This window comes from Zootoca vivipara, chromosome 4 (assembly GCF_965207765.1).
Source record: "Zootoca vivipara chromosome 4, rZooViv2.hap1.1, whole genome shotgun sequence".
NCBI classification, from domain to species: Eukaryota; Metazoa; Chordata; class Lepidosauria; order Squamata; family Lacertidae; genus Zootoca; species Zootoca vivipara.
Window position 1 is genome coordinate 46,043,869 of NC_142587.1, and position 121,896 is coordinate 46,165,764.

Here is a 121,896-nt window from a genome sequence, read left to right on the forward strand (position 1 = left end):
GCATTTTTTTTAAAAAAAACTTGTTCCTTTGTATTTTCCACAGCACCTTACACAAATGTAAACATTTCTGGTTGGTTTAAATTACCCATGAATTTTACTGACGGTACTAAAATGGAGGCTGTGATAACTAGTAAGCTTTTTATTTTGCTTAGTTCTGGGGTTTCTTGAAAGGCAGCATTCAGCTGGATAATTTCAAATATGGAATGAAGATGGGAACTAAATAGACAACTAATGGACAATGCCTAAAATGTTTAATTTCTTCATTCACTTGAATGTAAACTTAAGTTTTTTCATCACATTCATCTACCCAACTTTAATCCAAGGAACTTTGTGGGTCAAAACTGACATTATCCCATTTTATCTCCACAACAACCCTGTGAGGTAGGCCAAGCTGCAAGACTATTAATTGCCATATGCAATCTAAAGACCTATGTGTGTACGTGCAGCAGACCCTCCAAGTGTCCCTATTTTCCAGGGACATCCCCAATTTAGAGAAGCCGCCCCGGTTTCTGATTTGATCCCAGAATGCCCCACTTTTCCTTAGGATGTCCTAATTTTCATTGGATAAATGTTGGAAGGTGCGCAACAGCTTGGGAGCTGCACTGCAGACTGTAGCACAGCTGCATCACATATGACTGATTAATGTTTTGGAATTTATTCTCACCCCCACCATTATTAAATTTATTCGTTTTTCAAGAGCCTATTCAGGAAATGTAGAATTCCCTGAGTCCAAAAGTCATATACCTGAAAATGCAGACTGCAATTTCAGAAGGATTAACTACAAGGCAGTTTGGTATGTTTTTGTGTAGATTATCTAATTGTTAATGCAGGGCCCAGAACCATTGAACCTGTATGATGTTTTCAGTGAAACTTCATGGTGTTCTTTGGAGCAGCATGAAAAATGGACATTAGAAATGGAGCAATTTGCCCTTCAGCAGACAAATAAGAAGGTTGAGGAATGAGCAAAAGCAACAGAGACAAGTAGAATGACAGCACCAGTCCTCTTAAACTCGAGGATTGTATGTAATGCCATTGGGTGGCAAGTGAGGGCTAATTCCCTTCTGCAAACCTGCTTTGCCCATCCTTTGCCCTCCTTAGCTGGCAGAAATCCATGGCAAAGACAGATTCCCAGCCATGCTGCTTGTCTTGGCGGCGGCTGGCTGGAACTTAGGACTCTGGCAGAATACATTAAATAGTTTATGAGCTCGTTCTCTCTAGCCCCTTTGCAGATAAATGACTTGGAACATTCTGCCTGTGTTCCAGCCAGTTGCAACAGCTTCCTCCAGGCGCTGCGTGGATTTGTACAGAAAGGGCGTTCGAGAAAAGGGGCCAAGCCACTTCCTCATCGGATGCTTGGCACAGTCTGCGCGAGGAAAGGGCGAGAGAAGGAAGCACAGATGAGCTGGAAGCAGCAAGGAACAGAAACGTCTCAGTTGCCAGCGAGGTAATAATATCCCAAACTGAGATCCCAGGGACTGTTTCCCCTGCTGCAGCTGTGGTTTAAATTACCTTGCTTTGCTTCGGTTTACTGGTAGCTTGCATTGGAGGCTGCCTTATCATCAATCCAAGGGCAAGACAAAGGGGACTGGGGGGCCACATTGGGCTCCTGGACCTGAGATTCCCCAGCTCTGAATGTCTAGCCACCGTAACCATATATGCAAAATCCGTTTTCCATCATGCAAAGGGTATGCTGCTGCCATCAATATTCTTTAAAACTGCTCTCCAACCTCTTGCACTGCCAACAGAAACAGAGCCTCCTCATGATGCTGGCACAAAAAAACTTTACACATACACTATGCCAGGCATATCCAACAGGTAGATCGCGATCTACTGGTAGATCGCGGGGTGTTCCTGGTAGATCTCCTTCACACACACACACTCCCCTGGAAAAAGCTCAACAACCTTGCCTTTCAAAAAAAAAAGCAGCGTCTCACACCGAATGTAACTGACCTGTAAGTACGTTTGTTATCCATGAAAATCTTTCAATAAAACAAATTACACACACACACACACACACACACACACACACACACACTTTAAAGGGAATATAAGGTATAAACCTGAGCACTCTTTGAATCCAGCCTCAGAGCTTCTACTTGTGTGCCAGAGAGATCAATTAGATTAGAAGGCATGCAGGGCAGAGCCTTTTCAGCTGTGGCCCCACAATTGTGGAATGGTCTCCTAACTCAAATCTGTAAAGACTCACCAATTATCCCAAAACAGACCAAAGGTTCATATAACTTCTGAATACACTGACCAGAAGCAGGCCACTGAGAAGCAGATTTTCAGAGAGGGTACTCACCCCCCGCAAGCACTACCTGAAGAAGCCAGGGATGGAATGGGCTCATGCTCTGCTACTGAGCTACAGTACAGCCCTTCTGGACTCAGATGTTTATCGGGAGAAAACAAAAATGACACTTCCAGACTGTCACTATTTTCAAGTGGGATTTAATCCCACTTGAAAATACTGTACTGTACTGTACTGGCAAGTTCAGCCTGCGCGATTATAGTTGAGTGGGAGGTCCTGCGCAGCAAAGCAGCTTCCCCAAAATATCAGACTTTTTACCATAAGGAAAGTCACCTAACCAGTGATGGACTTTGGCATCTCAAATTTCAGCAGTGCCTTTTGTGACGCCAAATTCCAGGGGTCCCCCCCACATGCCTCTCGCCTTCTGTTTGATGCCATTGCTGCGGCCCCTGCTACAGCACCCCAGAAGCTTTGTGTTCGGTGCAACCGAACCAGCCATGCTCCCCTAGATCTGCCTTTGACCTCACCTGCCTACAAACAAATCAGAATGAATGCTAAGTCAATACCCAACCAGTGGCTGGTGCCCTGGGGGCATGATGCGCATTCCGGGGGCATGATGCGCCGCCTGTGGGCACGTGGTGCCCTGCACATGCAGGAGGGTGCGATGCGTGTCGGGGGGGCTGCAGTGATGGCACCCTACAGGAATAGTTGTGACGGGGGCAGTGCGCTCCCTCCGCACCCCCGTTCCTCCGCCAGTGTGCCCAACATCATCTAATCTCCCTGCAAACAAATCAGGATGAATGTTCAATAAACAGATCACCTGGAAGCATCCGAAGTCTCCAAAGGTTGAAGTTGTTCCAGGCTGAATACAGACTAGTGAAGGGTGCAGTCTTGCATATATGTCTGTGTAGATGCATGTTTATTAACCTTTCCTCTCCACATGGCCCCTGAGAATCTAGTTTGCCCCTTCTTTGTCCACGCAAATATAACTGGAGAGGATGTGCTGCTTGCGAAACTTCTCTTAGCAATATGAGCTGTGAGAATGAGGAGAACTTCTAACACACTGGCCCACCTGCACTAAGCATGTAAAGCAGCAGCATGCCACTTTGGGTAGTCACAAGTTCCTCCAAAGAATCCTGGGAATTGTAGTCTGTTAAGGGTGCTGAGCATTGTTAGGAAAGCCCTGTTCTGCTCACAGAACTACCATTCCCAGAGTTCCCTGGGAAGAAGAGTTTATTGTTAAATAGTTCTGAGACTCATAGCTCTGTGAAGGGGTCAGGGGTCTCCTAACAGCTCTCAGCATCCTTAACAAACTACAGGAAGAAAGAACAAAGAGGCTTGACCACAAGGCTCAGACTACTTTCTTTGGCCTAACTCCACCTCCCCCTGGCCAGGTGGCGGGTCATAGGCCAACCCAAGCAGGTGGGTGGCACCCGTTCCAGGTAAGCCTCGAGCGATGTCGCAAACCCCACCCACCTGAGGGGAAGGGTGAGGGCAGAAATTCTAGGATTATTTGGAGGAAGTTGTGACTGTTTAAAGTGGTATGACACTGCTTTCAATGTATAGTGGAGCCTCAGATTCTTGCAGATAATAGCAAATAATGAGTTCAGAGACAGTGATGAGGGCGAGGAAACTCTGAACAACCAATCTGCCAGCAAACATTCAGTTCAGCTGATGATCAGTCTTTCCTTTTGTAGAACTTTTCTGCTAATGGTTGTTGGGGAAAGCATATTTTAAATAATTTTAACGCAATGTTATTTTAAATCTGTTATAAGCTGGCCTGATAACTTGGCTATGAATATTGAAAACAATAACCGTGATGTACTGTTTCTGCCACCTGTGAACCCACAGAGTCTTAGGCTGGCACACCAACCCTATTTCTATATATCAAGATGTTGCTGAACTACAACTCCCATCAGCCCCAGCAAGCATGGCCAATAGCCAGGGGAGGTGGGAGTTGCAGTTCAGCAACATCTGGAGGGGCAAAGGTTCCTCACACCTGCTAAAATGAAACATCTGGCTCTATGCTTTAGGGTGTGGTGTCTTCCAATCTGAAACACACACGTAAGAAGGAAGGAGGGGTCTAATAGTAGGGAGTTGATTGTGAACACCAGCCTTTTTACATCATCACGGAGGCACCTTACATTTTAAAAGCGGCTTCTGTGTCACCTGTGAAGGCTCCCTCAGCCACTTGAAAACAAACAAAACAAGACTTATCATCTATCAGCTTTGGAGAGCATGCTCTTCTTTAAGCACAGCCATGCAGGAGAACAAGAAAGGTTTCTTGGTTGTTGTCACTCAAAGAAGACCCACCTCCCTGGGCATTTCTGACCCCAAGCTGCTGCAGCAGCAGCAGAAACCAGACAGGCATGATGAGCTGGACTTACGGTGTTGCAGTGACAGGGAAAGAGAACTCTGCTTGGAGCTGTCAGCAGAAGGACATGATGGGTAGGAGAGGGCAAACGCGGGAAGGCAATTCTGAAGGTAGAGGACCATGTCAAGAAGAGAGAGAAGCAAATGGCAGGAGTGAAAAATGTTTCTCCTTCCTCCCCACGGTGACAGCATAGATACCTGGCAGCCAGTTACGTGATTTAAGGAGGAAGAGAAACCCCCATTCTTCACAGCACCAGGGGATATCTAGGCTTAGCTGAAGGTGGGAAATGACACCTGAGAGTGGGGGAAATTGCTGGTGAGCAATTGGATCTGCTAGGCTCATCTTTCTAATTAATGAGCCCATTTGACCTGGAGAGTGGAAATAATAGTGGAAACAATGGCCTTAGCACAGGGGGGACTGTGGCACTGAGAAGGAGGCTTCCCTGCAAAATGTAATGGCACTTTGAGGAATGTGGCTGCTGTTTGCCCCGGAGACTAGCAGACTAGCAGCGTGATAACAGTGGCATCTAACAACCTTCAGCAACTTGAGGAATTGGTTGCTTAGCTGGTTCAGGTGGGTTGTTATTTTGCAAACGGGAAACATTTGCAAGCGCTGATATTTTCCTCCTGCATGGTGAAAACAGCTCAGCCTACTCTGGCAGCGTTCTTCTCTTAGAAATAGATATGCATAAATTGTTTCTAATGAGACCATCTGCCTTTTATAGCCCCCTTGGAAATAAGCAGTACCCAAAGACCACTCTGTCTTGTACAGATCGATGGCCCAAAAGCCTGCTCTTACTGGTGGGGGGAGGGGAAGGGGGAAGACATGAATTGGATTTGCTGAGAGGGAACACGTTTTGATTACTGCCATGCAGAATGGCTGGACTGCAGCGCATGGAACAGTGGGGGGGAAATGCTAAACATCACTGGACATCCGCTCTCGAGAAACAACATCTGGTGAGTTTTCTTCAAAATTAGACTGTGTCATTAATTTATAGCAAGTGGAGGAAAATAAAACATCGTATTTTTCAATGTTTCCCCCTTAAAATAAAATAAAGGGGTTTTGAAAGAACATTTGAAATATATTCTGTTTCTTATTAATGCCTCAAATGTTTAACGTAAGTATCTTTGACATGGGTTTTTCTGTGCTTTCAAAGACCCCATAGTGTACTGCAATGCTTCATAAGATGCAAACCTATAAACCAGTGGTTTCCATAAGTGGGTGTTACCACCGTCTGGGGGCAGTGGGATTACGGGGGGATGCTAAGGGGCAAGGGGGTTGTAGGGGGGTGCTGAAGGTGTAAATGACTGACGGATTTTGAAAAGCAGGTATCATGGGGTCACGAAGAGTCAGACACAACTAAACGACTAAACAACAACAACAATGGAATTTAAAAAAAGCACAGAGAAAATTGCCATCTCTTGGCAAGAATATCAATATTCTACACTGGAATATACTCTGCCACCAGCATTTCACACAGGAAAGCATTAAGTGAAGTGTACCTAACAATGAATGAGCTATTTGTGTAAGTTTGTATCTTATATGGAAAACAAAATAATATTTGGCTTATAGCCTGAGAGATTATTTGGTGTAAAGGACTTTGACCAGGGAGACCTAGGCTCAAATCCTTGCTTGCTCTGAAGGGCACCTCCTGGCGGGTCTTTTCATGTTCATTCAGGATGATTTGTGCTCTTGACAAAATCAGGAGAATCATACACGCTCCCTCATCTGAGAGAATTGGCGCACTCAAAACTTTAAGGGCAGCCACATGGCATCATTGGCAATCGCTGCATAGCTTCCTGATGAAATCCTGTAGCTTTTCATACCTGAAATATTATGTACAGTATAGCGCTAGGGTACCCTGGCAATGCGCCAAATTAATTTGGCTTCTTTGTGATGTAGTCACTCACACATACTTTATCTTTTTGTAGAAGTGAGCAGACGTGAAGTGCAGCAAGCACAGCCTGGACGTTAAAAGTGGAAATAGGGTGATGGTGGGATAGTGCAAATAACTTACGCTTGGGGGTGGGGGGGGGGTGGAGAAGGGAGAAGCTTGTCCTAAATTCCCTGGCAGTTTTGCAGACTTAAAATGGCTGCATTGCTGCTGGGCATGCTGGCCCAATATTTTTCGCTGCTGGGTTTTCTGGCACTTGTGGAGCTGGCTAGCTAGCAGGTGGGTGGGAGGACAACAAGGAAGGGCCCTGCAGAGGAAGGCACACTCAGCAAGGGCTGTCTGTGTGCTGGGAGTGGGGTGTCAGTGGAAGAAGCAAGCAAGCGAGTAGCAGGGGCCAACCAGGTAGCTTCTCCCCATGCTTTCTTCCTCCCTTTCCTCCAAGCAGGACTGGGGTGAGATGTGCTGAGGCTCTGAACTATGTCAGATTTAATGGAAAGTGGTGTACAAAGGAAAATGGAAATAATGAACTTTTTATATTTGCATGTATGCTGATAGCTAGGCAAGGACGCAACTAAGAACTTAAGAATCTAACAAGTTAACATCTTGTTATATATCTTGCATTACACCTATTTGCATATGAAATATTTTTTCAAATTTAAATAACCTATGAATTCTCACTTGGCATAAATGAAAACTATATTATAGTTATCTCTGCACAGATTTATAAACAACATGACAGATAATTGTGCAGCCACTGGGTGTATTTTTGCCATATCAGAATGATAACATCTGTTTTAGAGTCTGTTTCCCCTTTACAGTATTTTTTAACCATTTGTGTAAATTTTGAAATTTATTTATTTATTTTCTCGTACTTTGAGGCCCCTCGTAATCGGAGGCCCTGAATTGTAGCTTACTCAGCTTGTGCAGAAAGCTGGCACTGCCTCCTGCAGGGGCGACAACTATAGGGGGCTCTGGGTGCCCAAGCATCCACAAAAAAAATGTTGTGGGTGCTCACCACCCACATCACAAGCCCCCCCCCAACTTCCAAGGTCTCGCAAGGCCTCAAGAGACCTCAGAGATGCTTTCCAAGGCCCAGGAACCTGACTTCCGGTGGCATCGGAAGTCAAGTTCTGAGGCCAGGGGGGCGCGTGCAAAGTCATGATGTCATGTCGCAACATGATGTCATGCACACCGGGCACCCATAACCTGGGGCCCAAATCGGCTCCTCTGGGCCCCTGGGTCTGTGTTTGCATCTTTGCAGGCTGGGGTGGGAGCAACCTCAGTCGGTAGAGCTTGATAAGGCAGCTGCATGAATTCATCCTCCTTTCACTTATGAAGCTTTCAGAAATTTCTGCTATTCCAGCTGGGCTAGGATAAAAATGCTTAAAGCAAAGGAGCAGCATGAATTAAATTGAGGGAAGGGAACCTGCTGCTGTACACTCCCCTGAGCACTTCTTCGTTTGTAACAAATAAACCCACCCCTGCTTTGTATTCAAAGAGGGCAGAAATGGCGATGGCTCCCTTGCCGGCCCCTGTCCTCTCTCCTTTGGCCCTGAGTGTGCCTTAGCCAGCAATGCTTCTTTTATACCTGTTTCCGGACCCCTGCCTGATTTCATGAGGGTGGTGGTTGTTGTTGTTATCTTCTGAACTGGGCATGAATAATACAAAGTTGTATGCAAAATGTTATGTCGGAGGATGGAGTGAGAGCTAAAGCAAAAAAATCTAATTTGAAACCAAGCGAGGAAACAGAGAGAAGGAGTATCTGGAGAAGAAATTTTGTCACTGTGAACAACGTCAAGATGAAAAACTATACCCACAACAAGCAAAAGCATTTGAATTCACAGCAGGTCTCGTGAGATCAAGTTGTGAATTTCTGAAAGGGAATGCCTGATCAAAATTTTAAATATGGTAATAAAGAAGACACTCATAATTAACAAGGCAAAAACAATTAGAGGATCTTTGTTTTATGGAAGTTAGAAGTTTTCACAGTAACATCATTCTTAAACCCCACCCCACCCCCCAAAAAAATTACCTAGTCACACTCCACATTCAGTTGTTTTAAAATGAACTAAAGGCAGCAATATGCTGAGTTGTAGCTGCTTTTCTTTTCTTTTTTCTTTATTTTCTTTCCTTTTCAGTTCTAACTTAGTTCAAGATAAGCTCAGTTAGGCCAGTGCTTGCTCACAAACACTTGTGCTCCAATGAAGATTGAGCTATAAATATTTTAAATATTACCCTTCGCGGGGGCACAGGACTCCCATGCTTGAAACAAGTGGAATGTTCAGCTGGCCAATATTTTCGAACTATAATGCAAGCCTCAGAAAAGCTGTGCCTACTGAAATTCCCGCTTTTACGCTGCTGCTCTGTGCAAATGTAGCCTTTCATTTAAGGTCTCTCCATTTGGTGTCAGTTCTTTTGAGGATCTGCCTCCTCCTCTCCCTTCCCCTCCCCCAATCTCCTCTAGGCCTTCATTTTTCACCTGGAGTGACTCAGAAAAATTCAAGCCTGATTCAATATTTTCAAAGGGGGGGGGGTATCTAAGATTTTAGAAGGAGCCCAGGCTCAATTTACTTTTTGTAGGAAGCCATTGAAGAGTTAACATTGGCAGAAATATCTATCTAAGAGTTACTAGTGCCTATATTTGCATAAGTGGCTTCCTCGACTAAGATGTCAAGAAAATCTGTAACCTGGGAAAGTTTGTCTGACACACCTGATTCTATTAGCAAACAGTTTTCACATATATACTTTTGCTTCAAATACTAAATCCACTGTCCGATGGCACTCCCAGTCTGTCAATGTTTTCAAATGGGATTCAATTATATACTGGCAAATTTAAATTTCAAAGAGTGGAAAATTTCCAGCTAATGTAAAAAACAAACAAAAACCATTTAAAATAGCAACTCCCAATATCTCTCTTAAGAGGAAACAGCTTGAAATAAATGGGTGTTTAGAGTGTGTTTGAAGGCCTGAATTGATTATACATATTGGAATCAGGATACATTCCACAGTTGTGGGGCTACACCTGAAAAGGCTCTGCCCCTCATGTCTGCCAGTCTAGTTGCTCTCTCTGGCAGGCACACAAATAGGAGATTAAAAACTATTTCCAAAGTGTAGTTGTGCTTTTTCCTTTAAAGTATGTTGCTGGTAGTGTACCTATGCATCATGCAAAACTATATATGTATTGCTACCGGGGCGAGAGTTGAATGCACTAAATCAGAGGTAGAGAATCTCGGATCTAGGGGACAAATTGGGCCTACAAGGCTATTCTATCTGGCTCTGAAATCTTTTCCCAGGCCACACACCGTCCTAAGCCCATAGCTGCCAAGTACCCCGTATTCCCCGGGAAATCCCCATTTTTCCTTACCATTTTACGGCGGTCTCCCGTTTGAGCTGCTCTCCCGTAAATCTCCCTTAAATCTGCTCCTGCCGGCAGCCATTTTTCTGGTGCCGGTTTGTCCATCTATGGGCACCAGAAAATGGTCGCCGCTGGTGCCGGAAATAGCATCTACACATGCCCGGTGGCCATCTTAGGGGTGGCCACATGGCAGCCATCTTGGAGGTGGCCGCATGGCCCCGCTAAGATGGCCGCCGCCATGCGGCCACCCCCAAGATGGCTGCCAGACAACTTCCGGTGCCGCTGCTGCTGATGATCCTGTATTTTTCTGTGGGAGACTTGGCAGGTATGCCTAAGCCACACTTCTCGTTTGCGATGCATCACATTTACCTTGAGTGTTTTTTTTCTGACTAAAATGTGTCATTGAACATCGATGATGCCTTTGTTTGCTAGGACAGATGGCAGAAGTTGCATACACAACATACATTTTAAAAAAAACCAAAAAATCTGGGTGCTGTAGTTTGTCCCTCAGAGAACTACAATCCCCAGCACCCTTAACAAATCACAGTTCCCAGGATTCGTGGTCGGGGTGCTTTAAATATATGGGATGAAAATGTGTGTTGAAGCTAGCCTACTGTACAAACATCAACTTCATTGGACTGGTCATGTTGTGTGAATGCCTGATGATCGTCTTCCAAAGCAACTACTGTACTCTATTCCGAACTTTAAAATGGAAAGCATAATGCTGGTGGTCAACAAAAGAGGTTTAAAGACTGTCTCAAGGCAAATCTAAAAAAATGTAGTATAAACACTGACAACTGGAAAACACTGGCCTGTGAGCGCTCCAGTTGGAGAACAGCCTTTACCAAAGGTGTCATGGGCTTTGAAGACACTCGAACTCGGGATGCAAGGGAGAAACATGCTAAGAGGAAGGCACGCTTGGAAAATCCACACCGTGATCAACTCCCGCCTAGAAACCAATGTCCCACTGTGGAAGGACGTGTGGATCCAGAATCGGCCTCCACAGTCACTTACGGACCCATTGTTAAAACCGTGTTTATGGAAGACAATCTTACTCGGCTACGAGTGATCACCAAAGAAGAAGAACTGTACAAATATAAATATTACATTTGCTGCTTCACCTCCTTTTGTCTCTGGCTGTGCCCACCACTAGATACCAAAAGCAAACAAAAATGCAAACAAAGGGATGCTGAGACAAAATGTGAGAGCATGTAGCAATGTAAAAAAAACCCACAAAGTTGTGTTGAGGAAATGAGATAAAGATGGTGTGGTGGTCGTCGTGGTGATATAGTCTACCTTTCTTTATAAATGTGGTTTAACTGTTTTTTATTCTTAATTTTAAATTGTTGCAACCTGCCCTGGTAACAGGAGGACTTCAGGTGTTAATTGGGCACTCAAGGGGACGGATACGGACAGGGAGAGACAGCTCTTCAAGTACATAGGCCCGAAGCTGACCAGGACTTTATAGGTAAAAGCCACCATCCTGAACTGAGCCTGAAAACTAATAGATAACCAGTACAAGTATTTTGTACCAGTTGAAGTTTCTGGGTAGCGACAGAAAGAGTGCATTGCAAAACTCAAGCCAGGAAGCTAACTAAGACATGGATAAGTGCGAACAGATCTGACCTCTCCAAGCAGGATGCAGCTGGCATGCCAGCTGCAATGGAATTCAAAGCATGAACCCTCTTTTCACTATATCTGTCCTTCCATAACAACAAGGCGTCCGAGTCATGTGGCCTGAGCTTTATATAAATCCTTTAGATAGTGCTTTCCTTGGGATGATCCTGTCTGGCAGGATAACAAACATCTCCTGAAGTTTACACCTTTGAAAGTTACTTCCACAGGCAGAGCCGTCTTTCCCATAGGGCTTAGTGGTGCGCCAGCCTTTCAGGGGCGCCCCAGCAAGTGGGGGAGCTGCGCAGATTTGCCGGTGGCCTCCCCTTTCCCTGCACGTCCGCTAGCTGCGCCCCACCAACTATAAAGCTGGCGGGCCCACAGCTTCCCTCCCAAGCCTCTGTGGGGATCGCTCTCCTCCCAAGGAGGCTTGGGAGGGAAGCTGCGTTCTCCTCCCGAGGAGGATTGGGAGGGACACAACTTCACTCCCAAGCCTCTGCGGGGATCACTGCGGGGGAGAGTTGTGCCCCCCCCCGAATGGCTGGTAGTACGCAGCTACGTCCACGCCAAACACTATCCGTGGTAATTTGGGGGCGCTGGGTGGATATTTGCACCCCGGCGCTGCATCTGCTAAAGACGGCCCTGTCCACAGGGGAAACAATGTGTTAAGTACCACTATCCTGTGTATGCATGAAACCCAAGGAAACCCAGACCAGAGAGAGAGAGAGAGAGCTGGCTGGTTGCTCATATGCTTTCTACCCTGTCATTACCCCTGGAACGCAACATAAAAATGGACAGTTTGGGACATGCTTTTGCCTGGGTAAACTCTGCCTGTTACCTTCCAGAATGGAACCTGCTCCATTGGCATGTAGAATAATGCTATGCTCTTTATATGTAAGTTATTGAAACAGGTTTTAGTATGTATATCATCAAATGTAAGAGCTAATTAGAATATACTGGTAGCTGTAAAAGCTTATTTCTCTCGCTTGCTTTATGTTGAACCATTTAATAAAGTTGACTGGCTTGGTGCTATTTTAGGATTGGTCTCACCCATGCAGCTAACCAGCTTGTATTTGTGCTATAGATTTGTAACAGGCAATAAATGAGAATAGCAAGGCTGAGTATGGCTGACAGCACCAACAGGCTTGAAAAGTGTTATTTCCCTATATTCAGAAATTCCCATAGATCTGAATAGCTTTGGGCTTCAAAGCCAGGGAGACCTCAGTGTGGTGGCAGTAGTTGAATATTAAAGAGATATTCTACCCTGGAGAACCTACCAGTTTTCACACCAGTTTAAGCTGGTAAAAGACATTCCTAGTCACTGCTGCCATCTGACTTTCTAGAGTGGAGAATCTGTAGACCTCCAGAAGTTGTTAGGCTCTAACTCCCATCAGCCCCAGGTATGCATGGCCCAATGGTTAGGGATGATGGGAGTTGTAGTCCCAACAGCATCGGGAGAACCTAAGCATCCCCACCCCCATACTAGAAGCAGTGCCATATTAAGGAGAACCTGCAGACTGTAAAACTGGTTATTCAGGAAGAATGCCGCCCCATTCAGTTTGATGCCACATTCTGGAATCAGAAACTCCCACAAAGATCAGTACTTCCATGTTATCTGTTTGATGCTCCCTATCTAGTCCCTCAACACCATCTCACAACTATTCAGGCTTCCACTACCTCCCTAAATTCAGCTGAAAATGAGAAATATTGCTGGGTGTTATCTGCATACCAATGACTCTTCATGCCAAACTGCCTGATTATTTCAGTCAAAAGCTGTCTGGAGAGACATCTGTGGTACCCCATTGACCCAAAGGCAGAGTTGTAGTCCTTCAACACCGCTTTCTGGGATCTATGGTCACAGAAGCACTAGAGCCATGTCAACATAGTAACCTAAATCCCATCCTCATCACATGGTCCAGAAGGATACCATGGTTGATGCCACTGAGAGATCTAGGAGAATCAACATGGCCACATACTCCCTTTCCATCTCATAGCACAAGTTATTGACTAGGGCAGCCAGGGCAGTTTCTGTTCCAAAACTGGGCATAAAAGCTGACTGGAGCTGTGCCACCAATATATGCTTAAGCGTATTGCCTAAGAATTGAATATTAGCTATTTGGTAGTAATTCGCCAATTCAGAAGGGTCCAAAAATGTGTTTTTCCCCCAGTCTCTTTTCTTAAGTTCTGCTGTAATCTCCCCAACTCCCTCTACCACCTCTGAACTCAAAAGCAACACTGTGCAGCTGCCTCTTTCTCTTTTTCTGGGAAGTCACATAATTAACCATTTAATTTCTGTTTGTTATACTCTTCCAATAAAAACGTTTATCTTCTGAGAAATAAGCTTATCTTAGTTGCTTTCTGAGTACCTTACTAGAGCATTCCTGTACCCAAACTAAGCATTATTAATGCTTTAAAATGCTAGCTGAGCCATGATAAAAAGGAAGTTGTAGACAACTTAAGTCCAAGTCAGCAATTTTATCTGTAAAGTGTTTTGAAAATGGGTTGAAGCTAGCTTCTGGGAATTCCATCATCTCCTGTTGAGGCCCAGCTCTAAAATAGGTTTCTCACTGCTTAGAATAGCTCTGCTGCATGACACTGAGCAAATGGGATAGTTGGAGGAAAGTGTTGGCTGCCATTTCCTTGCAAAGACGTTCTAGTCTGTGTTTGGTCCTCCACTGTCATTTGTTTAATACCACTCTAACCCTTGTCCCTCTTGTACAACACTTCTAGCTCCATAGTAAACCAGAGAGACATGAGATATGGTGTTGGATGTCCAAGTCTTCTGTGCCCTCCAGAGACTAACGAGATCATTGACAGAAGAATCAATCATGGTGGTAGGAAATTCTCTTAGCCGTGGCGGACTTTGGGCTCGCAAATTTCAGCGGCACTTTGTGCAACACTAGAATTCGGACCACCTCCCCCAGCCTCTTGCACTCCATTCTACAACATTGTTGTAGCACCCCCTGCAGCAAGGCTCCCCACCCTAAACCCGCCTCTGCTCTTAGCACCATTAAGAAATTATTTGATTCTATCAGTTTCTGGGAGTCGACAGTTCTAACTGGTTTCTCACCACTGGCTCATCAGTGAAAGCTGCATCAAGGGAATCAAACCAATAGTCCGGACAACCAGATAATTCTCATCCTGCCCCATACAAAAAGCAAACAAACAAACACACAAATCAGTCAAGGGTATGACCTGCCATATATGTCATGGCTGTCATGGGAGCCTTGAAATACTGAACAACACCAGACTAGTGGGGCATTTCCATGAATGCTGGCATTTCCTGCGATAATAAGTCTTGGGGGTTCCAATACTGCACCTGAGATTACCTGCATCAACAGCGCCAGGTACATATACTTGAAAATGGACAATCTTTTACCTAAAAAGCGAAAGTTGGAGCCCTTTAAAAGGTAACAAAATCCGGATACTTTTTATTCACTTTATAATGTTGATATTCTACAGACAAATGTACAGTGGTGTCTTCGTGTGCTATCATTACCAAGGTATGATTAATGATTTAACATTTTAAACTTTTAAAAATGCATAGACCACAAAGGGGAAATGGTTCGGCATAGAACCAGCATGATAAAAATAGATCATGCCACACTAACGTGATATCTATTTGCGGGGAAAGTATTAGAGGTGAAGCGGATACAAAGTGACTTGTCAGCTAGAGAGATCAGGCTTGCATGCCAAGGTTCTTGTCACTCACTGAACTCCTTATCTGAAATGGAGAGGAAAGTTTCTTCAGCGGATCACATTGGCCACTGTGGCCTGCGAGTCTGTGTGTTTCTCACCTTCCTTCCTTCCTTCCTTCCTTCCTTCCTTCCTTCCTTCCTTCCTCCCTCCCTCCCTCCCTCCCTCCCTCCCTCCCTCCCTCCCTCCTTCCTTCCTTCCTTCAGCATGTGGCATAACACATTTGCTTGAGCCATCTGGATTGGTTTTACTATTCCTACATCTCGTTTTACAGGTATTTCATTTCCCTTTGCTCTCTTTGCAGCACTCTGCGATCAGAATGAGCCAGACTAGGCTGTGTTCTATTAGGTGGGCTGAATCTCTTAGGAATGTGTGCTTGTGTTTGTGTGCTCGTGTGTGTACCCTTTATCAATAGGTGCTGCGTGAGCCACATCAGCGCCACCAACCCTCTCCAACCAACCCCCTGAGTTTACGCCTCTTGCCCTCCCAGCTCCCATAGCCCCCACATCTTTTTCTGGTCCCCGTCCTGCCAACTCCTATCCCTCACATATTTCACTAATGCAAATATTTGATTGATTGATTTACTGCCTTTATACCTCACCTGTTTCTCCAAGGAGCTCAGGGTGGTGTACAGGGTTCTCCCCCTCCTCATTAAATCCCCACAACAGCTCTCTGAGGTGGGATAGGGTGAGAAGCAGTGACTGGCCCAAGGTGACCCAATGAGCTTCATGGCCCAGTGGGGATTTGAACCCTGATTTCCCAGGTCCTAGTCTGACGGTCCAAGCACTACACCACACTGTCTCTCTATGTATGGTATCAAAGCAACTATGCTGGCTGGGACTGGGCTTGTAGCAGCCATCATGGTGAGCAGGTGCACAGGGTGAGGCTAGTTCAGCCCACAACGGAAAGGCACTCCAGTAGTGTATACTCCTTTCAGATGGTTGGGCTGAATCACCTTCAGACTCACTATATCACTGTTTTGACATTTTGTGGTTAATGCTGATCAAAGAATGAAAGGGGGAGAGGTTAAATCACTGTTCATCTGAGCTCCCTTTGCCCCACAACAACCCAGTCCAGATGGTAAAATGCTTGTCATTCTAACTATTTTTCAGATTTTATGCAGCTGCTACCCGGCACTAAACCAGAGACCTGCTAAGCCTCTTCTACACCTAAACACCATCTGAAACAAATAGATTTTTTATGCCCCAAAGTCAAACATTTTATGGCTTTTGAATCCCATATCAAAAAAAGAAGTCATTTCAGCAGACATGTGGCCTGCAACTGGTGCAGAAAATAGCTGTGGATGTCTCTTGACACAGACTCATATTTTTATGCTAAGGAAGGTATCCCAAATATTTTACATATATATATATAAAGATTTATACAACGTCCTACAACAAAATAAACCAAGGGCGCTGTGTTAAATTTTTGTTTTGTTTAACTCCGCCAGCTTCTAGCACAGCTTCTCAAGCACCCAGACATTTTCAGCAAACATTTAACTAAAGTCAGAGGAATACCTATACTCCCTCACTGGACCACCCTCTTATTCTTCTTCCGTTTTTTTGCTTTGTTTTTAATCTTTGTTGAATTACTGCCAAATGCTCTGAGTTTTCTGACACCTCTCTGTCTCTCTGGCTACTGTTGCACAACCACACTTACAGTCTCTTCACTTCCCCAATTCAACTGTTGTATGTTCCCTAAAAGACTCCCACAAGAGGAACCACCTTAGATCTTTGTGCAGGCTTAAAGAAGAGGTCAGCAAAGGTCACGAAACTGTGCCTCTGGTGTTAATTTGCTCATTGTTGTGTGATAACTGTTGCTCCATCATTATTGCTATTACTAGTAATACTGTATTGTTATGCCTTTATATAGAGCTTTAGTGTTCGAATCACATGCATTGCATGAAGCAACTGATCATATCACCCTGGAAATTGCCCCTGTTGGGGTTGTTATGGGGTGCTGATGTCAGTTTATTTTCTGTCTTACCTCTACTTTGTTGTCTTATGTAGAAACCGTAACTGAATCTGTAATGCTTCGATTCTGGTCTACTGGTCATCATATTAAGCTTAACTGAGCATTGTTAACTTTTTTCTGTACAGCCATCAGGAACATACCTTGAGTCTCACTTGTCTGCATGGTGGGAAGAAACTAAAAGTGGAGATCAAGGGAAGAATAGCAGCAACTTCAGATTTGGTTGGGCAGCTGCACACCCTGCAACATTTTGTAGGGAAAAATTGGGGAACCCCCCCATGGCCCATCTCTGTTGCTCGCCCCCTCCCTGCCGCTGACCCCACCCGACCGCCCTCTCCTTCCTTCTCCTCTCTTCCCTTTGCTGTCTTTGGCCTCCTGCTCAGCAGCCTAGAGTGGCCTTGAGAAGGTTGCCCTATGCCCTGCAGCACCAGGAGACACCACAATGCTGGAGCCGCCTCTGGGAAAATTGGGGCATCCCAGATTGGGATCAGAAGCTGGGGCAAATTCTGTAAATTTGGGACATCCTGATTAAATTGGGACACTTGAGTCTGCAGCTGTGTTTCAGCATTTGGTGGAATAGCTTGATGTTGTTAAGAATCTGGTTCTGCACCTTCTAATGCCTGTTTAACTTGGGCCAAATCCACACCATACATTTACAGTAAGTACTTCCAAGGCACATTTACAAGTACCGTATTTTTCACTCCATAAGACACACCTTTTCCCTCCTAAAAAGTAAGGGAAAATGTCTGTGTGTCTTATGGAGTGAATGTGTGGTCGATCGCTGGCTCCCTTTCTGGCCCGGCCCCCTTTCCCAGGCCTCCATTGTTGAATGTTCTGCAGACAGAGGCTGTTTGTTTCCCCAGAGACATGTGACTGGCTGATTAGATTATCTGTCTGGAAACTGTAGAAACGGCTCCCTTTCATTTCCTAAAGAAGCTGCAGAACTGTGAGTTGAACCCCATAAAACAGGATTTTTTCCTTTGCAAGGGAAGCTCACCAACTTTGAGCTGATCCTCAAAAAAGAGGGCTTTTCCCCTTTAGTTCCAAGGCACATTTACAGCACATTACTTCCCCATAAAGAATCCTTGGAACTGCAGTTTCACCCTCATAGAGCTACCCCTTAACAAACTGCAGTTCCCAGGATTCTTTAAATGTACATTGGATGTACTTTAACTGTAAGGTGTGGATCTGCCCAAGGTAATTCAACAAAAGAATACAAAGACTGGACACCATGGCCACAATTCAGTACTGAGTTAGCCCATTCATTCCATTGAGCTGGATCCATTCTTCTCACAGAAGAAGTTTCCATGCATGGAAAAATACTTCTGTGAACTAAAAGGGTTCCTCAATGGGCAGAAGGGTCCCTTCTATGATTGGAACCCACTTGAGTAGAATGCAACCGTTGGGTCCAAACCATTAAGTTTCAGTGGGTCTAGCTCTATGTGGAATTTGTCGTGAAATTCTACTCAGTATTGATCCAGAGTAATTCCAATGTATAGTTAGCAGTGTAAAAACTTAAACACATTGCAGGATTCCCCACCCACCCACCCCCAAAAAAGATCAGAGACAATTGTATTTCATCCAGCAGAGCTTTACTGATACTGAAGGCAAATTAGCATAATGGTCACAAATCCAATCATTCAGGATTGGCACTGTCCATAAGAAATCCAGTTGCAGGAGACTTAACTTAAACTTACAATAACATGTAATAAGTCTAAACCAGGCACCCCCAAACTTTGGCCCTCCAGATGTTTTGGCCTACAACTCCCATGATCCCTAGCTAACAGGACCAGTGGTCGGGGAAGATGGGAATTGTAGTCCAAAACATCTGGAGGGCCGAAGTTTGGTGAATGCCTGGTAAACCTTAACACTAAGCATATTATGTACAGAACACCACACCAGAAGGAAAAGAAATAGAGAAAGTGAAACCCGGCTCCTTCTGACCTTACTTTTATAGTCAACATGACCTTGACAGAAGAGATAACAGAACCAGTTTAAACCAGCTATACAGTGGTACCTCGGGTTACAAACGCTTCAGGTTACAAACACTTCAAGTTACAAACTCTGCTAACCCAAAAATAGTACCTCAGGTTAAGAACTTTGCTTCAGGATGAGAACAGAAATTGTGCTCCGGCGGCGCGGTGGCTGCAGGAGGCCCCATTAGCTAAAGTGGTGCTTCAGGTTAAGAACAGTTTCAGGTTAAGAACGGACCTCCGGAACGAATTAAGTTCTTAAGCAGAGGTACCACTGTACTCAGCTTCTCTGAAGGTATATAACCCAAACATCATGAACCTTCTGCTTGTTTCACACAGAGAAGCTTCCAGAACCCTTTTGAATTAAGTAGTTCTCTACACATCAGATCAAGACTTTCTGCACTAAGAAATGCAACCGACAGAATTATGGCCTGCGTGTCTCCAGAGATCTCTCCTACACAAGCCCTGTGGACGGCTCAGTTGGTAGAGCATGAGACTCTTAATCTCAGGGTCGTGGGTCCCACGTTGGGCAAAAGATTCCTGCATTGCAGGAGCTTGGACCCTTGTGGTCCCTTCCAACTCTACGATTCTAATTAGGATCCCTTAGGTCAGAAAATGTGTTTCAGTTTACTCTCTGGCAAGGATGTGCCATGATATGATCATTCAGAAGGCTTATTGAGATGATATTCATCAGCATTTCATAGATGCATCTCAGGGCCATTGGGGGCCTCTTTGCAGGAAATGTGGTGGCACTGCCCCAAGCCCCAGCCTTTTTAAAGGGGTATGTTAATACATGGGGACAGATATCATGCCAGAGCATGTTCTTGGCAGTGGGCCACTGTGCCAGAAGAATTTCCTAGAAATAGCATGCATCTGCCAGCCTCCTGTTCAAACTGTAGAGCCTGAAAATCACACTCAGTATCCATCCATTCATCAGTGGCTCTGGGAATGTCTTCAGCCTTAGTCAGTCCCTACCATGCAGCAAGGTGAAGCATGTCGCTTTGGCAGCAGGAAGTTTAGGGGAAGATGATAATGGCAGGAAACAGTTTCTGACTGGTGTAGTTACAGGTAGGTAGCCGTGTTGGTCTGAGTCAAAGCAAAATAAAAAAATTCCTTCAGTAGCACCTTAAAGACCAACTAAGTTTTTTATTTTGGTATGAGCTTCCGTGTGCATGCACACTTCTTCGGATACACTGGAAACGGAAGTGTCAGACCCTTATATATATACAGAGGGTGGTGGGGGTGGGTGGGAATGGGTGATGGGCTGATGGGAGTGGTAATCTCATTATGCATGATCAAGCTTCCTTTAGCGCCTCAGCCCTTGTTTCCCCCCCCCCAGGACTAATTGCAGCCATCAGCAGCCGTTAACAGCCATCCACAGGTTTACCACTCCCATCAGCCCATCACCCATTCCCACCCACCCCCACCACCCTCTGTATATATATGAGGGTCTGACACTTCCGTTTCCAGTGTATCTGATGAAGTGTGCATGCACACGAAAGCTCATACCAAAATAAAAACTTAGTTGGTCTTTAAGGTGCTACTGAAGGAATTTTTTTATTTGACTGGTGTAGTGAGATTCTTTAAGTTGTTGCCTATAGCATACCGGTTTCTGATTTAAGCTGTGGAACATTATGAGCCAGTATTCAATACCTTTGTGAAAATCAAGAAGGAATGACAGTTAATTATTGGGTTTTTTTAAGCATTCGCAATTTTAAGCTGGCAGGGGTGGGGGGACGTTTGGCTCTCCAGAAGTTGTTGGATTCCCGCTCCCATCTGCCACAACCACCATGCCCAATAGTATGGAAGATGGGAGTTGTAGTCCAACAACATCCAGAGGGCCACAGATTTTCCATCACCGCTTTGTGGACTGCAGTCCTGCTCTCTTAACATGAGTGGAAATGTTATTGTTTTTTATAGGGTTCGGGTTGTGGCGATGGCCATGGATTAAATGGCTTTCCAAATTCTGCACAAGATATCCTTAAGATAAAAGGGATTCATAAGTCCACAGTCAACTTTAGGATGGACAAATATTGTTTGCAAAAATGTTATTGACCTACTTAAGTGAAATACATTTCTCTTTTAAAGGTAAATAAAACAAATGTAGCAAGTGATCCCAAGTGGTAAGAGGACAAGAGTATTGCATTTGGCCAAGGGGAATGGAATTCAGGTGCCTCCTCACTCCCAGTACTAACTGGTTGACCTTGGGTTATCCAGGCTGTCTTAGTCACACCTTCCTCACAGGTTGTTAAGGGGATAAACGAGATTAGAATGATAAAGCACCTTGGGCTGAAATAAAGTGACACAGAAATGATTAATAACAATAAAGGAGCCAACCTCTCTTTCAGTGGAATATGGTTACCATGCTTGAGTTTTATCACACTGCTGTTACTATTATCGTACACCAAATCATTAAGTGCCCATTCCTAGTTTGTAAATACATCTAATTTTAATTACAGTGATTTATGATTTAAATATTAATTTGCATTTGATGAGCCAGCAGCACTGCAAACCTCAAGGCATGTGGAATAAGAAATGCTGTTTAACTAAGGCGTTTGTGTTCCCTGTCCCCACTGGACCCGGGCATCCGATTGGAAGCAGTTTCTTTAACCCTATGCTGTTCAGAGCCCCTTGGAATGAGTGGGAAAGTAGGTGGGTAAATGAATTCAAAAGGAACCTTGATAAATAAATAACGAAACATAGTTGTTTAGCTCCATAAGTCATTCCATGCAAAAGAAAAAGAAAGCTCTGGGTTGAACCCAATTTGCTTGATAACATTTGATAAAATGTATTGTCCAATGATATAATCATCTAGGCATGCTGCCTGCATATGTGGGGCTTTTCTTTTTAATTCTCCCAACAACCCTGTGGGGTAGATTAGGCTGAGAGAGAGATCCCCAAGGCCACCAGCTTTATGACCGGGTGAAAATTTTGAACCAAGTCTCTCTAGTCAACTTCCAGTTCCAGTTCCACTATGGCACGGGTGGAAAAGGTGACCCTCCAAGCCTTGTTATCTGGCTCTTGGAACTATTCCCAGGCCAGTCAGTGGCCCCATTTCTGACTCAGAGTGTTTTTACGTGGTTGGAGGAGGGGTGTGTGTGTGTGTGTGTGTGTTTGTACAAACGAGAATCTCCATCTTTTCCTTTGCCCACATTTGCCTCTGACCCCGCCCACCCCTGGCATGTAGCCCCTGGAAGGTTGCCTAGAATTGAATGTGGCCCTTGGGAGGAAAAAGGGTTTCCTACTCCAACTGTGCATGAAAAGTTGCTTAGGATGCTGCAACTCTGCAGGTATTTCTAACGGGAAGGCATAAATAAGCCTAAAACCCTGAGGTCAACAACTTCCGGTCTGTAGTATTAGCAGGTAGAGGAATCTAGGCTTCTAGCTCAGTTCCTGGAAGTTAGCCCTCCTGGTATTGTGGGGTTAAACAAATACCTGATAAAGAAATAAACCTGTCAAATAAATTTTTATTTTACAGAGGCCCTGGGCATTGGAGAGGTCTACGGTGTGCATTGAAAAGAATCTCTTACAGGTTTCTTCACATGAAACACTCTATATCACTTTGGGACGTTTGTGACAGTGACAAGAAGTTTAGTATGAGAACTGGTCACAAATCGCCAGTGAAACTTCTTTCGTCCAAATGGCTTGAGAGACTTCGTTTCAACTACTCAAAAATTGGAGGGGAGCAATATTAATTAGGAGATCTATTGACATGATTTCCACATGACTAAATCCCTGCATTCGGGAATATGAAAGAACATGTGAGGCACAAATTGTGTGCAGTGTGTGGGGTTGTGTGGAGGGGTGGCCTACACTCCCAATCATTGTGCATTGAGTGTGAATGTCTATAGGGGTATTCTAAGTACTGTCTGCTGACTCACTTAACATCTGCCACATGGTCAGGATTGCAAAGAATTCCAGGTCACAGGGAGAATTCCAGGTAATTTGAGGTGAATGCATGTAGACCAGGCATCCCCAAACTTTGGCCCTCCAGATGTTTTGGACTACAATTCCCATCTTCCCCTACCACTGGTCCTGTTAGCTAGGGATCGTGGGAGTTGTAGGCCAAAACATCTGGAGGGCCGCAGTTTGGGGGTGCCTGATGTAGACTTTCCCTACAACTCTTTGCTCACAGCATGCAAAGATCAGGAGTGGAGGGGGCATACTCAATCCCATATTTCCTACACAGTTTGTGCCCTCTCATATTGTTGTTTTCTAATGCCCATCTGTATTATAAATTTAAACAGTATCATACCACTTCTTTTTTCAAGGCTTCCCCCAAAGAATCCTGGGTACTGTAGTCTGTTAAGGATGCTGAGAGTGGTTTGGAGACCCCTATTCCCTCAGAGAACTGCAATTCCCAAGCAACCGGAATTGATTGTTGAACCACTCTGAAAATTGTGGGGGCTTCCTAACAACTCCTTTTAAGACCTTTAACAAAATACAGTACCCAGGATTATTTGCAGGAAGCCATGACTGCTTAAAATTGTATTATGCTGCTTTAAATGTACATAGTGCAGACAGGCCTAGGTCTATAAAGTAACACTATAGATAACACCTTTGCCTTCAATTGTATCAGCTGGTCTTGAAGTGATTCTTTTACATAGCTCTGGCCCCAGTGCTGTTTCAATAAACCACAGACTGAGAGGCAAAATGTATATTTAGAAAACTTTATGGGATTTGGTTGGGTCCAGATCTAGGGAACATGGCCCAGCATCACAATGGGCTCACCGAAGATTTACCCAACTGCTCCACTTAGTAATATTTAGCAGGAGAAGCTGGAAGTGATTTTATTCTGTGAACTGCCCTGAAACCTGTGGGTGTGTGGAGGTATATAAATTCAATAAATAAATAATAGTAATTGTACTCTCTGTACTAACATTTTCAATATTATACTTAATTTTATTTTTTATTTTTGCTGCAAGACCAGCTTTACAGCGTTATAATCCAACCAAGTTCTCCATGTTGCTGGGTTTATAGCTCTTTTCTATAAAAAAAAAAGGGGGGGTACCTTCCAGGACCTTTGCATACACAGCCCTATCTTGGTAATAAAGTTTTCTAGTCTCCTCCTAATCTTGCCAATGATTTTAATCCCTGCTGCAACTGCAACAGAGGCTGTAAATTAGCACAGAAGCACAAATATTTTAACAGCCCAAGGCCCAGATGGATATATTTTTATTTCATTCCAGCGTAATTTGTTTATTTTTCTTGACAAACCATAGCGGCAGATAAACAATTTTGTGTGGCTGGCCTGAGTTACCATTGTTTCTAGATTTAAACTAGGGCTGTTGGTATAAATTCCAAAACTGTGTTTTTTCAGCTGTGAATTTGTCCATGCAAATCCTTTGGTAGGTGTCCAGTCTCCTTTCAATATCCTTTCAATAGCTCCCATACAGAGAGGAGATAGGATTTTGAAGCGAGCAAGAAAAGTGATTAAATGAGTTTTTTAAAAAAATAAATAAAATAAAACTATCTGCCTGAAAACTGCAAACAAATTAGCTGCTGGGTAAATCTCTTTCCCCATTTTCAGCCCAGTACAATATATGTGTAATTGGACATGAAGAGAGGGAGGTGTCCAGCTGTTTCTGAAACCGTGATATAACTCTCTCTTTCAAAACAATGGTGATGTGCTTCTCTTTTGGCTCTTAGGAGGAAGGAGCAAAAACAGGCTTTTTAAAAATTCTCATAGGATACTGTCCAAACAGTCCATCTCCATCTTGTATACACCAGAAGTTTTCAAACTGTAGTCAGTGTAGTCACTGGCTAGTGTTCCATGGGATTCATTGGGATGGTCTGTGGAAAGGATGTGGAGTGGGTGAGACTATTCTGCGAATGTGCTAGGCTAGGGGGAAGCACAACAGTGGCATAATAGTGCTTTGAATCTCATCTCGGCTATTCCCTCAGCAGACTAGCCTTCATAGAATAAAATCATAGAATCATAGAGTTGGAAGAGACCACAAGGGCCATCCAGTCCAACCCCCTGCCAAGCAGGAAACACCATCAAAGCATTCTTGACATATGCCTGTCAAGCCTCTGCTTAAAGACCTCCAAAGAAGGAGACTCCACCACTTCAGCGAGTGGCTATTCTTCAGTCCCACTCCCATCAGCTAATGGAGACGGTCTTCTTCTTCTTTGGTGATCACTTGTAGCCGAGTAAGATTGTCTTCCATAAACATGGTTTTAACAATGATTCTGTAAGTGACTGTGGAGGCCAATTCTGGATCCACATGTCCTTCCACAGTGGGGACACTGGTTTCCGGGCGGGAGTTGATCACGGTGTGGATTTTCCAAGCGTGCCTTCCTCTTAGCACGTTTCTCCCTTGCGTCCTGAGATCGAGTGTCTTCAAAGCCCATGACACCTTTGGCAAAGGCTGTTCTCCAACTGGAGCGCTCGCAGGCCAGTGTTTCCCAGTTGTCAGTGTTTATACTACATATTTTTAGATTTGCCTTGAGACAGTCTTTAAACCTCTTTTGTTGACCACCAGTGTTACGCTTTCCATGTTTAAGTTCGGAATAGAGTACTGTAGTTGCTTCGGAAGACGGTAATCGTGGGCTGGCCTCCTTACTGGGCTGTGGCAAGCAAGATTGAGATAATGTAAGTGAATCATTTTTAAAATATTTTTTTTATTATTAAAGATTTCTTGGTTTACAAAAGTATGTGCAATGTCTTCAAGTTACATTTTCTACAGATCAGTTTCATTTGTTGTGAGACGTTAGTGTTACATTAGGAAGAAAAGGGAGAAAGAGGTGGAGGGGGGGGGCATTGTGAGTGGGGTGGGGTCGGGTAGCAATGCTTCTATTCTACTTACCGTAGTGCATGTGTGGGGGTTTGTGTCAGCGTCACTTGCGTGGGTTCTGTTTACTATTTGCTTGTATTTCTTTGGTGGTGAGAGAGGTTGGGGTGGTCTAGGGTGTGGTTGGTTGTCTTTGATTGGCTGTAGTGAAAATTGTTTTCATGTGGTGGGGGTGGGGGGGGTGATGAGTCAGGTTAGCCATATTGATTTGAATGCTGTTGGCAGATTCTTGTTGTTGTCTTGTTGGGCTGTGTATGTGATGAAAGGGAGCCATAACGGGGTGAAGGCATCTTCTGTTTGTCCCCGTGTCAGTTTCAGTTTGTTGGTTAGTTTTTCTAATAAGGCTGTTTCCCATACTATTTGATACCATTGGTCTATGCTTGCTCCTGACAGGTCTCTCCAGTGTCTGGCTATGATGCTTCTGGCTGCTGAGAGTAGGTGGGTTATGAGCTCTTTGTGATGTGAGTGGGCATTATTGTCTTGGAAGATGTTTAGTAGGGACAGTTCTGGGGTGACTTCCAAAACTTGATAAGTTATTTTGCATATTTCGTGTAAGTGAATCATTTTTGAACATTCAAAAGCCACATCGAATCACAGAATTGTAGAGTTGGAAGGGACCCTGAGGATCATCTAGTCAAACCCCCCTGCAATGCAGGGATATGCAGCTGTTCCACATGGAGATCGAACCTGCAACCTTGGCACTATCAGCACCACGCTCTAACCAACTGAGCTACCGTATCCACACAGCAGTATTGTTGTTTGTATGCTCTGACAGCTTGCAACAGAGTTCCCTAGGAAAGAGCAGCATTTTATTCCTGCCTTTGTTTCAACTCCTTGCTCTGACTCCCCTCCTCACTTGCCCTTGCCCTGCCGGCTCACGGCCAGATGTTGCAGAACCCATCCTGAAGCTCTCTTTATCACCCTGAGCCCACAGCTCTCAGTTTTGGTAGCTGCGCTTGTTCAGCTGCCGTCAGCAGCCTAGGAGTGCTGATCCACACACGGCTACTTCAAAGGCTGCAGGCTCCGGCAATCAAAAATAGAAAAGAGCACGCACGTTTGTCAGGGGGAGTCTAAAAATAGGCGCTGATAAAAACGAAAGGCCTTTATGAGGTGAGGTCGTTTGGAAACTCTCTTCGAAGAGGTGATCCTGTATCATTTGACAGCCCGGCCAAAAAGGAAAGGATCAGTGAGAGGAGTTTTGCAAGGTGCCTTCTGTGGGCTGGGAAGGATGAAAAGAATGCTTAGCAGCCCTGTTCCTGCTTGGGTCCAGGTTCAAAGAGAAATAGCTACAAGATAATTTGGAGAGACGCCAAACAGATTATGACTTGGGCCTGGGTCCTCTTGAATAACTGTGGGCCTTAGCTGGCATGTTGGGGGAGATCCATGCTTGGATAACCTAGCGTCCCAACTTTTAAAAACAGCTCCAGCCAGGGATTGAGGTGGGGGGACCAGAGATATTTCAATCAGGGCCGCGGTGCTTTCCCTGCTGCAGCATTTTCTCAGTTCTGACTGACTTTTAAAATAAAATAAATCAAAGCTCCCTTGAAGCTTTGCCATAGAAGAGGGAATCCTTTTCTCCCCTCTGTGGCTAATAATTAGCTTTGAGGTTTTTCAAATTGGTGTGGGAAAGGATAAACCTCTCCCTGCTCAGCACCGGGCACTTGGTCCAATTTCGGGGCCCCAGGAAGATGATGATGAAGAAGAAGAGGAGGAGGAGGAGGAGGAGTTTGGATTTGATATCCTGCTTTATCACTACCCGAAGGAGTCTCAAAGCAGCTAACATTCTCCTTTCCCTTCCTCCCCCACAACAAACACTCTGTGAGGTGAGTGGGGCTGAGAGACTTCAAAGATGTGTGACTAGCCCAAGGTCACCCAGCAGCTGCATGTGGAGGAGCGGAGACACGAACCCGGTTCACCAGATTACGAGTCTACTGCTCTTAACCACTACACCACACTGGCTCAGACTTCTGATATTGGATCTCCTGCATTGTATCTAGCCTGACCCTTAGTGTCAAACTCCAGGTCCTAAGACTGAATGTGCAGTTCATTAGGGTTTTAATCCTTATATACTTATGGACTAGATACTTGAGTCCCACAATTAAAAAAGCAGCAGATGTAACTATTGGAAAGACTTTGTGACCATATAACTTTATCTCAATTAATCAGACATGGGGACAATTTTAAATCTGAACTCTTGCAACCTAAATTCAATTTTCTGTCAGGGTCTGGTGGGCTGATAAATACGCCCCTGAAATTTGTGGGGCTTCAGAAAACTGCCCTCTTTTTCTCTCTCCTCTCTTGAAAAGCTCTCAGATCCTACAATATTAATGTACAATTTATTAGAAAACAAACTATGTGCAACTTACTATCTACACAACCACTGGACTTTGCAATTAACTACTCCAGTTCAGAAGACTGAAGAACATTTCCCCACTGAATCTATAAAATTAACGACCCTAGATTTGAATTTCAAAGTTTATCCACCCCAAAATGGCATTCCAGATACATTGGGGACTATTAAATTAAACCAGCTGAGCAATAAAGATTATTAGAGTTGCTGTGAAGATTAATAATGGCCATTTGGTTCACTTGTTTGGGGGGCCTTCCTAAAGTAGTACAGTTTTGGTCCTAAAGTACCCTGTTTCTCATATTTTAAGACATACCCATAAAATAAGCCATAGCAGGATTTTTAAGCATTCAAGGAATATAAGCCATACCCCGAAAATAAGACATAGTGATAGGCGCAGGAGCAATGCCGGCCGCAGCAGGAGGAGGAGGAAAAAAATAAGACACCCCTTGAAAATAAGCCATAGTGTGTTTTTTTGAGGAAAAAATAAATATAAGACGTGTCTTATAATATGAGAAACACGGTAGTACAATTTTACTATATGGTAGTACAATTTTACTATATGGTAGTACAATTTTACTATGTTCTTTGGTGAGGCTTCTCTTTGTAAACCTGGGATATATTTCTGTTCAGAGCATCAGATTCAAAGAGCTGTTTTGGTGGCCAAAATGGTCATCTTGCAGTCCTGGAAGTCTCATGTTTCCCCTCTGGCGGTCCTCTGTGTTAGTGGTATGCTCAATGCTTTTGCCAAGAAAAGCATCAGCTAGAACAGGAGTAGGCAACCTAAGGCCTGGGAGCCGGATGCGGCCCAATCGCCGCCTCAATCCAGCTCACGGACCGTCCAGGAATCAGTGAGTTTTTACATGAGTAGAATGTGTCCTTTGATTTCAAATGCATCTCTGGGTTATTTGTGGTGCCTGCCTGATGTTTTTACATGAGTAGAATGTGTGTTTTTATTTAAAATGCATCTCTGGGTTATTTGTGGGGCATAGGAATTTGTTCATTTTCCCCAAAAATATAGTCCGGCCCACCACATGCTCTGAGGAACGGTGGACTGTCCCATGGCTGAAAAAGGTTGCTGACCCCTGAGCTAGAATCAAGGGACACCTCAGCACCTTCCTGTGCACATGGCAAGAGATGTTTATTCTCTGTCTCCATGTGCTGCTATTGTACTTCCCTTCCGCCTTTCTCTCTTCTTCGTTTCCCTGATTTGTATAAGATCAGTACAAACCTTAATGAAAGACCATTTTTCTGTGTGCCTTTAAAGAAAAAGAGAAGCAGACATGCTTATTCCCCGAAGGACCACCTCACATAATTATCCTTTCTTCTGTATGGATATCCTATAGTTTTTCTATGTGGAGATCAGTTGCATATAGGAAATAAGATGAGCAATGCATGTATGCCATGCATGAAGAACGCACACATAACTATTTTACTATGGGCATTATTTATTTATTTATTCATTCATTCATTCATTCACTTAATTATTTAATGTAGGCATTTATATCCCACCCTTCAAATTAATTCCGAGGATGACTAGGAATGTGTACGCATTTTGGGAAGCTATGGTCAATCATGTCAACTGGATTGTTTAAATGATTCCGAATTTTTAAATCACAGGTTATTTACTTTTTTTCTTTAAGCCAGATGAATCTATTAACATAATAAAGAGAGAATGAACCATCCAAGGCTGTGTGATGTACTGTGAAGCATTACTTTGGGCACTTCCTAAGGCCAGGGAGATCTTGTTTGTTTAATAAGTTACTCATGAATATGCAAATTTGCATCAGCACAGCACCTCAGTTCTGTCACAATTAATGAGTTGCAAATTAATGTGACAACAAAAGGAAAATCTATTTAGTGGCAGAACTGTGGTTCATACCTAATGCAGTGATTGTGGGTGGTGGTTCTTGCCATAGAAAATACCTGGGCATTCTGCAATTTCTTTCTTTCTCATTACTGCTGCTTGACAACCTGCGTAGCTAATCCTCTACAACGCTCCTACAATTGTGTTGGTTAAAAAAGGTAAAGGGTAAAGGACTGGACAGTTAAGTCCAGTCAAAGGCAACTTTGGGGTGCGGTGCTCATTTCGCTTCAGGCCGAGGGAGTCGGTATTACTCCACAGACAGCTTTCTGGGTCATGTGGCCAGCATGACTATACCGCTTCTGGCGCAACGAGATACCGTGATGGAAGCCAGAGTGCACAGAATCACCATTTACCTTCCCACTGCAGCAGTACCTATTTATCTAGTTTCACTGGTGTGCTTTCAAATTCCTAAGTTGGCAGGAGCTGGGACAGAGCAACGGGAGCTCACCCCGCAGAACAGATTCGAACTGCTGCTTCTGCAATTGCATACAAAGTTGTAGAAAAATAATACTCTACGTCAGATAGCCAATGTGGTGCCCTCCCAATGGTGTGAGCTCACACACTGACCACATTGAACCTACCATTGACCAGCCCAGCTGGGGCTTATGGGGGTTGTAGTTCACAACATTTATTCCTACACTGCAGGGTGTCGGGACTAAATGACCCTTGGGGTTCCTTCCAACTCTACAATTCAGGGGTGCCAACTTGAATAAAATATTGGGAGAGGCCTAAGTAAGCCCCACCTCACATAATCACATGACACAGTGCATGCACACCATTTGAATAGCAATGCCCATCAAGTTGGGGGGGCTGGCCCCCTCAAATATTTTGTGGGGGCGGGCAACCTCCAAAGCCCCTAGGGGTTGGCTCCTACGCTACAATTCTATGTTCTGGAGGGTACCACATTGGCTACCTCTGCTCTAACACCGCAGCAACCAAGCCGTACAGTAATCTGAAATAAATACAGCGAAGTCACTGGGACTAGTCTACAGCCAATGGCGTGGTTTTCTTAACTTAAGCCCTGCTTAAATGGAATTACCCAATAATCCAGGTAAGGTTTCTCGTTAGGTTAAGTTTATCCTGAATTAGTACATTATTAAAACAGAGAAGCACATGTGTACACCCTAGATAACCTGTACCAGCAGAAGGCAACCTGAACCTGCAGAAGGCAACTCTGCATGCAACTAGTAGGAGAAGGGCTGCAGCTCAGGGGCTCCTGCTGCAAAAAGCTCCCCTCCTCCTTGGTCTCCAAGAGCTCCCAGTGCGATGTGAAGAGCTGAACGGAAGCCAAAGGTGCACAGACACAGTTTTGAGGCTGTTTGGGGAACATCCAGGAGAGGAGGAGGCTTAGAGAGGTGTGGAAGGCGAGGACCGTCAGTCCTGGCAACTGCTCCATAGGGGCAAGGCCTGCTGGTAAATGTTGCTGAGGCCACTAGGCTGAGTGTATGTTCGTTTCCTTGAATAGTTAAAAAGCTTCACTGACAACAGAGATCTGCTTCCTTTACTGTTGTCCTACATCTGACTCCAGCGCTGGCAGCATGGTACTGGGAGCAGCACTTCCTGTTTCCGCTGCTGCCTTCTGACAACAGAGGGTAGAAGGTATCTCTCCTTCTCTCACTGTACCGTGACCACCAGCAGTTTTGAAACTGCATCATTGCCCAGTTCTGCTCTCTTCAAAATAAGAGTCTGGTGACAAGGTGTTTTTGGAAGACAAACCTGTACCATAAGGAGCACCACATGGGGACTGGGGGATATGGGAAATTTATGGTGCAATTCTACTCCTATGAAGGCACGGGTGCTACTGTAGCTGGGGTTGGATAGGGCCCCTAGTTCACTTGAGGATCATGCATAAAACAAAGTTACATCAATATAGTTTTCAACAGTTTTATTGCCTTTAAGGTTTTTTTTGTAAAATATAAATACAAAGGCAGAAGAATTTACTTACAAAGTTAAAACACGGATCTCAAACATAAACACACAATTCAGAAAAGATTTAGCTTCTGTACAGTTTTAACCTCAACATATGTTAGTTTTCAGTATTTTACAAGATACAGAAAAAATAGTTCAAAGTCTTCTTTTAAATAAAGAGCATCAAATGTTTAAACATACATACATACATACATACATATATATATAAACAATCCAGTTTGCCTTGTGAAAACTAAATTTCACATCTTTTAAATTAAGATATAAAAGTTCACACAACTAGCAGATGCGCATGGATATGTTTTAAATTTATATTACAGTCCATTGAATTATATTCAATAGGGTTTACCTGGCCAAAGCAGGCAACTTTGTAAACAAAAATGAAAAATTTATGAAGTGCCTTACCCAACACAGTCTCCCAAGACAACCATATGACTTTGATCACACTGCCTGTCACAGGCAGCTCCTGTGAAACCAAAGCTTTGTGTGAAGCAAAACCACTTCCTTTATTTTTAAAAAAGTCCCAAGTAAAAAGAAATTTATACCAAAGTTTGTGTGCATTTAAAGGAATATTATATAACAATTTGTAAAAACTGAATGACATCTCAAAAGAAAAAGAAATCTTCCAAAAGTCCACCCATCTGGAATTTATTTATATATTTATAATATGTATATAAAGGAAAGGTATCTTATTTAACAGTGTCCTTTATTTACAGAAACGGTGGCATTAACACATATACATAAAGACATAACTTTACAGAGAACTGTACATTAAAGCGGCCTGGAAGTTCACCAATGATCCATATCCTCATCTGGATGCAACCACTCGAGTGAAACTCCCAGCAAAGTCCGTAGCTCGCTTGTATATTCCACCAAGTCCAGCATTTCCTTGCCTTCCGGGTCGAAAGCTTCTAGATCCTTTTGGCAAGAGAACAGCTGACTCAAAGATACCTGTTTGAAAAATTCCGCCTCCATGATGCTGACAACTTCCACGCTTGGGAAATTGCAACGAAATATCCTGGGCGACATTTTCAGCCTCTTTGCTGCATCAGAAAGCAGCAACCAATTCCGTGGTCTAGAGAACAAAGTAAAGAAAGAAGTTCAAATTATCAGTAAGATGGCACAAAGGCTTCAGTCATTACAATTATGTCAGTAATAACTGCGTAACTGGTCACATTCCGGGTTTTTTGTTGTATTGATGAGAAGAGCTCTTCTTCACGTGAACAGAACTCTTAAGTAACCAGTTGACAGGAATGGGAACATTTAATAACAGTTTGAAATACAGGACTGGATTTTGTTCTGTATGTAGATCTGAAGGCAGCCCTGTTTAGGGAAGTTTTTAATGTGTGACATTTTAATGAATTTTATTTTTTGTTGGAAGCCGCCCAGAGTGGCTGGGGAAACCCAGCCAGATGGGCAGGGTACAAATAATTTATATAATAATAATAATAATTAACCAATTGTTAAAACTTATAATTATTGTCTATTTTTAGATATTCTTGTCTTCTTTTATTGTTTTTATGTATTGCATATTTATGTGTGCTGGTCAAGAACCGTAACAATAAATCAAATCAAATCAAATCATTATTTATTTATTTGTTTGTTAATTATTATTATTAATCAGCACACAATCCATGCAGATACAGACACACAAAATCATTGAGAGAGATGCACAAACAATTTCAGTGCAATTGGGGGGGATTGTACCTATTTAGAAGCTGAATATAAATCAAACATGCAAGCCAAAGCCCATTTGGAGAGGCTACATCAAAATCACAAGACTTCACAACTACCTCAAATATTTATACCATCTCAATTTCCTTACCCCTGAGAAAGAGACACTTGGATGTTATAGCATGGCAACAGAGGTACATCTGAAAATTCAAACTCAAAGATGTCACTAAGACCATCTTCATCCTCATCACTTGAGCCAGGTGGATTAGATAGGATGTCAAAACCTGTTTCCCCATTTGGCTCTATTTAAAAGGAAAAGAAAGAAAGAAATGAGAACCAGTGTGAAAAACACAGTAAAATGTGCATCTTGCTTGGCTTTCCACCTGCACCTCCTATACACCCACACACACACACACAAAAAAAACCATGCATAATACAAAAAAGGAATGTTTGCTCACCGCACACAGAGCTGCCATAGAAGTCCCAGGACAAGCCAGGGTCATCGACACTTCGACCTTGCAGGTCAGTTAAGTACTCTAGGGGCAGCAACAACAACAACAAATTTAGTCAAAACAAAATGTCGGCAAGTTTTGCAGATAGTCTTGTCATAGAGCGTCACAATATTCATACTCCAAGAAGTTTTGCTTTTGCAAAGCTCTCGAATACAATGTAACCTGCTTTATTGATCAGACCACTACAGATGCTCGAACGAGACACTATCTCTCATCTTACTTCCTTTCTAAAATCCTTCTCCTGTTTCCACCTACTTATCTCTACTGTCCTTTTCCATTCCTGTCCTCGGCATTCTCATTTGGCACACTGCTGAAAGAGACTCTGAACATAGAGGCTACAATGACCTTAGATTAATCTTGCTATAGATTACATGTGCTCCGTATGAACTCGCCCAACCTCAGATACACTTTCCCAGACCTCCCTACATTATTCTGAGGTTAGAGGAGTAGCTACCAGAGAGGGCACCTTTTCAGGGCTGTGCCCAAGCTTTGCAAGTCCCTCCCCAGCACATGTGCTTAACATCTTCCTTATTAACTTTTCGGTACCAGGCAATATCAAGTCATGTTCCTTCAGGCTTTTGAACAGCATCTGATTTGACCTTTCAGCATATCAATTCCTTCTGCTTGTTATTGCTCCAGGACTGCTTTTCTTTGATTTTATACTGCTTGTTATTTATTTACTATTGCTGGTTTTGATTAGGTTTTATTGTTTTGTTTTGTTTTGTTTTTATTCTTAACTGCCTCAAAAGTCACATTAACCCTTGGAAGTAACATTTTGAAATAGGCAGGATTTTATTTTTTATCTTTTTTTAAAAAAAAGGAAAGGAAACAAAGCCTATTACAGTGAGCTGGGCTGCTTTGTAGAACATGGTTCAAATACTCCCAAGCTGCATGAAGCTTTGACAGGCAGGAAGGGAAAGCATATGGACCATAGTAAATCTCTGCCTTCTTGCTGTAAACTCCCCTGAATTTTGCATTTCATCCCACCAGAGCCCCAAAGGATCGTAATTTTACCCTCACCACTTTTGCCAGATGGGTGGGAAAGACCCTTTGACCTACGAGCAAGACCAAGCTGTTGATATTGCATCTTTTAATGCAGCTAACAGCACAACCCTGGGTCTTGCTCTCTGATAAATGTATTGATGGTTGCAGCCTAAATCCTAGTGGCATATTATTATATAACATAGTGGTTATGTTTTCATAACAGTGCTTCTGAAGTTCTAAAGACCTGTATTTCTGTTCTAAACTAGCCAATTAACGGACTAAACTTTACAGCCTGAGTTTGTATTGCCGTTCTCTAAAATGAGTCATTGACTTTGGTAGAAAAATTATTTATTTACCTGTTGCATTTATTAGTTGTGTTTTTCCGCACAAAAAAATGACCCAAAGAGACTCACATCGCAAAGCAAACATTAAAACAAAGTAGAAATAAAAACGTAGAGAGCACACCACCCTCCATATTAAGAGGCAAAAGCTTGAGCAAATAGAAATGTTTTTGCCTAGCTTCGAAAAATGGATATTGACAGCATCAGGCAGGCCTCCCTTAGGACAGCATTCCACAAGCAGGGAGCCACCAATGAAAAGGCCGATTCCCATACTGCCACCCTCCACACCTCCCTCAGAGGGAGAAACACACCTGGGCCTCAGATGACAAACACAGACCCAGGTAAGTTCCTCCACAGAGAAGCAACCATTTGGGTACTGGGATCCTGAGTAAAAACAAGCACTGTTTTTACTGAACCCAGAAACTAATTGGTAGCCACTGCAGTCATACCCAAATTGGTTTTATAGGCTTCAACTGTCTTGCCCTGGCCAGCAGTCTGACCGATTACTTCCATAAACAAAGAAACAAAGTAATAATGTTGCACACCTGTTAGAAACGTTTCCATTCGTTCACTGTGTGTCATTTTCACAATCGTTCGACCAGAGTACGTTGCAAGCGTTGGATCAGCACCATACGAAAGTAGTAATCGGACAATTTCCAGGTGATCATTTTCCACAGCATCATGGACAGGCCTGGGGGCAGGGAGGGGAAAAGGAAATCTTCGTTTCAAATTCACATACTGTACCGAGACACGTTTTGTTTCCATTTGAAGCAAAAACACCATTATCTTTATCATACCACCAAATTCTATACAGCTTCCATGTTTGGTGCCTTGAGGTCACTTAGTAAAATTGTTGCACAGGGCTATGTATGGTGGTCTGGTGTGTGTGTGTGTGTACACAGGGTGAATTTGTGTATGTGTGTGTGTATATGGCCTGGCCATCATCAGTGTTAGACTTGGAAATGAAGCTGGCTGTGATGAGATACAATTGCAAGGGGAAACACTTTCAGCACTCAAAAAATGGTTTTCTTAGTTTTCCCCATATGTCTGATAACAAAATAGGACTGGAAGACTCTACTGCCAGCCTTCTTCTTACACATAAAAACCTGGAGCTAGCTTAGGAGAGCAACATTCCTGAATCCTTAGAATCATAAGAGTTGGAAGGGACCACAAGGGTCATCTAGTCCAACCCCTTGCAATGCAGGAATCTTTTGCCCAACATGGGGCTCGAACCCACGACCCTGAAACTAAGTCTCATGTTCTACCAGCTGAGCTATTTGAGAACATAATGTGCCACCTCTGAATGCACAATAATTCCTAAGATTTTCTCTCTCACACACACTTTTATTTAGGGCTGGGGTCTTAAGCTTCAAATGCACAGAAAATAGGAGGTTATGAGCTATATACAGATTTGCTATAAGCAGAGCAGCACAGGTTTTGAAAGCCACCAACTAGGGAGACAATAAAATTCATGCTTTCGCTGTTTGCCTTGGATACTAAAAACAGGGGACTGTGAAGAAATTGGCAGGCAGCATGCAGAGCTGGGGGGCTGCATTTGTTTGGGAATGGCAAATTGTTCAGGGCTGCTGTGCACTAAATATACTTCCACAAATGCCTTCCACACATTTGCTGTATAGGAGGCAAATGCAGCAGCACAGGCAGCTAAGCAGACAACCTTAATGGCCTGACAAAGCATCTACTCCAGTGCAATGAAGCAGCAACACACGTATTTTGCACAAATTCCCCCAGAAGTACATATGGGCATCATGCCACTCAGAGACAGAGAGATGCCTGCAACCATTTAGATTGGTGACCAGCAAAATAGGGCTGAGGATAGCAAAAACTGGATGCCCCTATGAACTGGGGGGAACACTTTAGAAATCCACTTCTAGAAAGGGCAAAATTTATCCAGCAAATCTGTGCAACTTTAATCTAGTGAGTGCTCGCTCCCAGTTTTAAACGAGAGAGCAGATTATTTTTTTCTGGGACAGAAATCAGGACTACCTCAAGACCACAAGGCATGCACACCTGCTCAGGCTTAAGAGAGGGGGAGATACTGAAAGACCCTGCTCTGTTCATGTCAATTCCTCTGGGGGAAGACTTGGCCTGAGTTCCCATTACGGCTGCGGCACACAGTGTCGGTTCTACTGCAGTCGCTCCCCAGCTCCCTGCCTATAGAGATCACATCACTCTCAACAGCAGCTGCCTTTCCTAAGCAGTAGCTTCATTCATCCTCCCACCAGCCTCACGACCTGCAAGAACTGCTTCCTATCTCAGCTGTTGCAGGCAGCCAGCACAGGAAGCAGCTGCTCTTCAGGCCTCATAACCCAATCTCTCAACACACACACACACACCAACCAGTGGCTAACCAAGTTGTCTGGGTTTCCTGACCCCAATGACAGGCTCCATCTTAGTGCATGAGAGCCAGAGGACAGGAAAGATGCTACGAAAAACTGAAGGGGGAGCAAACTTAAAAGTAATGGAAAGAGACAACAGGAGCAGGGGGGGGGCAAGGGAGAGATTATACTAGTAAACATTTTATATATCCAGCAAGTAATAATAAAGCCACCCTAAAGTAAATATAAGACTAGTTAATATTGGATCACATAGCTAGGTAAACTCATTTTACGTTTCTTAATGGTTGAGATTTCATGCACAACACCATCTTTTGGTTCATTTAATCTACAGCAGCTACCAAGCACCAAAGAAGCACAGTGGTCTTTTGGAGCATCAAACAGGACAGGGCAGCTTCAATATCAGGTTGCAGAGAAGTTAAATATTCATATAGAGACAGAAATTAAGCAATGGTTGTGCGAGTGGGATGCAGTTCACCATAGTTTAAGCTGTGGGGAAGTTGAACCTTTGGATCCAGAATCCATATATACTGTATATAGTGGGAAAGGGAAGTCACTGGGTGCTAAGGGAAAGGCACTCTGCATATGCTCAGGTGCCATACCATTAATTACAACTTCCCATGCCCCTGGCATCCAAAACCAGTTTCTCAATCTAAGCCCTTCCCATACAGCCCCCCACACACACCACTAGTTTAATTGCTCTGGTCCATTTACTGGACAAGATATTTCACATGACATAAGTGACCTCTTGATTCAGCTATGTTTTTTAAATATCTCCGTGCACATGAGCCAGCAGACCTACAGTGAGAAAAGAACATGTAGGCATTTTGCAATGTTCCTCTCTTAAAGGAAAATGGGCTAAATCTATCTGCCATCATGATACCTGTGCAGAGATATTAACATGGAAGGTTAGGGCACTTAATGCAATAGGATCTGCCTTCATGGCTTCTGCCTTCATGAAGGCACTTCTATGATGGCCAACTTTTAAGGTGACTCCTGCCCCCCAGAAGCTGCTTGAGAACTGCTCATTAAAAGAATCACATTCATCTTCCTAACCTTTAACAGGCAAGAGGGAGGCTGAAGAGGGAAGCGGCCCCTGACTCAAGATTTTCCCCAAAAAAATTGCTGTAGATTGGGTAGATTTTGTTTTATATGGCACTGTATTGTCATTTTGTATTGTATAATACTAGTTTTTCCAGGCTCGTTGTTTGTTATATATACATACTGTATTTATTATGTTGTAAACTGCTTAGAAACTGATTTACTATTAAACAGTATAAAAATACTGTATATCAGGCATGTCCAACAGGTAGATCGTGATCTACTGGTAGATCACTGGACGTGTGCGGTAGATCACTGGTAGATCATTGGCTCCCCGCAAAGAAGCTGAACAACTGTGGCTCCCCTTAAAGAAGCTCAATATTTTACCTCCTCCCTGAGAAAACTCAACAACTTTGATCCAACCACCCCAAAAGGGGCCTTCCTCCTCCCTAAAAAAAGCTCAACAACTTTGACCTGAACCCCCAAAAAGGGGAGTAGATCACTGCCAGTTTTTAACTCTGTGAGTAGATCGCAGTCTCTTGGGAGTTGGCCACCCCTGCTGTATATGAATTGATAACAAGAATAAATTAGGCTCCCTAGGCTATTTCACTGAGAAAATGGGAAAAGGGAGAAGGACAAGCCAGTGGGTCAAATACAGCCAAACCTGCTTCCCTCCAGATGTGTTTGGCAGTTGCAGCTGCAAGAGGGAGGGACAAGGCAGCAGGGGAGATTAGTGTGGGTTCAGATGCTCCTAATGCTGCAACCCACATATCACACACACACACACACACACACACACACACACACACACACCTTGCTGCTCCTCTTCTCAGTAACTGGCAGTGAAGTGCAGTGTTTGGAAGCAACACAGCCCTGTCCTGCCAGCCACAAATGTGTTTTGGACTACAACTCTTGGCTGGGGCTAATGAGTTTTAATTCAAAACATCTGGAGGGCACCAGGTTGGGGGGGGGGAATGAAAGGCATAAGTAGTCTGGCGTGATGAGTCGGGGCTTCTCAGCATGTGTAGCCACATCAATGTGAATCTGAGTGAGACGGTAGCTCATTCCAAGCACATGCATTTGTTACCGTGAAGTGAATTAGGAATTTCATAAAAACAAATGCATCTCGGCAGCAAATTTTAAAACCACACAGAAGGGGAATGGATTGTGAAAGTAGGGAAGGAGAAGCTGGGGGTCCTTCCACTTCCCCGTCTGATAATAAAGTGCATGAAAGGTTCAAGATTACAGATAAATGGAAAGACATCCGATGAGAACTCTCAAAACTCTCAAGGACACTTACAGAGGACAGATCAAGTTGCACGTCAGATGGAACAGGGTGGAAAACCCTACTGGATTTTCTCCCAGCTCCTATATGTGGGTGATTTTGGGATGCAATCCTACACACACTGTCCAACACACGAACCATTTTGGGGCTTATCCAGACAACCAGGCATGTCTCACTAGGAGCATGGGAGGGTGTTTCTGCTTCAGCAGATCCTTGGGGCAGTGAAAAATTGTTGCGAGGAGTTTCCTGTTTCTTTAAAATTCAGAACAGTCAAGGACCTGATAGATTCTGATTGTATTTTATATACATAATCTCTGCTGAACGAGCGAATCTGATTGCATTTTATATACATAATCTCTGTTGAATGAGTGAATTTGTACTATCTAAAAACAATCGAAGTGCAACAAAAGCCATACTTGGAAGACCTGTCTCTAAAGAAAGAAGACAGCCTTGATCTGCTCCTTCACAGACATTCCCCCTTGAAATGATATTAGCTTTTCAGTAGGGTAGGGCCTCTGGCAAATCTTGAGAGAGAGAGAAGTGTTTGATCGGCCTGCTGGGCCCAAGACAAAGAGGACTTAATAGGTCAAGGTAAACCGACTACTAGCAGCTGTTTGAAGGCTAATACTGATGCCTTTCTGTGCAAGACATCACTGCTACACACTTAAGTCACAAATATGAGGAGAAGTGCCAGCCTGGAGACCATAGTATGCTTGCTAGGCTCATTCTCAGGAGATGGCAGCTCCCAGAATACTATAGTTCTAGGAGAGTAGCTGTTGTGGGGGTGGAATGTGAATCATGGAAGATAAACTCTCACCACTGAAAACAGCACATGGACACAGGATTTCTATCCCACAGCTGGTGGACGTACAAAACCTTGCAATGTGGTTTGCACCAAGTGGTCCCACTGCATGGATTCTACAGAGCTGTGCTGAGATCTCAAAGTACCCTCTCCCCCAGTTTTAAATTCTGTGGTTGCTGGGATACCCAATCCAAACATGCCCACATAATTTGCATCTCCTTTCCTTGTTAACATCAAATTACAGAGTTTGCACAACCTCGTTCTGTGCAATGCTAGCACTCTGCAGATGCCATATTCACTTTGCCATAGGATGGTTCATGCATTCATCTGCCAAGCTCCACTTCATAGCACATCATGCAGCAGCAAAGGATGGAAATGGAAGGCCCATGCAAGGAGGGTGGTGGGTGTGTACTTAATCCAGGGGTTCCTGCCACTACATCGCGGGAGGGCAGGTAGAGGGCACCCTAGCACTAAGCAATGAGAGATTCTGGTGCTTGGTAGGTGAAAGGGTATGCCAACCTTTAGCCATGTAAGAAATGCCCAGGAAGTTGGTGTTAAGAAAACAGTACTAATGTAAAACGTAGACGCATAAGAACCTGCTGCCTTAACCAGAGTCAGGCCATTGGCCTATCTAGTTCTGTATGACGACGGGCAGAAGCTCTCTGGGGTTTGAGACAGGAGGACACTCCCAGTCCTACCTGGGGGTTGAACCTGAGACTTTCTGCATGCAAAACAGGTGTGTCTACTGCTGAATGATGGTCCTGCAGCTTGGCACATTATAGAAAAGAAGTGGCTGTGGAATCTCCAGTTTTCAAGGAGATATAATCACCTTCTTTTTATGGTGCTAAGGAGGTCTGAGTGGGTTGACCCGCTCAATTAAAAAAAACACCGGGGGGGGGGGGGCTGCCCAGAGATTCTTATTTAGTTAGATGGGGAGAAGGGACAAACACCCAGAATGTTTCTATAGACCTGATAAGGTGATAATGACAGAGTGCTCAAGAGTAATAGGCCCCTTAACGAAGACTAAATCTTTTGTGTGTGTTTTCTTGAAATCTTTTGACTTTTGCAAGTTGATAGGCAAAGACCAATAACTTAAGAGCTCTTGGCTCACAGACATGCTAATTTAATGTCCTCGGGCTGTCAGGTTTGGTGGTAAGTGATAAAACATTCAAATGGAAGAACTCCAAAAGGTGCTCTCCATCTTGTATCTTAGTACAGTAATTTTTTTAAAAAAAATCAACATTATGCACAGAAATGTTTAGTGAATCAAAAAGAAAAAGAGGAAGGACTTAATAATTAGAAAAAGATATCACCATTAGAGGGCATGGGTAGGAAGAAGGTTGAAGAAGGTGATTTGCCTGCATATCACTAAGAATGAGTAAAATTAAGCAATGTTGTACACAAAATTATAAGGGGACTTTTTCTGGCACTTTTCAACTGTTCAATAAAACTTCAAGAGATCCTATTCCTATAACAATTATAGCCACAAATGGTTTCCTAACAGAAAAAGAGTTAGGCACATAACAAAGATAATTAACACAGAAAATTAAAGCGTACAAGGTAGGGTGAGGGGAGGAATATATCAGAAATCCTTACAGAATGTTATTGTCCAGTAAAGTAAAGGTAAAGGGACCCCTGACCATTAGGTCCAGTCGTGACCCACTCTGGGGTTGCGGCGCTCATCTCGCGCTATTGGCCGAGGGAGCCGGCGTACAGCTTCCGGGTCATGTGGCCAGCATGACAAAGCCGCTTCTGGCAAACCAGAGCAGCGCATGGAAACGCCGTTTACCTTCCCGCCAGAGCGGTACCTATTTATCTACTTGCACTTTGACATGCTTTCAAACTGCTAGGTTGACAGGAGCTGGGACCAAACAACGGGAGCTCACCCCGCAGGGATTCGAACTGCCGACCTTCTGATTGGCAAGCCCTAGGCCCTGTGGTTTAACCCACAGCGCCACCCGCGTCCCCCCTATTGTCCAGTATAGTTTCTCAAATATCAGAACAAGAATTGTGAGTGGCTAGCCACCTGGACCTCCCACAAAACCAGGCTATATTGATTCCAGTGGGATTTAAATGTGGATAGATATGCAGCCTAAATTTGCAAAAGGAAGACACAGCATTTTTTGAGAAACTAAATTTTATGCAGTAGAATGCAATTAGCAAGTTCTGGAAGGTTGAGAGCCTCAACTGTTGGAGAAAAGAGACATTTCTTTTGAACATAATTTCAAAGCCATTGGTGACATCAACCCAGCTGTGTATTAATGCGGGACAAAAGCAGTGGCCGTTTACTCTTAGTAACTGAAGAGTTGCTAACCTAGTTCCATCCTGAGCGCTGCAGTTCACATCGGCTCCATATTCTAGGAGATGTCGCACAATGCTCAGCCAGCCTCTGGCACAGGCCTCATGCAGGGCACAATAACCAGCATTGTCACGATGATTTACATCACAGACTTTGTTTTCCAAACAATACAGAACCACTTCCTGGAAAAGAGAAGCAAGAGAAAACAGACCAAGTTGTTTGTTGCTGTGGAGACATGCATATCTTTACTTTAACATGCTGGGAATACCCTTCTCATTGGGCTATTAAGGAGTAACAAAAGGAAGAAGGGAAGAAATCACATAGCTCCTCTCTCCGTTGAAGAAGTCAAAACTTAGAAAAACAAAACAAGCCACTAGCCCCCAAAGGAAGATTCGGAGAACCTAAACAGCTCCGCATCTCAACCCATTTATTTATATTACAGTATAAGCAAGTCTCAGGAGCAGAATGAATATGCAAATAACATACTTAAGATTGTGATGTAGGGTGTTCACATACAACAAGTAACTTTCCAAACTAACAGAAAGATGCCTTGGCGATGCCAACATTTTACAGCTGCCATTGTAACCCTGAATATTTCCTCTATGGCAGAATGGGACATTGTTAGCCACTGAAAGTGTAATCATAAGCCTTCCTCTTCTTTCAGATCCTGAAGAAAACAGGTCAGCTTATGCTTTTGTTCAACTAAACCTCTTTTATATTAACTACTGAAATCTTAATTCCTTCCAAATAATGTTAGAGCTGCTTCCTGGGGTCATAGGTTCCACCCCAGTGCCACAATGTGTACAAGCACTATGAAGACACGGAGCCATCATGTTGTGAGTTTCCCTGCCTCTGCTCCATGTCAATTGCAGCCACTGGCGTGGACAAAAAAAACACAACATCATGATGCTGGACTACGAAGAAGAAGAAGAAGAAGAAGAAGAAGAAGAAGAAGAAGAAGAAGAAGAAGAAGAAGAAGAAGAAGAAGAAGAAGAAGAAGAAGAAGAAGAAGAGGAGGAGGAGGAGGAGGAGGAGGAGGAGGAGGAGGAGGAGGAGGAGGAGGAGGAGGAGGAGGAGGAGGAGGAGGAGTTTGGATTTGATATCCCGCTTTATCACTACCCAAAGGAGTCTCAAAGTGGCTAACATTCTCCTTTCCCTTCCTCCCCCACAACAAACACTCTGTGAGGTGAGTAGAGCTGAGAGACTTCAAGGACATGTGACTGGTCCAAGGTCACCCAGCAGCTACATGTGGAGGAGCAAAGACTCGAGCCCGGTTCACCAGATTACGAGTCTACCGCTCTTAACCACTACACCACACTGGCTCTCCCCACAGGGTGTGGTCTGTGCACATTGCAGTGCAAGATGGAAATTTGCCATGAGGAAACAGCCTGCCACAGGTAAGGTAAGGTAAGGTAAGGTAAGGTAAGGTAAGGTAAGGAGATGCCTTTATGGAAACAAGAACCACCAAGATAATTGATTGGGAGTGTGTGCATGTGTCTCACATACACACTCCTTACATTTCATAGGATTGTAGGGTTGGGAGGGACCCCAAGGGTCATCTAGCCCAACCCCAGGATTTATATATTTCCTTTCTTGCACCATGGAACCCAAGGTAGTGCTTTGGCTGTAGTGATAACACAATCAAGCTCACAGGCAAATTTCCCAAGCTCTTGACAGTCACGGAAACATTTCATTAGTTCTTTTATTTCATAAAACGCGTATACCGCATGATTGTAAGGGGGGGACCAAAGCGGCTTTGCAAAAATGAGAGTGTGATTGTTCAATCACCTGGAACAAAGGCCTGGGATAGCAGATCCTGTTCTATTTGCCCTCAGTAGGTGACAAAGTGCTGTGAAAGGAACATGATGCAAATGCTGTCAATTTAGCAGGACCCTTCACAAATTCAGTTAACCACTTTGTTCTCAAGTAAAGGCAGAGAGAAGAAATGAGAATAAAGAGCATTGTGATGCCTATTTTATTACGGCATAAGCTTTTGCAGACTACAGTCCACTTTGTGAAATGCAGGAAGCCCATTTCCCACAGACTTATCCTTGCAGTTCCAAATCTGCAGGAAAGCCCACAGTAATCTGCACTCTTCACATACCTGACCTAAGGAGTTGGTAGCTAGGATACAGCATGAAGCTGTTCGTTTAGCAGGCCTTTGCTAACCAGGTTAAAGTGGATCGCAGGAAACTAATGAACTGGCTGTCCAAGCTAAAGAAAGAAGTCCAGTCATATGACTTTTAGGATTAAGTGCTTCAGCCACATACTATGAACAAGGTCTGTCTTGTCAAAATGGGGAAGACTTAAAAGGCTCTCCCAGATAGTGTTCCCTGCCCACCCCACCCCCAAATGCCAGCCTTGATGGAATCTGGCAGTCTGATACCCAGGCTTTCCTCTGCTGGTCCAGACAGCAGAATGGGACTAACAGCATCGACATGAGCAACATAATTCATTTTTTAAAAAAGAAATCTAAGAAAAGTTGTTTCATACATTTCCTTCCATTTCTGGCTTGCAGAAACAGTACCAAATCATCTGTGAGTGGGCAGTTTGTTAGTACAAACAACTGCCATTTGTTTAATTTTAAACTGAACTAAAAAAAGGGTTTTTTTAAAAAAACATATGAAACTGCCTTGTAATGAATCAGGCCATTGGTCCAACTAGCTTGCATCATCTACTCCGGCTGGCAGAGACTCTGCAACAGAGTTAGGCTCGACAACTAGCTCTTTCTCAGCCTTGCAACCCCAAATCCATTGCCTGGAAATCCCAGGGACTGACAGTGTTGTGGGACCAATGGAGCTCAGGCATGCAAGCATTTCACAGCGGCCACACAATGTCATTGGCATCTAATTGCTCAGCCCTTATTTTTCTCCATTTAAGCTGGATTTATCCCTTCTGTGGAAAATTCATTAAGGTTGCAAATGAACCATTTGCAGTGTCTAAATGATCCATTTGAGATTGCAAGACCTTATCCAGATGCACCCTGGGCCTCTTTCTGTGCCCAATCTATGCATTGTGCCACTGAGCTGTGGACCATCCAGAGTTTTGGCTTTCAAACAAAAAACATTAGCACAGAAAACTCGGGACTAATTGTTCAATGTTAAATCACCAGGCAATAATCGTTTGTCTATATTTAAGTGATACGTACATCAGAAATGGTCAGGGCTAGTTGTCGTTCCCCCAACGCCACCCCATAAACCCCCAGCACATGCCTTTGCTCAACTCCCATTCATTCAATTTGCGCGAAGGTCCCTGAAGGATGGCACCCATTCTGCAGACACTCAGCCTATTGCCACAGAACCAGAGAAGTTCCCAGTGGATTTCATGCAGTGTCATTAACCACGAGATGTAACAATGTAGAGTTTTATGGTTAATTAATTAAATGCCTCATTAACTCTTTAAACATGATTTATTCAATTCATAGAAATCTCAGCCTTCTCTGTCGAATTCCACAACATGTGGCTGATAGCACATGACTAGTTTGGATCTGAAATTGGGAATCCTGGGAAAAAACACATGGCAGAAGCTTGCGTAGAACAATTAAGATTGATGATTATAGACATGGGTGTAGCCAGGATATATTTTAGAGGGGCAGGCTTTATGTTTGGGGGGGCAGACAGAACAGAATTTTCTGTGATGCTAGTTAAGTATTTCTATTTATTTACCTGGTTTGGGGGGCAGCTGCTCCCCTGCCCCTCTTGGCTATGTCCATTAATTCCCCAATTCCCCATTGTGATGCCCACAGGCAGCATGATGCCCACTTGGTGACCACCATAGCCCCCGACGCTCCTAATTTTTTCTATTTTAAAAAAAAGGCTTCTTCATTACCATTGGTGATGCCAGATTGAATGGAAAGCCATCCTACCCTGGGCTCTTTTACCTCCCTTTCCACTAGGAAAGCCTCTGGGTCCCAAATGGTGGCACTTTGCCAGCCTGTTTTTTGTTTCTTGGTGTCTGTTTCACCTGATTTTTGTGTTTCTATGTTGGGGTTACCTGCTTTTGGCTCTGTGTGTTTGTGGTACAGACTCATTGTTAAAACCGTGTTTATGGAAGACAATCTTACAGAGAGAGAGAGAGAGAGAGAGAGGACTGATTTTTCTTTTGCTTGGATGCAGATTGCCTTGCCTGGTTTTGTTTTTTTGGATTGTGGGCATTTTGCTTGGGGGAGGGGGAAGGCCAGCTTTTTGCGTTTTATTTGTTTTAGGAAGTATGTGGGTGCTTTGTCGGGTTTTGGTGTGCCACCAGCTTTTCTTCTGCAACATGTGTATTGTGCCATCACATGGCAGGTTCTAACATTTCCCAAATGTGCCCCTGAGCCCAAAAAGGTTGCAAACCCCCCCCCCCCCCGATATAGAGAGTTTAAAACTGCATTCACCATGACACCTACTGGCCAGTTCTAGCCCATATGCCATTTTCATGCAACTGTGTGTTGTTATTTATAAGATGCATAGTCATCTCAGTTTCCACTGACCAAAGCACAGAATTATTTTCAGTGGTTCCGTGACAGCTAGAAAGTGATGCATTCTAGCCTAGTAGAAACGGGAATCTATTTAATGCGTGTGTCTGCGTGTGAGAGTGTGAGAGGGGTGTGTGCATGTCTCATGTGCTGCTTTAGTACGTGTGGCAGGCTGCCTCTCTAGATCCATGCTCCATGAGTATGGATCCACAGAGCATTCTGTGCCTCATCCAAGCCAGCAAAGGAAAGCACTGAAAGAATAATGTGCCTAAAGTCTCTTTACAGCGCAACAGCCAGCCCTGTCATAGTGATTTACATCACAGGCCTTGTTTTCCAAACAATGCAGAACCACTTCCTGGAGAAAGGCAGGAAGGGTGGAGAAAAGAAACTGTTTGTTGCTATGGAGATATCTTTTAACACCAGAGGTTATCACTTAAAGAAAACAGGAGGGAGGGGCACAATTCATCTGGGAAGCCGTTTCCTTTTAAAACTGGGGAGGGGGAAGAGAAGAGGAATGTTCCAGGGGGAGTCCTTCTATAAAGCAGTCAGATAAGAAGGGCCTTTGGAAATGCAAAGCCTATGAGCAAATATCCCTCACAGCCAAAGTATCATGGCAGCCAACAGACTTTCCTAGTCAGAGGCCTGCAATGCATTCTACCATCAAAACCCCATTCCTCTGGGGAAACCATGAAGGGAACCTCGGATTTCCTTGTCTACAACCCTATCCACAATGCACACACACACCTCCCTCGCAAATTCAGACTTTTCTAGCATGCTCCTGTACAATAACAGAGGGAAAATGTTGAGAGCACACACTTGGGTGAGACAGAAAGCTCATACAAAAACCATCACAAAAAACACAAGTTATTTTAATATCCCTCAAGATAATATATTCCCTGTCAAGTTATATTTAAGAGATGAAGAAAACAAGTTTGTCAGCAAATCTCAAAACTTTGTTGTATTGTGGATTTGCGGCGCTATTCTGGCTGGCTTATGGACTACCGCATTTCAGCTGATTATGCCTGTCACATCAGAGAGGTCATTTGAAAGGTTGCCAGCTGCACATTAGTGCAGGGCCAGTCTAGTCCGGACAACAGTTGTGCATGTTGTAAACATGTAAACTGTCCAAATCACAGAGAGAGAAAAGAGTGTGCATGCCTGACTTTAAAGCATTGTGCAGGTGTCGAGTACAGACTTTCCACCACCTATGGCTTATCTGCCATAAACTTCTTTCTGCAAGGTGATGGGGGGGGGAGAGTGTTAATTTATTACTCCTAAGAAATAAATAAAACATAGCTAGCATCAAACTAGATCAGATGACTGAATAGTGGCAAAGAGAACTGGGTAGATATGGCCTCTGGGAAACTTGGGCTCCAGGTCTATTTCTTGGTTGTTTTTCAATTTATACATCCGACTTTCTAGGCAACAGCTTTCCACTCAATGCTGAAAGCTGCAATTCTTTCCCTGCTCCTTTCACATACCTCCAGCCCTTAAAGAATGGCACTCCTGCTACAATCAATTTCACAACCCTCCCTGCCAGCTGTATCTCTCTCTAAAAAAGTAAACCGTACACACCAGGATAGAACTGGACAACCTTTGAGGGCTGACATGCACTACACAAAATCCCTCCAAAATGGGTGAAACAACACTGGGTTGTTGCACTTTGCACAGCTGGTGTAGCTTATTGCTCTCAGCTACAGCCATATCCTGCAACTTGAGTATAACAAGGAAGGACTTTTATCTGCTTGGTATTAGGCCAACTGCTTTTGAAATTGTTTTAATTTAAGTAAGAGTTTGCCCAAGTTCAAAAGACAATGAACTCCTGGCTTTACTGCTGCTTTTGAGTTGATACACTATTCCCCAATCACAGCTACACTCGAATCCTGGATAAACACATTGTTTTCTATAGGGCAGCAACCCCTTCTCCACCAGGGAAGACCAGAATAAAAGGTGGAAAAATGAAAAGCAAGCTAAGGTGTTTCTTCTCTGGAGTTTCCACTATTGGGCTGCACATTTTGCTTCATAGCTTGGGTTCTACAAGTGCGAAAAACTTTCTTTTTCCTTTTTTCCTTCATGAAAGTTGGTGATCTGGGCATTACGGCACATCCCTTGCCCCCCCCCCAGCCCCACAGGCACCCATATCTCCACAGCCAAGCTATGAAACACAACCAAGCAAAAAGCTTCTGGGGAGAAGGTCCGTGAAGAGGTTAGCAATAGGTGCACAGTGGAGTTGGCACCCAACCTAGTACACTCGCATTGCTGTTCGACAGTGGAATTTGCTACCAAGGAGTGTGGTGGAGTCTCCTTCTTTGGAGGTCTTTAAGCAGAGGCTTGACAGGCATATGTCAAGAATGCTTTGATGGTGTTTCCTGCTTGGCAGGGGGTTGGACTGGATGGCCCTTGTGGTCTCTTCCAACTCTATGATTCTATGCTACTAAAATCCTCCTCCCACAGAATGTTTCAATACACGAAACTGAGCTGAAACAATCACATCTCGTTTGGCCCCGAGCAGACATGATAAAGGAAAAGGAGGCATGTAACTGATACCTGTAAGTCAAGACACAGAGAGTACAGAAACCCGCTACCACCTAGGTATGCCTCTCCCTTTCCCATCAAACTGTGCATTCAGCACAGCTGTTTCAGGGGAAGTTTTAATCTGGTATTTGCCGCTGTTTGCTCTGGAAAGGGCCTTCAGCACTGTCCTTATTTGTTTTCCTTGAAGCCTCGTGGAATACAGTTTGAATTAATTAAGCTATGGGACACCTCGTCAAAGTCAGAGGCAAGATTCCCAGTGGCATGTGGTAGCTATAAAAGCAGAATGTTTCCAAGGGCGTCTCATGTAAAATGTTGTTACATATATAAATAAGGTGGCGCTGAACTATTGCTGTTCGTGCTCAATGTCCAATATGGCTGAAGAACAGAGGTTCAGAACTGTCTCCACTACTAACACCTATAGATCCTACAGAGACAAGTGGGTCCTGCAACAAAATGCTGCAGCATGGGACTGCTCCTAGTCAGCCAACCATTCCCTTTCTATTCTGTTCATACACACTCCACCGACAGACACTCAGCAGACACAACTAACATACATAAAAACAGCTCCAGATCCACCACACCCTGCTAAAATTAAGATCCCAAGGCCTAGTTGAATCAGAATGGTTTTGCCTGGTACCTAAGAAACAGGCACTGGTGTGCCTCCCTGGAGAAAGCACTCCATAAACAGGGGAGAGGGGCCACCACAGAAAAGGCTCCTTCTCCTGTTGCCACCCTCCACACCTCCCACAGCAGGTCACACAGAGTAGGGTCTGGGTTGCTTCATGTGGGGAGAAGAGGCCCTTGAGGAATTGGGGTGCTGAGCCACATAACACTTTGTTGGTCAAAACCAGCACTTTGATTTGAGCCTGGAAACTCATTGCTGCAGTGCAGTCAGGCCAAGATTGGTGTTATGTGCTTGGGCCATCTTCCCCTAGTGAACAACCCGGCTGCTGAATTTCACGCCAGCTGCAGTTTTAGAACAGTCTTCAAGGGCAGCCCCAGGTTTAACACATGGCAGTAAACTAACCTAGAGGTAACCAGAGTGTAGCCAACCCTAGCTAGGTGGGCCCTGTCCAGATAGGGGTGCAGCTGGGCTACCAGCCAAAGTTGATTGAGCCTCAAGCATCTGTAATGGATCCAGAACTACCTGTAATTCATACCTGCTCCTTCTTAGGGTGTATAACCGCATCCAGAGCGGGGCACATTCCACTCATCTGTTCAAGTGAACCACCCACTAACAGTCATGTCTGGATTGAGCTTCAGTTTATTGGCTCTCATCCAGCCAATGACAGGGGCAAGACATTGATCCAGCACATCCATGGCCACATTTGCACACATAAGGGAAAAGTAGAGGTGTGTGTCATCAGCATACTGCTTACAACATACTCCAAAACTCTGAATGACCTCACTCAGCAGTTTCATAAACATGTTAAACAGTATGGGGTGGGTGGGTAAAACTAAACCCTTTGGAACCCTACGCAGGACACTCTACAGGGCCAAACAATACTCCCCAAGTGCCACCCTCTGAAAACAACCATCCAAGTCAGATTGGTAGTGGTGCCACCTAACCCCAGCTCAGACAGTAGAAAGGAAAATAAACCTAAGGACATAGGCACCTATAGAGCTGTCCAAACTATTTGTACATATGACTATTTTCACCTGACGTCTATAAGTCCCAGTGATTTACCAGCTCTAAATGCCAGTTTGTTTTTCAAATATGGGAATGCATCACAAAATATATATTCATAACATTAAAATTGCGAAGTTCAAAAGCAGTCCTGAAATGAAGCATGTCCACACTCTCATACTGCCAAAGCTGTGCCAGTAATTAACCTTCCCGAAATGTAGCATATACAGGTATGTTAACTTTGGCTGTGTATCAGGGTATCTATCCCCACCCCACCCCCACTACTTACGATCCCCATCCTGGAAAGCCCATCAAGAACTGACTTCTTATTGAAAATGGCAGGCACCTATTCAGGCTCAAGGTTATTAACTTACAGGGGTTTATATATTGTTTCTTTCCTAGCCCTGCTCACAAAATATACTAATTGCACGCTTGAATAAAGAAACAGAACAGAGAGCCTAGAGATATTTCGACATGTTGAGAAGGAACACAAAGAGAGACTCCCAGCCACATGCACAGCTAGAATTATGTGTGACACCAAGCATCTCTTCCACATTGTAATTCAGAGTAGTGAACTTCAGAAACAATGCTTGCCTCGTATCCCAGTCGGGCTGCCCTTTGCAGAAGAGTTTCTCCAGCGTTCTTATTGACAATAAGCCTTCGGGCTTCAGGCGGCATGGGACGACTTGGGGGAGTCTCCTGAGGGGCACTTGCAATCTGCAGCTGTGAGGGCTGAAGAGACAGGCAATAATGAGGGACTCTGCTGCTGCAGGCGATTGTACAATGCCTGCTCATGTGCTTTGACTGGCGAAGAGTCACAGTCTGAAGGAGCCTCCGGTCGCTTCCAGATTCTCCTCATTAACTATGACCTGTCAAAATCATTACTGGATTCCACACCCCACCCACCCATCCTTAATAATTCATTGAATATCCATTTTCCTTTCTCTCTCTCTTTTTAAAAGTGTAGTAGTGCCGGCTTCTAGATTTATACCATCTAAAAGTTTAAGATCAAAATCCTGAAAAAACCGGAGGGGCCCTCACAGATTTGTGTCCTAGAGTAAAGTGGATTGAGCGCTGCAGAACAATGCAGTGTGTTTTAATGTAAACAGAAAGGGCTTGGAAGTGCCACTACATAAGACAACAAGCTAAGCGTTCAAAGTGGCTGGTATTAGCCAAACCTGAATTATTGGTGGGACAACTGGGTTGGAATAAAAGATACCTTCTCCTCTGCACTTTCGAGATCTGTGACATCATCTCCTGTCAGGGATGACCTCCTTCTCCTCTCCTGCAGTGCCAAATGTTTTGTTTTACACTGACGTTTCCCCGGTGGCTTCTCACAGTCGCCATGTTTCTGCAGCAAGGATGCGGCTTGGAAATCTTCTTCCTCGTCTGTGCACAGCACATCTGTCTTCCAGTTTTCTTTAATTTTCTGCTGCTTGGCAGCCAACCTTGAAACTGGAGTACAGCTTGGCTGGGCTTGCCTTTTGCTGTTTATATTGGTAGATGAAAGGGTCTTCATATGCGGCGATGCTGGGAATGGAGGGATACCTAAATGGGGAGGGAAAGGCATTGTACATTGCATGGTGTGTTGAAAGGAAAGAGAACACACACACACACCTAGCACATGGCATATTATTTTAAAACTTTTACATTTGCATTAAGCAATTCCACATTTGGACTAGAAGTAATAAAACATAGTTGTAATGGGCGGGTACATCTGCTAAAACAAAGTTTGCTGTTCCAAGATCTAAGCACAGTAAACAACCACACAGTCTAGCACTGCACCATCTAAGCATAGTAGCAAAGTAGATATGAATTAGGCCTCCTTCTCAGTGTACTTGTTTATATGGATGCAGATGCGAGAAGTGGCTTCCTTACCTGTAATGGCATGCTAGCAAAGTGGGAATATACTGCTCTTTCAGGTATAGAACTGCTGAAACCTTTCCACCTCAGGAAACCCATTTTTGCTTTTCGTAGAGTGGAGTGGAGTGAAAAATTCAAAGGACACTGAAACTGTTTTCAAAATCAGAAATGCTGGTTGAGTGCCCAGTTCCCATTTCTGCCTTTGAAAAGGTCTCCCTTTGTGCAACAAAAATGAGGAAAGCATTGGGTCTGTTTCTTGCAGCATTCTGAAAACGGATTCATAGATCCAAACAGCAATTTCTCAGTGCTGTATGGCTCTTAACCATTAAGCAGCTGTCTGTCCTGTTTGCTGCATTGCAAGGACCTAACTTTCAAGAGTTGCCTTTTGCAAGGATGTCATGTACTCAATCCAATCAGAAACAGGATATATTGACCCTAAGTGACCTTTTCTGTAAAATGCCAACAATGCATTTCTCATAGCTTCAATGTTCATTCCACTTTTGTAACATTCTACTGACCATGCCTGAAGAGAGAAAATGATTCCCTAAGACATGAAGGAAATTTAAAGAAAGCAAAGAGGTTCATGATAAGTTTGTTTACATGACAATTTTCCGGTAAAAGGAATCAGAACTAAACTTCTAAAGAACCCAAAAGGGAACAACAGAACAAATGAAATGAATAAAAATGAATGACTATCTGTGGTTTTAGAGTAAGAACAGTATCTGAATTCACAGTGCATCAGATCAAGGTTTCTTAAATTCTGTTTCTGTAAGATCAAGCAATGTATGAATGGAATAGAAACCAAGGGCTTGACTCATGAGTCTGATCTGTCTATCTAACGAAGGATTCTTTCTCTTGTCTTTAAAAAACTTTAAAAAATACTTATACCTGGAAAACTAGCATGTTGCAAAGAAGGCTCATTTTCCATATGACTGCTTTCTGGGCGCAGGGAGTCTTTTTGTATGGGAGAACATTCAACGATTCAGATCCCTGCTATCAATAACAGAACGTTTTCCCATACAAAAACAAAATTCTGCCCATCACGGTCTGAAATGGTAGAGGCCAAACTATGTGTTACATTAAATGCATAATTTGATTTAATATGTTTCAGGCTTTGCTTTGATTTTAAAACACAGCAGCTGCAATCTGGAGCCCAGCACACAAGAAGGGCATTGACCCCTTCTCCCTGCACCACAGTCCTGATTAAAAGCCCTCCCTTCTCCAGCTGCTATTTGCTCTTACAGGGAACCTGCTGTTGGTACCTATAGCAGCTCTGAGGAGCGATATTAGTCAGAACAGCAGTGCAGGAAGAAAGGGTTAAACAAGAATTTAACATAACATATATTTTGACCCCCAGAAGCTCTTTCCCAAAGACCTGCTCCCAGTTGGAGATGAAATCTTATATTTCAATGTTATAGTAGGTTTCTATAGATTTTTATCGTGTATGACAGCTACAGTGCTTGTCGTTAAATTTAAATTGTCATTTTATTTTCTCTGAACTGGTTTTCAGTACAATCTATGTGTAGAAGATGCAGTATATACAAAACTGATGACAACTAATTAGGAAAGAGAAGAAAGAAGTGGAAAGGCAGGCTAGGTAGAAGAACTCAGCTAGTCTGCATTTAACCACAAAGCGGAAAAGTTTTGGGAACAGACACCTGTGCGCCTCTCCTGGCATAAAGAGAGTGGAACACAAGGAAGCCTCTTTCTTTCCTCCAGCTTTCCAGAGCAGGAAAAAATTAACTCAGAAGTTCAAACCTAATGGAGCAGTGAATTCCCACAAGTGGTTAAAAGACACAGTACTCTTCATACTATCTTCCTTCATATACACTCAACCTTAATCTACACTCATTCATACGTGTCAAAAATTGTTATGAAGTCAAAATCATTCCTGACTGGTAAAGATGAAGGGGGGAGGGGACTGTTATGAAGTCAAAAATTGTTAAGAATGTCAAAAAGCAAAAAATGACCCAAAAATACCTACAGACAAAAATATTTTAGGTTTTTGGTACCCCCCCCCCAATTTGAAGCGGGGAGGGAATCACACGACACAGACAGCACACACATCTAGGATGTGGCATTAAAACACAATTAGCACCACACACTACAGATTTGGCAAAACAAGCATAAGTGGTTTAATAATGGCACTTTAAGTCCTTTATATGATCATAGTAAAATTTTATATTATATATAATATAATATAAAACTTCTACCCAAAAAACTACTGACAGCGTCTTAGCACTGGTGGCAGCATGCGTCACTAAGTAATGCTAGATTTCCCTAGTAATCTCTGCATACCTTGTTCATTGTCACTTGTTTTGAGGGACTCTTCAGACCAACTTCTATTGCTTTTGACCTCTGACCTTTTCTTGGTGTGCCTTTCTTCTGTGCAGTCTTTGACCTTTGCAGTGGCCTCTGGCTGAACAGCCTCAGCTAAATCTTTCCTGCTTTGCCGGCCCAACTTGCCGGGTGGGGATCTCTCTGGTGACACCTGCTGCTCCCACAGTTCCCTAAGATGCTGCAGGTGACGCTGCTTTTTGGGATGGAGCCCTGTTAATTCAATGCACACCTTCAGGTTGGTCACCTCATTACAATTGGGCTCTTCTAAGTGGTTAGAGGAATTGTTTGTCATTTCCCTCTCAGGCCAGTCATCTAATGGAAAAATAACTAAAAATTAATCAAAAGGCCCTCAACTTGAAACAGAAGCTATAGTTCACTTGTGGGGCAGATTGTTTCAGCTTCACCACCACACTATGCATTTTTAAAAGATTAGCTCAGGAGGGGTTTGCATGCACTACAGCAATTTGCATTGGCCAAAGATTACGTTGTCCAATGACTATTCTTGTACCTTGTAGGTACCCAAACATAATTCAGGTGAGGCTTTGGGATTGGCACAACACAGGTCATAAATGGACATAGGTTAATCCAAAGAGTGTTCACTTCACAAGCCATGCCTTAAAGAGTTACCAACTTGGCCGGGTTACCTTTGGAGTTCTTCCTCTTTTTTGCTTTTGATGCAAATTCATCTTCCTGTTCCTCTACAAAGTTTTCTTTAAGGCTTCCATCGTTCTGCATTTTCTCACCACCAGAATGTTTACGCTTCCTGTCCTGGTGGGAGCACAGGGCCTGGCTGGCATCTTCTGCAGACTGTTCGCTGGCCTTTTCAAATACAGCAAGTCTCTCCAAACAACTGTCTGCTGGAGGAACTTTCTCCTCAGGAGCTTCAAAACCGTGGTCCTGGGTGCTCTCCGTATTATGAAAATCACCTTCATTTAAAACAAAAACAAACAAAAAGGGTTACCACATCACTAACTCAACGAGCATCTCACACAATTGCTTCCGTCTCTTCAGAGCAATTGTAGCACCAAGTGCGTGTTTGTAAAGAGAATTTACGAAGCAGATGAAAAAGTGTAGACACAACTATGGATTGTGGTAAGGATGAATATTATTACATCAAGGACCAATAGGAAAACTAGACATGCACTAATATTGCTGGTATTTCACTAGGAAAAGGAAGGTATGGTGCAAAATATTGTTTTTCTCATGATGCAAAATAACCAGTTGTCATGAATTAATTCTAGCAGATCCAAGTCAAATTTCCAAACCCAGGGAATGAAAGACTACAAAGTGTGATGATACACCATAACCTGAACTGCTGGAAACACTTATTGCAGGGATGGGGAACCCTTTTCTGTTGAGGGCCATGTTCCCTAGAGAGTAATTAATCAGGGGCCACATACTGAGGGCCAGAGTGAAAAGTGAGAAGGGCCAATCCAATTTGCTCACTCTTTCTGCTTCCCACCCCTGCAACCTACCTGAAATTAGGCTGACGCTGAAGGTGGCCCTCTCTGACCTATATGACACCACCAGTATCCACGTATTCGGGAATTTAGTAGTGCAGTTAACATATTACAATGCCACCCGTCTTCAAAAAGTATACAACTTTCTTCCTTTTGTGCATCAGGCCTTAAAAACCTGGCTGACATTTTGTATCCTCAAGGTTTTGCTTAACCTTAGTCAAGGATATATACAATATAACAAAAACCACAGTCTTCAACCAACAGACAAACATTTCTGAACCAGACCTAAATAAATCAATGTTGTATATCAACAATGCATAAGGACCCCACGCCTTGAACCTGAAATTTTTAAAATTTAAACACTTTTTTTTTGTGCTGCCCTGTGCAATCCTGTTTCTTTGCCCTTCCTACATTATCTTTCTCTGTAGATAAGGATTTTTTAAAGGATGCAGCCCGAGCCCTCTTCTCATGTATCTGCCTCTGGTCTGCTTTGTTCCCTCCCTCCCGCACATTCCTCCTCTAATTTATCCCATCAATCTTATCACCCGCTTAACTTCCTCCTCTTCCATTTTGCTGCATGCCTTATCTTCTCCTTCCATCAGCCCCCTTCTTAAAACTTTGCTTGACACCTGCTACTTCAAAAAGCAGACTGAAATGAGTTTTGAAACCCAGCAAAGGAAGATTATAAAACAGTGAGGGTTGAACTCAGCCAATTTACAGGAGCAGTTCGTTTACATTGAAACTTGGTGATGTCAAAGCACAAGAATCTACATAATATTTACTGTTGTTGCTATTATTATGAGTTAGATTTACGTGCAGATAAAACTGACAGCAGATTAATAGGACTAGGTTACCCTCCTATCATAATATTTTTAGTTACATTGAGACAAGTTTTGCCTGTGACGGGTTTATAGGAAGGGTTCAAAATGTATTGAGATCATAGGGTGAAGAGAACAACATCATGCTCCAAACATTAGCTTTGATGAACTCATGATGACCAGCAATCTAAATAGGCGTTTCCCTTATCACAGTTCTAGGTGGTTCTTAGTGTGAGTTGTTTTTTTTAAAGGGGGTGTATATCTTAAGATGATATATGATCTCTTACAGATAATGAAGAAAATGAGGTATAAAAATTTGTTTTCATTAAAAAATGATGAGCAAGGCACACAACACTGGATCAAATCTTACAAAACGTTTGGATTTGCAAACTTGGCAAGAAGGAAAATACTACAACTTATTTTTCCTCTGATGTAAAGGCTTGACTGGTGGTTTTTCATTTACACATTATTCAATGCTCCATTTACTGGCTTGCTGGAAGAAAGCATTCACTCTAATTTTGTAGAAAGCTTCATTAGTGAATACTAGCAAGCTTCTTGCAAATATTTAGAGGATTGGGATGTTGCTAGCCCAGAGAAAAGGTCATGTTTTGAAGATTATAAGTAAACCTTAAATATGACTCTGGAGAAGGGGTCAGCAAACTTTTTCAGCAGGGGGCCGGTCTACTCTCCCTCAGACCTTGTGGGGGACCAGACTATATTTTGGAGAGAAAAATGAACAAATTCCTATGCCCCACAAATAACCCAGAGATGCATTTTAAATAAAAGCACATATTCTACTCATGTAAAAACACGCTGATTCCCGGACCGTCCGTGGGCCGGATTTAGAAGGCGATTGGGCCAGATCTGGCCCCCAGGCCTTAATTTTCCTACCCATGCTCTGGAGTATTAATTTATAGCTACCGGTATATAAGAATTTTGCAAACCAGGCTTAAACCAATAGACCAACCATTTAAACAAAGCGTTTAAACGAATTTAAAGGCATACAACCATCAAGCACAGTTCCCATATAACCATCATTAGTTCCAATGGGCCTTGAATAACAAGAGCTCCAGTGGACCTAAAATGGATTACACTCCAGGCTGTTAACCTGTTTTTGAGCTGAACCATAACAAAAATCTGCTGAACAGGTTCTCTACCATTTCCTCTGATGCCACCACCTTCTCACTTAGGATGATTCACATCTCTAACCCAAATCCTCAGTCCAGTTTCTAAAAGAAGTTCAGGTGTTTGGACCAACCCCTAACCCCCATTCCATCAACGGTGGATTTAAAAAAAAACACACACACACATTATGCCCACATGTGTGCTACACTTACAGTGCAAAATAAGCAGTAACAGAAGGGCCCAGAGGGAGCGGGGGCGGTGGTGGGAATATACACAGGGATTTGGTCAACAAACCAGTCTCTAAATGAACTTGAAACAGGGCTAGTGCCCCCCCCCCCGCAAAAAAAACCCCCAACTGACTGATAAGTTCAACAGTTAAGAAGTCAAATATAGGGGGAAAGTTTCTGTTCTATCACAAGTGCCTGGTAGAAGACTTCACTAAACTTTTTTATTAGCATTCCGTACCAGTTTGTTACCTACTGAGAATTTGTTTGGGGAGGGGGGGAAGCTTTAAATCAAAGACAGTTCTACTTACAGATAAGAAAGCACATAGGAATATCAGCCTGAAACAAGGTCATTTCCCTCCTTTAACAATCTGGGAATTCCCTACATCTAAAAATCACAGCAAAAAGGAGACCCTGACCTTACAGAGATGGTGAAGTCAAGTAACCATCTGCTGCATGTGTGTGTTATAGGCAAGCTTTTCTTACAACCCCTCAGGATCAGGCCATTTTTCAGGTCTTTCTTGGATTCCAAATCTACCACCACAAATTGCATGCATCTTCCAGCTTCAGTCCAACCACGATAACACAAAAACTAAAATGCGGCCTTGCATTCCACAGCAAGAATGAAAATAGTCTACTTCAAGGACTGTTTGTTGCCCAGAATACACTTATCATACTTGGAGCAACAAATAATTTTTAACTTTGCCTAAGTAAACGGGACCACACTGCAATCCTATGACACTTACCTAGAAGTAAGCCCCATTGAACTCAATTGGGTTTACTTCAGAGTATGCACTGAAAGTCACGTCTTATCTATCGAATAGGTATAATAAATATATTACCCAAGTCTAGGGATAGGGGAGAAATTTGTTTGGTTTGAAACTAATTTTCACTTCCTGAATCCATTTGAAAACTAAAGCACAACTGCTCATCAAATTTCATGCTTTTCTGAATTTTCTCCAACCAAAATATGCATACAAAAATGTGTATTGAGAAAAGCACAGACAAAAATGCTTATGTTAGTGAAGATAATATTAAAAATGTATTAACTTAGGGGAAAGTGCTTGCAAAAAATATGTATAGTAGGGTAACTTATTTCTTGTGAATTAAAAACAACAGCACATGAATGACAACAGAAATTGGCCAAACAGAATTTAAGATTGGAAAAATAAGTAATCGAAATTGACAGAATAATACATCCCTATTCCAAGCCCTACACGAAGGAATACAAACTCCAAAAAAAGACTATCAGCTATCCTATACTTCTGCCACATGCAGGATGTTTCCACCCTTGTTTATTTCTTCCTCCACAACGAATCATGGATTTGGCTTTTTGTTCACTGGCAAACATGCAACTCAAATGTTTGTCACTTTGCGTTTTCATTGTGCTTAACAGTCTTCATTCTGAGCAATCCTCCCCAAATGGTCTTCTTGACCTTCCCAAAATGAGACAGATGAAAAGTATCTGTCAGAGCGACGGAGAAGCACTGAATTTGTCTGTTCCTCCCAAAAGAATGAACAACTTTTGTGTATGTCTCTTCCTCATGAACCTTATAAAGCAGCAGAAAGAGAAAGATAGCCCTGAAAAAATATTCCTAGACAGGTAGAACTTATTGTAGAATGAATGGAAAATATCAGTCTAATGTAGAGATCATAATTTAGTCCCCACCCACTCACTCAAATCTCCTAAATTCTTGGGTTAAAAATAAAGAAGTTTGGTTTGAGGAACCCAGATACCTCCAACATGCTATGGATTCATTCTCAATATAATTCCTAACAGCCTGACAGATGTAAGCATTTCTCTCCTGCTTGTCGTACATTATACCCACTGTTCATAAATTCATTTTAAACAACAACTGCATTTTAAAATTGTCTAATCCAATGTTTCCTTATATTCTGGTCACCGAACAACACTTATCTCCTGAATTAAACTTGACATACATCACCCTTACACCTGAAAATGTTTACTTTTTTAGAGGTTGAAGGTCTTTGATTCATGAAGCCAGGGGTGCTTCTTGACCAGAAGGGTCAGCTTAGAGCAGCAACTCTTGCAAAGATGCAATTGGTAGCCTCCTCTTGAGCTTGGGTAATGCTGCTGAATTTCTGCATGAGGAATGATTGAAAGATCCAATGACATCTGAAGCAGAGATGGAAGAGGATCACCTGCCAATCAGCAGAGGCTGATTGGAAGGATGTAAGTCCACAGCAATGAATCATGCAGAGACCCAGCCAGAGCTTCCTCTGCAAATGAGTACTTGGTGCTTGCAAGAGCTTTTTAATTGGTTAATTTATTTCTTGCAGCAGACAGGTAGTTTAGGAATCGTCCTATACTTCAGCACACTGCTTTCCAAAACAAATAGGAAAAGGGTTATGGATCTCACTGCTTTTGCTACATGGCCTGCGGGGAAGATTCATTGTCCCACTAGTTGTCCCACTTTAGGTTTCTTTGGTGCAGAACAGTGGTCATGCTGCAGCAGCTAAATCCTTAAAAAGGGTCAGGATGCCTAAAAATTATAGTATTTCTCAAAGAATGAATGACACTTCCTTTTAGCACTATTTTAAGCCACCATGCCCATTTCAAATGGATCCATGTACCAGGCTGCTTAAATCATTCCTCTGCTGAACACATCCCATAATTTATCCCATTTGTGGCAAAGAAGTTCTCCATAGCAACGTTTACAAGTCTCCTTGGCAACAAAGCAGTTTTTGCTATGGCTCTCGCCATTTCTCCTGATTTTTAAACTCCCTGGAAAAGAATAGACGCTTGCCTCTCATTTTGGTTTTTGCATTTTCAGGTAGGATGTACCTGGCACCATTTGCCCCTCCTACCCCCAAAAAAATATATTCTGCAACTCATCGGCAGAGAATCGCTGCACATTTTCGAATGCAGTGGAAACACCCTGGAGGTCAGATTAATCATTGGTCTTAGGAAACTTTCTGTCTGTGCCTCAGTTCTAAGTCCACTTCAGTACATGTCGATGCATGGATAAATATTATTTAAAATGAAATAAATTTGCACCAATCCATCTGCAGGCAGCACAATGAACATTGCTGTAATTTGTTTTGCACCACTGCACCAGAAAAAAAACATTCAGAAAGCACTTATGAAAATGCACAATAATTAACTGATTATTAAGGATGAATCTAGAAAACAGAAATACTTTGACCAATCCTTTGGGCCTATGAGAGCCACTGCTTTTATTCGGACCATTTAAACTTAACAACCAGACCTAGGAGTTGGGCATTGCAGAAACTTGACTCAAGCTTCTGCATTGTGTTACAGCCTCTCTTTCACTATATTAGGCATGCTCTAGGCTGCACTTGGGCAGGCAGATGCTTCTACCTTCCCAGCATTTTGCTTACTTGAATGAGACTCTGCCTGAGTGTGGCAGTTCCACATGCACACCACATGCACACAAGGACTAAGAAGAAAATTTGTTTTTTTTTCTCCCACTCATATAAATTCACAGTAGCTCAGCTACTCTTGCTGTAAGGAAGGGAAGTACAGAGAGTTACCTGCAGACATGCAATCTCTTCCTAGCCTAGACTTTCCCTCTCACCATTTCAGGTCTGTTGCAGCAACCCGAGTGGCTGGCCTCTAGCACTACCTAATCCTAGTTTCTGGCAAGGGACAGAAAACTGGGGAAGAGGCAGAATGGAGACCTTTGGGAGAGACATGGCTGGCTGGAATCCTGAATAGGAATACTCCACACTGCAATGTTTTGTTAAGCTCCCAGCTATGCTACTAAAGATCAAAATGTTATCCAGATTTAAGGCTCTCAAGACTGACTATAAATTTGGTAACATTAGATGTAAGACACTGATCAACTGACTAAAAGCAACTCTCCCATGGGAAAAGCTGAACCTGAAAACTTTCTGACGACATCAGGTACTTATGGCAATTGGCATGATGAATGTCGGGTACTTAGGTTCAAAATGCCCCAAAGTACCAAAAGCTTCCTGCAGCCAATTGGAAGCCATGCTTTGGTTTCCAAACATGTTGGAAGTCAAACGGACTTCTGGAACGGATTCCGTTCAACTTCTGAGGTACCACTGTATGTCTATTCCCTAAGCAGAACAGAATTGACAAGATTCCAGCCTTTGTGTGTTGAAACTTTTTTGCAAAGCTAAGCCCTGTGATGAGCACTAAACTTTTATTTTGTAAACATCTTATCAGTCCACACATACACAAAAATCACAAACTGCCACGTCAAAGTAACTTGAAGTTAATCACATTACATGGGAGTTAAGAACCGAGCTATATATTACAGTCACTGTGGGGATCAGCAACCCTATGGCACCTTTGCCTCCCTGCAGAGATAACATTTGATAGTACTTACTATGTGCATCAGGATAATCAGGTAGTGAGTTGTCCTGCCCCTCCCCCTTCAATAGCCACCAATTACGTGGAGCAGAAGCAGGAAAATTCTCCTGATGGCCCTGATTGATGCAGTGAGTACAGCTGAATCTAACAGCCGCAGGAAATGAAAACCTTGCCACAGGATGCCAATTCCCTGGCAACGGCAATATGTAATCTGGCTCCAAGACATAATCCATTTTATCAACTATTTGCTTCTTGCACACAGGTGTTCTAAATACTGCAAATTTTAAAGAACTCTCATTTAGCAAAAAGATAAAATGGCTTGTTAGTTCACAGCAAACCTAAAAGTGCAGATACTCCACCCCTCTCACCTTTTGCAAAAGCAAATGAAAATAACAGAAAACAAGCAATGCCCATTTTCATTTTCAGGGACCCTGTTGTACGTTCCATCCTCAAGAGAGGCTAGATTGGCGCATCCTATTTGTGGCACTCGCTCCCTAGTTTTAGGCAGGCTGTAAAAACTGTTTATACTGCCTGGTGTTCATTGGGTTTGAATTCCACTCTGCTTTTGTTTTGGCCGCTCCTTTAAAAAAAAAAACAGCACCCAATAACAAATAATAATAGTAACAGCAACAACTGAAATCTTTGAGATGTTGTTGGTGTTGTCAACAATAATAAATAATTTTAGTAACAACAACATCCCAAAGATTTCAGTGCCTTTCAAACAATGGAGCCTTGAAGAATGAGGCAGGGAGTAAATGTAAGCTTGGAAGAAAAAAATGCCACTGTCAAGTTAAGTTACGGTCAATCTTGCATAAAGCTTGACAGTTGCATGCATAGAACAGTTGCAGTGGAGTAAATAACCTGAATCATGTTCCTAGAAAGCCCATTCCAGTAGAATTCGTCCTCAAATCCGCACCCGCAGGATCACATCAACATGGTGCTCCCTTCACAAAACGTATGTTTGCCTCCCTGTAGCAGGATATGCACCCAATCAACCTCCATGCTGAGAGACCTTTTTGTCTCCTTCCTTCATTTATTCAAACCCTGATTTGTCCTTCCTTCTTCACACCATTAGTTTCTTGGGCTCCAGCTGCCTTTGAAAAAGACAGCTCTTCCCTTCACCCTTATTGCTTGATGAGGATGTGTATGAATTGCCCCTCCATCCACTGTATCAGCTGGGGGAATAGACACAGACTGTAACTGCTTTCCTTTTAACTGAACAGCACTTTTGAGTTTTCAGGGCTCATGGGGAGTGTGCTGAAACACAAGCAGTTATTGAAACTGAAGGAAGCCACAAAAAGGAGGAGGAGCAAGCAGAATGGAGCGCAAGGTCTCCAGGTTCAGAAGAAAGCCTCGGATGCATTCTTCAACTACCTGAACTCTTGCTGAGCATAGCTGAGAAGAGAAGACTCTTCAAGAGTCTTAGCCTAGCCAAGTGCTCCCCAGCCTTGTTCTATGCTGGATTAACAGTGTTTATCAAATACAGGCAACAACTGGTTGACACAAGGGTTACGTTCCTGCCTACTCCCAGACACATTGCTGAAGTGCACATAAGCCTGTTATGCCCCCCCCCAACCCTGCCCCCTTTTCCCAGGCACTTTCAGGTCACCGTGATGCACGCATGCACGGTCACACGTCAATTGGAAGCGTGCAAATCGTTGCCTGTAGATCTGAACTTTATATATAGATGAATTTGTGGCCAACCCATTACGAGATCACAACTTAGCAACTTGCAATTAACATCTCTTATTGACTCAGTTTACCAGCCATGGCAGACCAGCCCCCACAAAGTTACACACACTCTAAAGAACACCCATTATACTCTATTAGCAAGTTTGTGGGAAGGGAGAAGTAATAGGTTATCACATCTAAAAAGGTTTGGATACACTGAGGCTACAAACCCTCCAATCGTTTTGTTCATTGCACACTTACTGCTGCTGAAATCACTAGAAATCGGCAGGCACTTCTTCCATTCTAATGGTGGGAAGAATACAGCCAAAATCAAGAACAAACCACCCCCAATTTTAAAAGGTAATGGGCAGCTGGTGGGGCACAGCTGAAGAGCCCACCACTCAGCAGCAGCTTAGGTAGGACTACATTGGCTCCACCGCTATGGCCAGGCTGCGTTGACATCACCACTGCCCAGCTCCCACATCATCCTGGTAAGCAGCAAGCAGTAGTGCTGGCAGGAGTTCAGAACCACGGTGCTGCTCTGTTGATCCATGACATAGTTTTATTTTTTACTAGTCTGATGGAAGTCGACAAGTCTACGAATGGAAAATTTGTGCAGAGTTCACAGAAGAACAGTTTGCCGATATGGAGGGAGAGGGCAGGCTTTTACTACGCCCTGCTGTAAATACACAATACAGATTGTGTGGCTTTCTGCACACACAAAAAGCAACAACACACATACAACGTTCACGTTCACACTCTTCAAAGAATTAAATGGAAGGCTTTCTGATTATATGACTTAGCTCAACCCTCCCATTACCTGTCTTCCTTTCTCTCTGCTTAAGACAACAGAGAACACACACTAAGACCAACACAACTTTTAAGCTACACAAACAACAAGCTGCAGTTGAGAAATGTTTATGTGAAAGAAACTTGTTTTCACTTCTTGTCAAGGGAAACTTAGTGGGCGATATGCAACATTAGTCATATTCAGAGAAGACCCATTGACATTGAGTCTACTGATATCAAATGGTCTACTCTATGACTAATGTTGTATATCACCCAGCAGGTATTGCTATGACTGTGCAGCAGCTTTTGGTATCTGAATGCTTTAACATCAACATAATCGCATCGCCATGTTTTGCTCCAAACGACTACAGGAGGCACACAGAAATTTCAAAAAGGCATATAAAACTTTGCTTACATCTGTCATTGTCATTTTGCCCAGAAATGGCATCTTCCAAAGTGACAGACTTGGGTTTCTTTTCATTATTTCCTTTCAAGTTTTCCCAGTCTGCTTGGTTGAATCTGCAGACCTCCGGGTCTTTGGTTGCTACGTGGCCTTCTCTCTCTTTCATCTCCAACTCTGAGAAGCGCATCATTGCACGCTAGAAAGAGAATTGATATGGGGGGGAACAGACACCTCACAATAAGAACTACTTCATTTACCTTACCTTCTATGAAAAGTATTTCTAACAGAAAATATCTGCTCAAACCCAAAGTTTTGAGATGCACACAATTCTATATAAAGTTTTAAAATGCCATGTGTTCAATATGCAAGGCATGTAGTATCTATGCACAAATAATATACAGTTCTTCCATATATAAAAGTAAATAACATTATTTATATATATATATATTTATATATGTGTATTAAAAAGCATTGTCTTTTGAGAGGTATAACAAAGAAACAAAACATAAACTGTGCAATGAATAAAGACGACCATGGCCCACAACTTCCCTTTGTGTACTTGGAAATGAAATTTTAACTCAAAGGTTTATGCAAGATTCTAGTAATAAAAATTTGAAGAACTGACCTCACAGTAAGCAGCAGGTAGACATAAAATACTGTCCTCTTGTAATCCTTCCATCTATGTAATTAAAATGGGCACTCAATGGATCATTTAAATTTTAGATAATTTCATCCATTTTTATAAGCATCAACTAATTCTTTCTTTTTTAACAACGCAAAACAATTTGGCTTAACTCATTCTTTCACAAATCTAAAAATAACCTACAATACTTGCCATCATTCAACGTCAAAATCACTACAGCTTCTATTCCTTTAAGCTACATTTCTGCTTGGTAAAGAAGTTCTACTTCTTTTTAATCAAATGTCAGAATCAAATCAGAACTTCTGCCTTTCCTTTGGTATTTAATAGTGCTAGCCAAATACAGGCAAGCTATAGCAAACTACCTTTAAAAACAAACATGTCATGCATTCTTCAGCTTCCTTTCACAACTATGTTATGCTTATGAGATTAAATTATTTGTTACACCAATTAATTACATATAATTCTTATCTATTCTACGCTTCAATACCCCTGGCTTCATAGCAGAACCCGACTATACACAAGATTACCACTGCTAGTTAAGTTCAAGATAGACTCAATAGAGTTGTACATATTTCATTCTCAACTGTGAACTGTGTTTTTTTTAACTGCTTTGGTAGTTAAGCTTCAGAACTCACCTGCAGAGCCCGCTGTTCTCGACTAAGTTGGCTAGAATCTGCATACAGTTCCGTTGTAACACACTTGAATCGATCACCTACGTAACCAGCAGAGTTTGCGATTCTCTTTGCCAGGTTAGATGGCTTAGGTTTCAGGAATTTGCCATCATTAGGTTCCATGCCCTCAGTTCCCTCTTTGGCGTATGCCTGACTGACTTCCATACTTGACTGCGTGTTTCCCATACAAAGCTGTTTAGCATCATCTGGCATTTTGCAAAAGGACATAGCTAGGCCATCGTTTCCGTGAGCAGCCTCCAAGAACACAGAGGAAGTGGGAACCGTTAACCTCTCCCTGTTCTGGCTTAAGGAAAGGTCCTCTTTCCTCAAGTTGAACATCGATGGGTGTGGGCTCTGGGCTTGCTTGAAGTTATAAACTTCATGGAAATTGCTTCTCCCACAGTCTTCTCTCATTACAATGAAATCTCTGTGGGGGAAGCCTTGTTCTACCTTGTGCTTTGTGGGGTCGTTTGCTTGATTACTGCTTTCAACTGGAAAGCTAGGTTTCGTCAGGTTCGTTTCACCTTTCACATCTTGCTCTTCTCTCGGTTCTGCAAACGGGTGCTTCTCACTTTTGGCAGAATTTTTACCATGACTTGAACTCGGGTGCAATTTCAAGTTTCTGTCTGCAGGTACTTCAAAATGTAGTTTTGTGCTGGTTTCCAGCATCTCGGGCAATCGGTTTCTCAAGGCAGGGTCTTCATAACGGAGCCGTTCATGCGATCTAGACCTCCTTTCCGATTTCTCATCTTTCAGCTCCAAAGCTGTATGGGGTAACAGCATTGGGTGTACCATACCCATACCCAGAGCATCCTGGTAGGTCATGAACTCACCTCTGCTGGCTGGCAGGCTGTATGGAATGGTAGGTTTGGGAGCTAGGTGTCCAGGGAAAAGACTCCCATTGGGTAACAGAACAGGGTGGGGATATACAGGTCCTTTCCCATGTAGAGACAAAGGGCCTATAGCTAACCCTTCTGGAACTGGATATGGGAGATAGCTTCTCGGATAGGGCAATGGTGGAGATCGGAATGCATCATTGGGAGGGAAAAATATGGAAGTTGGTGCAAGGGTGTTCTCATTTGCTTTGAAGATAGGTTCTGGATTATTGCATTTAGCTGCCTTATTACTATGCTTTGAAGAGGCTGCTGCTAAAGGTTGTCCTATGTGCTGTATGACAGATGCAGTGGTCTCTACTGAGCTAGTCGTCTTAGGGCAATCAACATTGGCATTTGGAGCAGGAGAAGCAGATGCTGGGCGACCTCCGCTTGATACAGACCCTGAAATATTACTGACAACTGCTTCTGTGACCCCCATCCTCGGGCAAGAAGAACTCCGCTGTTGTGGCGTCGCCCAGTCCAATGCTTTGTTTTTCAACTGCATGTTTTTACCCCCGTTATCTTCATTGGGACCTGGACCAGGAACAACCCAGGAGGAAGGCGCTGTGCTGATTATTTCAGGTCTATAGACAGGGCAACCACTTCCAGGAGAAATGGTTTCTTTTGGAAGATCACCTCCAGGTAAAACCAACCCACTTCCGGCCCTGCTATGAACCAGCACAGTTGGAGCCATTTTCTTAACATGATCAGATTTGGTTGTCTCCATGTCAACAACTTTTGATGACAAATCCAATGGTTTGTCTATAATATCTTTGGTAACAGTTTGTTGTTTTTCTAACAATGGAGGGGATCTGCTGTCCTTCCTGTCGTGACCTGTTTTCCTTGTATGGACTGTAGGCTGCTGAGAGTTTTCGCCTGCGTCGTGTGTTTTAGGAGCTTTCCCCCCAGAGACTCTTGAAGGAGGAAACTCATTGCTTACATTCACGTATGGCTTTGGGAGTGTAACTGAAGAAGGAGACGTCGAAATTCTGGAAAAGTGTTTCTGAAACTCCGAGTAAGCGTCCCCAACCTGTGTTGGGAGGTGAACTCTAGGTGACGGTCTCGGTGAATGAGACAAGAGAACAGTGGGGTCTGTTGGCATATTACTAGCCGCTGGCTTTGCAGATGGGACTCTGGGAGGCTTGCTGTTCTGGATATGTGGATAGGCATGAGAGTCCACAGGAGTTCCGGGACCGACTCCCATCTTCCAAGGCAAACTCTTCTCTGGACAGTGTCCTAGAGGGGGAATAGTTGGAGCTGCGGTTGCAGCAGAGATCCTCATTGGCGAAGCTAATGATGACGGAATGTGGGGAGAAACGTAATGAGAAGGTGGCAAGTATAAAAAACGTTCACCATTTGTACATACGGGCGAGTAGGTCAGATGCTGTGGCAAGCTGTAATTGGACTGCTGAGGTAGCAAGGCCTTATACATGTTCAACGGATACTTATTTGGTGATTCGAGAAAAGGATAAATAGCACCCTCCATGTAAGGATTAACCCAGGGTAGCCTTAGGTAACTAGCACCATTGACATTGAGAGGACTTGGTTTGTCGCTTGAGCTTCTGTCCAAACCTAAGGTCTCCCCAGTTGGAAGCGAACTTTTTTGTATTCCAGGTGGCGTTTTGTACATAGCACTGAAGCCATTTGGGGGTTTTCCAGCTGCATTTTCAATTGCTTCAGTGGGATTAGACTTGAACTGCATCTCTGGATTTCTTTCAGGAGCAAATCCAAGGCCAGCAATAGCACTTGTAGCGTCCCGGGGCTTGTCTGAGCCAAGTCCACATAAACTGGAATAGACAATACTGCTGGGGACTCTAAGCCCTTCCCGCATAAGTCCAGACCGGTCCATGCTCAGAGCTGCAAGGCTGTCAATGCGATGCACTGCCGTGGCATCCACCTTGGTGAAATAAGAGAGAGGTGACTTTGGCATTTAGTCAAGTACTATTCAAGGCTACAGGTACTTTAAAAAAAAGTTCTATGAAACAAAATGAAGCAAATACATTGTTTTCATTGTGAAAAACTAATGTGGCTGATTAAACTAATAAATGCAGAGGAATAAAGTAAATCAAATTTTAAAATTTTAGCCTGCTTCATACTTCGGTCTGTGGAGTCTGACTGAGACCTGCCAAGTTTGATTGTTTTTAAGTAATAGGCCTCTAGATCCTTTAATAGCCCTCTAGATCCTTTCATACTTAGCAAAACATCTACATAGATTTTAGGATAATATCCTAAAATCTTTGCTACTCAACCAACTGACCCATTAAAAATATTTGATTTCCAGAACCGTGTGTACTCACTTCCAACTAGGGACATTTCATAAGGTATGCTTACAGAGGATGGGGGGGGGTCCCTCAGATGCAAAGTTATTCATATTCCAAAAATCATTTGAATCAAATGATTGCATTGATTCAATGACACAGTCTTTCTTTCTTTTTTACTTCCATTCCTCTGCTTATTGATAACCAAAATAAGTGATATTTAGGCTGGAATCCTATATATACTTACCTGGGAGAAAGTCCCATTGAACCCAATGGAGCTGTCTTCCAAGTAGACACATATAGCATTGTACTGTACTGTTAATAACTTTCACAGGCCAGCAGAGGAGCTAAACTGCTGCCTTTCCCAGCATCCTCATATGAACAAAGAGGAGCTGGAGGGAAAGAAGTAAGCATGACCACGTCATGTAGTTGTATTACATGAGACCTCTTGGTATAGGGTGGAGTATAAGGAAGAAGAAGAAGAAGAAGAAGAAGAAGAAGAAGAAGAAGAAGAAGAAGAAGAAGAAGAAGAAGAAGAAGAAGAAGAAGAAGAAGAAGAAGAAGAAGAAGACGACAACACTGATCTCTCCTCCGTTCCAAATGTTTGCTCCTACACAAGATGAGAGAAAATAGGCTACCCAATTCTAAGAAGCAAAGCACACTACAGTGAAAACAGTCAAAGGCCCAGGCTCCACAGTCCTTCTAAGCCCAAAGAAAAAGCAACAACCCTGGGCAGTGCTTTTTCCTGGGGGTACTCAGGGGTACGCAGCACCGGCACCTTTTTTTCTAGAAGAAAAGCATTGGCCCTGGGGCACTTTCTCTCAAATATAATTCCTAAGCACCCAGCCAGCTCCAAACTGCAGATTGTACTCGTTCTAGTTCTTCCAATTTTATTATATTTATATCCCACCATTCTTTCAAGGAGCCTGTGTCATCTTCAGGTGGTTCATCTTTAGACATTGAAACTATAGCAAAGGCTCACACACCCCATTCTGTCCACCCAAGGCTACCAGTTGTCAGTCACTGAAATTTTCAGAAGGCTAATTGAAATATGCCAAGAGATGTTATTTAGAGCAATCATGACTGAGAGTGTTCATGATGTGCTATTAAGCATATGAAGAAGCAAAAAATGCTTAAGACCCAGATACTAGAAATATATGCAAAAGGGTGCAACCGTAACCCGATCTTTGAATGCCACCTCTGGTTAGTAGCAACTTTCATTAGTCCCAAATAGTTAATTGAAACTGAAGCCATAGTACAAAAATCCAGTGAAAACCCTTTTGTCATCAAACGGAACTATCAGTTTCTTACCACACTGTGGTTCAGGTGAGTTTCTTCCCTCAATTCCAACCTGCTTTTCGAAGCATCTCCATCATTAACTGGGATTTTCCTATTTTCAAGAGATATTTTTAAAAAGTGACTTACAGACACAAAGTTAATGGATCAACATTTTGATCTGACTGCAGTGTTTCTATTAAATTACCTTTATCAATACATCAATGCAAAAGAAAACGTATTTGCCCTCTAATTGGGCTTTTTTTTCCTCTATAGAGCTCAGGAAAAAAATGTTTTTGGACTTTATTTCCAGTTAAGGAGCTTTGCTAAAGCAATACATGGTTGCAAATACTCTCTATTTGTTTAGAAACAAACCCTGTATAGTATCCCATATTTATATTTATGGTCTCGTTTATACACAGATACAGATACACACACACACACACACACACACACACACACACACACACACACACAATACACATACACATCTAGGAAAAACCCACACAGTTCTAATATCATACAAATGTCAGCTGCTCAGTGCTGAAGAAGGAACCATACATCTGTGTGTTAGCAGCATAGCAGCTCAGGGACTTGTTATCACAGAAAACACAGATAAAAGAATGCACCTCGGTGCCAACTTTCAAATCCCAGGGACACAACTGCTGGCATACAGCAGAAGGGAAGTTTCATCATTACCCAGAAGGATATTTAAAGTGGTGGCACTCTCAATTTTTAAAGTAAAAGCAACACCCACATTTTTGCCCTGTTTCCAGCTATTATTGTTACAACCCACACCTATTGGAATAGCCGCAGGATGCAATTGGTTAGAAACAGAACAATAGAATATTGCTCATTTGCATCTCCTTCCTTTGACATTTGATAACAATATACACTGCCATGGCATTCCCCCTCAGTGTCTCGGAACTCATAACTTTCGCATGCTGTTTTCAAACAATCAGAGAAAGTTATTAAATGACCCGAGTCCGAGTCCTGCTGTCCTGATTTTATTTTCTATAGGGCGCAACTCTGACCAAAAGTACTTGCAAACACAAGCAGTGTGCTTGCTTCATTTTAATAATTAGAAGTAAAAAATTATAATATTGTCCACTATTTTGCAAAGTCTCTTTAAAAAACTGTATTTGGTGTGCTTTTACAAGGCCCCAACCCAGAGAAAGTTAGCCCTGCTTCAGTCTCATTGCAGTGAATGTGGCTTCGATTAATCATGACTAACTTGCCCCATTCATTTCAATGAGGAATGACGAATGATTTCTGAACTGGGGCCAAACTCTGACCTTTGTGCTTGTTTGTGGAAAGTTATAGAAATATATAATTGCTGGGCAAAATTAGCTTAAGTTGCAGGCCACATAATGTGGACCAATTAAAATAAAATAAAAAAACCCTGAATCCATATTGTTCTTGTCTTTTTCACAAATTTAAAATAATAAACTTACAGGGACAACCTTAAGCACACTTGCCATGAAATGAGTTTCATTTAAAAATCACAGGCGCTTGCTTTCCAGTAAATACACTGAAGATTGGGATGTAATATATGTGAGGAAGAGGTGACTTTGGGAGCTAATCTTCTATAAGCCCCCTTCTGGTTTCCGGAGCAACACTGATTGTTAAAACAGTACACGAAGGGAAAGCCTGTGCCCATCACATCTCTCCTCTCCAACTCTTGTCTCATAAAAGAGCTCTCCATGAGTTATCTCCATGCAAGCTATTAAAAAAACACCAGCTATACGCTAAGGCAAGTTAACGCTGAAACCCCCTTCTCAGAAACACCGTGGCTTAACTTTCCTGAAACTTAAAATATTTACCTCTCTTCGTTAATCCCACACATACGGACTCTCTCATTGCTCATCCAGTTATGAACGTTGCCATACAGTGGAGTTGCAGAAAGCATGACTTCACCTTAAAACAGAGGCTTTTCTTCACACGTGTGTATAATCTAATTGGGGGGAAAGAAAAAAAAAGAAGTTGAGAAGATTGACCGAGGAGGAGGAAGGGCAGACATCATAGTGGAATCACCGGTCTCCCTCTAGATAATTAGCAAGGAATATAGGCTTGGTACAAGGTCGTGAGCAGCCAGAGTTAAAACACATGTAACAAAAAGGAGGAAGTTGAGGGAATGCACTGGTCAGATACGCTATAAATCTAAGTTGTGCGGGACAGTGTTACTCCCATTGAGTTTAATTAGAAATAAAAACAATTTCACACCCATCAGCAAAGCACACCTTACTTGTAATGAAGCCAGAGATATTTGCTTGATACTCAAGCGAATTACATCTCGGGAATTCATTGAATTCCTTACTCAAGAACAGCTAACATGGTGCATTGGTGACACAGACAAATGAAAACCAATTGGGACATTATAGTGTTTAGTTACCACACTACTGATTAAAATTGCTTAAGGTGACATACAAAAAATAAGAGACTTTTGCAAAAAACAAAACAAAAAAACACATGCAACAATATACCCATAAAACTTAGTAAGGAAACAGGACCAGCAAAAATCCATCCAAAAGTAAATGCTTTTGCATCCTATTGATTTCACAGAGAGTCTAGTGCAGGGGTCAGCAAACTTTTTCAGCAGGGGGCCAGTCCACTGTCCCTCAGACCTCGTGGGGGGCCAGACTATATTGGGGGGGGGGATGAATGAAATCCTATGCCCCACAAATAACCCAGAGATGCATTTTAAAGAAAAGCACACATTCTACTCATGTAAAAACACCAGGCAGGCCCCACAAATAACTCAGAGATGCATTTTAAATAAAAGAACACATTCTACTCATGTAAAAACATGCTGATTCCTGGACCATCCGAGGGCTGGGTTTAGAAGGCGATCTGGCCCCCGGGCCTTAGTTTGGGGACCCCTAGTCTAGTGCATTGTGGTGGTGAGATTGTCTGACTGGGAATCTTAGGTTCAAATCCCCACATGGCCATGAAGCTCACTGAGTGACCTTGGGCCACTCACTTTCTTATCTCACCCTAACCTACCTCACAGGGTTGTTGTGTAGATTAAATGAGAGAACCATGTATATACTACCTTGAGCTCCTTGGGGGGAAAGGTAGGAAATCAATGCAATAAATAAATACATAAATTCATTCACTGGGAGTGATGGGCACCTGCATAACTTTTACAGGATGTAAGAGTACTCGACTTTGGCGGCATAATTCTGTCTGTGTGTGTTTAACCCTTCGTAAACAGCAATATATCATTTGCATTGATACAGACACCAGTGGATTTTCTTTTTCACATGTAGCACAACCAATGTGTGTGATCCAGCGGCAATTGTGACACCCCTCTGAAATCAATGGTACCCAGTTGTCACTAAATGTACTTTTTAGCCTGATTGTCCCCATTGTGTTGAAATAACTTTCAGTGAAACTTTAAATCCAAATAATGGGAAAGATCCAACCAAAATTACCGTAAGCAGGACAAAGTCCCGCAGGTCTACATTTGTTCACAAAGCAGGGCTCAACATCGGCAGGATCTTACCCAGCGCACACAATAACTGGGTTGTGTTTGAAGTGATAACTTTAGTAAGGAGGAAATCCAAATATGAAAACACAGCCTGGGAGTGGGAACAAGGCCAGACTGAAGGCACAGAGTGATATCCTAACATTCACTTTTTAAAAAAGCAAAAAAGCAAGGTGTGAAATGTCAATTTCCACTTCAAATGAAGTTTCTAGGGTTTCTATCTCTGAAAACAAGCTGAAGTAGAATGCCAGAGACAAACAAGAGCTCCTATTTTTAATAGGGCAACCATTTTCCTATAAGTTCCTCTCCCAGCCCAGAAAAGGGTTAAGGGGAGAAAAAAACACTAAGTAGGTTGGTGAGCTCCCCAGCCCTTGATTTGATTAAGTAACCCAACCCTGGTGGCTTCCACCATTGGAGCTGCTGTTGCTGCGCCGCCGCTGCCGTTGCTGCTGCTGCTTTGAGTGCTTTCAGTAATTCAATGACGCCTGCTCACTCCAGGGAAAGAAATCATTAGCGGGCTCACTGGAGAAGCATTAGCAGTCCGAAAGGATCGGCGCTGCGTGCAGCAGGGAAGGCAGGTGAAAGGCAACCGGATTTTCGCGTCCAGCAACAGAAGGGCCTCGCCTGCCTTTCTTCCCTCCCGAACGCGCCATCTCCGCCCGCATTAAATTCTAGTTTGCTGCATGAGTGAAGTGTCAGGACAAGCTGCGTTTTATTAACACGATTATCGCGGCGCGTGATTTATTCCAGTGCCGGATTTTAATTGCTCTTTGGAGGTTCAGTCGTTTCTTTTGACTGAGCTTCAGCCTGCATCCCGCTGTTAAATGCTGGGTTAATAAGTAGGGGGAGCCTTTAATGCACAGGATACCCCTTCAGCTCTTCCTCTCACCAAAAAAGGAGGGAGGGGAGGAGGGAGGGGAGGGGAAAGTGCGCGCAGGCACAAAATGCCTCGCCAAGGGGAAGAACGGCGAACGCGGGACGCGCTGCGCTAAATTGCTTTTCTGCAGAGAAGGGAGGCTTCCCGGGCTTTTTCGTTTTTTAAAACGCTGAGACCTACTAGGGCGCAATCCTTAACGTAGGTACCACCAAGGAAGTCGCCCTGCACAAATCGGGACCCATTTCTAAGCTACACGCGTTTAAGATCGCGCGGAACGGATGGAGACCTTAACCTGTGTACAGTATTCCTAATAAGGGGCCATCCTACACACGGTTAATAACTTGGGGATACAGCACCACTGACTCACTTTCCAATATAAGTATGTGATTAGGATCGAGCTCTACTGCTGCAGCCCTTCAACCCCTGTGGCTTCAGCCAAACCCAGTGGGATTACCCAAGAGTAAACGGTGGAGAAGCCCCGGGTCTGGTCGGACCTATCCACGCACAGGCCAGTGGAGAGCGCCAGGCACGCACGCCTCGCAGTTTAAAAGCCGTGCTCCAAAACAGACAATTAACCCTTAAAACCGGAGCGGAGGCAAAACCTAGGTTGCGTTTGCGCACAAATGCTCCAACCACGATCAGAGGAGGACCTCCAATGAAAGTCCTGTGTTCTCTCAAGCATTTCATGAGCCCTTCTTGTTCCCCCTCCCAGCTCCTTGAAGAAGCCTTTTGTGCAGATCCCCACGCACCGAGCATATTTTACTGAAATGGCACCGTCCCCTCCCTGCCTCCCTCCGCATCAGCTAGCTTGCAAGAGCTGACCCCAATTGTTGTCAAGGAAGGGGAGCTGCCCCCTTCCCCTCTCCTCGCACCCCCCAATCCCCCCACGCGCCCCAGTAAAGGCTACTACGAGATACCGCCCTATCATTCAAAAGGAGTAGTTCCAGGGGAAAGACGGGTTTTGCTGACCAGATTTAGTGTTTTCCAGATGCACGGCTCGTAATGTTTTCAAATGGAGCAGCCGCAGCCTGGAGAGTGATTGAGAGTTTTACATACGGTTAGTAGCCGCCCAGAGCGCTGCCTCATCTGTAAGGAATGGAGGGGACACAAAGTCCAAAGAGATAGGGCTGTCTGCACGGAGGGAGGGGACGCCGCTCCCTCTCCCCTTTCCCCCACCCCTTTTCTGAAAAGCAATGCCCGGGAGCCTAATCTTGCTTTTTATAGGTTGGAAATGAGCCAAGGCTCTGGATTTCCTCGCGGGGAAATGTATTGTTGGTTGCCATCGGCTGGTGCTCTTAAGATCTGCAAAAGTCGACCCCAAGAGCGCGATCTGAGTCGACCCCAGATACTTGGGGCGCTGTGTGGGGAGGGGGAGCCGTTTGCTTCCAAAGGCAGATATGCAAGCGAAGCTGCGCCCTGAATGCAAAGGTTTCCTAAACTGGGAAGAGGGGGGAGGGTCAAAGGCAAATTGCCAAGTAATCGGCCCAGATATGATAGCTCCCAAAGCGCTACAGTGCATATTTAAAAACAAAACCAACGAAACAAGGAGAAAAAGAAAACTATGTTGCCTTCTGCTGCAAGACAACCATCTCTCTTTGCGAGTCCACGCCGCGAAACTCGCTCCGGGCGAAGGTGTTTGCACAGAAGGGGCCCAGAGCGAGGCTGGGATTGCTTAAGGTCTGCCGCGGAGCTTTTGCAACAGAAGAAGTTGCCAAATTCCCCTTTGGAGCGTCGCCGCTGCATCCCAGCGACACGAGGCGAAAGGGAGGTTGGGATCCGCGGGCTGGGAGAGAAAGGCCTTTCCGGAGGCCCGGAGAAGAGTTGCAGCAGCCGGGAGCGTGCAGCGCCTGAGCCGGTTCTGTGCAAAAAGTACAACCGAGCGCGCGCGATCCCTTTCCCGGGAGGTGGGCGAGGCGAGATGTTTGCTCGTTTCTGCCCGTTTTCAGGGTCGCGCTTCCCAGCGCATACATACGTTGTTTATAATCACCGCCGCCCTGATGAACTTTTTGTGAACTGTTTAAAAGTGGAGGTCTGTTGAACAAACAGCGGCGCCACTGCCAGCCATAATTTCATTGCAACAAGCAACAGACTTTTAACCCTTCGGGCTCCAGGAGGAGACGTTGCTGGCAAAGCAGCAACCCTCTCTGCTTTGTGGCTGTGAGCCTGTAAGGTTATAAGCAACCACTCCGCTTGCTGAGCAATGGATCCACAGCTCAGTTAAGCCCGAGCATTTGGATCTAGGGACCAGAGCAGGCTTTACCCGCAAGTCCCAGTGAAATCAAAGAAATATGCTCAAAGCTGCAATCCTACCCACTACTCGTTTACCCGGGAGTAATCCCCAGTTAAGGCATTGGGACTAGAGTAGACATGCAGTGGTTTACCCTGTAACTACCCAAACCTTCCTTTACCCTCTTACCTGAAGGTAAATCCCAAGAAGTCCACTAAAACAAGGGTGGGGGAGTGGAAGCCCACTCTCCTTAGGCCGCACCCCACTGCACTGCCCCTGCCCCCACAAACCCTTCGGAGCGCTTTTGTCTGGTTTGAATGTGTCCTTGACCGAAGATAATGCCTCTTCGCTTGCCTTGATGCACTTTAAAGAGAAATACTGCAGAACACAGAATCCTTTTGACTCTTGTGCGGTTAGAATGTAGGCTACAAGCCTCTGGCCTCGCCCACCGCCGGCCCCGGAAGGTTCCTTGAGGTGGGACCCTTAGGCTGAAAAGGAGTGCCCTCCCCTGCACCGAAATAAAGACAGACCCAAGTCCCGCTTGTCTTTAGCGAGGCCTAGTCCCCAGAAAGTGTGCGCAGAATCGGGGCTGTTCAAGACTGGGTGTTAGCTCTAGGTATTAATCGCCTGCCTTGACCCTGCTAATAAAAGGCGACATATATGGTGTAAATTAAAATGCACAAACGTCTGAGAAAGTCACGCTGAGAGACATTGTCAAAGAAGTGGGATTTGGGCATAACGAGGGCGGGTAGGCCGTGGCTGTTACAAGTTTGTTCGTGTTTATTGCGATTATTTCCCACCCCATCCCACCCACCCCCCAAAAAAAATCAGTACGTTGAATTAGTGTGTATGCTTTAGTTGAGATTCCGACTACAATAGAGAGTTGGACTAAATGACCCTCGGAATTTCTTCCAATTCTTTGAAGACCGCAGTTTTATCTAATTCGTCCTGAAAATTAAACAAACCACCTCCCTGTTTCTCCGCCTCCGTGGAGCGATTCAGGACTTGGCACTTTGCTTTTCCGAGTCCCCGCAAGCCTTCTACCTTCGGGAATCTCCCCGTTATGTAAGCCTTTTGCTTTATACGGTACATAGAAGGGGGAGGGGGAACGTAAGGTAGGAGACAACAGAAAATAACAGAACTGCACATATCTCACAATCCCCCCCAAAAAAAAACTTGATTAAAAAGCTCTCCTCGGTGCCTACCCCTCCCGCATGCTACTTTGGAGAGCCCCCCCCACCTCGTTTATCTGCTGCTCGCACATGCCCAGCACCTCGGCCAGAGTTGCTAGAAGCTGCCATAGCTGCAGCTTCCGTCCGTACCAGCCCGCGACTGAAAGCAAAACCTCCTCCCCCGGGTGGGGATCGCGCCGCGCCGCGCCTCCTGCCGAGCGAGGCGAGCTCGCTGGCTGCGCTAGAATGTGACCTAAGGCAGCAGCAGCAGCAGGCAGGCTCGGAGCGCCAAAGAGGCCACGCGGAATTTCCTCCCCGGAGGTGTCCGGCTGACAAATCCGTCAAGCTCGCCTGGGAGGAAAAGGGGGGAGCTGCACGGCGGGATTTCGCTGCAAAACCTGCTTGGTGTCCGCTGCCGAGAGCAGCCTCCTTCTCTCTCTCTCTCTCTCTCTCTCCCCCCCCCCCAAATCAAACTGCTGCGGTCATGTTACAGAGCAGACTCGAAAGGAAAAGAAAAAAGCGGCCCCGGCGCTCGGCGTGTCTGGCTGAACACCCAGTTCTCCGGGCACCACTGGCAGCTGCCGCAACTCCGCATCATTGGGTGGGAGGCAAATGCATTCACGTAGCGCCCTGCTTGGCTGTTGAATCCTCCTCTGCCCTCCCCCTGTTCTCGTTCTCTCTCCCTTCAAAAAGGGAACCGCTTGCATCGCCCTCGCAACGGCAACAGACTCTTGGCAGCCACTGGAGGCGGGCGGCGCAGGAGCAAACTTTTGCTCGCACGCTCCTGCCTTCGCAAACTCAACAAACCTGGTGCCAGCGGTCAGGAGAAGCAGCCGCAGCGCTTTGCGCTTCGCCTCCCCGGGAAGGAGGGTTCGGAGAAACCATGCCGAGAGCGTTGGCGGCCTCTCTTTCCCGCCATTCAAGGTGGCGAAGGCGCCTTTCTTGCCAACCAGGGCACGAAAAAGGGTGCAAGGAGGAAAAATAACCGGAGAGTAAGCCCCAGCCGGGCTCTAGCAAGCCAGGAAGGAGAGCGAATGCCGCGAGCGCACACGAGTTCCCTGTTGGCGCCTTTCCTCTTTCCACCTCCTGCTCCTTTTGGCAGCTGGCCACTTTCCACTGCATAAACCACAGGCCCGCCGTCAGCTGCACGGCAGGCGGGTCGGAGCCGTAGAGCAAGCGGACGTGGATGGCGAATGTCAGGGGGGAATGGCGCTAACCCAGCGGGGCTTTCGCGTTAATCAGAGAAGGCCCTCCTCGGTAATCAAAACAAGGCCATACATAGTTTGCCCATCTCTAGCTCCCTGCCCGTTTCAGGTCTCCCCTAAACAAGCTGCAGAGCATCTGATGGGGAGGCAGCCTTTTCTCCTATATTTCAATAATGATGCGACGTACACTTAGCTTATTCATGAGCCTGCACATGCACTCAAGCCTGAACTCGGGGGGCAACTACACGCTTTCTGGTTGTACATTACTGGAAATGTATTTATTGCATTTATATATCTCTTCCAAGGTGGTAAACGTTCCCCAATTTTAGCCTCACATCAATCGCGCGAGGTAGGATCAAGGGAAAGGGCAGAGCCAGTCAAGGTCACTCAGGGAGCATCTTGGTCTGCACTAAGCACGACTACACCGTTCTGGCTTCCGTTTAAGCCAAACCACCTTTTCTTCCATGTACAATTTCGAATTGGCCCAGCCCTTATCTTATGTCTGAACCAAGCCCCGCTGTGTTAAACGGGCCTTGCCCCACGGTATTAGAACTGTAACCTTAAGATATTAGTGCAGTTTGTTATTTTAAACAAGGCTGCAGTCTTGTGCACACTTGCCTCGGAGTAAACCCCCTTGAACACAGAAGAATTTATGAATGAACATGCACTGAGTGGTGCAAAATACGGTGGCATAAATTTGAACACGCCGTTGCGCGGAGGTGGCGGGGAGCTACGAGGGAGCTTGAAGTACGTTAAGCGAAGTAGGAAACAGCAAACTAAGTATCCACGGCAGGGAGGGAGGCGGCTGGCCTTTTGCCGGGACGTGTGGCATTTCGTCTGGCCACAAAGCTAAGCACAATGCGCCTGCGACGTCTCCAACCCGATTTTCTGACGTGCGTATCGGAGGCGCGCAGAACGATGCCCAAGTTTGCCCAGGCAGCGCGCGGAAAAAGAGAAAAACCGGTTGGGTGGCAATTTCAGGGGCTTTTAAACTTCCTCTTTCTTCCGTCTGCGCACGTTCCTCGGGAGGCTTTCTGCGCCGTCACGTCTACCTTCGCGATCCGGACTTTCTTCTCATGTAAACAAAGCGCTGTGTAGGCATTACGGGGAGGCCGCGATCGATTGGGCACAGGCAACGGCATCCGGAATGGGGGATTCCGGACTCGACGGGGAGGGGAGGGGAGGGAGGGAGAGAACACGATCTTTCCCTATCTCCTGTTTTCCCTTGGCTTTGTAGGGAATAGGAGCTCCAAGCCTCGGGGAAAGGAGCCGTGTGCATTGCAAAAGTGAGGGGTGAGATGTCGAGAGCAGGCGGAAGAGGGGAAGCGACGACTCTACAATCCCAGCCAACTGCTGTGTAGCCGAAGGAAAGGGAATGACTTTCCTGCCGTTTGCCAGGGAGAGAGTGGCTTCAGACAGCCTTTCCTTTCGTTCCCCTGGAAGATCGGGGTTCAAAGGGGGCGGTGCACAGACCGGCAACGCATCCAAAAACCTGCCATCAGCCCGTCGTTTCCTCCACCGCCGTGCACAAGGCTTCGGACCGCAGCAGCCTCCTTTGCACATCAACCGCGAAGCAAAGCGCAGTGACTTCGACTCTTTACCGCCATTCGCCAGGAAAACTTGTGAATAAGTGATGGACAGGGACGGGGAGGGGGAGGGGCGGGGAGAGGAGGAGGACGGAAGGCCGTCAATAAGGGAAACGTAAAATGGCTGGCGAGCCTTCAAATAACCCTGCCCGCCGTCTCTGTCTCTCTCACACACGCACTCTTGCAAACGTTTTCTGTGCGGCGGAGAAATAGCGCCCCCGCTTCTCCTAGTACGAGACCCGGGGAAGATGTGGGGCCCGTTTGTTCCACCGAAATGAATGCGGAGGTGGGGGAAGTGGACCGGCCACGCGGAGGGGTATTGGGGGGTCGTCGTGCGCCTTAATAGTCCAGGCACACGGGCATTGCAGGAAGCAGAAACGAAGGCAACGAAACAGAATGAAGGAGAGAGAAGTATTTCTCTCGCGACCTCGCGTCTTCCCCCCACCCCCCGTTTGATCCGAGAAAGGCCCCGTTCCCGCACTACGTACACGGCGAAAAGCACCTTCGCCTCGGGCGCCAATGTGGGGACCATACCCCGTCCCGTGGGGTCCCCTCCTCCACCCATCGGATAGGATTATAGGCTTGGCAGCACCGTGGCGAAGGGCGCTCGCCTGGCCTGTATGGAGCGCAGGCACCTCCTCGCGCTGCAGTCTCCTGCAACTCTCATTCGCTCTTTCAGCCAGACCGAATGAGTCATTCCAGCCCGTTTCGTATTTGAGATCCCCGACCGGCCGCGCCATTTTAGGCGCGCGCACGCACACACACACACACACACGGTCGGTTTCCGCTGCTGCTGCTTGGAGAGACAACAAGCAGGCGGTGACAGAGGCGGAGGAGGGGCGGCAGCGGCAACGCGCCAGAGGAAAGGAGCCTGCCCGCTTGGCACTCAATGGTTCTTTCAGGCACCTAAGCGGACACCGCCTCCCTCGGTATCAGCCAAGCGAGAGCGGGGGAAAACGCAGGCAAGGCCCCGTCGGCGCCTGCGGCCCATTAACCCCTCGGACGCCGGACAGCAGGCAAGTGGGCTGGCTTGCAAGGGACAGAAGGAATAGGTTCCTCCCAGCCCAGTTTTGGTCTCACAAGGGTGTGCTAAGAATCCAGTGACTTCTTGGAGAATCCAGGATAGGAAGGGAGTAGGCTGAAAGAAATATTTTTAAAAAACAAAAAACAAAACCGTGTTTGTTAATAGGAAAGTTAAAGAAGGAAAACCAACACAAGTATCGACCTATGTGCGTGACTAATACACATAAACAAACCAGCCCAGACCAAAGGCCGGTTGTTGTGAAGACCAGGATGAAATAGTAAACCCGCTTGGTCCACACCCTCTTGCTTTTTAAGACCCACGGTCTACAGCAGCGCGCGTGCACGGGGAGGCGCACACCCACAGCCGAGTTTCTCCCCACACCCTTCGTGATGAATGCGCTCCTCGCCCTTTCTCTTTCCCATTGCCTGCTCCACTTGGGTCTGCGCTGCCCTTCGTGGCTTTTTCGGCCCGGCGGCCGCGCTGCGAGAGCCCAAAGGAGGTCGGCGTCGGTCCCCGTATTCACCGGGGAAACGAGCAGATATTGATCACGGGCGAGTTGATTTTGCTTAATTGTGGCTGACAGTGCCTGTGGTTTCCTCATTTACGGAGCAACAGCATCGAGGGTCTGATTGATTGGGAGCGCAGCGCCTCCCACTCCCTGCTCTCCCTCTCGGCAGACACACACGGGGGGGGGGGGAGAGAGAGAGAGAAAGAGAGAGATAGCAGCCACCTCCGAGAGGAGCCTGTGTGAAGGCAAGTCCCTCGGGAGGGGAAGGAGCAGCTTCTCATTATTCAGCAAATGGCCGGCGCGCCGGCAGCGAGAGATGCAGCTTGGTTGGTTCGCTGTCGAGCGCTCGGGCGAGCTTAAGTAGCCTTAAATCCTCCCGCTCCCCCCGCAGGACCGTCTGCCTGCTTTAGCCTGCGTCGTCGGCCCCTTCGCCTCCACCGCCGCCTCCTTCTCCTCCACTTCGCCCGCCAGCAGATTGGTCCGCGAGTTAAGCGCTTGCGAATGGAGAGCCTTTTAACAGGGCGGGGGGTTGCAATCCTCGTCGCCTAAGCGCTCGCTCAGTCGAAGTCCCCACACCGAGGTGGCGAGCTCGTCCCCCGCGAACTTAACTCAGGAGCAACCTCGCTCTCTTTCAATGAAATGACGCCATAGCAAAGCAGCTTAAAGCGCAATCCAGCGCTCACAAGCCCCGGTTGAAATTAATTGCTAAAGAACAGCGTTGCCGGCGCAGCTCTGTCAGCCGGGCTTGCGCAGGAGACCTTCCCGTTGGCTTGCGCCCTTAGCCATCTTCAAGCGAGGAAGAAGCGAAAATCCTAACCACCAGCACCATCACACTTCGTCTGTACAACACCTACAAGGAAGGGGTTTTGGTGCCAGCGCTTTCTGGAAAATGTACATCAAACGTGCCTTTTAAAATAAAGATGAGCGCAGCAAACTTAAATGTCAGAAAAGAAGCTGAGTGGCAACCATCTGCAAGCCCCTTGATCCGGGATGACTTCACAATTGCCCTGCGACCCTTTTAATATCTACTCAGAAGTAAACCTCGTTGAGCTGAATGGGGCTTACTCCCAGGTGAGCGCGCAAAGGATTGCCGCCTTAAATGTGAAATCTAGGCCCAGTCCTTAAACCTGCCTATCAGTTGCAGGAGGGTTTCTTCCATGAATCATGTTCTCCAATCCAGATTTCCCTGCATTAGCATTTCTAACTAACTGTTCCATCCCAAGTGCTTTCCGCTCCTTCAACTTTTTCAGCCCTTCTAAAGTGCATTCCTGGACATATTTACTCGGAAGTAAACCCGGGGTAGGTTCCGTCGTAAAGTAAATGAGCACAGGATTGCAGGCGGAACAAAGGAGGCTGGCTTATCATGAACCAGACCGTGGGCCTATCTTGCTCATATTGTCTACACTGACGGGCAGCAGTTCTCCAGGGTTTCAGGGAGGCCTACCTGGAGACGCCAGGGATTGAAGCAGGGACTTTCTGCATGCAAGGTGGAGATAGGAAGCTTTCCTCAATTCTAACTGTACATCGCCTAGCACCTTAAGGGAAAACCCTCCAGTCTCCCAGAGGCATCTTCACCAGAATCTATTCCTCCTTTACTAAAAGCATCGTACATGTCCTCAAACAGCAGGCAGCGATCTAGACAATTCTTCCGGTTTTAATATTCCAGCAATGCGCAGGGCAAGAACCGGCTGAGAGAGAGCACAGAGCAGGGCCTCGCGGACAAAGTTTCACGCAGCAGCTGTGATTCCTCCTATGGCTGCGAAGCTGCGCGCCCCCTCGGCCTTCCTCGGAAGACTTAAGGACCCCGGCGCAGCCTGCCTTGCCATCTTGAAGTCGGCTCCGAAACGGGAGGGAGACGAGGGGGGCTGAGCGCGGAAGCAACTGCGCTGCAGATGGGCGGCTATGAATTTTTGCTGCTGCTTCGAGCCTTAATTACTGGCTCTTGATCCGTGGGACTACGACACGACACCGCCAAGGTTAAAATGCCCGGAACAGCTCTGAGCAGATGTGAGCGAGTTGGCAGACGCGCAAATGAGGTCTGCCTCCAAGCACGATAACAAGTGACTAATACATTGCATATCGCTGAAAGAAAATTATTTTCCTCTCATTTGCATTAGCTCTCCCCCCCCCCAAAAGACCAAAATAAACCACCAACGACAGCACCACCACTCGCGCGCCCCGCTCAGAGGGAGCAGTCTAATGGGGGGGGGGAGAGAGAGAAAGATGCTAGGTGACTTTTAGAAATTTGTGGAAGCAGAAAAAAGATTTGCCTGTGTTTTGGCAAGGCAGCCGTGTTTATCTTTCCGCCTTTGCTCCAAGGCAAAAGTAGTTTCGCAAGCAACATTCCTGCAGAAAATGGCAGACGTCACGTTAGAGCTCGATTTATTGCTCTGGCGCTTAATGAATGACTGCTGGGGGTATCTTCCACCCAGAGTGCCTCGTGCACAGAAACTGGAGAGTGACAGATATGCCGCATGAGAGTGACGAGGAATGAAATTCGATGTACATATGCCAGTTGCCCTGAAACAAGCCGGCATTGCCCAAAACATAAATTCTATTCACAAACCAGAAGTACTCGGATTTAAGACGATCGGGTCCACAATTAAAAATATATATATATAATAATCGTTACTCCCAAGTTTTATGTGACTTGCCTCTCCGCTGCATGCCTGTTAATTCCGAAGCAAGTCCCACAGTGCTGAATGGAGCTCATCTGCTTCCAAGCAGGGTTAGAGCAGTATCACTAATGGCTTTCCATTGAAATCAAGATGACATATTTCCAAACTGTTAAGGATGGAGGGGGCACCCATTTCAGACAGGCTGACCCCTCACTTTAGCGAGACTAATAATCTCGGTACTAAGCCAGTTTATTAAACAGATCCCATTGAAATCAATTGAACTTCCTTTAATGTGAATCGTACTGGGATCACAGGTTCCTCAAAAAGCATTGAAAGATTTAACTGCCAAGTGTAAATCTACTTTCCTGTATACTTGCAGTCAATTTGAAAACACTAGGACATTTTCACACAATATGTTAAAAGTTTTCTTTTCTCCCCCCCCCATATTTAATTCAAATATAAGACCTAAACAGGCTACAATGCCTGTTCATTTTAAACACGACTCTTTTTCTCTCTTTATCACACTTTAAGCGTTTTTGCAACCATAGTGTATCAATAGTGCAAGAGAATACTCAGAATTATATTTCATGTTGTCTGCATGTATCCTTATAGGTCTTTCGCAGATGCACCCAAATGGCACAAGTGAGATGGAAAAAACACATTGAAAGCTGCTTTAGCTTCACTTTATGATGTGTGGGAATTCAGACCCACTTTTGTACTTCCAGAGCAATGTGTGAAACAGGAAATTGCACGAGTGAAATGCACAGGATACATATGGGGGGTTTTTTCATGCATTCCATGCAAGGAGAAATTGGTGTCTTCTTCACATATTACACCAAAGCATTAAAAGCCCACTTTGCCATCATGTCTATAGCCATTCTGGGTCGTTAGCAATAAGGCCCTGATGCACTTTCCAAGGTGGGAAAGTTGCATAAGCTACTAATTGGCTATATTGATATAGTTGATATACAAAGAAGTGCTCGTTCCATTACCTACATAAGGAAGCCTCAAATTTCTGTAGCAGAATGATTCCCACCTACTCTGAAAAGTTTATGAAGAGGAGTGAAGCCAACTCACTCTGCTAGGGGGACAGGAAGGCTGTGGCAAAGCAGAGTGTTTCTTGCGCATGTGTGATCAAAGAGCCACTCTGGATAACAGGTTTCATGCTGAGCCAAAGCAAAGTCTAGGAACCATGTCAATGTGATGCAAGTAAAGAAATAGTCCAGGCTACTGTCCCTAACTACATTTACCTTCAAGTAAGCCCCATTAAATTCAATAGGATTTACTGCAGAGTAGACATGGTTAGAACTGCACACTGCTAAATTTCATAGAATTGGAGGAAGGGACCACAAGGATCATCTAGTAGTCCAACACCCTGAAAGGCAGGAATCCTTTGCCCAACCTGGGACTTGAACCCACAACCCTGAGATTAAGGTTCTCATGCTCTACGACTGAGCTATCCCTCAGGGTTTCGTTCTGTTTACTGTTATGCAAAATGTTGGTCACATTGAAATAAGCAGACTCAGTCTCCAGTAAAAAGCCATTTTCTCCCACTATGTGCAAAAGGTATGCCTATCTCGAACTCTTCTATCACTTTTTAAACACCAGTTTGATTATTTCAGAGTGATGAGAACACAGTAAATTCATGGATTTCATTTGTAAGTTTAGGATCACAGCCCTAGACCTCAGCCATCTTGGATGAGCGTTCCTTGGTATTTTTCTGGTTTCAAACAAAGCCATACTCATTTAGCAAGGGGTGTGACTGCATACTAGAGCTGGTCTTGTGCGAGGTGAAACACTCTTTAATCCTGAAAGAATGTGAAAATTTACTTCCCACTTGCCTCCCACAATTTAATTCTCCCCTTAATAAACCCATTTGGAAAGATCAAATGTGAGATCCTTGTTTGCCTAAAATTGTGGCGTTTATACGGTACTTGGTTTTAGTCCTGAATCAATCAATCAATCAATATACTTTATTCGACCGATAGTCAGAAACAAAAAACATTTCTCAATACAAAGATAAACATATAAAACTGAAGGCATCAGAGGGATACATAAAAATATAAAAATATAAAACTGAAGGCATCAGAGGGATACATAACTGGGGTATGACCGCGCTACCCCTATAGTCCTGAATTATGAAAAGGGTTTAATTTGAACCAGGAATTTCCATTTCAGTGCCTGCATATATAAATTGCATTGACATTGCTAATTGTGCCTTGGTATCTGCTGCTAAAGGAGAAGAAGGTCCCAGGCATGCCAACAGAATGAGATACTGGAATAGGTTGGTTCCTACCCAGGGTGGGACAAAAACAGCTTCAGTGCTTAAATTCAGATAGGACTCCCCAGGGCAGAAATCTAGCTGCATTGACATCTGGAGCCAGAATCTGGTGAGAGTCATTTTTCTTTGCACCTGCAAGCTGGCTACGGACTACAGTTAGCATACATAGTGCACCTGGGATGAAAAATGAGGCCTTTGGATCAGAGAGTTTGGCTACTACAATTCCTGAGAATTGGCAGTCCTGCTAGTATGTCCCTCTCTGAATTCAGTCTGAGACACCTAGACTGCAATACAGTGGTACCTCGGTTTATGAACACAATTGGTTCTGGAAGTCTGTTCATAAACTGAAGCGAACTTTCCCATTGAAAGTAATGGAAAGTGGATTAATCTGTTCCAGATGGTCCGCGGAGTACTTAAACCGAAAATACTCAAACCGAGGCATACTTAAACCGAGGTATGACTGTAGTTTAAACTTCATCAGGTAATGGCCCAAAAATGACAAGAGAGTGCGAGAGAGTCATGTGATAAGAAAACCAGCACATGGATCAACCTTCACATAGGATGGAGCCCACAAGCAGAAAGTCTGAGATGTAGCTCAGACTTCTTTTCACTGTAACCACAAAATAAAACCTGCCTTCAGATTACTGCTGTGAACTGAATGTGAGTAAAACTTTATTCTTACTTTTAAAGAAGACTCTGTTGTGTTATTCTTATTTTAAGAGGGAAATAAAGGGGAAACGCACCAGGAACAATCCAGACTGGGCAAGCCAGGCTGGAATGCTTAATTCAGTGTTTTTCAACCACTGTTCCGCGGCACACTAGTGTGCCGCGAGATGTTGCCTGGTGTGCCGTGCATAGCTGCCAAGTTATCCCTTTTTTAAAGGGATTTTCCATTATGCTGAATAGGCTTCCTCGCGAGAAAAGGGAAAACTTGGCAGCTATGGTGCCGTGGGAGAATTACTTTGTGTGCCTTTGCCCAAAAAAGGTTGAAAAACACTGGCTTAATTGAAGGACTATAACGAATCATCAACCTGCTTCCAATAAGTTGCAAAGGGAATGTGCTCTGCTGTTTACTCACTAGCGTGAGTTAGGAGGGATAATATTCAAACAATATATACTCTCCTCCTACCTTTCTTAACATTCCCACAAATATGAATGATTATGTGCCATTTTTAAATATAGTGAAACAAACAGGGATCAACTGTATCCTCAGGACCATTAGCCTGGAGAATAGCCCAATGGGCTTCAAGGAGAGAATCCTGAACTAAGCCATTTGTAGACTGGAAATTGTGTGTGCAAAAGTAACTGAAGCCGTGGTTCTGAAAACACCTGCAATATTATACATCTTCAGATTTTTTGCAATTTTAGATGCAAGTGGAATGTGTCCTTTGGGAGGCCCCCTCTTCTCTCAGTGGGCCCATGTGGGTTTATCTTGCTGTGGTGGGCAAGGCTCCAAGGACAAGCACTGTGTCTAGCCTCTGTATTAATTTTCCACAATTGCCTGTAACAATGCTAAGTAGGAATTATTATCCTAAAAGAATAGCTAGATCCAGCTCCCTGGCACTGCTTTGAATGCAAGGCTGGGGGGTGGGGTGGGATGCAAGGGGCAGGCATCAGCCATGGGCCCTGCCAGGTACTTGGATCCCAGCAACTCCCAAGGATGTGATTGGGGAAGGGCCATAGTTTAGTGATGAGATCTATGCATTGCATAGTCCAGGTAGGACTGGGAGATCCTTGTCTGAAAGAGAGCAGCTGCAAATCTCTGTAGCCGGTGCAGATCTAGATTTTACCCAATGGTCATATTCAGTATAAGGTAGCTTCCTATGTGCTGATGCCATCCACACCAGGAAGAGACTGCAATCCTTACTACCTAAAGAACAGTGTTCCTCCCTGGCTTCAGGTAGCTGTTCCAGGACACTGTGTACTCCATGCATGATTATCTAGCCCAGGGGTGCCCAAAGTGTGGTCTGCAGGTTTCATTCAGGTGAGCTGCAGCATGCCCATATTAAATATTCATATTGATTTTTAATTATATTTTATTGCTTCTTTTATTTCTTGTGTTGTAATTTATTGTATTACAATATGAGCTATGGAATGTGAGTTGTAATATAAAAAATACAGTATAAGAAATAAAAGAAGCAATTAAAAGGCAATTAAACATCATACAGCTTCTAGCACAGCACAATACAATGGCTAAAAAAGGCAGAAATACCATTAAATGGTCTGTAAAGACCATCAACAATTTTCAAGAGGTCCATGGTCGGGGTAGGATTTGGGAACCAAACATCTAGTCTGACCTAAGAGCAGGCCAGTTGTTTGTTTTTAGATGAATAAACCTTTCAAAAGCGTGAATTCAAAGGTGCGTGTTTTCAACTACATGACCTCAGTATCAAGTGTTGACAGCCATCACAATTAGAATCATAGAATTTTAGAATTGGAAGGAACCCCACAAGGGTCATGTAGTCCAACCCCCTGCAATGCAGGAAGAGGACACACAGCACTTCCTTGGGGTTCCACGATGGATGCTTTTCAAAGGCGCAGGCTCACACATTTCAGCTGAGGCATGAGACAGGCAGAAGTGTGTGCGCATGAACCAACCCTCAGCTAAGCTGCTTACAAGGAACTCTAACATCCTCCGTCGGGCACACTTACAAAGGAGTAAGGGCCATTGCACCCCGCAAGACTTGAATTTCCAAACAGGCTTGGTTGGGGACTGCGCCGCAAGCTATTCAAAGGGGGAGGGGAAAGAGAGGCGGGCCTCAAAACCCCATCCGAGGAAATCGATGAGGAAGATGATGCTGGGATGGATTTATTGTGTTTTATATTTGTTATTTTTTTTCCTCGGGCATGCTTGCTACTTTTTTTTACTAGGGCCCGGGGCGAAACCGTTGTCCCCTGTCGCCACACCGCCGCCCCCCCCTTTAGTTCTCTCTCCCTCGTCATAGAGAGAGCTTTGTGTAAAAGCCGAAGAGGCGCTGGCTGCTCGCGCTCCAACAGCTGTCACATTATTTGCACTAGCTGTAAACAGCCTTCGGGGGGCCCCCCCTCCGCCTTTCTCCCTCCCCACACCACATAGTTAAATCCAGACTAACAATCCACAGTTAGAGATCAAACCAACAACAGCAGCATTGTGTCTGCCCTTCCTTGCTCTAGCATCACTCCTGCAGCTGGTTTACTCGAAACAAGGAGCCCCCCTCTCCTCTCCCCTCCCCTCCCCACCCCCTGCCTCCCCACAGGCCAGGGAACTATTTGTATCAGCCGGTCCCTCACTCTCGCGAACTCTCCTTGGGCAATAAAGGGGGTCTTTTAAAAAGTCAGCTTTCCTCCGCCTCCCCGCGCGCCACCCCCGTCCTCTTTTTACTCTTTTGACGCCTGCCTCTCTCCTCTCTCTCTCTCTCTCTCTCTCTCTCTCTCTCTCTCTCTCTCTCTCTCTCTCTCATTTCCTCCCCAAGTCGCCCTCTCCCCGAAGGGCCAGGTCAGAGCTGGATTCCCTCTTCTGCTCGCCTCGAGTCCAGCTGCAGTAGCTTAGCGCCCCCGCCCCCCGCCCGTGCCTTTGCCCGGGTCTCGCTCATTGTGGCTCTTAGAAGCTTTAATGCCTCTCGTTCCGCAGGAGAAATTCCTCAGCTGGCTGCATTTGCAAGCGCGGGCGTCGGTAGTAAGAGGTGGGGGCGCAGAGCAGAGACTGTTGCTTTCTTGCTGTGCTGCTTTTAACAGTTTCTTTCCCTCGTGGTCCTTAAGAGACGCACCCCGTCGGCTCCCCACCCCCACCCCTTCTCATCAGCTCCCCAGACACTACAGGCCCCGGAAAGTGACGTGGACCCGATTATTTGCATTGAGTGACACGAAGAGACGTCGTGTCACTCAAGCGAGAGGGACGCGGAGGGAGGGTGGTTGAAATCCTCTTTTTTCCCAGAGCCTGCTGCCGCACCCGGCACCCGCTACCTGAAGCGAGCACTTGCAGGCCGGTTTTCTGTTCCCCGCACCAGCTGAGGCCCAAATACTCGGGTCGTAGCTGGCTGGAAAACGAACGAGCTGCCAGAAAGGGCCCCCTGGGGGTTGTTCTGATGCTGGGAAACTTCCACCCGGTAGAAGAGATGGGGGTTACTGGGTCGGTGATTGTGGGGGCGAAGCAAGGGGTAGAACCATAGAAGTGTAGAGTTGGAAGGGATCCTGAGGATCATCTAGTCCACCCCCCAATGCAGGAACATGTAGCTCTTCCATATGAAGGTAGGAAGCAGGGCATCCACATTAGCGTAGGCGCAGATCGTGGCACCCCATGACCTTGCCTAGGTACCACCTTCTGGCTTGTCCCAGTTCAAATGAAAGGGGGCCTCGCTCAGCTCTTATTCCCACGCCCACTAACCGCTCGACAATATCCATGTTAACTCGGTCCTAAATCCCTGTGTTCAGTTAGGGTTTACTCTCAAGGCAAGTGCATATTATATCCCCCCTGTCAGAGCGACCCAGACCCACTGGATATTGCTCCCGGACATCTTTGACGCTGCTGCTGATACTCCGCTATGGTTTTGGCCAGGCCCCGAGCAATATAAGGGAAATGGAAGATCTTATGCCGCATGACAGGAGCAGCCTCAGTGAGGCCTGCCATATTTTATTGTACTACAATTCCCATCAACCCCTAGTCATTGCATCCAGCGGCTAGGGATTATGGGAGCTGTAGTCCCTGCCCGACGATGATGCCAGCGAGTGCCCCCCTCTCTCTCACACACACACACACACATGTTCTCCTAGGCACCCTATATGTAGTCATTGAACTACATTGAACTACTGTATTTGCCTATCCTTAAAAATAAAAAATCCTGCTGCTTAAAATACAGCTCTTGTGTGCCAAAGTCCTCAGGAGCCCGGGGAACAGCTGCTTAGGTGTCCTGATCTTTTGGGCAAATAGCTGGGAAGGAAGCTGCTTTGGTCTCTCTGGGCCAGCAGGCAATTTGCCACCAACTACTTGTTCAAAGCCCAGGCGACCCTCACCGGGTAACAAACACACAGCCTTTTACTTGGGAAAGAGACCCCGGTCCAGCCTGCGGCTTTCCTCCTCTCAAGTAGCTCGCCTTTAGGTTCAGCGCAATTCATCTCGATTATGACGGGGAGACCAGGTGGCTGGAGCTGTGCAGGCCGAGTCTCAGCTGCGGTCTCCAAGAGTGCAGCTTTGGGAGGCACCAACAGCCGCGAAAATTAACTCTTGACCCTAAACACATTTACATGGCAGCCGGCCCTGCTCGAGTCAAGAAGGCTGGCTGGCTCCAGTGTGCAAATGCAGTTAACTCTGCAAAGGGAGTAAATCTCGTGGTTGTACCTCCGTAGACCCCCCGGCAACTGACAAACAGGCCTGTGTCATAAGCAACCTCTTAAGAAAGACCGTTTATTTTTGTTTTCTATTTCCTCCCTTTTTTATTACTACTGTATTTATAAAAATATTTTTTTAAAAAACTCTCGAAAATACAGTTGAAAAACTAGGATGCGAAAGAGGCGCAGGGAAACTAAAGCGGTCGGGAAAGGAGGAAATTGGCGGTGCATTTCCTTACTTGCCAACTACTAAATTTTATTAAACCATTGGTGCTTACTGCTAAAGTGTGTCAGAGATGGCAGCCTAAAAGCGTCTTGCTTCACCTTAGAAACCGTAACAGCCTAACCCTATGCAAGATTACCCGCCTAAAGCAAAACTCACAAGAGTCCTTAAATGGGCCTTTCTCCCACGTTAACTGCACATGGGGTCGCAAACGTAGACCGCAAGACTTCTCTGGAAATAAGTCCCATTTAACTTACTTCCAAGTAACCACGCATTGGATTGGGCTGCCGCAGCGGCAAAGGATTGTTTGTGCCGCCTTCGCTGCCACAGAAAAGCAGGGAACTTGATCCACTGCAAGCCGAAACCCCAGGCGACATCCCACTCCAACCAAGGCAAACCAGTAAGCTCGAGGGAACTAACTTCCGAGGAAGAAGGCATAGGATCGGCCTGCGAGGGTCTTTGGATCTGGGGCTCTGCCTGTGCTCGAGACAGCGGGAGGCGCAGACTCCAGCTCTGGCTACTAAGGTTTCCCTAGCGCTGCTCCGGTGTCTCCGAGAGACGAGCCGCTGCCTCCGCAGCACCCAACTTCCGAGCCAAATTCTCCCGGGCGAGCGATTCCAAGCATCCGCACATTTGTAGCCCTGTTGTGGTCAGTTACAACTGGTGCCTCAGCCGAGCTGGCAATTTATTTGCTTGCCGCTGTACAAAGTGGGGGGGGGTTGGAGAGAGGAGGGAGAAAGAGAAAACCATTGCTAACAAAATAATGTCAGCAAAGGCTGCAACACATTCTTGCGAGAGAGCAGCGCTTCGTGCCTACTGAGGCTCTTTCAGCACAAAGGCTTTTAGAGAGGAAGACGGGAGGGGGAGGGGGAGGAGGGAGCGAGAGCGCTCTCGTATTTCAGGGCTGTTGTCCCCCTGGGAACCAAGAACCAAGTGTAGCTTCAATCAAATGCTGACTTCTCCTTCGGGAACTCAGCAGGAAACCTGATCTCACAAGTTTATGCCTGCCTCCATCTACACGGGCTGGGCTCCCCCCACGCCCCCATCCGCCTTCCCTTTCATACCAGCAATTTGTATATAGAGACGAGATCCAATATTCCTGATTGAAAAGGAGATGAGGCGGGAGGGCGGGGAAATCAGGTCGGGGACTCTCCGTTCTTGCCAAAAGCAAAACAGCCTCGAAACATCCACGCAGGGCAGCCTCGCGTCGCATCCAGTGGGGCGAAGCCGTTGTTCCAAGCTCGCAAGCCATCTCCTCCTGCCACCCGTATTCTTTATGCTCTTGATTACACGTACAAGGAATCCCCGGCGCTTAAGGCAGCAGCCCTCTTAGGTAGGCTTCTTTGAGAAGAAGTCCCACTGAACTTAGTGGGGCTTACCTCCAAGGAAACGTGCCTGAGAGCGGACCTTTGGATGTTTGCTTCCGCACCCAGAACATCGTTACTCAGCAGTAAGCAAGGATGCTCAGCCGGTGGTACCGGCTTCCTGGCCATTATTAGGATGGCTGCATCACAGCCCGAGGATCCCCTGCAGGATTTACGCGCGCTCAACTGTTTGTAGGATCGGGCACTTTGGTCAGATATACGAAGCCACTAGGGTTCGCTCCGTTTCGACCCATTCCTCCAGACCAGATTAGCCGAACCACTTGGTTTCACGGATCCGGTTAGTTCCACTAAAACAATGCAACCTGATCTGCGTAATAGTTTAAGCTCTATCTAGAATGGGAGCCCAGGCATGGGTCAGGTGGAACGCGCCCAAACAGCAACCTTGTGGCTAGAAGCAATGCTCTCAGAGAGGCCGCTGTCCATCCGGGCCACCCCATCTCCTCCTCCTCTCCAATAAATGATCAGGAAGGATTATTGATAGGCAACTGCAGCTTCTTGTGCAAGACCAACTGCGAGCGTGGTTTACACAACCAGCCCGGCCAAGAAGCAGCCAGGAGGAGAGGGAGATGACAGGAACCGAGACTCAAAGGGGAGGAAGGCGCACCAGTCACTTCCTGCTCTGAGGTTCCTTAACTGGGGGGAGGGGAACGTTTCAGCCACTCCTCTCTCTTTTTGTTTTTTACTACCCTGCTTGGCTTTTGCTTGTAAAGTGTTCCTGAAACTAACAACTCACTAACAAGTAACATCTCAGCTTGTTCAGAGCACAGGGGGCAAAAGAACTCTCCCCCTGGCCTACCCAAGATAGCGGATACCACAACAAACATATCAGGCTGAAAGCACCACCAAACCCTGTGGTTATTTTTTGTTAAACCAGAGTAGAGTCCTTATGCATGTCTACTAGAAAGTAAGCAAAATACTTACTCTCAAAGTGAATGGGATTATTGCCAAATACTCCTTTTCCACCACTCCCAAGTGCTCCCCTTCTCTTTTATGTTGCACTTATTTAGTGAACCTGGAATTCGCTAATTGCTTTCTTTTGGCCTCCCCCAGCAACCTTGCTCCTTTTGAAAATGCTGTAGGCACTCAAAATTATGCACACTCTACAATCTATCACCATGTCAGGAAAGGCCTTGCAGAGGTGGCATAGAACTACTGAGCAAACATAGCTCACGGGTTGCAACCACACATCTTATTTTGGGTTTGGGGTTTCCTTCAAGGAAGCCAGCCATCCTCCTGATAAGAATTTGCCTATGCCAATTATAATGTGCAAATGGGTAACCTGAAACTGCATATGTATTCATAAGTGAGCCTCAATGAGTTCACTGACACTTACTCCAAAGTAAGTATAGTATTCATCAGATTGCAGCCATCACCGTGTTGCCCAAGCCACAGTAAATCCAGAATCACTTGATTGATTGATTGCTTTGAACTTAGTGCACCTAGAAGTACATGCGTTAAGCTCTGTTGCCACAGTGCACACCCTGATAACTGAATCCTGATCTACAGGTTAAAGTTCACATTATGGAAGATGCCAGCATGGTTAAAGAGCAGTGTAAACAAAGGTATAAAAAGGTAAGAAGGTTTCCCTATTCCAAAATGAAAGTCTTGTCCTAATAAGGTGGTGGGAATTAAAAACACACAAGTCATGGCAAAACAAATGTGCTGGGTAAAAGAATACAGCACAGCAATTGAGAAGCAAAATTCTAAGTGCATATAGCAACTAACATTTATTAAAATAATATACGGCTTTATAAGGCTTTGGGCTGGGTGTCCACCAGTATGCAGATGATACTGCTCTACCTCCAGCTTTTCTTCTACCTCTCCTTCAAATCAGAACCAGTGAGGGCAGTGAAGGTCTTGTGTGAGTGCCTGGAGGCTGTTTGCGGGTGGATGTTGGCTAACAGATTGAGGCTGAATCCTGACAAGACAGAAGTACTGTTCTTGGGGCACAGGGGGCGGGTGGGTGTAGGGCAGTGGTCCTCAACCTTGGGCCTCCAGATGTTTTGAGACTACAATTCCCATGATCCCTGACCATTGGTCCTGCTAGCTAGGGATCATGGGAGTTGTAGGCCAAAAACATCTGGAGGCCCAAGGTTGAGGACCACTGGTGTAGGGGACTCCCTGGTCCTGAACAGGGTAACTGTGCCCCTAAAAGAACAGGTGCACAGCCTGGGAGTCATTTTGTACTCACAGCTGTCCGTGGAGGCACAGGTCAATTCTGTGTCCAGGGCAGCTGTTTACCAACTCCATCTGGTACGCAGGCTGAGACCCTACCTGCCTTCAGACTGTCTCACCAGAATGGTGCATGCTTTAGTTATCTCCTGCTTTGACTACTGCAATGCACTCTACGTGGTGACCCAGAAACTACACCTAATCCAGAATGTGGCAGCTAGAATGGTGACTGGGAGTGGACACCGGGACCATATAACACCTAAGGGATCTTTACTGGCTCGCAGTACATTTCCGAGTACATTTCCGAGCACAATTCAAAGTGTTGGTGCAGACCTTTAAAGCCCTAAATGGCCTTGGCCCAGTATACCTGGAGGAGCATCTCTACCCCCATCGCTCAGCCCGGACATTGAAGTCCTCCTCTGAGGGTCTTCTGCTGGTTCCCACACTGCAAGAAGCAAAGTTACAGGGAACCAGGTAGAGGGCCTTCTCGGTAATTGGGCCCTTGGTTAGTGGTGTTCTCCCTATAGAACACCTTCCCTTCAGATGTCAATGAAATAAACAACTATCTGACTTTTCGAATACATCTGAAGGTAGCCCTGTTTAGGGAAGTTTTTTAGGATTGATGTTTTTATTATGTTTTTAGATATGTTGTAAGCCACCCAGAGTGGCTGGGGAAACCCAGCCAGATGGTAGGGGTATTATTATTATTATTATTATTATTATTATTATTATTATTATTATTACCATCCAGACAAGTCTTCTTAAGGATTGGTAACTGAGTAAAGTATGTGTAGCAGAGGGTACAAATAAAGGAACAATTCCCTACAATTGAGAGAAATAACCAGTGGGGTAGGATCGGACTTGAGATCTGCCCCACCCCACCCCCATAGACAATCTGAAATCCAGGACAAGTAACGAGGTAGCCAAGTTTATGGATAACATCCAAATCCTTCAGAATGATAAAATCCCAAGTAGACTATGAAGAACTCCAAGATGGGCAATGGGCCAACAAAATGGCCAACAGGATTCTAAGTGCAAAGTGATGCACTCTGGGGCACAAAATCCTAACTTCGTATGATGGGAGCTGACCTAGCAGTGACCAACCAGGAAAGATCCAGGGATCATGGCAGACAAATCAATGCAGGGGGATGGGACCCAACAGTGTGCAGAAGTATTGAAAGAGGCAAAGTCAACTTGCCACTCTGGGTATTCGCTGCAGTCATATGTGGACAATCATGCAAGGAGGAATAGAGACAGGCTTGCAGGTCTTTGCCCCCTCCAGTACATCCCCTTTATCCTTTTAGCAGCCCTCCATGGATTTGAGGGGAAAAGTCTAAAGCAGGGAACCCTCCTCCATGCAAGAAGGCTCCCTGCATGACTTAGAAATGGCAGTGTTCTAAGCTGTGTATAAAGCCTCTATGAGTAGATAGATGAGACTCCCTGCTTCAGACGTTTGCCTTCAAGTTTGTGAAGGGCTGTGAATAGGGTGAGGTGACACACCAGTCTCTACATCATTATTTACATGCAAGCGTGCAGAACAAACAGGGCTAGAAGTATAAGCCTTTCAGGCTATAAAGGCTTATAGCCTTTATGGATATTTGTGGTGTGGCCAACCTTTGGAGCACCGCATGAAATTCTATTGCCCCATCTAAATAAGGAAACTATAGAATTGGAAAAGGTACACACACAAAAGGGGGACAAATTCCTTACCAGGACAGAGACTTTTAAAGTTGCAAATAGTTTGAAGAGGGTGTATGTTGTTTTTATATATATATAAGTTTCTCCACTTCTCAAAATACTAGAGTTTAAGATTGCCCAATGAAATGAATCAGAAGTCAATTCAGACCTGACAAAAGTAAATACTGTACAAAAGTAAATTTATGGAACTCACTGTCACAGGATGTGGTGATGCCACTAAATAGGATAGCTTTTAATGGGTTAAACAAATGCATATAGAGGATATCACACCTCCTTCACATGATAGCTAAATGGAACCCCCACTTTCAAAGGCCAATGTACCAGAATATTTTCTGCTGCCAGCTGGAGACCTACTTTTTCACCCAGGCATTTGTGGGTATTAGTGCCAGTAAGACTCCTTCTATGCTATCATTTGTGCAGTGCTGCTTGTTGTGTTGATTTATTATCTGCTCCCCTTTTTGTCTTATGGAATACTGCAATTTTTATATATTATTAATTGTATCTCGCACTGGATTTGTTTGTCAATGATGAGCAGGTCACATATATTAAAATATTATTATTAATTATTATTATTATTACATAAATAGCAGAGTCTGGGGACAGCTGTGTTGCCTTCCTGCCCTGCTTGTAGATTTCCCAGAGGCATCAGTCTGGCTACTGTTGAAAGAGAATGCCGGACTAAATGCATCTCCCCCCACCCCTAGTCTGGTCCAGCACTGCACTTCTTAAGGTCTTATTATAGGCTGTGCATGTTCTGATCTATATATACAGACATCAGAAATGAAACCAGCACAGGCCCAAATATAGTGCCGCATCAAATAGGGCCATTACAAGCCCCCAGGAATCTGTCAATCCCTGTCAATAATCTGGGCTCCAAATCTCACTTTCTATAAATGTGGGTTTAATGTGGCTTAGATATCCCTGGTTGAATTTATGCAGGGAATTATTATAAGCTATCCTGTTTTTGTTTGTTTGTTTAATGCTTGGATAGTTTCAATCCATCCTGAATATTTACTCTGAAGAAAGCCCCAAGGATTTTAATGGAAACTACTTCTAAGGAAGTGTGCATAGGATGGCGGATATGACCTACTTCCAAGCAAGCAAGTTTGCGTCTCTAAGCCTGCACCCCCTCCTGCATTTAATAACACCACTGAAGTCTTCTGAAAAGCCTAAGCAAGATTGTCTTCATCTAAGCCTACAATTCACTTCCTTGATGGAAAGCACAACCTTGCAGTGCAAAAATAGCCAACATCCGCTTACTTCTCCCCCCCCCCCACCAAAACAAGCACAAAGTAAATATAGCCTGAACTCTACCAATTCACTTTCCTTCACTTTTCAAGAGGCTCCCATCCTGGCAGCCACAACTGCAATTTTGTTCAGATGTGGGAAACTGATTTTATTCCTGATTGCTAGAGCTGTATCCTTTGATAGAAACATTAAGTAGGCATGCTCTCCCTTCTTAAACAAACAAAAAGCAGCAGAGTATTCTGTTCCTGAAGTCTGACAAGTATCCCAGTTTGTGCATTTTTAGAAATATGATATTGCAGTCCTTTGCACACTTTCTCAAGGAGAAGGCTTTGAGCAAAGTGGGCCTAGCTTCTGAGGAAAACAGGATCTTTCCACGCTGCTGTAGCCCCCTTGACTGACTAATAGAAGAATGTTATTAAGTTAAACAACAACAGCACACAAATGAAGGCACTGAGGTTTACACCAGCCCTTCAGACTTGGATGGAAGCCCCAGTTATTTTACTGGGCCTTCCTTCCAACTAATTTGTTTATGATTTAGGTGTTAGAGGAGTGACCAGGCTTTTTGTTCTGATTTTAGTTATAGGTAGGTAGCCGTGTTGGTCTGGTGTTCTGATTTTGTCTCAATTTACGGTAGGCAGGCATTACGCTCAAGGATCCCGCCTAAAGCTAAAATTGCATATAGTCAAAACATATAGGGTGCAATGGTGGATGGGATTGCCAAAGTCTTTTCTTTCTTTCAGGACACAGGCACTCTTTCCACCCCCTTTTAATTCCCACCCACCCCACCCACCCCAAATTTTTTTGCTAATCTGGATGTGCACAAGTTAAATGTGCTTAAATTGCAAGGCAACTGTAGTGAGAAGCTAGTCCCATTGCCTTAATTAAAGCTTACTCCCAGGAAAATGTGCACGGGACTGTTGCCTTATACACTAAGTAAAGCAGGTCAAAGCCACAATCCTATCCCTACTTATTTGACTACACACACACCAATGAACAAGCTTGCTTAGGATCCAACTGCACAGAGAACATTTGCCAAGAGAAGGGCCCCAATATAAATGATCAACGCTGTTTCGTGGCTTTTTTTGCACGCGTGTTCCAGAGAGCGGCGGCAGGGCACTTTGGGAGGAAGTGGGGTGCCTCCCCTCCCCTCCCCTCCCCCGCCCGACTCTCCTGCTGCTACTAAATTAAGGCGATACAAAGTGCACGGAATGCTTTCCTCTAAGGAGATGAGCCGCAGAGCGGAACAGTCACCCACCCCCTTTCCTAACGCTTCGCTGACTACACTCAACTCTCCACACAGTCAGTTTCCAGGGAAGCGACTGCCGCCGGATTCTGTATTTTTCTCCTCTAATTGCCTTATGATCAAATTAAAACCTTGTCCTTGCCTTCTGGAAGACAAGACCCACTTGCGATCCAATATATTCTTTTTACTTAATAGCGTATGAGAGGACACTGCCGAAATTCCATCAAGGATCGGAACTCTTCTAAAGGACTCGCGCGGGTTTCCACGGTGGGATCGCTCAGGATTCCCACTCTCGCTCTCTGGAGCAGAGCCGAATAACGTTCAAAGCAACCAAAGCCACCTACCTCTTCCTCCAAGTTTCACAGTTCTAAAAATAGACGCCTAGCTAAGAACCCAGGAGTTTAGCAGGTCTTTTGCGTTTGTACCTAGACATTAAATTTAGTTTAATTTAGCTTCCGGTGTTTAATTTTAGCCAGTCTTCCCCTTCCCCACCCCCTTCTCTCCCTCTCATGCAAATCAATATGGCAATTACCATCTAAAAGCTTGCCCAGCCCCAGGTCAATGTAAATTGATCATTGTCCGCCTCCTACAAAATAACACCGGGAGCCTGTGGTGCATAATGAGATTATACTGGAAAGTGTCTTGCAGATCACGAAATTATATTTCATGCAGCCAAAGGATAGTCTTCCACGCGGGCTTCCTCCTACCTGCCCTCCTCACAGCACCGCAGCGGATGAAATGGGCCAGGTGTGTGTGCATAATTTAAATGCAAGCGGAAGGGCCAGGAAATGAGCTGCTGCCGCAGCTATCACCGCTTTTCTGCCCTGGCTTTCTAATCTTTGACAGGTAACCACGAGGCAAGAGCCGCTGCATAGGTTTCTCAGTGATGAGGAATTTTAGTTTTGCCGTGTGCGTTTTCAGGAAGCCTAAGCTGCAGAGTACTTTGGTTCCCTAGCAAATAAGGAAAACGAAGACGCTTCAAGAGGGCAAGCTAATTTTCTACGCGGTGTGGATGGGGGGATGCTGCTCGCTCCTTCGACTTGGTGGCCTCCTTGCTTTCTGCCTGAAAGTCAGCTCATCCATTAAGGAAGAGACACCGCGCACGCCAGAGGAGCCCTTGTGAAACATTCGTTAACTTTTGCCAGGAAAGCACGCCCTGGCTGCTTGCTTGTGATTCAGGGCCCGACAGTTGAACAGGGCCTAGGAAAAGGGAGGTCGCTTCAGTGTAATTCTCGTTTATCAGCCCGGCTTGGGGGAAAGGACACACAAGGATTAAACGCAGCCAGCGCTGCTCGCGGAAATAGGAACTCCCCCTGTCTGCAAACGAGGCCTCCGCTCCACGCTCGAGTCAGGGAGGGCTCTAGCGTTCTTCCTCCCTCCCACCCCACCTCCTTCGGATGTAGTACACACACACACGAGAACGACGTTAGTCTGGCTCTCTGGAAAGAATCTGCTTGATCTATTTAACTGGCTAGTGCAACATTGCGCGGAGAGGAAGGAAGAGGAGGAACATACGCACCCACCCACCGCCTCCCCACCTTCTCTCTCCCACCCTCGCTACCACTAGCATTTATTTTTAACAAGCAAGCCCAGCAGGCGAAAGCACCGGAGGCTGCGGTGCCGATCGTGTTGCATGGCTGTTTGTGAGGCCTCCCTGGAAATGGAGGGCTAAACGCGAGATGGTGCGTTGAGCCGCGACGCCTGGTATGTAAACCAAGCAAGCAAGCAGCCGCTGAACAGAAGCCGGGACAAGCCTGCTGTACAGGATGGATAGATAGATAGATAGATAGATAGATAGATAGATAGATAGATAGATAGATAGATAGATAGATAGATAGAGATAGAGGGGCTTCTAAAATGCTTCTATTCATTTCTACATTCAGTTAACACCTTCCAACCCACAGCAAAAGCCAGGCCATTAAAAAAAATATCACAGAGGGCTTATTTTAAGATGGGGGGGGGGTTGTCTCCAGCCTAGTCCCCAACTCAGCTATAACTAAATGCATTTGCCCCAGCTGGCTATTAAAGCCTTTACCAGAGACATAACTTCCCGTAGAGAGCTGGTGTTGTGTAGAAAGGAGTGTCAGTTTGGAAATCTTCTGCTCAAATCTCAGCTCACCTAGTAGGAACTCACTACTACACGTAGCATGCCTTAAAAGCACATATGAAGCACCCACCCCAAGTAACCTGGAAACTGTAGTTTACCCTCACAGCGCTACAATTCTCAGCAGTTTTAACAAACCACAGTTCCCAGGATTCTTGGAGGTGCGTGCCTTAAATGTTTGTTGTGTAGGCAGCCTAGGTGACCTTGGGCAAGCCAAACACAATACTACAGTACAGAGGTGTTATTAGGGAATACTGAGGGTGTGCTTGAAGCACTCCTGATGGTTTAAACTGGCTGCGCAGGTTGCCTCTGATAAAATGCACAGGGCACTTTAGGAACGAGGTCTTGCGATATAAGGTCTTTTGGGTTCCTCATCCTCCCTCCAAGGAGCGAATAGCTAAACTACTATGCTGATATCACCTTCTCCTCATCACACAGATAACTGTATAGAGAGGTGGAGAGTGCCCCGTCAAGACTAAACTGGAGAGATGAATTTTCCACGGGACACTCCAGCCGCTAAACCAAATGTGTTTCGAAACCGGGGGTCTTTTGACTGGCCACAACAGAAAACAGGCATTGACTGGCCTTGAAAAGGGGCCTTGCTCTCTTTTTTCCAGCAGTTAGGCAAGCCATCCAAAAAAATACGCCCTGCACCATAGTGTCTGTAGAGAGCTCCCTTTTCAACCCTCCTGTTTACAGAACGCTGTGGCGATTGCAACAGCGACTTTTAAATTAGAAGTGCAAACTGGCGGGATGAAGGTGGGGAGGAGAAGAGAGATGTGACGGGACTCACATGCCCCATGCCCTGAGCCCCTAAACACCTACAGTAAAGCCAGAGATTGCTCGCTGCTCCTTCAGTATTTCTGCAGCTGCTACAGTTATTTAGAGCCAAGGGCATGCTAAGCGCTGTGGAAAACACTGAAATAAAGGCGCGGGGGGGGGCGGGAAATCCCATTAGAGGGAAAAGGCTAGGCTGGGAAAGGGGGAGCGAGATGCTCCCAAAGCAAGTACTTTGAAGCAGCACCACGTTGGACTGCCCACAGCAGGTTAGCCCTTAGATCCTAAACAGAAGTGAGGAAGCCATCAGATTTCCAGGAGCGAAAACTTCCACAGGCACAACCCGAGGCCCTGAAATGGACGGGGCTTGCTTCCATCTACTATCTTTAGAATCCAGGCGCTAGCTGCTCCACCGTTTACGACTCCCTGGAAAGGCTTCCTCTGCCTGCGATCCAGGAGGCGCTTAAATTACGTCTGTGCAGCGAGACCCATTAACGTCGCAAAGGGAGCTTAACCGGCTTAAGCGCAAGGGTGTGGGAAATGCAGCCGCAGGGACTGAGGCTTGATTAGATGATCGGATTCTCACCCCTCCCCCCCACACCCGCTCCTTCCCATCCCTCGCTTGCTCGCTCTCCTAGGTGTATATATTTAGCTAGCAGACACCCAGAGGGGTTTAAAAAGACTCCGAGTTCCCTCCTCCCACAATCATGCAGCAAACACGTTCAAGAAGAACTGCTTGCAGGCAGCAGGGGAGCAACCGAGACTCTCATCTGCGTGGTTGATTACAGCCCTAAAACGGACGACGTGTAATTTCAGTTCTCGCTCCAGATCGTGGGCTTGATTTCCAGGGGCCCACTTATCCGAGGGAGGGAGGGAGGGAGCAAGCGAGAAGAGGGGAGGGGGGGGGAGAGATGCTGTAGGCTTTATTTGTCCTCGTCCCTATTAGCTATGCAGCCAATCTATCATTTCCGGCGGTGCTTCCATCTAATTACCGATGTATTTAGATGTGACGTGCAAAGAACTGTCGAGCTGCCTGCTTGGCTCTGCGCGGACTCCTCGTCGGGAAGCTTTCCAACGAGGGCTGGAGCGCTGCGAGCCAGGGCTCCAGACAAAGAGGGAAAGAACTGAGCCGCGTCGCGGGCAAATCCAACGTAGAGCAGGTTTCCTCCCGGGTGATAAAGGGCCAGCAAACCTCATTCGGGGGCCGCCGATGTCTGTGGGAAGGGCGGCGGCGGGGGGGTTCCGAAGGCAGGCGCGCTTATATTCCGCAGAGAAGGGTTTTGCTCTTCCCCTCCCACCCACCCGCCCTTCTCACAGAAGGGAGACCCCAAATAGAAGCGCGCACAGAGAGCCAGAGCCCCAGTTTGCACTCTGATTGCTTCTGCCAAGTCTGTGTCTCAAGGCAGCCGCAGGTAAGTTTTGCCCCGGCTCTCGCCGCTTATACAGTATATTGAGCAAACACAGGTGAGGCTCGCCAAGCCCCGTCGTATGGAACAAAGTCAGTCCCTATTGGGCACTCAAAAAAAACAAGCCACCCACACAACCCACTCCCCATTTTTAAGAAAGGGAAAGCTGGATTCTGCTCCTAAGGTTGTTCGCCTGGAGGTTTTTGGTCGGAGTGGCTCCGAATTCTCGGCTCTGGCTTTGTCCTTGTGAGCTATCTCTCCCTCCTCCCCCCCCCTCCCCAGAATGGAGAAGAGAGCGCTGAGTGGATCTCCTGCTCCAGCTCGACCCCCACCCCTTCTTCCTCCTCCTCCACCATGCCTGGCTCGCCTTGTGCTTCTCTGTGCTTGGCTGGCTCTGCCCCAACAGGACACGGGGTTAAGCGCGCTCAGCGGAGTTCCCAAACGAGGAAACTTCTGGGAACGGAAGAATCTGGCACTCGGCTAGAAAAGGAGGTTCCTGATGGTGGGAAACTGATCTTCACGGAGCATCGAGAGCAGCCCGAGGGATCGCGCCTCGGTCTCTCCCAACTTCCCCTCCCCTTAGAGACAGAAGCTCTCTGCAACTGCCAGCCTCAGCCCTTCACGCAGAAAAATCTACCTCTGTTTCTGACTCCTGAAGGGTTAACACACACACATCTACACGCACCGAATCTCGCGGTGACCTTTTCCTTTGCGACTCCCCCACTTTCCCTTTCAGGCTCCGGTTCTTCCACTCGCAGGGAGCTTGGACGGCTGTCTAGACCGATCTATCACAGGCGAGCGAAACAATACCGATGGGGGGGGAAGAGAGAGAGAGAGAGAGAGAGAGAGAGAGAGAGAGAGAGAGAGAGAGAGAGAGAGAGAGAGAGAGAAAAGCCGCCTTTCCTTTTCTCTCCTCCTCCTCCAGCACCGCACCTCACCTTCGAGATGAAAACGGGTAATAAAGAACCATCATCCGCAGTACCAACAGCTGGTGGGTATGCAGAGACCCCTGAAACAGCCCACCACCTCATAGCTGACAAACGGGTCTGTCCCTGTTTAGCGCACGCTAAATGCGCGCGGCACGTTTAGTGTCCCGCAGTTGCCCTGGGCGAAGGGCCTGGGCTCCCCTCGGAGAAAGTGTGGGGAAAGAGGGGGAGAGGCGAGATTCCAGGCCTTCCAGAGAGTGGAGAACTTAATTATTGCGTCGGAAGGGCTGGTTCCCAGATTCCGCTCTTTGCTTGTCCAAAAACTCCTTGACTCTATCTGACCCCAGCTCGAAAATGAAGCAGTTTCCGGCTTAGTAGACGGAAAGGCCGATTCTGCAAAGAGCTGGGAAATAGCTAATGGGATGTGCGACTCATTGATCCAGAGGATACTTCCTAATTAACTCCCAGTCACCAATTCAAAGATCTCTTCTACTGTGGCAAACCTTGCGGGATGGAGGGCGGGGAGGAAATTCCAAGTCCTGCTTTTTACGGTCCGCCGAAAAGCCATTAAGGTTGTCTTGTTCGGAAAAAAGACAAAACCCACCAGCTGCCACTTAAAACACCTACATAACATCCCCACAAGGCCGATAAAGAGGAAACAAACAAAAAGACAAAACCTTAACTGAATCCAGTCCTCCTGGCCTGCTTTACTCCAGAGAAGTCCTACTGTCCTCAATTAAGGGAGCACAAGGCAAGGGACGGGAGCTTGTATAACCACCAGGCCCTATCGCGAGGGCACCGCATCCCGCAGGCATGTCTGCCAGCGCCAACATTGCCTAGACGGAACTGTCTGTGTGTGTGTAAGAGAGAGCGAGCAAAGCTAGAAGCAGCCGCCTCCAGGAGCGGGACTCCCAAGATTAACAGCATGTAAATGTAGTTGGGGGTAGGGGAGTGGGAGCCGATCCACTTCGACAATGCTGAATGCAGACACCACCCCCACTCCCCGGGGACAACTTAGTTTGGCCTCGGGGCTCTGTCTCCAAGGTCCCAGGGCGATCTTGCAAGGGCGCTTCGCTTCACTCCGCTTACAATGCGGGAGGGGAGAAGTCTCGCTCTCCTTATCTCTGCTGGCAGATAGTCTTCGTGGGGCCCGTCTAAGGAGCCCTTTGGCCTAGGCCTCATGGAAAAGTTTACAAAAGCTTGACAGATCCAGCCCGCGCGACCAGAACGAGCGCAGACCGCCCTTTTGCCAAGGGAGGCGAACGCGAAGCTGCGGGGCTTCCACCGAGCAGATGGAGAGCAGAGGAGGGAGTTGCTCGGGAGAATTAAATACGGAAACAAGCTCCGAGGCGATTGCCATTAAAACACCAGAACGTATTTCCTTCGCAGCTTCTGATTCAAGGGGTTTTGGGGTTTTCCGATCTACGCTTCCCTCCACTCTCTCGCCTCCCCCCTTCCTTCCACCCACATACCTCGCTTTTCTGAATCTGAGACGCAGCCGGCGAGGCAGAAACGAAAGGCGAACGCTTCGCAAAGCGAGAGATCGCCCCCGGACTGGCTTCGCAACAAACAAGCTACGTGCCTCAGATGCCGAGCGCAAGCAACCCCGGAGTTGGCTAGGGTTTTCCAGCCAACAGCCTTCTTGCCTGTTCCTCCGCCATCCGCTCCTGGGAGGCAAGTTCTCAACCTCCCGGAGCCAGAAAGGAAAGGTACAAAGGACACCCGAAATTCCTAACGGCGGCGCTGGACCTCTTCCCACCCCCACCCCAGACTAGCAACACAAAGTCTTTGAACTGGAACCACCAGCTCTATAACATCGCCTCTCCGCCGCCCCCGGCCCCGAACCTTCCCGTTTATTCTACCTCCCCCCCCCCAACCCGCCCAACCGACTCCGACAGCCCCTCAAAAAAGTGGCCTCGAAAACAACAGGGAATAAAACCTCCCACAGCCTCCGCAGTCTCTTTCCAAGAGCGTTTAGAAAAGCAACAAATACGCCGCCGCACACACGCACCGAAAAAGAGAGCCTCTTTTTACCTCAATCACGTTGGCTGTCTCTTCCCGGTACTCATCTTTGAACTTCGCTGCCGGTGGGCCAAAAGGCGAGCCAAGCAGCTCTCCAAAAACGCTCCTTTCCCCTCCACCCACTCTCCCCTTTCCCCCTGGGAGCCCAGAAGTGGCGGCTGCCAGAGGTGGGGCTTTTATAAGCCCTTTCCAAATCCGAAAGATAAAAGAGGAGCGAGACGCCGGGAAGCCTCTTCTCTCTATCCCCCTCCGCCCGCCACCTCCTTCCTGCTGGAGCAGACAGAGCGCGACCGGCAGCTTCCCCTTTCCTCGTCGCTCGCTCGCTACCCCCACCCCCACCTCGCGCCTCTCTTCACAACCCTGCAAACTTCAACAAACCCGCGCAACACACCCGCCCCTCGGAGCACTCCCCCCACCCGACGCCTCCGCGTCCAGCCTCTCCCTGGGCAAGGCGCATTCAGGCGGTGACCGCTGTGCTCGCGAACATCTCCCTCGCCTCCACGCCGCCCTCCTCCTCCGAGCCCGGATCGTTTCAGGTTGAGAGACATTCTGGCAACGATCCCAACCGAGGAGAGGCAGGCTGGGACCAACGCGCGCTCTCTCTCTCCTACACACACACACACAGGCGCACCCCAGCCAGGTCTGGGGGCGGGGGGTGTTGAGGAAAAAGATCTCCTCGTCGAGGTCCCCCCTCCCCCCCACACGGGAGAAGTCTCCCAAGACTCAAGCGTACCGCATGCGATCGTCGCCCTTTTCGGTACTTGGCCGTCGCGGCGTTTCCGCAGAGAGAGAGAAAGAGACGAGTGAGAGAGTTCAAAGGGGAGAGCGCTGACCTTAGCCTCGGCTCCGGAGATGCCGCCGCGGAGTCGCTCCAGCGTCGCTTGTAGCGCGTCCTCTCCAAAGCGAGCCACTCTCAGTCTGGGTGGCCGAGAAAAGTTTCCCAACGTCCGAGCTCAAGGGGGGGGAAGACCCGGGCTGCCCCCACGTCGGACGATCCGGCCACCGGCGGATCTCGGCAGGGCAGGTGGGGCTGCACGGGTTGGATGGGGGGGGGAGCGAGACCTACGGTCACCCCGCTTGGTTTTCGCTTGGGCTCAGCACCCCGGCAGCAGCAGACTCCCTCCGGCTGCCCGACGGCTTGGCTCTGGCAGCGCCATGTTGCTGCTGTGGCTGCTCCGCGCTGGGCTCGACGGCTCCTGGCGACGGCGCCTACATGCTCTTTCTTCCCTGGCAAGAGCCCCGCGTCCTGGTGGCGGCGGCGGCGGCGTGTGCGTGTGTGTGGCTGGGCTGGCTCTGGGGATTTAATCCACCGGGAAAGCCGCTCTTCCTCACCTTGCCGCTGGGAGAGCAGGCTCCGTCTGCTGCACGCTGCCCCCCTTCGCCTCCTCCTCCACCACCGCCTCCTCCTTCCCTTCCCCGCCCTCTCCTCTTTCCCCTCCCCTCCCCCCGGCGGCCTCAGCACTCAGGGAGCCGCCGCCAGTAGAGGCAGCGGCGGCGGCAGCAACACAGCCACCTCCACTACGCTCTTCCAAGCAGCAGCGAGGCTTCTCTTTCCCCCGCGCTCTCCCGGAGCTGCCTCTTTTCTTCCCCTTTCCCCCTCTCTCCAAGGCTTTTCGCTTTCTCTTCTTAATTGATTCCCCCTCCACTCCGCGGCGTTTCCTGGCTGCTTCCCCCTCCCCTCTCTCTCCTCCTCGCTCTGCTTGCCTTGCCCTGCCCTGTCCTGCCTGAGGGCGCCCTGAGGAGACTCCGCTCTCCTTTTTGACCAGGCGAGGTGGAAAAAAAGGGGGGAAGTCTCTTCCCGCCCCCTCGCCAGACTCCCTGCTCGGCTCGGCTCGCTACCCAGAAGGCCAGTGGAGAGAGAGCCGCAATTACCATAAAGCTCGTCTCCCTCGGCTTCGCCAAGCTGTCAAAGCCCCGGCAGCAGCGGCAACGGCAGCAGCAGGCGCAGCCAGACCCCAGCCAGCCAGCCAGCCAGCCAGCCAGCCCGCCCGGCTTCCTCTCCTTTTTTCGCCCGCGGCAGAAAGCTTCGCTCTCCCCCTTCCGCGACCTCCCCGCCAAGCGGAGCGAGCGCGGGCTCTCCTCCACCTCAATATCTGTTTCCCCCCCGCTTCCCCCCCGCTTCTCGCAAGAGCACCTTCCCGCGTGTCGCGTGTGTGTTGTTCACGACCCCTTTTCCTCAGCCCTTTATTAAGAGTCTTTTCAAACAGGGGGTGAGAGAGAAGGAGAAGCCCTCCACCTCGTAAACGGCATCCTCATAACCTTGTATGAGGCGGAAGGATGACGGCGCTGCCTATTAATTCCCCCTCCCCTCACGCACCTAACTATATATATATATATATAGATATATATTTCCCTCAGGTGTGGGAAACCACGCTCTTCCTCCTTCCCCCCACGTTCATCTGCTTCTCTTTGCATTTCCCTGAGAACCCCCAATGGGCTGTTTCTTTGTTCCCCTCCCCCTCCCTCCCCTTCCCCCCACCCGCGCGCGTTCCATTGTCGCGCACAGCCTGCCCAAAGTGGAACGTCTTCATGTTCTCTCTCTCTCTCCCTCCCTCTCTCGTCTTATCTGGCCACCACTCTTCCCCCCGGGGGGGGGGAAATGCCTCCCCAGCCCTCGCTTTTCTTTCCTTTTTTAAGATAACTGTGTGGTGTCCCGCTTTCCTCCCAACCTGTATTTAAAGACTCCCTCCGAACGAGCAATTTCCCTTTATCTCTCCTTTCCAGAAGCACGCAAGCCACCGTTCCCCTCCAGTGTACCCTCTGCACCCACAGCTCTTCAACAGCCTTCATTTTACTACTAGTCGCTGATTTCATACTCCGACGTGGGGCTTTCTTTCTTGCCCCTTTGCCCTCGAGCCTTCCTGTTGTTTCTGGGTGAGGAGAACCATTCGGTTCTCAAGAAGCTACTTTCCAGAGTGCCCACAAAACCGATTCCCTCCCTTTGGTGTCTAAACAAGGTACCGCGTGGTTCCCACCTCTGAAACTCCCAAACACGTTTTATGTCACGGCGCGTGAATCGCTTGGGAAGGTGGGGCGAGAGGGGTTCCCCCCTCCTTCGCTGTAATTCTAGTACCGGCTGGAGATTTCTCTGCCGGCCTTTTGATCTCTCGCTCGCCGGGATGGTCGTTATCTTGCGTATCTACTTACTTTGGTAGCGCTGACTCGGCAGGTCAGCTAGTAAATGTCGGGTTCAGGACGCCCATCTTGACTGATCCTCGCTTGTTCGGTTCTCCCTCGCACAGCGCGTGATTCTTTATGGCTTTCCTAGCGATTGCTGGAATTAACAGCAAGGCGCCGGCTACAAGATTTAACCCTATAGACTTCGGGAAGTGGTGGTGGTGTGTGTTGGGGGTGCGCGCGCGCGCGCCCTCGCTCATTCAGGGACACTTCTTTAACCAGGATGGTGTGTACAGCATGAGGGGGGGGGCGTCACTGGCTCCCACTGCAGTCCTCCCTCTGCACGTTTACTTTGTAGTAAGCCTCACTGAACACAGTGGAACTTGCTTCTGAGGAAACGTGCCACAGGATTGCGCTATAGAGGTATCGGATCCCTACTCGCGAGAGCAGCAGCTTCCACTGGTAATCCGACAGGGCTGCAACCCTAAACATGCTTGTCAGGAAAGTTTGGGGTCCCGGATTTATCTGATTCGGATTAGACGTGTCTAGGTTTTCAGCTATAAGAGAAGGGCGTGGGGGGAGGGGAGCACAAACCAGCCGGCTGGAAATGAATGGAATTTTATTGTCACTGACTACAGAGGTGATTATACCAAGCCGTCGCTCTTAATTTTCGCTCCAGCGTCCTTAAAACACTCTTATGTTGCCTGCATAAGCTGTTTATATACCTAGGTAAGTATGCTAGGAGCTGCGACATCCCGAGCGATTAGCTATTTCAACGCCGACGAGCGCGCCAGCCTGTTCATCGCGACGTCCAGGAATCTGTGGGGAAGAAGGAAAAAATGTTTAAACCCGGTCCCTAGCAACATTTGCCTTGATTAAAAAAAGTTGCTTACTCAGTATGCTGTTTCCTTCTTTTATTATGCGAATTTCTTACGTTTTAATTGAAAGCAGGAGATTCTTAAAAGTAGAGCCTGCTAGAAGCATTTGGAAACCTAAACCCCAAGTTCTTATCTCATGAATAATCGCTTGATTGTTTTGATACCTATTTCTAGCCAGAAAGCTAATATTCTGTTGGATTTTATTTTTAGCTTGCATCTATACAAGAGAGAGAAAAACCCGAGGGAGGGGTGGAAAGCCTCCTCTTCGCTTTCAAAGCAGAAGTGAAAGATATCTACCGTTTGTAACTCGAAACGCTGGGCACACAAGCTTTTCAGCTTCTTAAAACCAGCTGATAGAAATGGCAAAAAGGCATCGCTTTCCCAAGCTGGAGGGTAAATACTCTTAAGGGGGAGGGGAGAGTAAAGAAACAAGTTGCCAATGAAGTGTGTGCATTTCAAATGCGTCGGGAACGTTTTCCTCCAAAGGTGCCTGGAAGTGGAGTTTAAAATCCGATATGGAGGGGGGGTTGCATATTGTTCCCAGTTTATGAGCTTTGCATCTGAAAACCATCCTACACGTTTTTTCAATCTCCGGCAACGAGTGCAAGGACACCTGGCCCATTACATAGTAAAGCTATTTTTTATAAAGACGTTTTAGGGCTAGACATTAAAAGTTATTAGACTGAGCACACGTGAGGTACAGACATGCAGCTGAATGGCGGTGGGAGTGGAAGGCCTCTGTTAGATACATATGCATTTCCCCGTATCCAGGAATAAAAAAGGGAAAACTGGGAGAAGGAAGTCCTTGTCGAAATGTCCTGCTTTTACTTTCACTTCTTCTTCTGGACAAGCAATTGTAGAGATGCTTGCTTGCAAAGTGGGTTGATTCTGTATTTAAAACTGTTTTAAAATCATACCCGTTTAATTTTCTGAGGAACCTTTTAATATGGTCGTGCGGCGGCTGTAGCCCAAAAAACCCATCCTGAGTCTCTTGGTGTGTATGGTCGAGCCTTCAGAAAAAGAAAGGACAAATTCTTTATAAATAAATTAAAAAATACAATGGAAATACTGAACTTGCCTGCCGAGCAACACAACTGAGTCGAAGTCCTCGGATTGTAAGACTGGTTCAATTAACGCCATTGTTTAACCAGTTTATGATGGACCAAGCAGCCTAGACGTTCCGCGTCTAAAGGACCCGGAACATTTGCTCGCGCAGGGTCTTTCCAAGCAAGTTCTTAGCGATCACACGGTTTGTTTTTGTTTTCACATTTTATTTTACGCTCCTTGAGTGCCTGTCTTCCCCACCCCCACCCGGTGAGGATTCCCAGAGGTTGCAAACCCAACGTATCCCGAGTTCCCCAGGCATTGTGTGTGTGTGAGGGGGGGGCTCGTCTCGGTCGCTAAGTCTACCCCCTGCCCCGCGTTCACTCCGCCTGTGTTTTGCTAAGCAGAATCGCCGAGGGAGCCTTCGCCGAAGGAACTGAGGCCGCAAATCGCCAGGCCTCTTTCCCTCTCTCGCCTCCTCGGGGAGCTGACCCGCAGGTCAGGCCGTTGTGCGTTGCGCTGGAGTGGGGGGAAAGAGGAGCATTTGAGAGCTAGCGGAACCAGCGAGCCGCAGACCCTGGCGCTCCTCGAGACCGTGTGGTATCGAAAGCATCGGAGAAGGAAATCCACGCCAAAAAAAACCCAGCCGCTGCGGGCAAGCCGAGCGTTTAAAGAGCTCCTGAAGGCAGCGCTGCTGTGGAGGACGGGCCAGAAGCGCCTCTCTGCGGAGCTGGGAGGCGAGAGGAACCGCGTAGCTCTTGCTGTTTGGCACGACAATGGATTCACACAGCACCGGCCCTTATTTTCTGAACTCCACGTGGCTCCCCGCTGGCCCCTTTTCCATGCAGCGCTGCTTCCCGAAGCAGCAGGCCGGTCTCTTGGCGAGGCACGTAATCAATCACCGGAGCCGCGCCGCGCTGGAGGCCCCGGGCCTGATCAACCTCGGCCCGTGACTCAGTCCCTTTCTCCTTCCTAAGGGTGTCGCCAGGATTAAATTCATTAGCGGTCTGCTCGGCTACGGCGGCGCAGAGCGCCGAGGAAAAAGCCTATAAATAACCCGGCGCTCTCCCGAGCTCTGAATGGCCCTGCTTGAGTGTGCGTTAAATCAAGCCGTTGCCGCCGCTTCCTGGGAGCCTGCTTTAATGGGAGTGTAGAAATCTGAATAACAAAACAAGGCCACCTTGGCTTGGCCTTAGACAGAGGCTCTGACCACTCTTGCACGCCTGATTTCACCATCAGGAATACAAAAGACATTGAAATTAAGATTTTTTTCCCCTCCCCCCCTTAAAACACACACACACCTGGCGCGGCAGCAGAGGGGGGCCGGGGCTGGAAGTCGGTGCTGTTTTTCTGGGCCAATGGGTGGCGGAGCAATGAGTGGCTTTCTGCTGGCCCCAAAGTGATCGAAATGTGTGCTCGCAGGCGAAAAACCTCTCCGGCTGCCGCCGCCAAGTTTCTAACAGGGATTGTGTTCCGTCCTGGAAAGTCACACACTTGGGCTGCAATCCTAAACAAACGGACTGGGGAGCAAGTTCCACTGAAATCAATGGGGCTTACTTCTGCGTAAACATAAGTAGGCGTGGGGGAACGACCGACGACCATGTTTTCAACTCTCAGCGGTTGCAGTTCGAGAGGAAACGTCGGCCAGCGTTGGCCCTGGCGCACACAGAGCGCCGGTGCGCGCTCGGCAGACAGGAAAGAACATGTTTCAGATTTTGTGAGGCATGTGACACAGATGCAGCGCACCGGCAACTGAGAGAGAAGCCACAAGGCCTCGACTTCTAACCCTGAAACGTTAAAAAAAGAAGCAGCTAGGAAAGGCAGACGAGTCACAGATAAAGTTCTGCCTCCTCTAGCTTAGTATACATTTAAAACACACTCAACCCTAAAAGTATACGTATACAATTGCCAGTATTCTTTTTATTCTTCTTCTTTTATGAGGCCTAAAAAAGAGCCAGCTCCGTTCATTCAAGTTAACGTCTTCTCTCTGGTTCAGCACCGCAACCAGATAGACTCTGCTGGAGCGAACCAAGGCTCCAACCTTGGATAGCTGAAGAACAACTGTTGTTCCACCTAAGCCAGCGCTACGGGTCTGTTGTTTGCTTTTTGCTCTTGTGGTGGACGGACCCTGTTCCGCAGGTTGTTGTGAGGCTGTCCCACAATCCACTCTTGCTTCCTAGGGAGAAAGCAGCCATTCTGTCTGCAGGAGACAGAAGCAACCTCATAATGGGTGAAGGTGTCAATGAACAAAGGGTTCCGGAGTGTGTGGGAGGGGAGTATTCCTGTTTCACCTACATTTCCCAAGCTCCCCCAGGCCTACTTCTCACAAACAGCAGATTGTGTCGCTGGCAATCATTTGTCTTGATTTCAGACAGAACCTGAGGGCTCGTTTGATGGAATGCTTCGAGACACCGTCACCCTGCTAAAAAAACAAAACAAAAAACCCACCGATTTCTATACCATGTATTTAAAGTACATAGCTTCCCCCACATAGTCTTTGGAACTGTAGTTTACCCCGACAGACTGCAGTTTCCAGGAATCTCTGTGGAGAACCGTGCACTTTAAATGTGCTTTAAATGTACCGTATTGTGTATAGCAGGCACCCCCAAACTTCGGCCCTCCAGATGTTTTGGCCTACAACTCCCATGATCCCTAGCTAACAGAACCAGTGGTCAGGGATGATGGGAATTGTAGTCCAAAACATCTGGAGGGCCGAAGTTTGGGGGTGCCTGGTGTAGAGCCGCTGCAGGGTAGCACGTTAAGGAGAAGGCTACACAGAACCGCTCTCCCTGACATCTGGTTGCGCTGTATCGGATTGCTTTTTATTTCCAAAGGGAGGGCATTCAGTCAAGCTGGGTACCAGACCTGCAGTGCTTAGTGGGGCAATTCAGGTGTCGGTTTAGCACCTCGTCTGCCATTTGTAAGAAATTGACTTAAAGCATATTAACAATTGGGTATTTTTGTTGTTGAAATCGGAATATAGGGGTTTCTGCGGACATGGCCATAAACCTGCATTGGGAACAGTGGAGTGAAACAGCCCCATTAGCCCTATTGGAGACAGAAATTGGTCGTTCCAGGAACCCAAAGCAAGGGAGAGAGAGTCATTTCCAAACAGCTCATCCTCATCCTTCGCTCCAATAAGGTGGCTCTCCCACAAAGATGCAGTATCGGATGCTTCGATGCATATATTTTATTGAAAGAGCAGAGCCTTTCAACTACACGGGATTTTTCTTCGGGCAGATCTACCCGAGGAAGATTTCCTTGCATTGCAGAAACTGGTTCTCCGCCTCAGGCAATGCAACCCATCCTGCCTGGTGTGCCAGAAGAACTATCGGGGATCTTACGGTAGGTTAGATCTCTTGAGGCAGCGACACAGGAACCACTGTTAACTGGGAAGGCTTAGATGGCCTTCCTGTAGGAAGGAGGTTCAATTTAACCCCGCTTTTGAAACACCAACAGCAGCAGCAGCAGCACCATCATAACAACAGCAGCACACCGTTGATTGAGGGCTGAACGGCAGCCACTTGTGGCTGTTTACTACCTCGGCCATTTTGATTGTCTTGCATGCTGGGGCTGGAAATCCTGGGAGTGTTTCCAAGGGGACTCGCCAAGAGCAGCTCTTCCCAGCAGAGCGCACACCTCGGCCTCCGCCTGCCTGTCACTTCTGGGGTGCAGCCGGGAAAGGGAAGGCAGTGACATGCCTCGCAGGGCGGCTTGGAAGGGGGGCAAGTGTAGGACAATCCTCGCGCTGCTCTGACAGCCAATCACGGTACGCTGGTGACAGTCTGTGAAAGGGCTACTGTCTTCAACCATGTCCAGTTCTCCTCGCAGTCAGATGCAGCTGCGACGCAGGGCCCTGCTGTGCCGTGGGGTGGGGTGGAGGAGGCGGAGAAGATAAACAAGGAGAGCGCAAAAGGATCACCACCTCCTCACACTTCTCGACCTTTGCCTCTCAGCAAAAGGCTCAGTTCCTGCAGAAACAAACAACGAAAACATCTCCCCACCCCCCTTAAAACAAAAGCAAGAGACCAAGATGCCGAACAGCAAGGATGGCTGATCTGTGCCCTCCAGCTATCACTGGACTTCTCCAGTCCCAACCAGCACAGCCGATGGTCAGGGATGATGGGAGCTGTAGCCCAAAACACAGGTCCCACAATCACCACTGTCAATGTGAGAACAGGACTAGATTGTCACAATGTGAGAATAGTTGACTAGATTAGCTTTCCTTGGGTTCATAAGTATTAAGAAGTCCTGTTAAGCTGGATGGGTCTTGCTCTCAGGGAAGTGTGTATCACAGGACTGAGGAACCTCTTCTTCCATATGTTGTTGGACTACAGCTTCCATCCTCCCTGACCACTGGCCATGCTGGCTAGGGTTGATGGGAGTTGGGAGTGTCACTACCGGTAGATCTGGAGGATGGGAAGTTCTTCAGCCCTAATGAGTAGGATTGCAGCCTTTATCTCCACATCAAGTAACCTCTGACTCACAATGTCTAGCTGAAATCACTTTCGGCTTCCCCTCCAGCATAGACTGCAGAACCATCCTAACAGTCATTACTTGGAAGCAACGCCTACTCAGATCAGCCCAATCAATTCTGTGCATGTTGATTTGGAAAATAAGCCCTGGGGAGTTCCATGAGATTTACATCTCAGTCTGTAGAGCAGAAGACTCTTAATCTCAGGGTCATGGGTTCAAGCTCCATGTTGGGCAAAAGATTACTGCATTGCAGGGGTTGGACTAGATGAGTCTGTGGTCCCTTCCAACTATGATTCTATGCATATCTCTCAATTTGTGCACAATTTTATTTCCAGATGTGCAAGCCAGCCCATGATCCATTAGCTTTGTTTGTTTGTTTGTTCAATTTTCACAATGCTTCCAACTTCAACATGATTACTTTCTGAATGCCTTATTGTGTGAACTTTATGAAGTGGGGCTATGGAAAGTATAGGAAATTTATTTGAATCACAGGGCAGCACATATTTAGTATCTGAACCTTCACTGACATGTGAGGGATCTCAAGGAAGGTCAGAGCATTTGCCAGCACAATGGACAGGATTCATTTTGAGCCAGTGATCACTTTTACCCTGCTCTCAATGTCTGCTACATCCCTTATGGGGTAACCCTGAACTTGTGCCAAGTGTATTTTTGGCATTATCCAAGAGTGACTGTAGTTAGCACTACTTTAAGCACAGGCTGGAGTACAAACACCTTCAATCATAAATATCCTTAGAAATTGGGAAGAGGCACTAATATAGGAACTACGGCCAAACTCATAAATGTGCATCTGAAGAAGTGTGCATGCACACGAAAGCTCATACCAAAATAAAAACTTAGTTGGTCTTTAAGGTGCTACTGAAGGAATTTTTTTATTTCATAAATGTGCAGTTGGCTGGGGGGGGTGGGGAGTGGAGAGTGGAGAGAGAGAGTCTTTGCCCCCTCAGGACTAGAGCCTAGTTCTCACTGTGATGGTAAAATGTCTTTCTGGGCTGTGCCATTTCACTCTGGAAAATACAAAATGCTCCGCCATGGAAGCATATTCTGTGCCCCTAGAAAACTAGCACGCTAGGTAGAAATATAGGCTAGAATCCTTCTCTATGGCATGCTAGTCTTCTGGGTGCAGGATTTGTGTGCATGCGTGTGTGTTTTGTGAAGGAGCATTCGACCACCATCTGCAGTCTGAGGTGACACAGCCAGGCACAGGTTTATCACCTCACTGTGAAAATTAGGCCTGGAAACCAGCCATCATGATCTCTCTACCAAATTGCATTCTCAACTCCCAGGAAAGGGAAATGCTGTTAGTTTCCAGAGAGGGTTTCTTTCCGCAGACACTGGCTTTTGTTTTAATTATTGGATGCAGGCGATGAATCATTCTCTGCCACCTTCTGCTTGAAAAGGAGGGGAGGAGGAAGCCATTGCTTTTCCTGGGCTGCCCTTGTGTGCAGCTGGTTCACTGGAGCCACCATGGTGGTTGTATCTGGGCTGCGGCGGTGGCAGCAAGCAGCAGCCGCAGCAGCAAGCAGGCCGGAACACGAGAGAGAGAGAGAGAGAGAGAGAGAGAGAGAGAGAGAGAGAGAGAGAGAGAGAGAGAGAAGCGCTGAACAGTCCTTGTGGCCAAGCTAGATTTTCTGTTCAGGCTGAGGAGCTCACAGCAACAGCAAATTTTCTGGCCTGCCTGAGCACGAAGGAAATGACAATGCGGATTGTTAGAGCTGGGCCAGAGAAATTGTGTGAAGTGGATAACGCCTTCATTTCTTTCTTTCTTTTTTAAAAAAAAGTGTTTTAAATAGTATGCTAGTTAAAATAAAACCACTGATTATTTTGAAGACTTCTAACAAAGACACTTCCTGGCTTCTTTGTGTGTGTTTTTATGTTAGCGAAACAACAACACCAGTGTAAGAGCTTATTAGCAAAATGTCATTGGGAACTTTCGAATGTAAGGAATGTGTCATGTGTGAATGCCATTATTTCTAGATACAAAACATGGGCATTCTTTTTAGAACCTTACAGGTCTAAGGATGCAGACAAAACAGTTTAGGTCAGGCATCTCCAAACTCCGGCCCTCCAGATGTTTTGGACTACAATTCCCATCTTCCCCGACCACTGGTCCTGTTAGCTAGGGATCATGGGAGTTGTAGGCCAAACATCTGGAGGGCCAC

General features: G+C 45.9%; 1 protein-coding gene and 1 long non-coding RNA gene across 10 annotated transcripts; both read right to left on the bottom strand.

Moving 5' to 3' along the window:
- Positions 1-32,003: 32,003 nt before the first annotated feature.
- On the bottom strand, positions 32,004-113,367 carry BCOR (BCL6 corepressor). 9 transcript variants are annotated; one of them, XM_035114503.3, is made up of 15 exons: positions 113,349-113,367; positions 74,532-74,662; positions 72,745-72,823; positions 68,265-71,072; positions 67,612-67,665; positions 66,999-67,182; positions 56,817-57,098; positions 56,131-56,484; positions 53,189-53,517; positions 52,564-52,701; positions 43,367-43,533; positions 36,116-36,261; positions 34,192-34,269; positions 33,885-34,035; positions 32,004-33,134 (listed from the first exon to the last, which is right to left on the bottom strand). In XM_035114503.3, the coding sequence occupies exons 2-15, from the start codon at positions 74,615-74,617 to the stop codon at positions 32,849-32,851; spliced, it is 5,142 nt and encodes a 1,713-aa protein (XP_034970394.2). In that variant the 5' UTR covers positions 74,618-74,662; positions 113,349-113,367; the 3' UTR covers positions 32,004-32,848. The 9 variants fall into 9 exon arrangements, with proteins under 9 accessions (XP_034970394.2, XP_034970389.2, XP_034970398.2 ...); XM_035114498.3 differs by lacking the exon at positions 113,349-113,367 and adding an exon at positions 111,035-111,697; XM_035114507.3 differs by lacking the exon at positions 113,349-113,367 and adding an exon at positions 111,035-111,544 and having other exon boundaries at positions 56,131-56,382.
- A 553-nt stretch (positions 113,368-113,920) lies between these two features.
- On the bottom strand, positions 113,921-116,764 carry LOC118084722 (uncharacterized). The gene is made up of 3 exons (XR_004692555.3): positions 116,542-116,764; positions 115,114-115,206; positions 113,921-114,137 (listed from the first exon to the last, which is right to left on the bottom strand). It is a non-coding gene; the product is annotated as an uncharacterized LOC118084722 (long non-coding RNA).
- Positions 116,765-121,896: the final 5,132 nt, after the last annotated feature.

Coding starts and splice junctions, on each gene's coding strand:
- BCOR (XM_035114503.3), bottom strand. CDS start 74,617: ATGCTTTCTGCAACTCCACTGTATGGCAACGTTCATAACTGGATGAGC. Junction 72,824..74,531: donor TGTGGGATTAACGAAGAGAG/GTAAATATTTTA, acceptor TCTTGAAAATAG/GAAAATCCCAGTTAATGATG. Junction 67,183..67,611: donor TACCTGCTGCTTACTGTGAG/GTCAGTTCTTCA, acceptor TTCTCTTTCTAG/CGTGCAATGATGCGCTTCTC.